The 121,504-nt window shown below is 36.5% G+C and overlaps 1 protein-coding gene and 2 long non-coding RNA genes across 19 annotated transcripts; 2 read left to right on the top strand and 1 right to left on the bottom strand.

Moving 5' to 3' along the window:
- Nucleotides 1-5,146: 5,146 nt before the first annotated feature.
- Nucleotides 5,147-119,339, bottom strand: LOC308186644 (dystrophin-like). 4 transcript variants are annotated; one of them, XM_080608767.1, is made up of 13 exons: nt 119,251-119,339; nt 107,660-107,778; nt 56,824-57,005; nt 55,616-55,738; nt 39,321-39,509; nt 38,802-38,983; nt 31,627-31,777; nt 28,729-28,848; nt 21,378-21,479; nt 21,166-21,273; nt 14,417-14,596; nt 7,460-7,635; nt 5,147-6,730 (listed from the first exon to the last, which is right to left on the bottom strand). In XM_080608767.1, the coding sequence occupies exons 1-13, from the start codon at nt 119,322-119,324 to the stop codon at nt 6,727-6,729; spliced, it is 1,710 nt and encodes a 569-aa protein (XP_080464893.1). In that variant the 5' UTR covers nt 119,325-119,339; the 3' UTR covers nt 5,147-6,726. The 4 variants fall into 4 exon arrangements, with proteins under 4 accessions (XP_080464893.1, XP_080464895.1, XP_080464896.1 ...); XM_080608769.1 differs by lacking the exon at nt 119,251-119,339 and adding an exon at nt 111,854-111,986 and having other exon boundaries at nt 5,147-7,635; XM_080608770.1 differs by lacking the exon at nt 119,251-119,339 and adding an exon at nt 108,306-108,413 and having other exon boundaries at nt 5,147-7,635.
- On the top strand, nt 7,644-78,504 carry LOC308186645. 14 transcript variants are annotated; one of them, XR_013944158.1, is made up of 7 exons: nt 7,644-10,746; nt 16,347-16,536; nt 58,876-58,931; nt 66,428-66,543; nt 67,589-67,715; nt 68,922-68,988; nt 70,364-78,504. It is a non-coding gene; the product is annotated as an uncharacterized lncRNA (long non-coding RNA). The 14 variants fall into 14 exon arrangements; XR_013944157.1 differs by lacking the exon at nt 68,922-68,988; XR_013944159.1 differs by having other exon boundaries at nt 68,922-78,504.
- LOC308186647 lies at nt 88,100-94,393 on the top strand. Its single transcript, XR_013944173.1, has 2 exons — nt 88,100-91,454; nt 94,206-94,393. It is a non-coding gene; the product is annotated as an uncharacterized lncRNA (long non-coding RNA).
- Nucleotides 119,340-121,504: the final 2,165 nt, after the last annotated feature.

Raw genomic sequence — 121,504 nt, 5'->3', positions numbered from 1 at the left:
CTGCGAGGTGCCTTATCAACTTTTTCCATATGTTATCAACAATACTGATACTCAATTTTAAAGCTAATGAACTGGATTACAAGATAAAAACTAACAATTTCATAGCTCTTCCTAATATGCTTCTAGATACAAATAATTTATATTCAATATCTAATGAAGACTGACAACAGCTCTGCTCAATGATCAGTGATGTGAAGAAGGCTGAAGTCTCTAGCACAAAATGGAGTTCCTGAAGTCCTCAGTAAGGGACATATTAGGTCAGCTAAATTACAGCAGCTGCCTAAAGGCTGTAATATCACTTGAATATTGCTGAGATACAGGGAAGTCCCCAAATACAGCATATACTTTTGCAAAGACTAAGTAGTAATGCTATACAGTCCTGCGTTTCACGTAAGTATCTGGTTCAGGGCCTGTCAGCAACAATGAGAAACAACAGAACCTGCTCTAAGGGTCAATAGAGAATTCGATCAGGGACCTACAGGTATTCAGACTAGATGGGACCAACACCCTCTCCTCCTCTGTTTTTTGAAATCCAGTCAGCAGTGTACAAACACCACCCCACAAGAATTAGCAGCCCAGTTTACTAAAAGGGTTGTCACTCCCTACTGCCAACATGCACTCCATTCCTTGCTCCTTGAAGTCACCAACTATACAGACAAGGAACACAAGAGATGCAACGGCCACTTCTTTCACCTCACTTAAATTGATAGGTGAGGACAGGTCTCTAGCCACTGTCAGCTATTGTGGCAATTAGGCTGTTCTATAGCACCGGCATGAACCAGCTGTAACTGGAGAGGAGCACAGAACATCAGATACAGGATAAAAATAAAGACAAAATTACGAGTTACTCAGTACTAAACTCTCCTGGCTGCAGGTAAAACTGTATTACTTCTGGTGTTCATTCTGTTCTGTGGTTCCAGTTAAGTAGGACCAGTAAGGCAAGCTTGCTGAAGAATAGTATGCTATTAGCCCGGTATAGTATAGAAAGTGACAGAGCAAAATGTTTACCAGAATATATTATTCTGGTAAATGTTTACCAGAATTTTGTCTTGTCTTTAACAGAAGGACTTAGCCCCTGCTTCTGCAATGACCACCCCTGAAAGTGTAATCTAGAAGAGGAGCTGAACTATTGGGAGAATTCTGATAGTAAAACAAAGTAATCAGGAACACATTACATGGCCGAGAGATTCATTCATCAGCTGGTGGTATTAGCCACAGCAGACAGCATCTGGACAGAACTGATCTGACATTACAGATTGCTCTTCCAGTTGTAGTTTCTTCTGTTTCTATAAATATAACTCCACAAACAAAGCCTCCTGCCCCAAAAAAGGCTATAAATGGAAACCAGGGGGAGGGATGGGAACTTTAAAAGAGATGAAAGTTAATTCAAGGTACCTTTTGCTACAGAATCACAGAATCATTTAGGTTGGAAGAGACCTCCAAGATCACCTAGTCCAACCTATATCACCTAGTCCAACCAATGCACATAAATATCCTTAACATAGTTTAAAAGCACACTGCACTTTTCAATAACCTTGAAAAAAATCTCTCTCTCATATCTAGCTTTAAAAAACAACAAAACAAAATAAAACAAAAAACAGGAAATGCAGGTAGAATATGGCTTTTAATCATTGTGCTATGATGACTGCACGTTTTATTTCTGAGCGGTTTCATTTTCAAAGTATATTAACTCTAGATTGATATAAAAGGATCGATATAACCTTTGAATCTTGTAAGTATAACAATATATTTGACATTAAAAAAAAAAAAAGTAATGAAATGTTACCTTTCTGACCCAATAAAGTTGAGTGCATGTAGAATTTGTAAATTAAATCCATGGAAGAGACTAAAACCAAATCACTTGATACAATCATTCTGAATAACTACATTGCTTTAAAGTGCATGTTACCTTGCTCCCCACCTAAAAATTCTATCTGCAGTGGAGGATTTAGTGCCTCTAAAATTATTTATGGGCTCATGTTTAGTTTTCCAATTAGTCTGTCTTTCTGCTTTTCTACAACAGAGATGCTATCTTGTACTGCCCTCACAGCCCTCTCACAACTCCACAAATTGGTTAAAGCAACTCGTTTTCTTCATCAAGCTAAACCATGGGCCTACTGCAGATTCCCATTCAAAAGTCTTTCGCCTAGACCACACGTGCAAAAGATTTGTTCAAAAAAGACTCCTTTTTCTGGTTTTCCCATCTTTTTTCTGTTAGACACAGAACAAACTTCACCTCTAGGGCATTTCAGAACTTAGTTACATTAAGATTTTCCATTTCTGTACAAGGATTTCCTAGCCCAAATACCTAGCAGGGTATACCTACAAGCCCTGTATCTTATCAAGTGCCTTTTGAAACTACTAAATAACACCAAGGATTAGGGATTAGTTGTTTATATTTCAAAGTAAAAAGAAATACATTTTTTAAAATATATATAATAATGAAAGGGGCTGACTATAAACCTTCCACCTGTGCTCTATACCCTATAAAGGGCTCCTGTGGCTCTGTCAGGGCTTGGGTATGAAGGTGTCTCAGGTACCATGAGTGTGGGGCCAAGGCTATCCGTGCACCCAGAGCGCTCACTGCTCCTGTGGGGTCTCCCCGCTGGCTGGGCCAGGCAGCCTGGCTGTGGGGTGGCCACAGGGCCCCCAGTGAGGCGAGTGTAGGCCATTGTGGCCAGCACCAGTGTGGGGACTGTGAACACAGGGCAGCCATGAGGAATGTTCCAGAAGTGGCCTGAGGCCGTCTGAGGCGGGTGGCTCCCTTCCCTGGCAGCCTGAGGCCAAGGAGACAGCCTCTGTAGGAAAGCCTATGCCGTCGGGGAAACCCGCTGCTTGGCACACACATGGTGGGGCTGGGTGTAGTGCGCTGCCTCAGCCAGTAGGTGTGGGCTCCCTGGCATGTTAAGTCCTGGTCTCAGCTTCTTACTTCCAGATCTGCACAAGAGTCTCACATCCCTTCCACCATTTCTGGGAACAGAGCTTCACTGGCTGCATTTGGGAAAGTGTGTGTGCTTTGCCCTTTCTGCTGGGAAGCTGTGATCTACCATGTGGAAGCAAAGGGCATTGGAATGGGAGCAGGCTGCGTCCCACTGGAAGAGACCACATGCTTTTCTCTGTCTTACAGTATGGCTAGTAAATAAGGGATTTATATTATGTTTTGTGTTTATGGCAAAATAGGTTAGTTCTGCCCAATATTGTCCAGAGGCTCTACTAATGCTAAGAGGCTTAAAATGTCACTTTTTGATTGCAGTAAGTTTTCATTTTATTGCTATTTATCTGCAGTGCTTTGGGGTAGATAAGAAAACTTGTGCTAAGGTAGTTTACCCTCAAGACTTGCTCTTCTTTGGTTCTTTCAGTAGATATAAACTGCCTCACAAGTTACCACCCCACCAAAACAAAACCATGCTGGGCATGTCAGCATTGTGTATCCTGGGCAGACATAAGACCATTTGTCAACATATTGAGCTGGTAGGGAATGGTACAACTCTGATTAAAGAACTACATTACTGAATAACTGCATTTCCATGGCTGGACTGAAATGCCCAGCTCATCAGCAGTGTTCTTCAGCTCATAGCTCTGGGTTGCCTAGAACATGTCAAAGAACAGCTTTGAAATACACCATACCCATTGGCAGAATTATTCTGCAATTATTTTTCATCCTCTGTATTTGCAACTGATGAGCCTTTAGTTGATAAAGTAGTCTTAGTTCTTATCTACTAATTCAATGCTTATTTGTCCCAATTGATAATTTTTTTTCCTACTATTTATTTTTAAGCTCAGTCCTCAAAAAAAAAAAAATCTTTCCTTTCTGAATGACATTCTGGACCACCTCTACACTGATACTATTCAATTTAGTCTCATCAACATTATTATCTGCACATCTCTGTAATGCATACCAAGGGATTAAAGAAAATACAAAGTCAATCATATTAGCCACATAGTTCTTCTTCTTTAGCCAATTATCCATCTCACCATTCTTATGGTAATAAACTGCACCTTTCCTGACCTTAGCAGTGATTCCTAAATGGTGTCATGGAATGCTTTGCTGAAATTCAGACAGATTAGATCCACTGCATTTCTCATATGTAAGGAAGTCACAGCTGAGTAAAATGGAAGTCTAGAGGTTGCTGTTGAGTATGTTCATTAAGACCATTTGCCTTCAGCAAACAACCAGTGGCTAAAAATGCAAAGCATTTTCAAATCCAGTCATGCCTCCCATTGAGTGCCAACTGGCATCACTCCCATAATACAGCAGGCGATTTCAGACACTAAAGGTGAAGAGTATATATTTTCAGTGTATTATCTCACAAACAGGATAAAGAGTTGTTTTTTTTTATTAAAAAAAAAAAGCATGAAGTTGTAAAGTGTGCATATTTACTGAACTTGATATATCCATTCCTATTTTATTCTAGATGAAAACATATATAAATTATACTGTAAACAACAGAAAATTATATTCTTTTGCCTTAGTCACCTTTCCCTTTTCTTTGGCTTTGACTACACAGATAAAATGCTGAAACCAAGGACCACCACAAAAACTGAAGAAAAATGGCTCTCTTTTTAGATTTGTTAAAGACCGTTAGATAATAGTGAAAGAGCAAAAGCTACACTGATATATGAGGATAAGGGTCAAGCAGCCCAAGAGAATTGCTGTAAAGTACTTAACAATCATCATTTAGTTCTGACTAATATAATTCATTATACTGCAATGGACTACTTGAAAGAACAGCTGCCAAAAAATGCTTTGAATAAGTCTTTATATTTCCTTTGATATATTTTTCTATTAAAAAATCCAAACTTTTCTAAGTAATGAAGTATTAGAATCCCGAATGATGTGATTTTCAATGGAATGAAGGCCACTTTATTTTCAACATTTACAGTTATGTTAACACTTATTAAATGAAAAACACTAGATGGAGCAACTATCCTATCTTAACATGCCTTTCTCTTCAAGGACATGAAGTTTCTTTCAAACCTGAATAATCAAACCTGAATAACAACATTATATCCATAATAATGTTATGACAAACAGCCTTTCCTTAGAAATACTAGGAAGCAGGTACAAAGTTACTTGCTAACAGGCAAAGAAAACTGTCTTTGGATATTATTCAAGAACATCAATATTACAAATATGTATAGATTAAATACTAAACAGCTCTAACCTGTTTCCTATTTAAAACCTACTCTGAATAGAGTAATTTTCAGACTTTTCTATGCTACAGAACAGACCTATGTTTTTCCTAGTGCCACATACATGAAAATGATACCTTGGCAACCTTTTCTTCAATATACAGGTTTTTCTCTCCAAAAACTTCAGGCACGTTATATTTATCTCAAGTTCTAATGTCTTATACATACTTTTAAGACTTTTATTATACAGCTCCAACTTACTTTTGTATTTTTTTCCCCATTCTTGGTTGTAATTTCATTCCTTTGGGAAAAGGAGCTTTCCTATGAGTAGTAACAAAACTTAGAACATCCCTGAATTATTCTGAAATTTTAAAACCTTAAATTTGAAGGTAGCTTTAGATTTTGGTGAAAGAAAAGAACAAAACAGTCTTCTGGTTCTTATCTCTGTTTTCCATTACTTATGGTAGTAAGCTGCTCTAAGAGACGAGAAAAATCAACAGCTTCTACAAAAATATGAAATCAACTCCTGTGTATGCTACTGGTTGACAAAGACAAAATTCCTCAGTATAAACGAAACACACACACTTCTAATCCTTCCAAAACACTTGGAAATGCAAAATAGAATAAAATAAAATTAGCCATCCTTTTTTTTTTTTTTTTTTTCTCAACTAAGCATCTGGAGACCATACTCTTACATAATCCACTAAAACAATTTTCACAGAGTAGCTAACTGCTCTTTCTTCTCTCTTGAAACTAAGCACCTGGCAATTCACACTGCAGGTGCTGTGCATCTTTGAGATGGCTTTCTAAAACATACAGAACACAGGAAAGCAAATCTGGAGCACAGATCTTTCCAAACACAGCAATTGAGGCTCGTGTTTCTTCCAGGCACACTATTACAGCAACAGAACTGACTAGAACTTGAAAAACACCGATGAAAGAAACTGAGAAACCTTGTAAGCATTATTCACCCTTATCAAAACAGCTCCAAACCACCTCCCTCCCAGAAAAAAACATGCAGATTAAAAATATTTTCAAACCAGGATTTTGGAGATTAGCTTTATTAATTCAAATTTAACCATCTAAAAGTTACTTATTTAGTACAGAATTCTATAGCCAATGAAGACAAAGATGACTCATTAGAGTAGTTTTCCAATTTAACAAAAAGGGGATGAATCACTCTTCTTACATCACACATGGATCTTGTATATATCTTCTTAAAAAGAATGTTCTTAAATATTGACTCTTAACTAGAAGCCTTACTTTTAGAATGGTCAAGAAGGGGTAAGTTAAATTGTACATTGGATTAAGAAAGAAACCTCTAAGTATCTTTTGTTTCAATAACAAACTCCTTCAATTAATATATATATATATAAATCAGATTTCTCATATTCTTGGTGTATTTCATTACTCTTAATAATATGCAGTTGGATATTTTAACACCATTAAGGACTATTTTACAAGAAAATAACTTGCTATTATAATTGAAAACACATTGAATTAAAACAAAGACATTGTCTATAGAAATGAGACATTGAATGCAGTTTTGTATTCCTCTCAGGCCTTAAATCCACTGCCTTGGAATTCATACGTTTATCTGAATAAAATAATAAAAAATAAAAATAAAAAATAAAAATCCAAACCCAACACTAGAGGTGATTTAAGTCTAGTTTCTAAGCATCATATTAATAAATTTGGTGCTTGTGCAAATTCTACTGAAACTCATTAGAAATCTTTTATGTGACTTTAACAAGTGTTCAATACTCTCAAAGTCCACCATAACTCATATGTGAGTTACACAGAAAGAACTCTGGAAATAATACTACTGCACATTTCACCAAGTATTAACCCTGCTTCTGCAGAACTATTACATCTACTGCTGACCCACAATCCAGAGAGAATAACGTATGAACTTTAGAAATGAAACAATATCTGTACTACTAGCGTTCCAAATATTAAAAACATATTTTTAGAGTAAAAAAGCTGAGAACCAATGGAATACTTTTTGTTCTTAAGTTCCAAGACCACAATCAAGTGGGACCACACAATGCCATATATAAAGGACATCTACTGGCTATAATTACTAGCACAATGGTGTTGACATAATGATTAACATTCTATACTGCAAAATAGTTGGGATAGAAATAGAAAAAAAAAACTCCATAACTGATCCTAAGAAAGATAATAATAAATCTGTATCTTGAGTACAGAAATATAACTTTATTCTCAAAAAACTATACATCTAACTATTTCAGTCGAATGAGTACTTTTGCATTCTCATCCAGACTCTATCATCATTCTCTCTCAATTTCTTAATGATTCTCACCTCTTCCTAATTTCTGAATCCACAAGGAGCTGCCTCTTTTTGTGGGGTGGAGGTGGTGGGAGCTCTTCCTTGGCATGCTTAACCAGGATTTGTTCTCTCGTGGTCACCATAGTTACGGTTTCCATTACAGTTGTCTGTGTTAGTGATGTCTGAGTGGTAGTGACAGCCTGTGAAATCTGTGAGAAGTATTAAAACAGAGGTCACACATTGGTTGAAAGACTTCAGTAAAGACCGTTTGGACTAGCAATAGCAAATAATGAGAAACTGCCCCTGTCTGATTGTAGGCTGACCTTCAGAAAAAAATAACACTACGAACTCAGACAAAATTGTTTTATCTGACTCACGCTATGTGAATAAGATATCTGCAGAAGTCAATATCAAAATCAGAAAGAATCCTAAACAGGATGAACTTATGGCTCCCTCTTAAATCATGGTGAATGAAGAAAAGAAATAAGTGGTAACAAAAAGGTCAATTTTATGAGGGAATTGGATAATAGAAAATATATGAAATGTTACTATTGCTGAATGTTACTTTGCCACCATTCTGAAGATTTATTCCTTGAGAACTCATAAAGGCATTATAATGGCACTAAATTGCCAGTTGCTATTTTTACCGTTTATAATAATCTTTAAACCAGAATATAGTTCATCATAGCCTACTTGCACAGAAAGGCAGTTAGCTTTCTGTCATGAAATCTTAAACTAGAAAACATGCACTAGAAGACAAGTAAATTTGCTTCAATTTCATTCTGTAATTAAAACGTAATAGGAAGAGGTCATATCTTATATTTATTATACTTATTTTATTATACTTTATTATTATATTATTATTATATATTATTATATATTTTATTATATTTTATTATACTTTATTATACTATATTATATATACTTATTATAGCAATACTTAAATATGTAACACCATAAAACACTACCAACATAATACACTTACTTTGCCCAGTAAAATGAAAGTTAACCCTTCAGATAGTTCAGTTGCATAATAATAATAAATCTGCTAATAGTTGAAAGATTTGAAATGCTGTACATGTATGTACTGCCTTTTTATATTTGGTTCCATGCAACACCAAACTAAAAACTTCCCACTTAAATATGGGCAGCTACTCTTAAGTACCTTAACTCATCAAAAACTGGTCATCTATTTTTTTTGTTCTCCCAGATGATGGGTTACTTGTCAAAATGCTCTAGTTACAGCTCCAGTAACCAACCACGGTTTAGGGCAGTGAAATCGAAAGTAAAAGGACAACATTATACCAGGACCAGGGAAAGCTGTGCACCAGAAGAGCTCTGCTTCTTCACTTATTGCCGATGTGCAAGAATTAAAAAGGCCCTCTAATACAGAGACAAGAATGCTAGTATCTAAAATTCCATGGAACTATATACATATACATAATATAACATAAACGGTCTATTCGTTCTTGCATCAGAATCTCAGAAAGAGTATGGAGTTACCTTATTTGAGACATCAGCATTTCTAAAAGAACAATGGACAACAGGTTTACCAGGTATTTAACTGTAATTCCTTTCCCACAACACTTCCTTATACTGAAAAAACAGTGTGACAAGGAAAGGGGCATACAACCAGCCTGTTTTCAGCAGGCAACATCAGTAAAGTTAACAAAAAAAAAATAATAATAATACTGAAAATACTGCTAACTTCACCAGATATTTTACATAGTGTGCTAAACAAAAAAGTCTTGCTGTTCTTTGTCCAGTCTGCCAGTGGAAATTATGGGTAGGGAGGTCCATTACCACTGTAATTGTGACAATCTTAAAGCAGCCAGCTCAGTGCTGTGCCTCCCCCGCTAGAAATGACCAGCTATCTAGACTTTATAGAGAAAGAATCTGAACTGCTCAGAACACAGTGAAATTAAGATTCAAAAAAATTAGCTTTTTTGTTTGTTTGTTTTGTTTTTTTTTGTTTTGTTTTAATCTCTGGATTAATAACATCAAATGGGGTAAGCTGATTGTGAAATGTGGGGACTTAAATAACATATGAACTACATAAATTCTGTGGAAGAAAAAAAAATCCAGTTGGCTTTTTAATCACTGCAATATTATATATTAATACTTGGTTCCCTCAACAACATTGACTTTGATATCTTCAACTATACAAATCACAGCAATAAGGAAACACTTCGGTATAATTTTATTAACACTTTATACAGCAACATTTTCAACATTTTTTTTTAATTAATTCTATTTCTGGGTAGGAAGAAAGAGCAAAATAAAGCTCCTGAGGTCCAGGGTACTATGAAATTTGAGACAACACATGATGTCACCTTTCCCTTGGTTGTCTGTGCAGCTAAGAGCACTCCAAATCATTACTTGCTCCGTATATGAAGCTTTGACTACAGTCACCTTTTCCTCTTGTCACAAAATTCGTATTGCACTGAGTTTTATCTAAAAATCAATGATAGGATGTTCCTGACACCTGAGGTCATATCCTGCCATGTTCCATTTGCCAGTCAATATCAGGGTACAGTTTACAGTGAAGCAGGTGTAAAACAGAATAAATCACAGCTAGGGTACTGTAGGAACGATATGCAGCATGCTGCCAATGGCACAGGAGAAGCAGTTTCAGCTGGTGATTTGGTACTGTGCTTCAAAAGCAGGCAGTATAATTATCATATGCTCAGAGCAGTCGAGTCACGATGCTGTTGGGAGTAATGACTCATGTCAAAACAGTAAAGAAGTATTTTTCATGCTTAATCAATAGGATTGGAGTTTAAATACCATATACTTCAAAATGAAATGGGAGATATGAATTTGAAATTCATAATCATTCTAATTACAGAGACTGGGGAAGGCTAAAAGGTACTGAAGATTACACTGCAAGGTGAAGTTCAGGAACTTGGTATGTGTTTAAAGAGTGCAGACACTTTAGTGGGTAAATGAAAATCCATAAAAAATTAGGAAATACAAAAAAGGAAATAGCTTTTGTTTGCCTCCCTAGCAAACACCTCTAAAACCTTTAAAAAATGAAGTGGTTTGTATCATGTATAGTTCAAGGATGGTCCAAATAATGACAATATAGTTTCCTTGTCTCTTTAAATTCCTGAAAGGCACATATAAATCCGAGAAGGGGCGATACAGACTAGTCCTTTAACCTGCTAGAGAATCATATGGAAGCGCTAAGGTGACTCACAAGGCTGCACATTAAAAGGCTTTCAAAATACAATGCTTGCCTTTGGTTTCACATCAGCAAACTCATCCTTTTTTTGGAGTGGACAAATTTCAACCTTCCTTTTCATCTTCTACAAATAAAGGTATGTACAATTTGTGTATAGCACTTCAGTAGTTTTATGTCATTTTATTTCTCTTTTATATGGCAGCCTACCTTTAACACCATCATTTATTTCTGCCTTTAGAAATGCCCTGAGTCCTGATATAGCCATAATTTTCCTTAACACTCACTTTTGGAGCTGTCGGGAGTTCTTTGATAAAATGTATGCATGTGAGTGGGGAAGTTCGGATGAAGAATGTTGTTTTTGTTAGTTTGGGAAGGCTTTCAGTACAATTTAGTGAAGCATAATGAAGTCACTAAAGGTGCATTTAGAGTTTCTGAAATTTATACATTTACTTTACAAAAGTTATCCTTGTCCTTGTTTCCAATGTGTGCTCAATGAAGAAAATCAGTCACTTTCATGATGAGAATAAACTGCTTTTTAGGGGTGTCTCTCACCCTTGCCATCCATTCATTGCAGCAGAAGCTTCAGCCATGATTTCAGATTAGATGCTTAGCTGAATTCAGTGCTGTGAAATTTAGATGTGGGAAGATTCACATTTTATCTTCTGCACATTTCCTTTGGGATGTATAACTGTTCTATGTCTAATTGGAGAAGCAGCTTTGATCTAAGGCTGAGATTGTCTGTTCTATATAATTTCGTATTTTGTTTGCTAGTTAATCATTTAGTGACACTCCAGTAAGAGAAGGAAGGGAAATAACTAATGACAAAAATAGAAGTAAGAAGGTACTATAAGAATTATTAATGAAAGCAATAAAGTTCATTTTGAAGTCCATATCCAAGTTGGAAGAATAAGATCTGCATTTGCTGATAGATTTTAGTGAAAAATGTTATATTTATTGTCACCCTTTTCCAACTCCTCCTCAGTTCATGATTAGCCATAATAATTAGATCTTCTTTTAAAGGCATTTTTTTCTTGACGACTAAATATGTAAATAAGCTCTGTAATGAATAAACCACACTAGCATTATCTGTCCTGCCTAGATAGAAATACATGACAATAAGCACACCATCAATAATTCATAGTGCTAGGGTAAATGTGAGGACATACTTAAACTGTGTAACAGTGCTTTAGGAAGTGATCCTTTAGTTAGCACTGAATATGCAATGTCTCCAGAATTTGAAGCAATAAGCCCACATCACTGTACCGATTCTGTGCCAAGAAAAGTAGCTTCTCGGAGGAGGAAAAGATTATCAACTGAAGTGAGGTGTTATGATAAAGCATTTACACTGTTTTGGAAATCCAAAGCATCTCCCACCTATGCTGCCCTGTGATCTCTGGATGTACAACCTTGGGATTGCTCACTTCACAAGGAGGCTATCTTTTCTGTAATCTAAGTTCTATTTAAGTTCCATTTTGAAAATGGAACTCAACTGCTTTTAGAACTGATCACCAATCTAAACCCTTGAATACTTTGGACTGGTTTCAAAATATTTTTTTTTTCCCCAACACATCATGACTGCAGGTTTTAGCGATTTTAGTGATATAAAATACCAGTAGTCTTGAGTTCTGAACCCTACTGTCTGTTCAGGAGAATCTCGACTGTTAATTGAAATGTGTTTTTTAACCTAATAACACAAATATGCCGAAACAAATGAAGCTATGCATGCTTTAGGGAGTGCAGACAAGTATAGAAAAGAAGGGCTTGCACCAACTTCTAATTAATCTTTCAAATTGACTTCAAAAATTTGCCATGGAAAGGGTGGGAACTTTACACATAACATGGATGCAGGTTTGAAATACTTGTCTTACCAATAGGACAAATATTTTAAGACAGCTATGCTACTAATATGGTTTAGAAAAAGAAACCAAGCAACAAAATATGAATGAAAATGTTATGTAACTTTTGTATCCAGAATATTGATTCTCACTGAATAGTTTATAGGACATGCACAGTTTATAATAAATTAGGCAGCCTTTATATGATTCTTTTTTTTTTTGTATACATGGCATTTGTATTATGTAGCTTCTACTCTTCTCAGTTTAGTAGGTGATTTATTTCAGCATACTCAGTTTATCTTATGAAAGTTTAACATTCCTCTTGTTCCTGTTGTTAAAGTAAATGAGAAAAGTTATAACATTTATTTGTTAAAATCAGAGATGTTAATGTGTCAATTACTAGTGATATTTAACAAATATATGAAAGTAACAGAACATTATGAAGCCTGAATATGTGTTGTTTTTAAAAGGAGCTATTGAGTTCCTTTGTAAGAACATATTTATGTTCTTAAAGAGTACATACTGTGTAGGCTATAATGAATATAGTTCTACAATGCTTGCTTCTTTTGTAGGACACAACAGTAGTAGGAATACATAAGCCTATGACCTGGCATAATAATTTCTTGAAATCACATGACCCTAGCAGTCCCAAATTAATTTTCTTCTGCTTAGAAGCAACAGGTTTCATACCGCAAATATACACGAATTAAATCAATTTTTCAACTGTTACAAATACTATATAGCACAAACTGATTTTGACTTCTGTTATTAAGTAAAATTGCATCCCTTCTCAATTTTCTTCTCTCTCTTCTGTTGTCCCAAACTGATTTTTCCAACTTCAGCTAAACAAGGAACTACACCACAGACCAAACTAGAAGATTAATGTATATGGGTTGGAGTCAGTATTAAGGGGTACTTAGATCACTACAAAAAGTATAGCAGTTTCATTTAATTGACTTTCTCCAGTTGTGCCCAGAGTAAGTTTTTAGAAGCATAAGCATATGTCAGCAAAAGCATGCATCATGATAGAGGGGACTGAATTAAACTGACCAGAAATGCAACAAACACTGTAGGAACAGGACAGAGGTGCATGCAGTAGCATTCTTCTCTATGTTATTATGAGAAAACACTTTAATGTCCATTTCCATTTCCCTAGTCATATAATGCTAGTACAAAAAATAACTCAATATTAATAATATAAGTAAAGGAATGGGGAAAGAAAAAAAAAAAGTGAGCTGATTTGGGTTTAAATCCAACAAGAAAGAGATGCTGACAAATGGCCGGGAAAAACAGACGGATACATTTTTGGGTATTACACCAGAGCACTGATTTTTGTTACCAAGTTTAAAAAACGTGAAACTTTAAACCTCAGTTTATATTTTAATATTATGGTAAACAGAAAGGAGCAGGACAGAATAATAATGGTTGATTTTTGTTTTTGTTTTTAACTTGGCATTTGGGCCAAAAGTATTGCTTGGTTTATTTTTCCAAGAAGCTTCTTTGGTTGTGGCCTCTCTTTTTAATCTTTATATCAGCAAAACATAAGCAGAAATAAAACAGTAATTGAGTAAGTGCTCACTGTTGAAAAGAAATAAATATAACTGCTGATTAACCAGCAAAAAGTTTTTACACCAATTTCAGGCTAAGTGCTATTCCACAGAGACAGACATAAAACAGTTCACTTGAAGTGACCAAATATTATAGATTAAAAATGTGCTAAATGGAATGAATATATAAAATATTCTAACAATCTGAGAATGTAATCAACATTGTAAAAAGAGACAAAAAAAAAGATAAATAATATTGTGGAAAGTTATATTACAGTTGTATTATGCTGTCCAAAAAATAAATTATTTCTTAACAAATCATGCAGGAAAAATATTTAAAACCATATAACAGTACCAACACTACTTCAAGCATTAGTCTGGCAAAGGATTTTATTGTCAACTGATGAAATGATTTTTTACAAACCTGCTTAGAATTGCTTTCCAACTTCTGCACAAGGCTATCCCAACGCTGGGCAAAATTTTCAAGACGGCTTTCCAGCTTCTGAGCTACTGCTTTATTTTTCACAGCTACAAGGAGGTCTTGGCTGAGTGAGTTTAGCTTACTCATCATTTGCCTTTTCATTTCCAGATCTCCTTTTAGGATCTGTTAAGCAAAGCAACAGCAGGAAGACAAGTAATTCAAATGGGGAAAAAAAATCCTTAGAGGAAAAATCCTAAAAAGAGCATCACAGAATCATAGAATATCCTGAGTTGGGTGGGACCCACAAGGATCATCGAGTCCAAATCCCGGCTCCACAAAAATCACCACACAAAATTCAGACCGTATGCCTGTGACCATTGTCCAGATGCTTCTTGAACTCCAGCAGGCTCGGTGCCATGACCACTGCCCTGAGGAGCCTGTCCCAGTGCCCGACCACCCTCTCATTGAAGAGCCTTTCCCTAGCACCCAGCCTGACCCTCCCCTGTCCCAGCTCCATGCCGTTCCCTCGGGTCCTGTCGCTGTCCCCAGAGAGCAGAGCTCAGCGCCTGCCCCTCCGCTCCCCTCGTGAGGGAGCTGCAGGCCGCCATGAGGCCTCCCCTCAGCCTCCTCTGCTCTGGGCTGAACAAACCAAGGGACCTCAGGTCCTCCTCATACACATTCTCCTCTAGACCTTTCACCATCTTTGCAGCCCTCCTTTGGATGCTCTCTAATAATTTTTATGTCCTTCTTATATTGTGGCGCCCCAGACTGCACACAGTACTCAAGGTGAGGCCGCACCAGTGCAGACCAGAGCAGGACAATCCCTTTCCCTCAACCAGCTAGCAATGCCATGCCCGAGGCACCCTAGTGTATGGTTGGCCCTCCTGGCTGCCAGGGAACACTGCTGGCTTATGTTCAGCTTGCTGCCAACCGTAACAACTGGATCCCTTTCCATGGGGCTGCTGGGCTGCTCTCCAGCCTCTTATCCCCCAGTCTCTACAAATGTCCAGGGTTGCCTCTTCTCAGGTGCAGAATCTGGCAATTGCTCTTGTGTATGCCTTTTTTTTTTTTTTTTTTTTTTTAATTGCCCAGCCCTGTAGTCTGTCAAGAACTTTCTGTAAGGCCCCTTCACCCTTAAGGGAGTCAACAGCTCCTCCTAATTTAGTGTCATGGGCAAACTTAGTATGCATTTGAGTCCTGCATCCAGATCATTTATAAAAGCATTGAAGAGAACTGGCCCCAAAATGGAGGCCTGGAGAACCCCACTGGTGACTGGCCGCCAGCCTGATGTATCTCCATTTACTTTAACCCTCAACCCATCAGTCAACGTTCACCCATTGTGTTATGTATCTGTCTGGCTATATGCTGGACGTTTTGTTCAGAAGGACACTGTGAGAAACAGTATCTAAAGCTTTGTTGAAATCCAAAAAGATTACATCTACTGGCTTCCCTTGGTAAAGAATTGAAAATGGTCAAGAATATTTCATACAAACTCCTATACTTCTGAGGTGCTGTTACTATAAAAACTGCTGGTAAAGCTGACATAGTGGAATGGACAGATTGCACTTCACAAAGCAATATAACATGACAGGTGGAGCAACTCCAGACATCAAAGCATGCCTCAGGTGGTGGTATAAATCAAAAAAACTAATAGCTGTGTGGCTTTATAACCTTAAAGCTGCACTAATGTTAACAACTATATCAACATTTCAAACAATGTTTCTTCAAACATTTGTTGTGCTTTGCCATATACTGCATATTAAAACTGGGGAAAAAAAAAAAAAGGTTTCGAGAAAACTAATTTTTAACCCCAAAGCAGGGTTTAAAAAAAAAAAAAAAGAAGAAAGAAACAAACAACAACACAAAAGAACATCAAAATAAGTAACTTAGATTTGACAGTATTGAAGAACCATATATTCCTCATCTTTCTCAGATCTCAGCAGGTCCTCGTTATACAGCAGTCATCTCCCAAGGAATCCAGAAGGCTGGGGAGTCTTGGGAGCTCTCCTGAGTGTGCAAAGAACACGGCAACACAACTGGGAGTCTGGAAACCCCAGTGTGCAACCTCTGCCCCCTGGGAGTCACCATACAGCTTGACGGCATAGATGCTAATGGAAAACAAGGTATCTACAGTCTTCCTTACATCTGTACTGCAGTAAACTACAAAGGGATCCAGAAGCTCCTGGGATCTTTACATACAAACCTCTCTGTAAAGTAGGCTGTTCAAAGATCCAAGAGACATCCACAGCATCAGCTGCCACCTGGATTTTTTTTCATTTTAATTTTCTTAACTGTACAGGTTTACCTCATTCAGTTTTGTACATTAATTATTAATTCTCTGCATACTTATGGGTACTAACCAGGGCCAAATTATGAACTCTTTATGCAGCTGAGGGTTGCAATGTAAACCTCAAGTCTACACATTTCAAAAGGGGTAATTATACAATTATTATAGATAGATTATAGATAGAAGTAACCATACATATACTTTTTTGCAGCCATATGCTCCAAAACTATAATATAAAACACATCTAAGTAAATAAAAATTTGAAGCCTTTGTAAACATTATTATGCCATTTATGTGTGATTTGAAACATCGTAACCACTGATGTTAGGTACCATGAATACCAAAATTAAGTTGACATCTCCCTAAGAAATAGCTACTACCACAATTCATATTTAACAATCTGTTTACACAGTAGCAGATCTAACACAGGGAGCAGACTAGGTGTAAAATAAATTACCAGCTTAAATTTTGCAAGGATTACTATATTTTACCTTTCCCTGGGGCCTAAACTGTCAGAAAAAGCTTGTTTGAAAGCTCCATACCATCAAAACCATCAGAAGTTGTACTCAGTGAAACATCATTAAAAAATTCTGTCTTTCGATGTTTTATTTCCGACCTCTGTTGATGTCAACAGCTATGGAAAATGAGTTCAGCATCAAGCCAAGATACATAGAGTACAACCAATAAATGAAACAATACAAAAGGAAGGATGCTAAAACTTTCTGTCAAAGCTACTGCTCACAACTACCTAATGCTCTTTTGTGATAGTAACAGTTAAACTGCAAAAACATACTGGAGGATTCTGTTTTCACATTTCCTTACTGAAAACGTGCTGGTGTTCTACAGTAACCAATACATGCTTTAGTTTTGATTTTTTTTTTTTTTTCCAGTACAAGGATAGACTTCAAGCTAATATCAAAATATGTAATTTAGCTATATGCAAGAAAATAAACAGGACTGTTTGCTGCAAGAAAATAAACAGGACTGTTTGCTTTATGAAATTAATTATCAAATAACTCAGTCATAACTTCTATCAAGTGCATACTGTAAACTCCAATATTTGAACATTATAAAGCAGTTTCCTTATTTGTGGTTAATGTGCTTTCACCAGTTGTTTTTTTTTTGTTTTGTTTTGTTTCCAAGTTTTTACTTTAGTTATTACTGTTTTGCTTTTACTTAAACCTCACAAAAACATTCTTTGCTCATTGAAATATTATAGCAAGCAACATCTGCTGTAAATTAATTGGTTGGCTGCTGATTTATTCGAGTAAGAATCAGTGTTAATACAGTATCTTATTTATTTCTTCTAATAAGTAAAGAAATTTGCATTAAGTGAAGCAAGTGAAAATTTAACTATATGCTAATCAATTGAATTTATTAATTGAATTAACTTTTTTATACCTTTGCAGTAGTTCTCAGCATTTTATATTAAAAAAGAGTAATACCATCCCCTTCATTTTACAGGCTGCAAAACTTAAGCGCAGAACATGGAAACAGCCTATCAAGCCCATGCCATAACTGCCAATGAAATTTCACTTCATTCTGCACACTTGTGTTATGCCTTCTCCGTACATAATATCCTCCAATTTATTTCATGCTCTATGTCACCCTTTGTCTTGTGTAAGAAGTCAAAGATAATAATAACACAGTTATTCTAGGGAAATATTTTTAGAACTGGAGCAACAAACCTTCAAGATCAGAAACAAATGACCACAAGTCAGTGTTAATACATGAGCAAATACAAAATATATAAATAGCATATATAAATATATACATTATATAATTTTAATATAAAATATATAAATTCTGAATGAATCCTCTTGCACAAGCCATTTGATATTAAGAAATACTTTTTTTTTTTAAATAATAAAATTTACCTGAACAAAAATTCTTACAAACAGATATTGTGGGTACTATATATAAATTAAGAAGAAATCTAATTGACTTTATACCAATTAAAAAGAAAAAAAAAAAGCTAGAACTGGATGAATTGGTAATTGATCAAAAATAAATTTCACCGATTCATTTCAGCTGGTAAAAATTAACAAAGAAAACTCGACTGCTAAAGCCAAGCAAAAAGGAGAGAGAGCACCATAATATTTGGGACCTCCTGAATCTTTTTTTTTTTTTTAGATGGATTTCAAGTTCCCACTGTCCAGAGTGTATCCTAATTTCCATATATTAGAGCATTCTGACACCAAATTGAAAATCAAAGTTTAATTTACATAGTTTTAGTACAAACGTGTTTTAATTTGCCTCTATTTTCCAGTTTGGCAGAATGACATCTGAGAAAGAATCTGCAGAGAACTAGTATTTGTTAATAACGGTGAGCCTGCAGTCAATTTTTGGCAAACATGTTTGTTTATACCAAGTGAAATGATCAGAATTTGGGCTGCCAAAATCTCCCAGCACTTGTAAAAAAGGAATCCACATGTAGAGAATCCCAATCCTTCTGTTTAGGATTCGGATTATCAGACCAGGTAGTTCATGTAAAATAGGACAAATAGGCTGGAAGCTCTTCTGCCATATCATGATATCAAAACTAAAAATCTTAAGATATGATGTTCATTCCTACTGAACTTGTTTGAAAGCAAACAAAAAAACACTGCAGTTTGTTACCATACTGTTAACAGTATAAGCATTTTTATGTTTGTAAAGAATGTATGTGAATTCTGATTATTACAACCCTAGAAAAGGCTGGCCTAATTATAATGGCAGTTTTTCATGACAGCTGCTTCATTACACCCAAACACATCACTATGTCCAAAATAACATAAACAAAAAGACAAGTACGACTTGCACATCAGTGTCAGCATATAATGATCCCACTGTCCCCTATTTCTAAAAGCCAGTCCAAGAGTTGAAAAATGTATTTCCTGAGAAGAATTTTCATGTGGGTAATGCATTAATACAAATTCCGTGTGATTCAGAGAAGACTAAAATATTAAACTGTCTTCCACAGAACTCTTGACAATTCAATATTGTGTGAAGGTAGAAATATGTCACTGGAATTTGGAGAAGACTGCTACTGAGTCTAAAACCTGATAGGTCCAGTCTGATAAAATAATCACTTTCGTTATTATCATGTTGAAACATTTAGTTCCATGGCAATGCTTTTGTTACAGTAACAATTAACAACACAATTAGCTTTGTAAGTGTATGTCTTTATTTCATTAACTATATCTATGAAAATACCATTAAAGGCAAGTATTTCCTTCTTGGCATCATATTTCCAAGCAATTCTAGAAGGTATCCAAACTGGTCTTATCTGTAACACTTTCAAACCATTAATAGCTTTCTACTTCACTATTTCTGATAAATGTTTCAACCTCCACTTCCAATCTCCTCCATCATCTTGCGAAAACCCAGAAATGCTAAATTATTGAATAAATCTCAGTTTCTTGCTATACATTCCTTTTCATGAAGGGACTCTAGAGCATTGTGGGTTGCCTCTAATTCATTACTCATTAATAAAAGGATTGAAATCAATGTCAAGATTGCTTACAGGTTAGATTACTAGAATTTGCAAGAAGCATATACACAGAGACAACTGACTACATAAATAATTCCTTTCCTTTACATGAAAGTTGACTTAATCCTAAAATAATCTTAAACCACAGTCCAAAGTCTTGAAATAATGCCTAGGAGTCTTTTTTTTTTTTTCTCCTATTGACAAAATAAATGACAATATCTGTTTAAACAGAAGAATGAAGTTCCTAAGTTCAAAAAGAAAATGAAGTTCCTAGTTACAGTACTAATTTACCCACTTTAACAAAAGCATGGACATGAATGTTTCCTTTCCTCTAAATGCATAAGCAGTCATTCTTTTGTATAAGATAATTCCTAACACACCATTTTATTTTCAAAGCTCCTAATGTTATAGAACCAAGTCCAGTTTGTGCCAAATTTTGCATTTTTAGAGGTAAGGCATCTTTTTAAGCCAGTGAGAAGTACATTCCGTCCATAAAGACGATGAATTGTAGAGTATCTTCTGAAGAATAAGACAGAAGATAAGTTGAAAAGGGTGTATTTCGTGTATGCATGTGGATTCCCAAAACACAGTTGAGGTAAAGTTGTAAAGTAATATTAATATTAAAAGTTAAAGCTTTTGTGTCTTTAGCTTTTTCAAGTTTAAGGAATGTATAATGGATTTTGCTGTATGATAATTACTTACATTAATATGTCTTTGTGCATATATATAATCACATATTTAAGACACAATGCTACTGCAGTTCACTAACTTTTGACAGAAGAGACAACCAAGAAACATATCTGTTAACAAGTTAACTTACTAGCAAGATCATGGACCAACCAATTCCATGCACTATTCCATAACATCCATTCCCAGAAATATGAACCAACTATTCTATTAAATTGTATTATCTGAGGGTAGGATAAAATCACATGCACTCATATTAATGAATGGGAAAGCTGAGCATAATATAGGACAATAAAAAATACATACAGCTAGTTTGCGTAGACTGGTCAGCATTTCATTTTGATCTTTAAAGCCAGTTGTATGAATTTTGCTCAGAGCATCCTCTTTCTCAGTAAGCCACGCATCAAAAAGGCACTGAAAGAAGATTGAAGAGAACAGCATGAAAAGGCTTCATTCAGGCCATTCCTAGTGCAATTTTTGGAAGGACGTTCCAATTTATAACTGCTAACGCTACTCACCTGCTCTTCTGCAAAGTGCTGCCATTTTCTAAGAATATCTTGCAGAAGGACCCATCGCTCTTCTGTCCATCTGCAGATGGCTGCCCACCTGTTTCCAAAGTGCTAGAAGGAAAGAAAAACACAAAAAGTATTTGATTACATTTCTTAAAACAATGCAATCTGATCTTCCTATAGACATATATGTTTGTGAAAACACTTTCATAACTCACTTTTTGCAATCTTAAGTCCTTAAAATATGTTGCATGTTACACTGAAATAGATGTTACCACTTACTGAAATAAGACTCAAATAGAGAGAATAGGCAAAGTGATATAGCCAGAAAGAGGGAGATAATTTTAACAGTAATCTAAAGACACATTTTTCTGTTAAGTCTTTGGCACTGTGCTGTCAAAAAAACTAAAAATAAATAAATAAATCCATAACTTTATGAATCCCAAAGCACAACTACTTGAAATGTAATTACAGGGGCCCAAACAATTAATTGTAACAATAAAATATCTGTTTTTTAAGTTGTTCTGTCAATGCAGTTGATCTAAGTTCTTTTTTTCCTTTACAATATTGCCGTAAGAGAAAAAAACCTTTAAGGTAGCAGTAGCACAAACCCCAGTGAGGTTTCTTGTATATTTCTAGCATATGCTACTATATAGCTGTGCAAAATGCTATGTTGTTCTTTCCCTCATTTTAACTGAAAGTGAGCATTATCACTTTACTTAATTTTCCTGTCAACCTTGAGTGAAAAATGCCTGAGACAAGATAGGACTTACTAGAGCTGTGATGGTGCAACATGCTGTAAAACTTTTATTGTAACAAATTACAATGATTTAATTACCCTTGAACACCATATGCAAATTATTCAACTCCTCCCAAATACGAAACCTTATAAAATCTGAAGGATACTCTATACTACTGTGTTCTTATTTTCCATCAACTTCAATTGCATATGTATTGACAAAAGGATTTTTTTTCCTTTTTCCTATTTATTCATATTTCATATTTTTGTATTTATTTTTCATGGGGCTATAATTTAACTTTAGCAGAATTTAGTATTCAAAATGTGAATTCTTAAAACCAGGGTATTTAAATATTATATCTAACTGAAATGCATGTAAAAGATCCAAACGTACTTTCTATCAGGATTGAAAATTTTATTTTGCACTTCCTAGGAAATGAAAGGTAAAATTTTAGGTTGCTGTTTGAATTTGTGGCTTTAACAATTTTATATCAAAGTAAAAAGTAAGCAGATTCCATATTTTTCTTTTACTGAAGGCTCACACCATAATAAATCTTGCAGACTGAACAGGCAGTTGTCATGACATTCAGTCATATCATTACTGGTGAAACACTTTTGCCTTCAGCTTAGTAGGAAACACTGCAACATTTTATTCATTCATTTTACCTCTCATCATTAAATAAATTTGTAAATTGCATTATAATTGTTGCAGAAAATAATTGATGACCAGCCAATAAAAATATCATTATCTATTTATTTATTTATTAAATGCCCTTTGTAGGAAACTCATGACTTTAAGATAGTATTTTTTGGCCTCACAGGCTAAATACTATGTGTACTGTAATGCATAGTCAATAACGCCTTTTCTGCATAAATTATATTTTGACTAATTTTACTGATCTGAAAAACTAAAAATCTTATGTAGCAACATGATAAATTATGTTTACTGTCGTTTGTCCTGAATCTGATTACATTTCCACTCTAGCTCTAGAGAATTTCAACCCTTTTTTCCAAGGCCAGAAGGTAACCTAGCATATCTGCAAATATGCAGCACTAATACAGTTTTTTACATTCAAATACAGGTTTTTTTTTTTCCGTTTTTTTTTTTCTTCCCCTTGGAATCTTTGCTTGCTGATTACTAGTTCAGAAATCATGAACATATCATTCCTTATAGTTCAGATGGTTCTTCTCTGAAACTCTTTCCTAACAATTCCCAAAATTCAGGGTAATTATTACTAGTCAACTACTAAAAAACATTGTAATGATTCAATAAGTCAAAAGAAGGGGCTTCTTGTCATTACATAACAATGTCCAAGACTAAATACTTCATTTTCCGTATGTCCTTTTTCTCCACTAGCAGAGGAGAAAATTCTGTTTGTAAAATTCTATATATACAGATAGTGAGGTGAACCACATTTGGTTGTTTTGGTGCCTAAAGGTCTGAGTAACAACAAAGTTTATGGATGCTAATTACATACTGTATTTTTAAAATACACTTAACAGATTTTACTAAAAGATACATAAATAATCCCAAAGTCAAGAAGCAAAAGTTTTGGGACATTAACCTCTGATGTAAATCAATGTTTTAGTAAAGTCTTTTCATGACCAGACATCTCTTCACTGGTAAAAGAGATCTAGATCAGAATAAATTACTCTGCACAAAATTAAGTGATAATTCAAAAAAAAAATCAGGTAGATACAAACTCTGATGCAAGCCAAATGCAATCGTGTGGGAACTGTGTATGAGCTGAATAGTGACTACTGAATCAGATGGTGCTCAATTTTGCATCTTTTTTCACATCAAATAGTACTTGATGCTGTAAGTAGCCTGTGTGATATCTGGAAACTCAGGCTGCACCACGGTTTTTGCTCCCAACACCCAGGAAAACATAACTCCAGAGAACTTGGCTGAATCCAGAGTAAAAAGTAAAATGTCTTCTTGCGCCTTTGAAATGCCTATTTTTATGACCCTAACTGGAATTTTCAGAGAAATTTGCATGCAAAAGAAACTTTTCTTGTATTGAGAGGACTCTGAAGGAATGTTCTTTATGACTACAAAGGGCAGAAGATAAAACAGTCCCAGTCTGCAAAAAAAGGTCAAAGTAAGCAAGTACATGAACAGGATAAAATGAAAAAAACCAGTGCAACTCTTGGGAACACTGGAGTGAATGTATAAAAAAAGTGAAATAATAAGCCTGAAGTCTGCAACTAATAGAAGAGGGTTTTTTGGTTTTTTTTTTTTTTTGGTAAGATGCTTTTTTAAATAAAGTAATGCTATCCACTCCATAAAGTAATGAGAAATAATTATTTTTTTCATATATATATATATGCAAAATCAAATTTAAAAACAAGTGTTTAGCACATTCACTGAATTTCCCCTGTGCAAAATTTGATGTATTTCTACAAGAACTAGCTATACTTCACCATCAACAAAAGGACAGTACCCTGAATAATATGAATATACACTAGACTGTGTAAATTACACTCTCGGTTCCTTTCCTTCAGCAGCCATCAAGCAGTATTTGATACATCTAATGCAGATCTCATTCCAGCACGGATCCCTGAAGCTTGGGGAGGACTCAAATTTGAATCAGCCTACCAGAGTCCTTAAGGGACCAACTGTCTGCTGGGTATAATTAGAGTAAAAATTCCCTACCTTCAGGGCTTCTTAATGTCGTTCAATCATTTCTCTTGGCTGAAGGCAATTTCCCCACACTTACTGAGAAATAAGTCAGACTATAGCAACTGATTCGCTAGCACAGTCCTCTGATTTTGCAGCATGAAATACAGATTTGAGCCTAACTCTGCATCTGCCTTTTTGGTAGATCTTTGGACTGCACCTATCGCGGTCTTGGAGTTACACGTCTAAATAGCTAGTTCTCGACAGCAGTATAAACCCACAGAGTCTCACAAAATGTCTCACTGATATGTCAAGTAAAAGTAGATGTAATATTCACACTCACCCATGCTAGCTGCAGTCTCTCAGACTACCTTGTGGCAGCAGCTGTAAAAAGTCGTCTTTTTTTTTTTCCCCCTCAAAAAATGTTAGCATATGAATATGAATAATTTATTGCAGGCAATGCTTTTGGCTTCTACACCATTAACTGCCTCTTAAATAGGACTCGGACATACATATATATATATAGATATACATATATATGCATGTAAGCATACATATATGTATTTTATATATATATATATATATTTGTATATACATATACATATTTCAGGAATCACCATCTCAAACCTTTTCAAACAGAAAGACTACTGAATTACAGCCGCTTGGATAATGCAGTCTCAACTATTACATGGCAGTAACATTTCACTTTCTTCAAGATCTGATCCTGACCAGCATCACTCAGGCAGCCTTATTAAGTCTTTCGTCTGACAGCACACACTCTTGTTTTGTTCTGCTTTTAAAAGTCAGACTGACAGATACATAATCAAGCTTTGAACTTTGCTCCACTGTGCTTTTGTCAAATGCTTTAATGGGTGGGCCTGTGAAGTCTCTCCTGTGCTTATATATTCAGTTTGCGAGTGACACGTGAATAGAAAAAAAAATCCAAATGATGTTCTCATACACTCAGGAAAGGCGATATAACATTTTGCTAGGACAGTGGGTGAACTGTCGTAACTCCTAGGCATAAAGGCATGAAATTTTGCAGACACCCCTAAAACCCTAAGCCCCATGACCTTTTATCTGTATTTTGTTTTTACTGATACTTGGAATACTGCTACATATTCTGTGACTTTCAGAGCAATGGGATTATTGAACTTTTCTTTCAGACTCTTCTTTAAGAGAGTACGATTGAAGGAGGGAGCTGTACAGCAGCAGGACTCTTCCACACCAGCCTGCACACTGCTCAGAGCATGCCTGTGCTGCAGAATACAGTGCCTCGGGAATTCCCTTGCTGGCATCATTCCAGGAATATACCTGGAATGACAGTGACAATACAAATATAACTCCTCAGTGACAGTAACAATTGGGCTTCCTTTATCTGAATAACAGCCACCTTCTCCACTGGTACAGTTAAAAAGAGACATATTTCCATTGTGCTCCATTTACATACATTATTCGTTATGCTTCTTTAATGGGGTAAACACAACACAGTAATGTGTGAGTTCTATTTACTGAAACTGCTAATAAGCTTTTTATTCTGTAGGCTTATATAGGTTCTCATAAAATAAACAGAAGACCAAATTAAAAACATTAAGAGCCCTCAATCATTTTTACTCATGCTTACACTGACAACCTCAGTGAGTTTCCTGTATGGTTCTTGCTATACTTGAGTACTTGAGTTTTGTTGCACATGCCTTTTCTGTAGGACTTTGGATTCCATGTCACACTTACAAGACTAGAATATCTGCTTTCCATCACTCCATCTTTTAAACTGGTTGGCTTTCTCCACATACCTAGTTTAAAGATAATCAACTCTGCCTGTTGTGGGGAGGGGTAGGGGTAGTAGAGAGTGCTGCTGTGACCCTATATTTTACTGAAGAACATTCATTCTCCAAAATATGAGATTAGATTAAATGTCCAATAATCCACAGTCCTCTATATTTTTTCCCCACACTGTTCAAAGATCTCAGTTGTATATCTTCTGATTTATGAAGTATATTAAATATAGAATGTCTTTAATATTTATCACTTTTTTTTTTTGGTCATACTTTACCATAGCCCTCTTTGCAAGAACCTGCATTTTACAAACATAGAATAGTATCCCAGTTAAACCTTTTCCCATCTATTTTTTAATTTTACTCTTCCATTCGAGCTGTTTTCTTAGTTTAGCTAAGCTTATGGAACCGTGAATTTGCAAGGGATATGCTTTATTCCAATGAAGAAAATGCAAGCAATTGGCAAGAAATTCTGAGATAAAGACTGTCTTGAGCTGGTACACCATGATTCTGACACTGAAGATAAATTTAAAAAGAAGTAATAATTGATAGTTAAGTGTAGGCTACATTGTTTCTTTCCCAGGGTTGTGTTCCCTGATGTCTGAGCAATTTGTAGTGTCAGTGTCCAGCATCTTAGTCAAATGTGTACTACCTACACTAAATCCCAGACTAATTACAGATTTATTGGGATTGGTACCCAAATTGGCTAGATTCAAGACAGCATACGCATCTGTCTGTGCTGTGGACATAACTTCCAGCTGAATGTATTGAGAGTTTCTCTGGAGAAATCTTGGCCTTTAATGATTGAAAAAGAAAGAAAGAAAGAAAGAAAGAAAGAAACAAAAAAAACAGAAATCTTTTTATTTCCTTGAGCAGTGAAACAAAGTGAAGGAAACTACTTTCTCCTTTATAAAAGAGAAAACTGGAAGGAACTTTGGTTCTAATACCAACGTACTTCTTGAGCAGTGGTCTGGACATCTGACCACCAACTCAGGAATATCTTTCTTCCTGATTCCAGTCAATGTCCCAATACCAAGCGTCCATCTAAGTTCACTCAGAAGTTACAGTAAGACCAACACTTTTTTTTTCCTAATATATATATATATTTTGAGAATGAAATGCTAAACTTTCTTAAAATAAAGTTTGACAATTTTTAGATCATCTAGGTTGCTAGTTTAATCACAAATATGTCTCTGATGCATCATTTGAGGAGATACTCAAATAATTGTTTTTATAAAATGGAATATACAGAAGTTATTGTCTGTTGTTTAGACTGCGAATCGAAAGGCAATGGAGAACAGGTCTGAAACAAATTGAAAGGATGTTGCTGCTAGCTTCTGCCAATGCTGGTACACTAGGAAGCCTTGTCATAATAATCCTAAATGATAAAACATTAATAAAACAAGTGTACAGAAGAGGATATACTCTAGAAAAGGAGAAATGAATCTAAGGACAGACTGAGATAATTCCCTTTATTTCCTACAAAATGTGTTCAAGTGAAACTATTGGGAAAGAAACTATACCTTTCCCCCCTAAAATTTTCTTTTTTTAAACCAACGTGTTCTTAATATTTTTGATAACCATTATTTGTCTAGATGATCCTTCACATGGTTGGTTTTGCTTATTTTTGCTTAGTGCACATAGTTGGTTTTGCTTATTTTTTAACAGGTCCTCTTTCAATTTGATGGGGCCAGTATTAGCATTAAAAACAAAACAAAAAACAACAAAAAAACTTATTGGATATCCTTTAATACGAATGTGCCTTTAAGCACCTAACAGTGGATAATGACACATAATGCACTGCAACACCAAAATATACCACATGCACAAGTTTCCCATCAGAACAAAAATATTTCAGTAAACTCACAATCCACTTAATTATGTAGGTTCCTGCATGCTATGTCCTTCTCCTTAACTATAGCAGAGAATCACATTCCTTCTGTCAGTAGTAATGAAATACAGCTGATAAACAAAAGACGAACATTTGTAATTTGGTCTTGAGTATAAATAAATCAGGTTGATACTGAAGGCACCAGAAAAGTTGCTCTAAGATCTTTGTAAAATAACACACCTGTATGTACCCATCTATACAAAAGTCGTAGTCAGAAATATCTCCTGAGATACACCAATGTATGTTACAAATAGTTCTTATTCAATCTTATTTCACTTAAAGCCTCTGAAAGCTCTTTCTCTGAGACAGAAGTTCAGTTCTCTCAGTTCAGTTACCTGAAGCTGCTCTTCCAGCGCAGCAGTAGCTTTGTCTCCACTGTTTTCATCCACCACCACAACCATATGGGTTAGAGAGTTCACCTTTACTTGTTCCTGTTCCAAATCATCTTGAAATGCCTATAATTAAAACATAAATGTTGGAAAATATATTCCCAACTAAGAAAGCGCTGTGTATTTGGAGTTTCCCTAACTAATGTGAATAACTAACCAACTGCAAGAACCCTGTAATCCTATTGCTCTCAATACTAAGTATATTTACATGCATTTTGTTACAATAGTGTGCACATGCTAACAAAAGCATATTTTGTAGACTTCTATTCCTTTCATGAAAATAGCTTACTATTACTCACTCGCAAGGCATAACTCTTACAGTATTTTAGACTGAAAATTTAGCATGAGAAAATATTTGTTGAGTTGATGTAGTTGATGATTTATAGATATCATTACAGCATCTATACATAACAATAGCTCACACATTTTAAATAAACAGTGGATTAGATTGTGTACTTCATTAGCATATTAAAATATTTTTAAATTTCAAAAGTTTTAAAGTTATGCATTTTTTACATTAAACAATCACATATGATCTTTGGCTGGGCACTCCCACAAACAACATTAATAACATAGGATGAAACTATGTTGATGGTTCAAGATTAGGAAATACATGCCACACCCTTATTGCAGAAACCAGGACAAAAATTGAGAGAGGCACTTGATGACTTCTGAACATGAGAAAAAAAAGGTTTCTTGCCTGTTGAATTTTGGTATTCAGCCTGCTACAGGCTGTTATAAAATTCAGGGCTGGTTTTTTTTTTTTTTCCTTACTGAGAAATAATAAACTGCTAAAAGTGAAGAAAAATCTATAACATTTGAACAAACTGGTATTTGAATAATTCCTAACTTTCTCAAATCTCTACAACTCTTGACACTTCTCTGACCCTCCCAAATTTCCCACACTTCATGCAATATACATCTAATCAATTGTTCCCTCCCTCCTCACAGTTCATATAGAAGGGCAGTGTGGAGGTCTCATACATCTTCACTCTCTTCAGAAGACAGTCTACCGTATTGTCACTAAACATTTAACCTATATATACATATATAGGTTATAAATATATAAATATATATAAAGAGTAAAGGGGAAAAGAAGAAAGGATTTAAGGTACTGGAACCTCTTAGTGGGTTTTAGTGTCTCCTCTTTATTTTCCTTTTTTTTTTTTCCTTCCCTAACTTTCTGTGCAAGATGGAGAGTCCACCTTTCTGCTTGTTAACAAAAATAAAGCCAGTCAAGCTTCTGTCACTAAATAGGGAACTGAACAACCAGATTTATCTGCTTGGTCTCTCTGCTGAAATGCAACAAGAGGACAAGTGACAAAGATGGGAAAAACAGGAGCTAAAGAAGCATTGGTACTGAAACTTCAAGTCACAGAGAAGGCAATATTCAATTTCTTTTCATTTTTATCTATCTCAAGCTTTATCTTAATGTACTAAGAACAAATTGTAAATGTTAAACTCCTAATAGTTATCCCACTGTATTAAATTACTGGGTTCTGTATTTTGTTTCTTAAAGAAAACTTGAAATACACCCTCATCCCACTCACCCAAAAACCAGGTATCCAGGATCACCTCCTACCTGACGCACTTTTTAGGTATTTATAACTAGCTACCAACCAACAGAAGAATGTGGATAAACAAAGTCCTGGACCATGCCACCAACACCTGAGTAGAGTGCTCCAGTGATTAATACATATGTAGTATGATAGTCACAGTCTGAAAAATAACATGGTTAACTGTATATGCCTAGTCACAGTGGAAACCTTAACTGTATTACAAACTATGTTAAACTTTACCCTATCAATTTCCTGCTGCTTTTTCAAGTAGAAGAATTCACTTATGTATGAAGTGATGCCCCAGCTGGAGATTAGATTAGGTATTTTAAACCTTTTAGGTAAAACACTTCAGTTTTATTTGAGGATAAAGCAATAATAATAAAAAACAAACAAAAATCCCACACATACAAAAAAAAAAGCCATATGATAACGTGGCTTAACACAACAACAAAGGAATTCACAGACTTTTGATGTTAAGGCATACATTCATTATCCTAAGACATTTCAGAGTTTTAATTCCTTCATGGGCATAGCGTGAGCTGATTTATTCATAAGAATCCTTTTTTCCAACTTTCATGCCACTTGCTTCAGAGAGCTAAACTATAAGCAGTTATCAAGGACTGTGAAGTGCACCAAATTATTAAAACAATCCTTAAAATTCAGACTTCTTAACTTTATCATGACAGTTCTTGATCAAGGAATAGGGGGTAGAGCACTCATGGATCCCTAGGTTCAGGTTACAACCAGGGAGAAAGTGACTTATTTCCTGATCAGTATCTGAAATATGGCAAAACCAGGATGGAAAGTGATGCAAAAATGCAAAAAAATCATTGCAAATGCAAGGAGTAGAGGTGTGAGTTTAACACATACTGTGAAAGACGTGAGAAGTCAGCAAACCAATTAAATTAGAAAGTTTAGTCATTTTCTAATCCCCAGATTCAATTTGCCCTGAGCTAAAGGGCTGTTCTTTATAATTAAAGCATCTATTTTTACCATGCAATTCACTGGAGACAATCATTTGTATAAAGGAACTTGTTTAAACAGGAATTCATTGAAGGCAGTCTTAAGACTAGAGCATGCCCTATGCAGACCATTTGAATCCAAATTTGTAAAAATATCTCCTCAGCTTGTAGAGAGGGGAAATTTCAGGGACTTAAAATGTAAGATGTATATACATGTTGATGCATGGGGAAAGCAACAAAAACTCATAAAACTCCACAATTGCTCTAATTCCTGTGTGTCTATCAGATCACAAATTATGCAGTACATGAATTCCATAGCATACCTTATGCTCTTCTACTTGATGTTTTAAGTCCTCTAGATCCGGACCTAAGGGCTCTGAATCTATTTTCTTTGTCCTTTCCTCTGTTTTTGTTAGCCAGTCAGCTAATTGGGCTAGTTGCTGATTCTGCAGATCCATTAGGATTTTATGTAAACTGTAAAACAAAGAAATAAACATTTCAAATTATACATGAAAAAAAAAAGAAAAAAAAAAGAAGAAATGTCTGCCCTGTATACTATTAATTATCCATGTTAATTCCCTAAGTCCAAAAGTAGAATACAGACTGCAAACTATACAACAGCTTTGCAAGGTTTACTCTTATTGTTTCTGTCAGGAAACTTAACTTTCATGTAGAGAGTTTCTTAACTTTCTGGAGAGCTGGGCCTTTTAAAATTTATTTAAAAAAATAAATAATAATAATAAAATGTTTTTTAAAAAAGTTACGTAACTGCTCAGCACAGGTTTTGATTTCAGTCTTAAACCCTATTCTTTCCAAAATGAAACCAAACCAAACAAACAAAAAACCTTTTTTGGGCATTTTCATTGTTAAACTGATTTTCATGAGGCTAGATGTCAAGCCAGAGTAAAAAATATTTTCAAACAGCCATGTGAAGATTTGTTGAAACAGTCTTGAATTAGGCAATAGTTTAGATGAAAGAGTCTAGAATTAGGATTATTTTTTGTTAATTATTATATTATTTATTAGAACCTGAGTACTGGATGGAATTTATAGTTTGTTAAATTTTTGTTCTCCAGTTGCATTTCTATTAAAGCTGTTTGAAAATTCAAGATTCCTGCTATCTGGTTTCTTGTATTGACTATTACAAGCATTTAAAAGCCCTCAGACATATGTACTTAAAAAGTTCCTTGAAGTTAAGGCTATTATACAGAACAGATTATTAAACTATTCAGTTATTCAGCACAGAATACTCTCAAAAATTAAAAAAGGAAATACTTCAGTTTTGCCTAAACAAAGTATTTTGATAACTCCAAATCAACGTATCCAGAAATCCATTACAAATCCTTCACATTTCATACTTACCATCCTCAGAAATCCTCCAATCTTGCCTAAACAAAATGTTCATCTCATCAAAAGAACCTTTGAAATAATATGTAAACTAGTGCTGAAAAATGGAACTAAAAGTAGTTATTTTTATTACTCATATTTCCTATAACATTGGATTTTTAACTTATCAAGCCAAAGTTGCTGTCCATGATGGCAAATCTGGTGATACCATTATAAGTTATACTATGCTGCTTATACCTGAAGCACAACGCTTGGACCACACCATTAGAGTTTGCTATTCTCAAAACCTAGTCTGAAGATTTGAAAATGTGAGCTGAACTTTCACACCAGAGGAAACTGTCATGGAAGAAAGACTCTAGCTCACAGTTCTATTTTAATTCCTCTTATTTCTCAGTTGGCTCCTTTTTGGCTTTGTGAAAAAAATGTAGCCAAAATGAGAAAGCTATTGTAAAGTTTGTCATTGTGCAACCAGTGGCACCAAAAAGTGCCCAGATTCACATTGACTTTCTTCCCATTTGTTCATATTTTAGATGAACAAAACATAAGAATATTTTTCTCCCTCAACACCTGCACAAATGCAGACTGGCAGAAGTGCAGTGTGAACATACTGCTCCAAAGAAGTGTAAGAGGCCTTGTCCGACACCAGTTAGTCAACTAACAGGTGCTTACACAAATCCAAACATATAGCTTTTTGTCACAATTTCAAGGTATACTCAAATAATGCAATTACTTCTGGGTTTGTCCAAACTATTTCAGATTTTCCCAAGATAGTTTGAAAAAATCCAGAAGTGTATTATTTTGAAAATAACAAATCAAAATATGTCCAAATTAAGTATCATTCTGTATTTTCCCAGGCATACCTAATAGTTTTCAAAATAATCACAACAGAAGATTGCATTGAACATGTAGATAGCTACTTTTTGGGACACTTACATTCTCCTGAACCAGGATTTAATATCTGTCAACATCAGACATACTGTGTCTGATCCCATATCCCATTTGTAGCCCATTTATATTTTAAGGTACGTCTGATACTACAGCATTTCTATTCTTGAATGTTATGTTATTTCCTCCATTTCAATTTTGAATCTTCTCAGAAGGAGCCAAACATTTAGTCTCCAACAAGCTTTTTATACAATTACTACTTGCTATTTATGCAGCTAAGTTAAATACTGTATACACAGTTTTAACTCATATTGTAAAAAGAAATTGATAAATAGATAAATTTCCAGTACTATTCTCTATTTGTTTTTCTCTCATATAACTCATATTCAATTTGTTAGATATGATTGCTTATTATAAGCATATTTATAAGCAATCCCTGGGAGCACCTGTTGATTTATGAATACAAAATACTGCAAATTCTGTTCTATACATTAAGTTATAAATTCACTTTCACATTTTACACTCATGGGCAGAGCTGCTGTTTAGAAAGACCTAGAAGGGCTGGAGGAACAAGAAAGTTTATGACATTCAACCAGGACAAATGCAAAGTCCTGCACCTGGAAAGGAAGAATGTTTGGAATGATATAGGATGGCGACTGACTGGATGGGGAAAAGCTCTGTGGAAAAAAGCTCTCTTGGGACAGACAACAACACTAGCAATTTATCTCTGGTTTATTCTTTGCATCCGGACAAAAGAGAAAACCCAAATTTCTGAGAATTTCTGAAACAGAAATAATTGAGTATTAGTAGTAGCCATAGAAAGATGAGTCAAGCCAGAATGTCTTGGAACAGTAACAGAGAGGAAATGTGAAAAACATCTGGGAAACAAAGAAAGAGTAGGAACAGTGTACAAGGGAGTCCTGAGGACGTGTAATATATCTTCTACTGCAGAGCCATGGATACAGAAAAATGGAGAAACTGCAGGCAAACATCAAAGTGAGCCACCTCAGGAAATAATGATTTGGGAAAAACAAAACAAAACAAAAAAAAACCACTGTAACAACTTGTTTTATAATAGTATTATAGTTATGGTCATATCTTGAAAGGTACTTTACTGGTCCTGGATAGTACTGAAATAGAATCAGTTGTTATACCTGGCACTTTACAAAGCTATGCTATTTTCTAGAAATGTTACTAATTTTTAAAGATTCCAGTTGGTAGTTGTTGGAAGGTAAGGACAAAAGAAAAGAAATCACAGGAACAACTAGAACTAGTAACAGAAATCTTGATGGAACCTGAGACACAGAAAAAAAAAATGATTCCAAGAAATGGGAAGTGTTCCATTAATCCAGATGACTAAATAGTAAATATCAAACAGAAACACTTGTGAGCTTTTTTTTTTTTTGCATTAGATTTCTCATTATTTTTTTCTAAGAACAGAGTGTAATGGATATTCATGATTCTCTGTCTCTCTCTCAATACTGTGTTAATTATCAATCAGAATGACCAGAAGATACACATAGTCCCTTTTCCTCTCTAATCACTTTATTTCTTTAAGGGGTACAGTACAGGACGCTGACACCCTGCATTATATCCCATGGTTCACAAGGATTAGCTACCTCCATCCCTCCCTCATTTTCAAACGTGTATTTTATTCTCTTACTCAATGTTCTATAAACCAAAGCATTACAGATATTAAATACAATGCTTCATCTTAGCGAAGTTTTAGCAATAAATGAAATAATAAACGGTATAGAAAATCTGGTAAATTTGTTTTAAAAGTAACAAAAAGAAGATAGGATCAAGTAAATACTTATTGTAAAGAAAACTTACTATTCTGAAGTAAGGAGCATAAATGTGAAAATAAAATACATAAAATAATCATGTCTGATTCTTAAGCAGAAGAATGTTGCTTTCTTTTTCCAATTTCTCCAGGTTCTTTCTGTTTTTCAAATTACTTCTATAAACATCTGATAGATATTTTAATACTTATATACCTCAAGAGTTTATTGTAATCTTTGTTTACAGTATGGATCTCATTATTTTCAAGCACAAAACACTTTTCCATTGAACTGAATGTGCTTTAATAGTTGTGGAATTCCCCATAAAGTGGTAAATTGCATTAAGTTTTCCTCTCCAGTGGTTCATTTATCACTCTGAGATGCTTTATTATAAAGAATCCTATTTGGGTGGGAGGAAGAAATGAAAAAGCAGGCTGTTTTCGTTCAGAATGTTAATGTGGTGCTTGCTGCAAGAGTCAAATATAGAACCATAGAATCATTAAGGCTGGAAAAGACCTCCAAGAACATCTGGTCCAACCATCCCCCTACCACCAATGTCACCCACTAAACCACTAAGCAGCACATCCAACCTTTCCTTGAACACCCCCAGGGACGGTGAGGCCACTACCTCCCAGGGCAACCCATTCCAATGCCTGACCGCTCTTCCTGAGAAGAAATGTCTCCTCATTTCCAACCTGAACCTGCCCTGGCGCAACTTGAGGCCATTCCCTCTAGCCCTGTCACTAGTTATCTGCGAGAAGAGGCTGACCTCTGGCCCCCCACACCTTCCTTTCAGGTACCTGTAGAGAGCAATAAGGTCTCTCCTGAGCCTCCTCTTCTCCAGACCAAACAACCCCAGTTCCCTCAGCTGCTCCTCACAGGACTTGTGTTCCAGGCCCTGCACCAGTTTCGTAGCCCTTCTCTGGACACGCTCCAATACAGAGTGAATACATGGCAAATCCAATTTGTACCACTTTTAATCAATTGCACTGATGTGTTCTAAAATTACTCTGATATTCTGACCTCCTAATCATTTTTCAAATATTAAGTCCCTTTCACTTTTATAGTATTAGTTATCAGGTTTTTTTTTGTTTTTGTTTTTTAACTCTTTGCTGATTACTTGCTTTTGTTTCCCCTGTGCTGTAGTGCAGGCTACTTTTCACTACACTTCCTATTGCCATTACCACAGAGGACAGACAGCCTTGCTGCTCTTATCGCCACAAAAAAAATCTCTGTTTGGATAAACATATCACTGTTGCCTTAAAGACAAGATTACAACAATGTGCTCAGAAGATTATTCTCTACACCAAAGTACAAGATAGATTCTGTAAGTTTAAATTGCGTATAATAACCCAGAAATATATTACATTGTGATATGAAAGCTGTTTAAGTTCATAATCCTCCATCTGGTGCTTGAAATGGAGTTTTGACCCAATAGGTAAAAATTAGTCATCTCTAAATACACCAGTCCTGAGAAATTTTCTCTTGCTCTAACCAAAATTTTATTAAATATATCACAGTTTTTTTGTTTGTTTTGTTTATTTTTTGTATAAGAAATTAAATAGTAACACAACATTCTCTGTGAAGCTCTTATCTTATTATGTCGTCTTCTGATTTTGTATTACCCAAATATAACGTGTTTAAGAACATCGTAGACTGTTTGATTCCCTGAGCTATAGCTGCATCTAGAAGTAAATTGAATAGTTGGTATCAAAGGGTATATTTTAGTAGACAAAATACTATATACACATAGAGTTGAGATTGCTCCATGAGTGTTGTTTTAAATGAAAATATGGCAAATAAAAACTGCCTACACCAAAGTACATAGATTCTACTATCCTGGAAAACAATTCAGTTGGAGGAAGTTAGGCTGAAATAGCTGAAGTCCATCAACAATTTTATAGACTCTCAAAGATATGCAAGGTCATCAATGGATAAAACCCATCAGTGAGAATAATCCAGAAGAATCCACAAGAATCCTCTTACCTAACATGGAGCAGCTGCTGGCTTCTTCTCACAGAAGCCACCCCTGCAGCCCGCCGCTACCAAAACCTTGCCACATAAACTCACTACAAGAGCCCAATATGTGGTGTCCAGAGCAATGAGTTTATACAGCCCAATATTTGATCTCTAACAGTTACAAAAGCAGATGAGAAGATGCTGGTTCAGGAAATCACGTATCTCCCCTAAAGCTTCTTATTTTTGTTATAGTCAGGATGTCAGACTAGTGGCCTGACTAAAAAAGATATTCACCTTTTTATAAAGATTACAGTGGCAAAAGGACTTGCTCTCCAGATGCACTGAAGAAACAGAAGAGTTTCTTGCTTAGTATACGTGCATTGGGTTTTTCTGAGAGAAAAATTAAGGTCTTGGCAGAAAGATTTTAATGAAGTCTGTCTGGATAAAAGTCCAGAGGAAGCCAACATGGATCTCAGACTCAGGTTGTTTGCCACTGCATTTATTTGTCTTTGCTGTATCGAATAGCTATATTCTTCAGTAATTAACACTTCTTGACTATAAAGAAGCTAATAGTGACGTTCCATTAATTTTAAAATTTCCACTGGATTTGGCTTAGTATAATAGTGGTAAACTTTGCCATTGCTTCCCTTATACAGAAAGATCAGTAGGTGTAACAAAATACTATGAATTTGAAACTTAGTTATTATATCAGAAAGAAATTAAAAGACTCCACATGAAAAAAAGAAGTTTGAGGAAAAGGAATGTGAAACAGAGGTACCTAACAGACTGTTTCTTAAGACAGGAGGAATGCAACTCACACACACAAAAAGCCACTTTCAATTAATTTCCTGTGTTAACTACTCTGTATCTTGCAAAATAAATTACTCCACTGTAGCACAATCACAAGGTCTTACCTTTATGGACTTCCTCGTACTAGATATTAATACAAAAATCAAAATTTCAAAATAAGACTTAAAAATGTTAAAAATAATTCAAAGACTAGTTAATTAATAGTTTATTTTTTCTACTTTTAATTGTCTTTCTACTTTAAGCTACAGATCTTGCACTTTTCTTGGATACTGTAATTTTTCCTCAGATAAACCCATATGACAATACTGTCTGGAAAGCTAACCTTCCATTTACTGCTTTTATTGCATCAACTTTTATAGGTTTTAAAGATTTGTTTTCATTTTCTTTTTGCATCTCTGTAAAGATTCTCTCCCTTGTAGCTAAAAATTGTGTGATACTTGTTGAAACAACCAGAAAAAAAAGTGGGACAGGTTATACAAATTTTCATTTAAATGCTATTAGTGTCCAAGCTGTTGATAGCTGCTGATCTGTGCAGCTTCTGGTCTCAAAGCAACATGTAAGCTTCAAGATCACTACCCATTAAATTTCTGGTTAGAAAAAGAGCTTAGACTGAGTCTTGTTCACACTGAAGTGGAAGAAAGCTACAGCTGTTACTGAAGTTCAGAATTGTTCCAGTCAAGCTCAATATATATTATTTTACCTAGCATATTACTTACTTGCTTTGTTTTTCCATACTTGCTACCCTGAGACTTTCCCATCGAGAATTAAGTAGATTCATTTGTTCTTGGATTTCATTTTCTTCCTCATCTGAAAGCTTCCCAATTGTTAGTAGTTGACTTCCAACTTGCAAAACATTGCCAACACGTCCTTGGTGAGCTGTTAATTCCATCATAAAACCCTGACAATAAAAACAAAATCTTGTTTTAGGTTTGATTCTTTGGAAGGAAAGAACAGGCTTTGGAGAAATATCTTTGATTTCACCACGTTCCAAACCTGATTTTCAAATTTGCTTTTTTTATTTTTCCAAACCCTCCACAAACCTTGTACAAACCTTGTAACACAAAACAGAAATAAACACTTTCACATTTTGCATATGGTGCAGTTTCCAGTATTACTTTTAAATTCTCCAAAAAAAAATTAAAATTATATATATATATATATATATATATAATATTCTTTAATTTATTATGGGATCCAAGCAGGAAAATGACTAACACAAGATTATAAACATGTACCTCATGGGTGTGAAACTGTTCTTTAACAACTTCTACATCACTGGATATATCTCCTTGTGCTTGTAGTGCATCTTCAGCAGAGAGAAGCCATGTGAGTACTTCTTCTAAAGCAGTTTGGTAGTTGTCAAGATCCATTTTGGACCCCATCACTGTGGTGGTAAATGTTCTTTCTTCAACAGTTTCTAAAAACTGATCAAAACCAAAAAGAGAAATGCATATAGCACCTACTCAGAAAGTTCTGCAAAGGAATAAAGAGAATCCAATTGTCTTGTACAATAAAACAGCTTTTTATAAAACAAACAAACAAAAAATTCAGATGGCGAATGAGTGGGATTATATATTAGAATTTCTGCTAATTGACCAAGATGGGTTAAAATTGAGGGAAATAACTAAATTCAGATTAAATTAGATATTTTGCCTTGGAATTTAACACTTGTAGCAACTATTCTGAATAGCTGCAATATTTAAATTGTAACTGTAGAGTGGTGTTATACTTGTTTTTCAATAAATACTCTGATTTTTCATTTCTAGTTTACTGTTTCTCATTGAAGTATTTTCACTTGGAACTATGAGAAATTTATTTTCCAGAGCAGCTAGTAAAATTATATCATCAAAAAAGCAGCAAATTACATGCTGACATTGCAAAGAAACTAAGGAAAACACAATATGAAAAAGAAGAAAAAAAGCCCATTACAGTACAAGTAATGCTAGGCCTGAACTACCCATGGACACCCATTTTGTTGGAAGCATTCTGGAAAATTGAAAAAAGCCCAAAAATCCCATGCCAAATAACAACTTTTTTAAAACAAACAAAAAATCCATTACCGTTAATTCTCTTTCCCTCAAAGGCCACCCTCACATTTATTCTTTAGAAGCCAAGTGACTCATACAAGTATAGAAATCACGCTTACATACTACTGGGTAAAGTCAAGAGAAATCAATAGCAAGGATTTACTGATTACTCTAATGTTAAAAGACTAGGACAAAACAGAAGCCAGAAAGAGGGACTTGATACAGAAAATGTCATCTCATATTTCTCAAAAAGTTCCGAAGAAGTTTAATCAATTTGCTAGCTAGTTAGTACAAAACCTAAACCCTTCACATAAAAATATGTTTAGGACTTTATCAAAAATGATACTGAGGCATTTTAATGATATAATAGCAAAAATTGTCTCTACCAATATTATTGTGCAAATATAACACTAGATAGAGCTTTTAAAGCCTTTCACTGTAGTTTAGGTCAGAAAGTCAAAGTTTAATACCAGAACCAAAAGAAAGAAGTGTAACAGATGCAATGTGATAACTTATAATGAAATTGTCAGTCTTGATCTTCATAACAAATACATTCTGAATTGTACAGATCTAATAATTACATGCAATATATGTTCATCCCACTGTTGTATATGTGTTAGAGTAGCTAAAACACCAATCATAACTTCATCACTATTTATGTGTGAAAAACAATACTCAGTAAATAAAGCTACATCAGGAAAGCAGGCTTGGGAACTTGATGAACTCCATTGTTTGGTTTAAAGAAAGTAGCGTCCTATGGGAATATAAATAATGAAGCACAGACAATTTCAACACACATTCCTGCTGAACAAATTAACATTTGTACTGTGTGCAAGTCTAGATTTTAAGTAATATACAATCTAGTTAAGAAATTACCTAACCACATTACATTTATTCAGCAAGATGATTTTTTGAAGTACCCAGTTTACTATGGAAATGGTACACAGGTTTTGCATAGGTAATTACTCTTCTTTCTATAACATTACTGCTTGAAATATATGCATATGTAACATGCTGAAAAAACAATTAAAATTAGACGTCATAATAGCTGAGCAAGACTATGTGACTATGGCACGGATCTATTGTGATCTCCATCAAGTGTTTGAAAATTTTCCATCTGAAAATCCTTCTTCCATTAGATCCGACATAGAATGTCATCTCATGCATGGCACCTGTTTAACCCAACACCTGCTAACAATTCCTTCTCTGCAAAAAAATATTCAGTGTAATTTTGCCTAGACTTTTCACTGCTTTCTCTCATGTTATTATAAATACTGCATGGAACTGCATCAAAAAATCCTGGACTCATGACCTTCAGTGGCAAAATAGTGCAGATTAACTTCTGCACCATTTTAATAAAACTTTAAGAAATGTAAAGAAGAAAAGCAAACATTAACATAAATGGAAACCAAAAGAGCTTCTTGGCAGGTATTCCAAACCATGCTTTCATTCCAAGAAGGGCAGTTTTTTGACAGAAGGAAATTGGAAAAGAGCTAGAGGAAGTATAAGCAAAGGATGTTGCAGAAAGGTATCAGTAACACCTTTATTTGGCACAGGGAGGGAACAACAGCTTTTCCACCTTCCCTCAAATCTTACACCATCACTGACTGCAGAGAGCTGGGATCAGTCATGAGGTGACAGTGCAGAGGAATGGACATCAGCTGCACTTGAAATGTAAACAAATTTTTTAAACACTCATCTGTGGATAACAGACAGTTCTCAACTGCTGAGACCTAATAAGGTCACTGCACCATTATAACTTCTCTTCCTCTATGGGGATAAGAAAGAGTAACAGACAGAGAATAGCCATCAGAAGCTGAAATGCTCGTAGCACTGTTACTCTAGAGTGCACTGAGCATGCAGAGTTTTTCCGTTCTAATTTGACAGTGACATAGGCAAGGATCCCATGGGACTGTTAAATTAATTTAAGCAGATCATCCTTATTATTTCAATGATAAAACCAACCCATGTTTTCACACTTCGAAAACTCTGTTAAACTTCCGTCACCATCTTTAAGCACATTCTCTGTTAACAAGCTGAAGGATGGAGGTAATGGCCTGGCAACCTTGATCTGCATCTACATATGCAGAGAATATTCACATTGTAAAAAGTCAACAAGCATCAAAAACATGCTTCAGAGTCAACGGTTGGTTTTGACTTAACAAAAAACATTTTTAAAATCTGCTGTTATAGCATGACGGCACAACTTCCATCCGTGCTGCTGGCTAAGTGAAAGAACTGTCCTGCACATGGAACACAAAATAACTACTCAAAGCAATGGTAATTCAGACTTTGCTATGTGATCACTGACCACTATTTTGGGACACGTGAAAGAAACCTACTCTGTTTCAATATGATCTGATAAAATTCATTGATCACAAATCCACCCCTCTAATTTATACGTCACAAAATGAGACTGAAAGAAGTACTAGCCAATTACTATCCCTTCTGCAAGATTCTCATCAAAAACTGAGATTCTTGTTGGCTCAGCTGTAAATGGAATATCAAACACAATGTTAAATATTCACACTTGGAAAGGAACAGTTACTGACCTAATACCTGTGCCATGTGCTTTGTAATAAAAAGCAAACAAAAAAGTTAGGTGTTTCAATATAATATTCAGTTACAGATTTCCATCCATTACTGCAACCCAAATTTAAATATGGCATGTTCTACAGCACCGAGAATGAATATTTCACTATATTGAAATAACCCATATAGCATTAACAACAATGAAATCCCTGAATTTTATAAATAATTGTAGACAAATCATTGAGAACAAGACCATAGACTTATTGATAGAGATAGCTATTATAAATTGCGATGGTTGTTTCTAACCATGATTTTTAAGAGAATAAAAAACAATCTGGAAATTAAACTGTTTGCTGAAATTAAAGCTGAAATTAAACTGTTGTTACCATATATTACTAGGAAGTCTATACTTTGGAAAAAAAGCTGCTCAAATATACATGCAGTCTCATTGAATCAAAAGGTATTCCCATTAAAGACTTTAATTATTACACAAAAGAAAGCTGATTGGGTGCAGTCAAATCAAAACATCCCATTCATTTACACAGAGTAATCTTTTAAGTAACAACACATGCATGAGGACACAAGTGTTATGGGGAAAGAAAAACTAAACAATTCAGATATTTGATGAAGGCTGTCTCACATCCAGCTAAGAATCAGTAAGCCAACTAGCTCAAAAATTATTTTGAAAATTGGCTAGCCATTTTTGCATGGAAATGGCTAGTTGTTACAGGGGTTGACCCAGAAGGCAAAAAATACTCTGGACACAAAGGTTGTCCTCTAGGATATCTTCTTTCTTTGCTGCTGCACATAGAAGAATCTTATCTGGATGAAAAGATGGGCATGTGAGTTTTTACATATATCACCGTTTTCTGCTGGGGGTTGGGGCCTGTCAAGAGTGGAAGACCTCAAGGACTCTTAAGCTTTAAAGTATAAGAAGAGAAAATAAAAAGCCTTTGACCATCAAAAGCTTGGAAAAATGAGGCATGCTTGGCAGCTGTCTAAATTAATTCAGTGTTTAAATGATGAGCTTGCAGCTGCTTCAGGGTAAGAAAGCAAAGAGAGGGAGAATTCCTCACCTACCATTGTATTACGTTAGACACGTGCTTTCAGATTCTTGAAGAATGTTTGCATTAGTTCAAAAAGACTGCTTCTGAGTTTTACAAATTAGTTAGGCAGTTTTAGAAAGTAGTTTTACATTAAGCACTTAGTATAAATAAGAGTGCTGCAATGGGCCCTATGTATAGCAATCTTATATAGAGAGAATATATATAATTATTATATAATGCCTTAAATTATGATAAAATATTATGTCTTTATTATAATTATATCCTCTCTGTATATAATTTCTATACATAACATATACTTTCTATATATAATATAGAAAAATATAATATATATATTTCTTCCTTCCAAAACTGCCTCTGTCTCACCGTAAGAGATGTAGAATCTGGCTCTAGACATTAAGAGTTTTAAAATACAGAGACATCAAATGTTAAAGAAATTTATTTTTTATTTCTATTTCTTATTTCTATTTTATTTAATGTAGTTTTCTAATTTTGAAAACTCTTTGCAGAATTACAACCTCAGAAAGAAGCATACATTATTCACCCTGTAACTATGATGCCTACCAGGTGAGACTGATATCACTGCTTATCAATTCAGTTCCTCCAGGTTTCTTATTACAAAATCATATTTTATGTAAAAAATTTAAAATTATAACTGTTCAGGTTAAAATGTTCTTTACAAGAAACTAGACTATGTTTACCTAACAGATAATATCAGCTAGAACAGTTCAGTCATTTCTGGCAATAAAACTAAGATATATTTTCCAGATCAGTTCTTAATATAATGTTAATTACTAAGGTAATGTTAATTACTAAGGTAATTTTATTCATTGGTGTTTATTATTCCACCTGAAAATCTGAACTGTGATTATAGTACATTGTAGTTGCATGACAAAGATTTCAAGATGGAATAGAAAATACAATCAGTGTATTTATGCTATGCAGCTAAAGGCAGGGAAGGGAGAAAGGGAAAGAGGCAGTAGTCACATATCTCATTCTTTTACAGAAAATGAAGGCCATACTGTAGGGGGCAATTCAGGTAGACTTTGAGATGCTTTCTCTCTAACCTTCTAACTTCTGCAACAAATCACAGTTCACAAAGGCAACAGTCTCCTTTATCATACAGTTCAGACTTCCTTTTACAACATGCTCACCCAATTCACTGAAGGATATAAAGATAACAGCCAGAATTCTACCATTTCTCTGCTTTAAGGTAGTTAACACTCCTTTCATAGACAGTAAACCTGGTGTGTATGTATGTTTGTGATTTCTTGGGATTTAACTAACAAACAAACAAAAAAACAACAAACAAATAAACATCCATAAAATTTCCAGCCCTTAGCAGTGCTACATGAAATGCACAATTTGGCTGGGGAGATTTTTACTGAAAAACCAAACCAGCAAAATGCACAAATTCTGAGCTCCGTCACTGCTTCTGATGAAGCCTTTTAAAGCCACATACTTCAAACTATCCTTAGTCCAGCTGTTTACTATCACTGACCTTACAGTTTAAGCCCATATTTTTTGGGTAGCTGTTCTTAGTTTCTGCTGCTCAAGTCTCAACTTCTTGTATCGTGTCTCTGTGTCTAGAGTGTTAGCTGTTAAAATCTAAGTATACCCTGAAAACGAGGAAATCTATGGTTTGCAGAGATTTATAACTTGGTTAAATTTGAGATCTTGCCTTAATTTAAAATAGCTTGAAGAACACAGAGGCACAGGAGCTTTTCAAGAAACAGACAGCTATTTTATAATGGACAAAGCCATTCACTGCTACCTAGTCCATTCTTCAGCAACAGATGAACTGCTTTGTCTGAAGTTTTTAATTCAGCATTAGAAAAGCACATCTGATCTATAATGTTTCCTCAAAACCATTAAATTTTGGTGAAGTTGTGAAAAGTTAGATCATTATAAACACTATACGAACTTGAAGAGTTACATGGTCTCATGAACCGGCAGTGTTACAAGGCTGCGTGCAGCAGGAAGCTTTCCCCAGGAAAAAGCTAAAGGACATGCTTTTTTGAAGTGTCTTATTATACGGCTATGTACTTTTTTGCTTAAAGTAATGTAAGAGAAATAAATAAAAGATGTAAGATACAAGTAAAAGAAAAACAAGCTACAGAGACAGAACAAACGAGAATCAGGAATTAGTAAGGTATATAATATCCTCTGTAAAAAATGAGTGAAAATATACATTTCATAGCTGCTACACAAATTTTGCATTCACTTTATGCCAGGTTAATCTAGATGCAAGACAGCAACCAATTTAAAGAAGTGGACGGTGGAAGTAAAAAGGTATACATAAAATTTCTTTTTATTTGACTTCTTCGTATTATATACTGTAAGGGATTTTCTTATTCAAAAGAACTTAGAGACAAGAAAGGGGCAAACATTCTGGAGTCTTTAGGTACTCTACCAGTGGATATTCCACTGATTTTAAATAAATCTGTCAGGGAAATATAATGCAAATTATGGAAACATGTTCCCTTACTATATATCATGTCATTGCTTTAATATATTTTCTTTATTTTACAATTACAGAATGGAAAATATTGATAACTGAGAATGGAAATTGTACACAACTACATGCATTTAAACATTAAAGAAAAAATGAAATACACAAAGGTCATTTAAATAGTACTAAACTTTTCTGGTCATATACTATTTCAATCCTTTACAAGCACAGTACTATATTTCCAGCTGTGTTTACTTAGAAAAGTAATCTTCAAAACTGTGAGCCACATATGCAATGGATCCAGGCATTGCTTATTATGGGCCACCAAAGGTACCTTTAAATGAAGTCTACTGTGCCTTAGAGTTCATTTTTCAAATCTTGCAAATACTATAAACTTCCATGGAATTTGTAAATAATAATCAGATGTATAAATCATGCAAGTAGTCCTCAAAAAGATAAGGAAACTTTGGGCAATTTTAATTATCAAATCTGATCAACTAGACTTCTAATGCTGAAGTTGTTATAAAATATATTTATTCACAAATAGATCATCTCAGTATATCTCACAAAAAATACTTGTGCTGTAAGAAAGCTGCTAGTGGAAAAGGAAAATATCACTAACAAATGACTAGCGAAGTTGCTAGAATTCAAATCTAATTAATTAGCTCAAAATCCAAAACTAAAATACATTAACTTTACCAAAAGGTGACAACTTTTTTCCATCTTCAGAAGATGAATGAAATTAAACTTATTTCTGAATTTTAGCACAGAAGTTACATTAATTAAAAAAATGATATTAAGACATATATATACATTGAACATATAGATGTTTGAAAATGCATTGATTTTCATGCCAGTGTACTACTGCCCACAACAATCTGCTCCCAGAGCTCAAAATCCAAATTACTGAATACACCGTCACAGAGAAATATAGAGAACTTGAAGTTTCTAAGTATAAAGGCTGGAAGATAAAATAATCTGCAACTACATAATTTTACCATGCATTCTTTGCAAACCTGCAAAACCATTTGAATCTTAATTGGCCTGTAACCTGCGCTGCATTTAGCTTTATTTTCTATAAATTTTAACCAGCAAAAGCAACTAATTAAGTTTTGCAAATATGTTTCTTAAGACATAACCCCAGATATATCAAAGCTATAATTGATACTGTTTTCTACATGGAAATAAAGACCACTTTTCAGCTTATTTTATTCACTGCATCCAACTACCAATTCTGCTGTTATTTTGAGCTTCTAAGCCATGATAGCTCTCTTTAGTATCTTCACTGAAGAAAATCTACTCTTCAGAATAAGATTATTTAACTCCAAAACTCTTTTTATATAGTCACACAGTACAGTATCAAAAAGCATCAATAGCAAGAGCAATTAACCACAAAATGATACATCTATAATATAACTCTTTTGAGAAATGTTTGGGACAAGAGCCAATTAGTAGACATACTAATTAGTTTCTGTGAAGTTGAGGGTGAAGGCTTGGAGATTTCAAAGTATTTAATATTATGTTATTATAGTTGGGAGACTTTATTTAAAAAGTGGGTTTTGCAAAGTCATCTAAAATCTTAAATAGTCAAATTTGCTTGAATAGGCTGAATACTATGCTCATGGCTCTTACGTGTTTTACTGTCCCTAAATGTATTTTTAGCTTATATTAAAATTAAAGAGGCTGTCTGTCTTCAGGAGAAATCACTCCAAAGAATATATTTTCAATTTAAAATTAAAAGCTAACAAAAATGCTGTTAGAGGAGAGGCTTAAGTGATTTAATATTTCTTTCAAATTCTGTTGTATGACTACCTTGCTTGTCTCAACATGTTCTGAATAATAAATCAAAAGCTGAAAATGAGAGAAAGTGATAACTATTCACCTCACAAAGGAGCTTTCTCCTCTTCTGAATGCAGAAGAAGGTTTATAAATTCTACAACAATGTAGAATTTATTACAAATAATTTTAATATATAATAAAAACAGGAACATCCAAGTATTTCTAGACATACTGAAAACTACATAAAAACTCTGCTAAATGTTTACAAAGACAAGCATCTGGATGGAAAAATGGTATAAAAATCTATTGAGGACTGTTATATATTAAGATACCATCTGTGGCTCGAGAAATTTCTGAACCACAAAGCAGTGAAGGTTAAGTGAGAATATGCTGATACTTCAATACAGATAATTAGTCATACCTCTTTTCTTATTCCTATGTATCCAGTATTGGTCATTTCTGGAAACCGTATAAGTGATGAAAAACCCATTGTTCTCACGAATGAAAGCTATTTTGTTGTCACACAGACCTATTATGGACATTCTCAAATTTAACGAGGTGTACAAAAGTAGAAAGATAGGGTACTTTCATGCTCTATACCTTAACATTACCTTTGATACTTTGAGACCGTGCAAAAATTCATGATGTAGGAAAGAGTGGAATTAAAGATGTCTAGTTTACTATTAGTTATTCTTGCTTAAGCTATTTATTAACAGCTTTTACCCACCCACATCTCCCAGTTATACTATTTCACCTATGTTTTCTTCTCAGAATAGAGAAATGTAATGTAGGAAATGAAGAAAATGAATAAAAAATTCTTTAAACAAAAAAAGAAATCATCTTTTTGTAATTGAAACAATTTTGTCAGAGTCTCTTCAGTTAATCACTGTAATAAAATGCTGCACTGTGAATTCACATGTGAAAATTAATATTTTAGGGTAATAGAAGTACCTTAGTTAGCCTTTGCATAATGCCTATTTTGTATGCCTTTTTTTTTCTTGCAGCTACATGTATTTGCACATGCATTTTTCATGCCAAAATAATCAGAATAGCTTCTGATCTACATAAGAAATACCTGTCTTTGCTATTTAAGGGATAAAATATTTCCAGTGTGTGAATGTGTATATGCACACTCACATGCATATAGAAGTAGCATATACAATGAGGGATACAATATCTCTGGTTTATATATACTAATACATATATACATGTATATGTAGCATACATAAATACTAAAACTAAATAATAATTCAGTATGGATGTTACATGTGTAGCATATATAAAGAATTTATAGAATCCTATTTACTCTCTTGTAGATACAAACTATATGCCATTGTTATTTTGAGATGATGAAACAGAGGTATCTTAAAATAGGCCATTATTCTCTCATAAACATATATTTGCAGTTCATGTTAGATTATACTTCAGTTGACTGGCTAAAATTAGATGTGTTTATTAAGCCAAACTTTTACTCCAGTGTGGTTATTCTTGGTAATGTGACCCGAATTTACCTTCAGGTTCTGTTAAGAGGGAATTCACTTAATTAAAATTACTCCTCAGATATAATTACTAATGAGGTGGGCATGCAAGCATACTTCAAGAAGAGAGAGCTACAGGGTTCCAATTCTATTTGTAGAGACACCGTACAACCATGAATTGTAGGTTTTATAGCTGTTAACTTCTTTCATAGAGACTAATAATACTAAAATCCACAGATTAAAAATATATTATAAATATGCTGTTTTGTAGTCATACTCTCCTTCACGTTTGCTCAAAAAGTACCGATATTTAATAAAATTTCATGAGTGTATAAAACTGTATTATTAAACTGTCGGCATTTAAAATCACATATCCATTGCCGTAGCTATTGTATATGTTCACAGAACATGAACAAAGCCAAAGTTAAGGCTAAACACAGAAGAGTTGTTAGAATCAGGAAAATTAGGATGAACATGAATGAATAATTAAAAACTGAGTTTAAAAGCCATGAATACAGAAGAGAATGATTTTGAAACTGAATTTAAGAGAGACGGGAAAAGACTAGAAATAGCAAAACATCAGATGGCAGAACATGGAAAGCACCTGGTAACAGAAAAGATACAGGAACCATGCAATTAGGGATGTGAATAAGAATAAATGAGGTCAGAGAAACAGTGAAGCTAATTTTTAAGATCACAAATACTGGAAGTAAACAGAATGTGTTCTGGAAAGGAATGAATAATTATGGGTAGATTAAAAAATATTTTAGAAAAGATAATTATATTAGAAACTGAAAGGGCATAAAAAGGCTGGAGTAAAAACCAACATAGAATGTGCAGAGGAATTAATTCCTTCTTCTTCACAATATTTGCAAATGCAATGCCGGTGGGAAAACCATATAGTCGCTTATTGGTTATCACACTCCAATACCTTTTAGAACAGACAAAATGTAGTACACTTTCTATTTCTCGATGCTAGGGCCAAATTCAAACTCAACAAGTTATGCTGAATAAACTAATACTAAGTAATAGGAAAACTGCATTTCCCCTAATGGTACAAATAACACACATCAACTTCCATTCAGTTGTTCATTTCTGCTAGCTTATTTTGTCTGCATACAACTTCATTAAATGCTGCTAGTGAAAAATATATATAAACTGTTTATAATTACTTTTTATATTGGATTGAATATATTGAATATATATATTCATAAATATATATTATATAACATATTACAATATATAGTATGTGTTATATATATAACATAAATATATATTGCCATAAATATATTTATGGAAGTATATATATATATATTTATGGTAAACATAAATATATTTATGGTAAATGGGACCACATCAGGCTGGCGGCCAGTCACCAGTGGGTCCCCCAAGACTCCATTTTAGGGCCAGTTCTCTTCAATGTTTTTTGGATGTAGGGTGTATTTTGGATGTAGGACTAGAAGGTGTTTTGAGCAAATTTGCTGATGACACTGAACTAGGAGGAGTTGTTGACTCTGATGAGGGTGGAAAGGCCTTGCAGAGAGATCTGGACAGATTGGAGAGCTGGGCGATCACCAACCACCTGAAGTTTAACAAAAGCAAGTGCCGGGTCCTGCACCTGGGACGCAGCAACCCTGGCTGTACGTGCAGACTGGGCGATGAGACGCTAGAGAGCAGCCCCCCCCTCAGAGAGGGATCAGGGGGTTTTGGTTGACAGCAAGTTGAACATGAGCCAGCAGTGTGCCCTGGCAGCCAGGAGGGCCAACTGTATCCTGGGGTGCATCAAGCACGGCATCGCTAGTTGGTCGAGGGAGGTGATTGTCCTGCTCTACTCTGCGCTGGTGCGGCCTCACCTCGAGTACTGTGTGCAGTTCTGGGCACCACAGTGACCACAGTGAAAAAAGGACGTGAAACTGTTGGAGAGTGTCCAGAGGAGGGCTACGAAGATGGTGAAGGACCTAGAGGGGAAGACATATGAGGAGCGGCTGAGGTCACTTGGCCTGTTCAGCCTGGAAAAGAGGAGGCTGAGGGTCTTCAGCTTCCTCGCGAGGGGCAGTGGAGGGGCAGGCACCGATCTGTTCTCTTTAGTGACCAGTGATAGGACCCGAGAGAATGGTGTCAAGCTGCGACAGGGGAGGTTCAGTCTGGATATCAGGAAAAGGTTCTTCACCGAGAGGGTTGTCGCGCACTGGAACAGGCTCCCCAGGGACGTAGTCAGGGCACCAAGCCTGTCGTAGTTTAAGAAGCATTTGGACTTAGCTCTTAGTCATATGGTCTGAATTTATAGGTAGACCTGTGTGGTGTCAGGAGCTGGACTCGATGATCCTTATGGGTCCCTTCCAACTTGGGATAGTCTATGATTCTATGATATTGGACATGTACGCTGTTATCGATAACCCTATGTTCAAGAGACTCACTGGTATAGGATTAGCTTAAGTGAACATTATTTAAAGTCTAGTATGTTAACTCTGTAAAATCCGTATCACAAAACAGAGAAATGACTGCAGGGCTAGGAATTACCCACGAAATAATGCTACACTGAAGCCTGACGTGAAGCCTCTGATTCTGAAATCCCAAAGCAAATCATTCAGTGCTGGGTAACACTGTCCCTCTGTTGGCCACGACTGCATCTGAAATTATTTAAATTCACATCTACTGAAGTTTATCAGTCTAAACGTTAAAAGTAATCCTACACATAAACATTGTATTTCATGTACCAGAGAAAAACGAAACTATAATTCCTGTCAAAAGAACAATAATCTACAAGATATTGAAGGCTTGATTTTTCATAATTTAAATATTTACAGCAGCCAGACTCACATTTTGCTTTTTAAATAGCCTTGTCAAAAGCCTGTTTACACTAGTACCAGTCTCCATAGATAGATTTTGTTTATCTCATTTCATATTTACGTTTTCAATATATTTTAAGAAGTTGTTTTCTAGGTACTGCAGTGTTTAACAACTTAATTTTCTTTTTCTTTGTACCTGAACCCATCTAAGACATTATCTTTTACATCCTACAGAGTTCAGGCAGTAGGTAGCAAGTAAAAACAAAAACAGTAAGATGAAAGCTTTGCTTGGGATCAATATTAGAAACTGCTCTGAAAACCATTAAAAAAAAAAAAAGTAAAATAAGGAGTCGTCATTCTTCTTGGTCAGGTGTTCAAGGAGATGAAGGGATGCAACAGAAACAGAAAGTTTTTCCTAAATATAAAACTGAAGCAAAAGGGTAATTTTAAGTGGAGATTTTCAAGTGTCTCAGAAAATTAAGGATCCTTTTTTTTCTAAGTGTGAAGCTAGACAGACTGTCTCATTACAGAGATTGAGTACAAGACAAAATACTTGTCAACTTATTTTCTCTTGGGTCTTAATACAGTGAATTGAAGGATACATATTTGAGAATGCAGCCTATTATCTGCATGAGCTTATGAACACTTTCTAAGCAAGCAAGGGAAAGGAAGGGAACTCTTTGCCAGAACTACCAGAACTGCTAGTCATGTTAGTAACAGCTTTTTAAAAGGCTTAACTTCAACCAAATGAGGATAAGCACAGACCACAGAGCAAGAAGGCATTGAGTGAATTGGTTGGTAGAACAGATTTGCTTTGAAGCTGAGATGCATCACAGTTAAGCAAAGTAAGACTTGTCTGGCCAAAATTTGTGCAACTAAAACGGTAGGTCTTGCTGAGAAGAATACTTCTAAGTAACAAATAGATTAAGATTTCACAAAGGATTTAAAGACAATTGCACACAGGTTCTGAAGGTAAGTGTTAAGGATCAGAGGAGCAACAAGGAGACAGATAAAGTGAAGCGAAATGTTATAAAAAAGTCATAAGGGTAATAATATAAAAGACTTTGACAGATGACGGTGTAACAGGATGCACTGAGAAAATAGGCTATACAGTGCTTCAAGCTTTCAGATATTAAAAAAAAAAAACACAACAATATTTTACATAGCATGATTCATTTTAAAGGCTTGATGCTGCCACTTGCAATGTCAAATGAGGTAGAGGAACTTTCACAAAGAATGCCTGTTTTTCCTGAGTTTACAAATGCTGATGAAGAGAAGGAAAGTGTGAAACCCATAAAAACACAGCGTCCTACTGCGACCATGGTCCAGGAAGTTTGGGATTTCAAGAAACTGATAGAATAGAAAGGGGTTTTTGAGCTGTTTTTCTCCAACAACTTTAAAATTTCAGTGAAGGTAGCTATTAAGGAGCAGAGACACTGAAGGTGTACTCTACTTGTGTTGCCAAGTTTTCTATATACATTAAATGTTGATGCTACCTTATACAGAAGAAACAATGAGTTTCAGAAAAAATATTATTCCTTCTTGCCAACACAGAGCTTTATAATCATAATTCATTTCATCTTTACCACTGACAATTGACATATGCAGGAAACATATGGCATTAACGGTAAAATTTGAAGGATAACGTTCAAAATCTTTGGAAAGAAGTCTTATTTATTTTTCTTCTGAGTTCCAGTTGGCTCATGCTTAGATTACAAAAATCTATTGGGACAATCCTCCGAATGAAAAACTTTAAAAACATCACCCAATTAAACACAATGACATTTAAGATAAATCTTAGCAGCTAAAACCTCTGGAGAGTAACTGCTATAAAACTTGTTGATAATTTCTATGAATGATCTTTGACTATCTTGGGGAAACGACAATATTCAAGTCCTGTACGATGACAGTTTATAGCAATGGAACAAATGATTTGTACTTTTCAACAGACCAACATAGTGAAAATCTTGCTTCTCAGTGATAGCACCTAAGATACCTTTGAAACTGGCAGATCACATTATAAAATATCTACTATTTTCTTCCTTGGGTAACTAGATGGAAATGAGGCACAACTTTCTAAAGGTCTGAAAACCGGAATGCAAGATGAGGATTGAATAATAACAACATTTTCTTAGCACATTTTCATAATTATTTTTTGAAGAATCAACTTTAATTATATGAGCTTATACATTATGTTTGATGGTAGGGATGTTGGCAAAAAAAATCAGTTGCAACAAATGTAGCTCAATAAAAAAAAGCTCTATCATGACTTTTCATTCTTATGAATTATCAAGTTTAGTATTTAAGTAGAAGAAATCAATTATACCAGTTTTAAATGCCTTGTTTAAATGTTGTATTAATCACCACTGCAACACATTTGATGTTAGTATAATGTAACAAGGCTCATGCAGATGTATGCAGTATTCTTTCTTAGAATATTTAAAGGAAGTCATTATTCAGTAATGACTGAATGTAATGACCTGTCACTTGAAGAGTAGATTCAGAAAATGTTGAATAAAAGTGTAAATTTGAAATATATATATATTTTTTGAGGTTAGACAGTATTAAGTCTCCACAGGAGAACTCACACTGTAGTGCCAAATAAGTACCTTTTTTTTTTTTTTTACCTAAAAAATAATGAACATATTACACAATATTTGGCTCTCACACTTGTCAAATGTTACAAACATCTAACTCCTGAAAGGCTCATTGTGAGGACTGCTTGAAATAAATTTCATTAAACTACTGAAGCTATTTAAAAGTAAGAAAAATAAAAATAAAACAAACACAAATCCCTACCCTGAATGTTGGCATGGTGCCATTTGTGATAAAATAACCAGCTGCTGTCATCTAATAGTCCAGGTCATATAAATAATATTAAATTTAATGTTTCCTTTCTCTTCTTTCTCAACTGTAGTAGTCTTCTGGAAAATATAGTTTTCTTTAAAAGTTATGCAGGGTGGGAAATGCAACAGAAAACAAATGGTTCTTGTTCTTCTATAATCAAACCTGAGACAAAAGTTTAATAACAATTATATGCCAATACAGCTTGTGTTTGGTTTGTATTTTTAGTACTCTTTAAAGTCAATTTATGTACTATTTTCAAAAATGAATAAAAAAGGAAGAAGATAATTCTAAAACGGCATCAATGTTTGAATGTTGTTCATCCCCAGCAATCAGCATAACATCAATTGCCAGCCATGCTGAAATACACAGCAAAAAATAAACACTTAACAAATGCTTAAAAATGAAAAAAAAAAAAAAAAAAAGGAAAAAGGAAAAAAAAAGAAGAAAAAACAAAATTGAAAAAGTGGGCCATCAAGATCAGATATAAGCAAAATGCACACACTTCATTCCAGGCAAAAGCTTAATAAAACAATTCTTAAAACAAATGGCAATATTGACAGACCTGTGGAGGAACCTGCCTCCTTTTTTGGTCAGGGGATGTGACATACACAGCTTGTGCATATGCATAACTTTTGAACCGTGGTTTTGGAGAAGGTGAAGGTCCCTGGGGTACATTGACTGTAATCTATGAAAAAATTAAAGGTGGAAAGAACAGGCATATGAATAGGAACACAGACTTTAGAATTAAACCAAGGTTTTTAAGAGTAAATATAGGAAGGGTATCAGCAGTTATATTTTTCAAGGACAGTGCTAGTATTTACAGTCAAAATTGGGCTAATATTAAGGAAAGGAAAGCTCTCATTTAATTGACAACCCACCCCAAATGATACAAATTTTCAGGACTCGATCCCAGCAGAATACCAATATGAACTGAAGGTTCTTTATAACTAACCATGAAAGGCTGGAGAAAAAAAAAAAAAAAGTGATCTTGTAATAAATCCTGAATAAACAAAGCCAATACTCATCTGCTCACCATGAGCAGATGAAAATCCCAAAAGCAAGACAGAGATTAAATTCAGAACAAGGATACTAGGCCTAAAATCCACTAAATGTTTAAACGGAGACTATTTGGATTTCAGTCAAAAACATAACTGATACAGGAAGCTGTATCATTAACTTCATATATATATATATTCATATATATGTTCATATATATTCATATATAACTTCATATAACTTATATTCATACGTAACTTCATATAATTAACTTCAGGGATTACGTGACTGTTCTGAGAGGCCGACAGTGAGCTGAGAACAAATAATCTTAAAATACAAGTCAGTGTAAATGAAATATTAAAAAAAAAAAAAAAAGTAATTAAAAATGTGTCATGAATATGGAGAAACGGCAATATCTACTCTGTAAAAAAGGCAAAAGGGTCTCTAACATGTCTGTTTAAATGGAAAACCTCATCCAGATTTTGTGTTCTTCCTTCCACATTCAAAACACCTAGTGCTGTAAAAGAGAAGTGCAAAGCAAATATTTCATTAAAAGTTACTTTTTAAACAGCTAAGTGCAAGGTGAAAAGCAATACAAAAGTACATTTCATGCAGACAAGTACATAGGACAGTCTTTACCACAAATATAACAGCCCATGGATTTTTTTGCTTTCTATTGGACATCTAACATCAAACTCCTGGGGCACGTAAAGGAAATAACCACATTAGAGCAGCAAGATGAAAGCGGAAAAGAAGAGAGCAAGAACCACTCACTTCATGTGAAAAATGCTGTTGATGATGTACTTGAATGTGCTCCTCTCTGGTGACCCTTGAGTGCCGTGGCAGCATTTCCACCTCCCTGATGGCCTCCATGGTGACTTGCTGGGGTAGAACTTGGAAGAGGGAAGTCACGTACATTAAGATGGACTTCTTATCTGGACAGGCAGTTGCAATGTCTGGAAGGAAATTAACATACATTATTTCAGTTTCCACATTAGACACTGTGCATGAGAAAATAGCCAATCAGCTTCATGGAAAGTTGATAGACTAATGAGTGATCTATTGTCCATGTGTGTTCTCTAGAGACTAATTAGAACCTTACAACCGGTTTCAAAATTAGAGACCAAACTTGCATATCAATAAGAAGGAGCCAAAGTTTAAAATGGTAATTTTGTTTTCTCATTCAACATGAAATTTCCTCCTGTATTTGTTTAGTCAAAATGCACACAGTATACAATTTGACAGCACGATCCTCGTTAAACAGGACAAGACATAGGAAAAGCTGCGTTTTCTTCTGATGTACAAATACTGATTTTTTTTTTAAAGGACAATCTCATTTTCAAAATTGTGCTTTGTATGTTCTCTTCATATCATTTAATCATTAGAAACAAGTTAAAAAAAAAAAAGATTTATCTAGAAAGCATGTTCATCCAAAACAAGTAGTGAAGCCAACCGCTAATATAACTACATAGCTCTTATATTCTGCACAGTCATATATTCTTCCCGAAGCCCATGAATGACACCTAAGGAACATTGTATCCACAGACATTACAATACATATTAGAACAACTCTATTAAAAGGGTACCTATAAACTCTGTGTGGACTATAGCAGTAAGTACAAGAAACTTTGCAGGAACACAAAGGTGATTTCAGTTTTTTCACATATTATATATATATATATGTAATCATGTTTTGGTCTGAGTCATACATATATATACATACATATATATACATATACATCTGAGTCATTACATATATATATATAATCGTGTTTGGTCTGAGTCAACATTTGCTGTGATTTAACCTCAGTAGACAGCTAAGCGCCGCAGAGCAACTCGCTCACTACTCACCCCACACCCAGCTGGATGAAGGGAAGAGAATCAGAAGAGCAAAAAGTTAGAAAACTTGTGGGTTGAGATTAAGATAGTTTAATAAGAAAGAAAAAGAAAATCAGAAAAGAAAAAACACAACCAAAGGGAAAAAAACAAGTGATGTACAACGCAATTGTTCACCACCAGTTAACTGATGCCCAGTCAGTCCCTGAGCAATGGTAGCCCCCCAGCCAACTCCCCCCAGTTTTATTGCTGAGCATGGTGCCATATGGTATGGCATATCCCTTTGGTCAGTTGGGATCAGCCATCCCAGATATGTCCACACCTTCCAAGTTTCTTCTGCACCCCCAGCCTACTCACTAGCTGGCAGCTTGGGAAAAGGAAAGACTTTGACTCTGTGCAAGCACTGATCTGCAACAACTAACATATCTGTGTGTTATCAGCACTATTCCACTACAAATCCAAAACATAAAACCATTCAAGCAACCAAACCAGCACAACATGTCAATAACAATTTTTAAAAACAAAACAAAACAAAAGCATGTAAGTTACACAGTAGCTCTTTGAAGGAGTTCTTCTGTTATTTGGCATGAAAGTTTACCTCCCATACTTTGTCTAGTGAATCAAATGTAAAAAGACTGTTGTACAAGAAATTTATCATTAATTCCATACATGCTTAACGTTAAGTGCTAGCAGAAACACAAGAGCTCTGAGTTTTTACTGTACAGGTTGCCTCAGAGAGCCTGTGGAGTCTCTCCCTCCTTGGAGGTCTTCAAAAGCCACCTGGACACATCCCTGGGCAACCTGCTCTGGGTGTCCCTGCTTGAGCAGGGAGTTGGACCAGATATCCTCCATAGGTTCCTTGCCACCTAAACTATTCTTTCGTTCTGTGAAATCGATTTTGGTTTAGCTAAGACTTCAGTACAGAAAAAAAAATAAAGTAATTAACGTATTCTGGCAGACTCAATAATACATCTCATTCTCTCTTCCCAGAATGCAGAATACTCCACATATATTTGGAAATCAACAAAAGATACCTGGTCCTACAGGTACGTCCTATCAGTATTTTTGGTTTCAATTTCGGACTTATCTTTAAATCTTTATAAATTATAAAAGAAATTTGAAAACTTAATTCTACATAGAAGTGGCTGGAAAAAATGGCACAGTTCCCAACCCCCCCACCTCCTCGCCCCCCTGTCCCTCCCCCCATCTTATTATCTCAATAATATCACAGTATACAGAATATGCTCATTTTAAAATATACATGACGTAGGCTTCATTTCTATGACACTGTTTCAGTGCTGGAAGTATTCTGCTGTGACCACTATCTTGTCTTCTCATTAATATTTTAAACAAAAAGAAGTGTTTAGTTCTCCTCAGTGTCTACTTTTAATTGATGCTTACAAGAATATCCATGTCTTTATAAATACAGCAGTATACTCTGAAGGAGAACAAACATTTGTGCCAGCTGTGATTCTTCCATTTGTTGTTCATTATTTTTCATTTCAGCTGTTCTAGCAATCAGATAGGTAAATAGCTTATTATTTATCTACACAACTACCTCACACAATAAATAAAGCAAATATCTTACAAACAATATACATGTCAAAAAAATATTTTCTTATTCTGACAAATAAAAAGCAGCTGTCAGAATCCACATACAAATAGGAAAACAAAATATTAATTACAACAAATAGCTAAATGAACATTGTTACGAAGCATAGAATTTCAAGCTGGGTCTGCAAATTTTTCTTTGAAGGCTCTTAAATTATTAGATCTAAAAAGATTTCCGTTGTCCTGTGCTATGCCTCTGCCTTCATTTCTTTTTTTTCTGACTCCTAGTCTAATATATTCTCTTTACCACCCGTTAGACTAATAGATATTTGAAATCCTAGCAGGTAGACAGAGAATAAATTTAAGTTTATGCATTTTCTTGCAAGAAAAATCACCAGTTCTTTGGTAATAAATCTGCTCTCATTTCTGGGGGAAAAATTTGCCAAGCTAACCTACACCCTCTAAAAACTAATCCCCCATTCTCAGAAAACACAGAAGATGCTTTAAAAATAAATAAATAAACAAAATTATGTAAACTATGCTATTATTCAGATTGTAGTTTTGAAAGAAAAAAGTAAATACAAACAAAAAAAGAATTATCATGGATTTTTTTTTCAAAAACAAGGTATCTTCCCTAAATTCAATTCAGAATCATCACTTAGTATTTCATCCATTTTCTTGGCAGTGATCATCCACAATAGGATTTAAAGGAATAAATTTAAAAGAATAGAAACAAATTAGGCCAGAAGTCAAAAAAGAATTTAAAATGGGAAGTCTTGTAACCTTAACAAAAAATATACTATTAACACATTCATCAATCAAGAATCTTAAAGTCTTTGGAGAGCTCTGAAAGCCATTCCATTACCTTAACAAGGCAGTTGTACTGAAGTATTGGAAAAATATTCAGCATGAATTGCCAGTTGTTATTGAGAGGAATCTTCTGTTTTTGAAAAGTTTATCCTGGCAGATTAATATTATTTAAAAGAAAACTGTGAGTTTTTAGTACTTAAACTGAGATATGTTACATGAAGCACTTGGATGGGATCCACTTCACTAAGAGAGGCACGTCTTTTCTAACGGGATGGCCAACCTAGTAAGGGGGGCTTTAAAATAGGAAGGATGGGGAAAGAGGAGAGTTACAGGGACAAGGTAGGCAGCAAAAAAGCAGCTTAAGTTGGGACACGTCCAGCGGGTGCACACAACCAGGGAAGCGAGAACAGGACATGACTATGGAGGATTCTATTGCAACCCTCCTGGGAAACCTGTAGGTTCATTCACCTCCCTGAAATGTTTGTACAACAATGCATGTATGTAGCATGGAAAGAACTGGAGATTTATGCGTGGTCACAACAGATCTCATCGCAATTACAGAAACGTGGTGGTATAGCTCTCATGACTGCAATGCTGCCATGGAAGATTACATACTTTATAGAAAAGACAGGCCAGGAAGGCGTGGTGGTTCAGTTGCTCTTTATGTGAGAGAGGAACTAGAATGCATCAAGCTCTGCCTAGGGGTTGATGAAGAGTGATTTTAGAGCTTATGGATGAGGATTAAAGGGCAGGCTTCCATGACTGACACTGTTGTGGGTGTTTCCGGCCACCTGATCAGGAATAGGAAGTAGATGAAGCCTTCTACAGACAGCTGGAAATAGACTCACAAGCACAAGATCTGGTTCTCACAGTGGAATTCAACCACCCTGACATCTTCTGGAAAGACCACAGAGCTAGGCAGAAACAGTCCAGGATGTTCCCACAGCGCATGATGCTAACTTTTTGACACAGGTGGTTGAGGAGCCAACAATGAGAGGTGGGCCACTGGACCTCACGATAACAAAATAATAAGGGCTGGTTGCAGATGTGAAGGGTGGGGACAGCCTTGGCTGCAGTGACCATGGGATGGTGTTCAGGATCTTGCGAGGAGGAAGCAGGGCAAAAAGTAGGTTTGTGACCCTGGGCTTCAGGAGAGAAAACTTTGGCCTCTTCAGAGACCTACTTGGAGGAATCCCATGGGTTAGGGCCCTAGAAGGAAAGGGGGTCCAGGAGAGCTGGTCATTATTCAAGTATCACTTCCTCCAAGCTCAAGATCGATGTATCTCTGTGAATGAAAAGGGAAACAAAGAGCAGGAGATGTGCATGAATAAGCAAGGAGCTCCTGGCAAAACTCAAATAGAACAAGAAAGCACACAGCATGTGGAAAAAGGGACAGGCCACTTAGGAGGAATATAGAGACATTGTCAGAATACACAGGGATGCAGTGAGGAAATCTAAGGCCCATTTGGAATTGAATCTGGCAAGTGATGTCGAGGACAATGAGAAGAGCTTCTTCAAATACATCAATAGCAAAAGGAAGACTAGGGAAAATGTGGGCCCACTGCTGAATGGGGCAGGTGGCCTGGTGACAAAGGACACAGAGAAGGCAGACTTGCTGAATGCTTTCTTTGTTTCTGTCTTCACTGCTAAGACCAGCCCTCAGGAATCTCAGATCCTAGAGATGAGAGGAAGTCTGGAGAAAGGAGGACTGGTTAGAGTTAATTTAGGCAAACCTGACACCCACAAACCCATAGACCCCAATGGGGTGCACCCATGAGTCCTGAGAGAGCTGGTGGATGTTATTGCTAGGCCACTCTATCATCTTTGGAAGGTCATGAAGAACAGAACAGGTGCCTGAGGTATGGAAGAAAGCCAATGTCATGCTGGTCTTCAAAAAAGGCAAGGAGGACCCATGAAACTATAGGACAATCAGTTTCACCTCCATCCCTGGAAAGGTGATTGAACAGCTCATCCTGGAGGTCATCTCCAAGCACATGGAGGCTAAAAAGGTGAGCAGGAGTAGTCAGCATGCATTCACCAAGGGGAAATCATCCTTAACTAATCTGACAGCCTTCTATGATGGGATGACAGGCTGGGTAGATGAGGGGAGAGTAGTGGATGTTTTCTACCTTGATTTCAGCAAGACTTTCGACAGTGTCTCCCATAACATCCTCATAGGCAAGATCAGGAAGTGTGGGATGAATGAGTGGACAGTAGTGTGGACTGAGAAGTGGCTGAATGGCAGACCTGTGAAGGTTGTGCTCAGCAGCACGGTCTAGTTGGAGGCCTGCAGCTAGTGGTGTTCCCCAGGGGTCACTACTTGGTCCGGTCCTGTTCAACTTATTCATCAATGACCTGAATGACGGAATAGAGTGCACACTCAGCAAGTTTGCTGATGACACAAAACTGGAAGGAGTGGCTAATACACCACAGGGCTGTGCTGTTATTCAGGGGGACCTGGACAGGCTGAAAAGTTGGGCAGTGAGGAACCTCATGAAGTTCAACAAAGGCAAGTGTAATATCCTTCGCCTAGGAAGGAATAACCCCATGCACCAGTACAGGTTGGGGGCTGACCAGCTGGAAAGCAGTTCTGCAGAGAAGGTGCAGAGAAGGACCTGGGAGGCCTGGTGGACAGCAGGCTGACCATGAGTCACCAACATGCCCTTGTGGCCAAGAAGGCCGTCAGTATCCTGGGGTGCATTAAGAAGACTGTGCCAGCAGTTCGAGGGAGGTGATCCTCCCCTTCTACTCAGCCCTGGTGAAGCCACACCTGGAACTATGTTCAGTTCTGGGCTTCACAGTACAAGGGGTACATGGAACTACTACAGAGAGTCCAGCAGAGAGCTCAGGGACTGGAGCATCTGTCATATGAGGAGAGAGCTGGGCCTGTTTAGCTTGAAGAAAAGAAGGCTGAGAGGGGATCTTATCAATGTTTATAAATATGTGAGGGGAGGTTGTCAAGAGGATGAGGTCAGACTCTACAGTTGTGACCAGTGACAGGACGAGAGGCAATGGGCACAAACTGAAGCACAGGAAGTTGCAGATGAATATGAGAGGTCACTTTTTTACTGTGAGGGTGACAGAGTACTGGAACAGGTTGCCCAGAGAGGCTGTGGAGTCTCCTTCTCTGGAGATATTCAAAACCCGCCTGGATATCATCCTGTGCAACATGTTCTATATGGCCCTGTTTAGCAGTGGGGTTGGGCAAGATGATCTCGAGAGCTCCCATCCAACCTCAAATATTCTGTGATTCCTTAAGCACCTTCTATATAAAGAAAAGAAACTACTTTGTTGGATACAGAGCAAGGCCCTGAGTTTACATGCTCTGCTTGAAGAAGTATTCTCACTCTCTGACTAAAGATGTCTGGAGACTACCTTCTCCAGGGAAGGTCTCCACAGAACAGCCTCCCTCTTATCCTCCTCCACATCCACCATGTCTTTGTCTAGACAGTCCATTTGAAAAAGTCAAGAGAAGTAAAACAAAACACTTGCTGCTTCTAAAATCCAGGCTGAAAAACCTGTCTGATATGAGAGAAACACCAGAAGAGCTAAATTCCACCACACATTTTCATTTCTGTGACATTCTGTTCATCTGGAGTTATAGTTACTTGGCTAACGAGTCCCAAAGGAGCAGGAGGAATCAGGTTTCACCATAGAACATTAAAACTGTGAAATAAACAGCAATCCACCCTTGATTAAGTGCTGTTGCCTTTAAAGAGATATTATTTGTTTTATTCAGAAAACAATTTGCCCAATAAAAGTTCACTATAGCTTGATTTTTATTAGCAAATTTCCTTCATTTTCCAGTGAGCATAATTACAAGTCTAAACAATTTACTTCAGTTTTGTTAACTGTTGAGGATGGATAACTACAATTAACCTGAATATTCTGAAAGTAGTTCTTCTCTGTAGGATACAGTGCCAAAAAAGCAAATAAATAAATAACATTAAAACGTAAGAATGGTTAAATAAAAATAAAAATAAAACTCTTCAAAAAGTGATCCACCAGCCAGCTTATATAAGCTTTCCAGTTCATAAGTGGTTATTCCTTGCCAACTTATGTTCTGTCAAGAAGCAGTTCCCTGCCAAAATTTAGAGTTCCAGTGGAAAGAAGCACTTTTAAGAGGTAAATGAAATTGAGGATGACATAAATACCTAAACAAGCTCCTGTATTGTATGTGTACTGCACACAACTACCAACAAGAAAAAAATCCCACAGTTTATAATATGGTATTATATTATGTACATAGAGCCACACGGAGTGCAAATTGAAAAGATTCATCCAAATATTGCTTCCAAGTTTCAAATGCATGTTTACTTATAAACAGCATAGCCCTTCCCATTCCCTAATATTTTGCTTTCTCGAAGCTATGACCAAATAACTCTGACATTATTTGTGCTGATTCTACTCGGCTTTTGCATCAAACTAGTAGCCAAGTAACTTTGAAAGAAGAAAGCTTAAGTGTCTGCTGTGTTGCCAGAGAGTTTGTATTACTATACATAAATTGCTGATGTGGTTTCTCTTACATTTGAGATAGAAATTCTGAAACATACTTTACCTAATACAGTGCTGAGAAGCAAGATAAGGCTTGAGCCCTAAAAATACAAGAAATCCTTTGCCCTGAACAGATGTATGTAGGATTTTCAGATAATCATAATGTAGGAAAAAAATAAAACTGCAACTTTTAAATCCTATAAACTGCGTAACACTACTGGCTTCCATGACAGCAATAACAACAAAAAAAAATATCTTCCAAATATTTTAATATTACTTGCTGCTGTCCCCCAAGACATTTTGGGCACTGTACTAAAAAAAAAAAAAAGCCCTCTCTTCCATAACACTGAAGGAGACTCTCAAGGTTGATTTTTTGAATTTTCAGAGATTATACAGCTTTGTTCCCTGAAAAAGAGAGGCTTGTTTTATTTCCTCCCTTCAATCAAACAGTTTTTATTTAAAGGCTTATTAACAATATTGACACAAAACTAACTTTTTATTAGAATTTCTGAAAACAATATTACTATCTCAATATGCAGCTGTTTAGAAAGTACTTAAAAGATATACAACAGATAAGATAATTGAAGAAGCTATTAGATTGTTGAGATAAACAGAATCTATTGTAAAATATTAATTTCTACAACGTAAACTCATCACACGAGGATTTGAGTCTTGCAACGTTTGTATAGAAACTCCCACTGCAGCATCAGCCTCAACTGAATTATCTAAAATAAGGACAAAATTTAAAAATGTATGCCTATTAAACAGGGCACTAATGACAGTTAACTAAAAACTAAGAATCAATGAAAAAAAACCTGTTGAGTCCCATCTTAATGTGAAAGATGAAGTCACAGATTTGGCTGCACTGGTTCAATTTTATTGGCAAGGCTCTATCATACAGTCTGTGTATTCCATTCCGCACTAAGTACTGAGAGTGAATTCAAGTCCTCTTCGCAGAGAAGTAACTAACTCATTTAGCCTGCAATCTTACAAAACATTTTGCTGTTGGTGGTGGGTTTTCTGGTTTTTGTTTTTAAAAATAGTAAAACTGAATGGCTCCACTTCTTTCCAGTGACATAGACAAGCAAGGTATTATCTGAAACAGGACTAACCAAAAGTCAGGTTTTTGAAAGGCTGTTCAGGGGCCTACATGAATAAGCATGCAGATCAAAGTATTGTTTTGCAGAATAAAATTCACAGTTTGCAAAAGGAACTGGTATTAGAAGGCACAAAATGCATATAAAGCCTTGAAGTGACAGTGGAAACTTGGAGGACAGACGAGTGGTGACCTACTCATTTTGTTTCACCATTCATTTTGTTCTTTTTTGTAGATTTGAATATCTGTTCACCTAAAACTAGGTTTGAAACTCCCTCAAGAAAAATACATTAAAATTTCAACAGACTTTTCCTTAAGAAAGTACACATTTTAAACATTATGACCTACAGAATACCTTCAAAATGCTGACCAGTCATGTTTTGTAGGCTCTTTTGAACAAGCTCACAACAACAGCATGAAGAAAATCTTTGCAGAAGTTTAGCACATTTGTGTTTACCTTTCACAATTATGAAGATAGCTCAGGATCTGTGGGAATTAAGTGCTGTGGAATTCAAGTATATCTGGTATTAAAAAATTCAGTGGCAGAGAATACTTTAAATCCATCTGAATGTCTGTTCTGATTTGCTGCAGAAGTGCAAAGGAATCTCGAACTGATATGCAAGTACCGTCCCGGTTGAGTGAACTTGACAATACCTCTGGTTTTGAAATCTGCAAAATCAGACCTACACCTATGCTGAGCAGTTAAGGTGATCTATATTTTTCTTTAGTTTTGTTACAGTGTTAGACATTTATTCAGTAACACTGTAATTTCTGTACCTTAAACTATATCTAGCGTACGTAGCTTCTTAGCAGTAAAGGATAAAGATAGAAAAAAATAAGGTAAAAATTGCAATGCAACAAAATATTAGTTTTATGAAATAGGGTTACATCTGTTAATATTTTAACATATATGAAGTTTATTAATATTTTTGTTAGTGAGAAAAAATGGTAAGATTTTAATGGCAGTGAGTGTAGCTACAATAATTTTGCTGAGATAACGAGTAAAAGGCAATATTTAATTTTCTTGTAATAAACACTGATGTACATTGTTGAAAGCTGCAGTTCAGTTACTCAAAACCCTCAACTGCAAAGGTGTGTAGGGGGAGAACAGTTCCAACTATGCCCTACTGAAAAGTCCTGAAAATAAAGATCAAAATAATTATCCCAAATGATAGCTGGAGTCAGGAATAGTGTACAAAAAGGTAAGATTAGCAGGCACCTAAACAGTAATTTTGCTAAGGATATTTGAGAAATCAAAACAAATGGGCTGTTCCAACATATTGTACATTTGCCATTTTTCTTTTATAAATGCTTAAGCTAGAAAAGTTTTTTACTTAGGCATTGCTTATGTCAATCCCTGCCAAAGGTATATCACTCAGAATAAAAAATAGGACAACAATACTCAAAGACTGAAATGATATTTCTGCTATAGAATTTCATAAAACATTCTGTAGTTATTCTCCAAAAGCTAGACAGTAGCAATTCCAGTTGATTCCAGATTATCAGTTAATGGAGTATTAGGAACATTTTGCCTAACTGGATTGGCTGTTAACACACACAAAAAGTAAAAATATTACTGTTGTACAACTGTTATCTTAAGAAATTTAACTCCAACCACTCCACCTGTTTACATGCTGCAAAATTACATGGAAAATGCAATTTTGCTGATTCTGTGTTTGCAAGATTTGTGACATGCTATGGAAGAACTTGAAGAGCTGCATCAGTAATGTCACTCATTCTTTTCCCCTCTAGATCCTCAAGGACAACTGGTTTTGTATGAAATGTGAGAAAAGCAAATGGGAAAAGAAATAACAAAAAATGCCGAAGATAGACAACTGGATACAATCAAAACAAAGCTGTTCCTGTTTTTTTAATCGATGTATTTACTTATTTATTTATTTAAGTAGCAGAATGTTTAAGGATTGTAGCTACATTTTCATGCAGAAAAAAATCCATACTTCAGGTCAAACGTGAAAAACTGCTTAAATCTCTATCCCCTCCCCCCCAGACTCATCCTCCTTAAAAAAAAATTTATATGTATTATGCACCATAGTACAAATGAAATTACCTGTTTTTCATTATTTTAGGCCAGGGTACTGTTCACAAATATAATGCACTTTTTTTTATATTTAATAGATCTTACTTTCACAAGATATGTACATTTAATTAAAACCAAAAAAAAATCAAATTATCTTTCAGTATCATTGCAAGACACTAGAGAACATTATTAACTAGTACGTTTTGGTTACATATTGAAAATCTAACATAAAATTCCATCAGGAATTAATCAGTAAAAATTGTTTTGATGTCAAGTTTTAAATTTGAAGAGTAGGTTTCTTGCTGATTGTCACTAGATGCGTTACTCCTGCACCTAAATGAAGACTAGTCACTTAGTTAATATTGGCTCTTATATGCATGACTCACACACTGTATGTATCATAATGACAAATGAGGTCTTTAAAAAGTTAGCTGTAACAGACACAAAAAGACTAGCTCCTCTTTACAGGAGCATACAATTTGTAAAAATAAATCTTTAAAAAATAGTTGAAACCCAAGTGATTCACTTTGATATATAATCATAAATACTTCTACTTCAAAACGTTAAAAAAATAGTAATTTATTGTAAATTAAATAGGAGGAGGATTTCTAACTTTAATGGGATTATAACTGTAAGAATACAGAAAGTATATTAATGTGCTGATTTTTTTTTCCATTAGGTTAATCATGAGGAAAAACAATCTATGTCATGCTAATCATTTTTAAAAATGAAAGTTTTGATCCAATGTTTATTAACTGTATGCATTCTGTCCACCAGCAAGTTGTTCAAACAGTTTAGTAATTTGAAAAGAAAAGCCTTAAATGTAATTATCTGAGGGAAAAGAACTGTTCACAATGGACAATCAGAACATCTCAAGCCCATAAGTCAATTCTAAGGCATTTAATACTTTTCCAGCTAGAAACATCTGCTCATGTTTTGCATAAAAGTAGGCTTCTACTAGCATTTCTGGTGTGTTGTCATCTATGTAGTATGGAAAAATACATTTTGCAAATGTAAATTCTTTTTTTCTTTTTTGACCACTGGCAGATCTTGAATTAGAGCCACGCTGACTCTATTAGGCCCCATACTGTGGTGCCATTCTGCTTGGGGCATGGTAAGCTCCAGTCTCTTATCCTCCCCTCACTTCACAGTCAAGCTGTTAAATACATTCAAGAGAGATACAGGTTAATACAACTCCTAGCAACAGCTTATGTGACTGTGACATAGTAATCAGTTTTGAGGTAGCAATATGTTTTGAGGTAACCTGTTCTACATTTTATTCTAATCTTTTTCATTGTCCTGTTCTTTTTGTTTGATTGTTTTTTCTTAGTGAAGAGATTCCACTAGTATATTTTTGCCTTTGTGTCCTGTACAATGTTTTTTGTATAGCATTTTACTGTGTTTTCCATCTTAACTGTTAAATAAATAGAAAAAAGTGTCGTCGTCCCCCCCCCCCAAATTGTCTCTAGTAAACCAGTTACCAAACAGAACATCTGTCATCTGGTGGGAAGTAAGGTGAGGGGGAAGGTGATAATAGGAGAAAATAGACATCTAATTGCTTCAACAGAATCTGTAAAGGTTTGGAATACAGAGTCCTCCTTGACTGTATGCCAATGATCCATATGTGAAGTGTCAAGAACATTTCAGGATGCAAATGAATACTGGAGCAATGATATGAATAAAAATGAGAACTTGTTTTGAGAAACCCAAAGTAAATGCAATTCAATATGTTGCTAGCATTGGAGAAGTAGCGAAATAATCAAGAGTAAAGCAAGGTATTTCGAAAGCAATACATACTGGAAAGACTGATAAATCAACGTTTTAGTAGCTCTATTTAAACAGGCAACAGAAGGTGGCTTGCCTATTTTAGACATTGTAAGCCACAGCCTAATAGAGTAAAAGTAAGTGTACGTGACACTGACAAGTCTGAAGCAGCATCCAAGACCCTAAAGAGAACTGAAAATGCTACAGCTCTGTTAAGCCAATCTGGATTTGAGGATATTGTAACTACAATACCTACTTTAAAAGTTCCCTGCAAACTGGAATAGGTGTATGCACTGCAACAAGAGTTGATGACTGGGATTCCAACTGGTATATTATGCATATGTCAAATAAACATTAAAATATATATAGCAGGTCTCAAATCTACAGTGGAATATATCAAATTTTATATATCACAAGAAAACCATAATTATTGGAACTTCAGAGAGTGTGTTTGGTATTATCTAGCAGCACTGTAACGCTTTGTTATGTGCCTGAACAGATGCACTCCTACATAGTATTGCACCAGTTTCTTGATGAAAGAATCCAAGTGTCCCGAGATAACAGGAAAAGCAAATCCTGAAGGAACGACCTGCATGGGGTTACTGAAATAAGTTCTGCAGTACTGGCTCATTTATTAAACCTGTTTCTGTCTTCACTGTTAAGAAGTTTTCTCACATTTTTCTTAGTTCATACGTATTCATTTTCTCTGTGGTCTTCTCTCCTAGAAGCAAGTCGATAACATGATTCCAGTATTCAGACAGATAATTCCAGCTATGATTTATGACAATAGCTGCGTAGAAGCAACTGAGAAAAAGAACTGCAACCTTGTAGTGGATGCCTTTATTAAATAACACTAACTGATTACCTACAGATGTTGAAGAAAGCATGGGAAAGACCATGTGGACAGCCTTGCACTGCTAGCCTCGAGCTGTTTCCATCTCTGAGCTGAAAAGAAACAACTAAAGACAGAAGCTCCCTGAAAGCTCCTCCTTGCTCTTGTTAAAATAAGCATAAAAAAACTAAGGTAACCTATAATAATCACTTCAGCGCATAATAGGAGTACACGAATAAATGGGGAAAATGATAGGAATAAATGAACACAGAAGATTGAGTAACAGCACTTTCAAGAGCTACAAAGTAGGCAGTACAGAGCCTAGTTTCCCAACTCAACTGTCTACAAACTCTTCTTAATCTTATCTCCAATTGTCTCTCCCTTCCACAATGACTTAATTACGCTTAAAAAAAATTAATAAAAACAAAAATAAAGCTCTGGCTGTTCATATTACTGAGAAAAAACAAATTTTTCAGAGAGGTGAAAGCATGTATTCTGTGGGATAAGATGGGTACTAAAAATATACTTTAACCCCAATAGTATAGTTAATGTCTATGTAAATAAAACCAATATTTATCATTATATATATATAAAAACAGTGAAATCTCCCTTTCATGCTTGCCTCCCCCAAAAGATTATCAAATATTTTTAACACTTTAAATACCTTGTCCTCTAGTCCATGACAATACATTAGGAACTACGTAGGCATTGTAACAGTTCATAAACATAATGGTCGTCCGTATGGCAGACTTAAAGGCAGGTTTTTGCATCTGTTTGGACTCAACAATTGAATTTAGAGACTTTGAGGATCAAAGCTGATAAAACTAGTCAGTAGATATTTTAACTAAGGAAAGGAGAAGAAAAGTTTATTATTTGATTAGACAACAGCTTTAAGTCATGAAGGTGATACAGCCATGAAGGACTGCAAATTTTGATCCAAAAACTTATTATTTCTTTTACCAATATAAATTTTGGGTGACACTGAACAGAACCACCCTTCAAATTATGTGGTAATGCCAGTATAAAACCATGCACAGCTTCTTCAAAGGCCTAAGTGGTGCATGCCCAGTGAGCTAATGCAGACATAGCACACGAGATCAGATGCAGGAAGAACTGAAGCATGCTGTGATACTCACAAAATTATGCTGGTCAAACTTTATAGGACAGCTACAATTACAGCAAATGCATATAGTATTCTGTGTAACACGATCTCCTGAAAATAACTTATACTTCTGCGTCTCCAAGGAGCCAGAGAGAACACAGCCTTAAAATATGGGACTTATTTTCAGAAATCAATTTCAGAAGACAAACCTGACTCCCCTTCAAGAAACACAATATCGATTTTATTGCGCAAGGTGATAAAAGAACAAGGCAATTAATAAGAACTGATCTGGAATTCTATGTACAGTTTTGATGAGGCGTTCAAAAATGATAGTGGAACAAGTAGTGGAAAAGAAAATTTATTATCTTAAGTGGGAGACAATGTAAAGAAGTTTGAAAGCTTTACCTAACAAAGGCTGAATGGAGATGTGACTGTACTTTATAAATATACCATGGCATAAAAACAATCAGAATAAAAAGCAACATCAAGCTCAGGGATGATGGTGACACAGGAATAAATGAGAATAAAATAAAAATTAATAAATATATTGCAGAAGATGCTGAAAAGTTTGCCATATTCAGTGAGATTCTGAGACAGGCAAAAGAACAGGAGCAAAATATGTAACTGACTATGCCAGAAAATGAGGAACTTGAAAACATCATCATTACATGTTTAACTGAAATTTCAGACAACAGGACTCAATGGATCACCAAGTCCCTCTTCTTCTGTTCCTCCTCCCTCCCCCCCCCACTTTTACGTTATAATTTATGTTAATTACTTTGCAGCTATACATTTTTAATACAAGTTACTGTAGTTTCATCTTTTTTTTTTTCCCCTATAACCAGACAACCAACCAAACAAAAAACAGTGGAGGTTGTTTGGTTATTTTGTTTCTAATTATTTAATTATGGATAAATATGTGGATGCAATAACCTAGCAAAAATAACAATAACGATGTGTCATGTCTGCCTATTCTTAGAAACTCTAACAAGGCATTACACTAAAGATATCACAGAGCCTTTGCATATATAGCCCATATAAATATATTTACCAGCTAATAATACATCAACGCAAAATGGGAAAAAGCTGGAGACGGGTTGATGCAGCAAGTACAATGTAAACAGGAGTTAGGAATGCGTTTTAAGATATATGTATTACATATTTATCACGTATTATGTTAACAAAGAAGATGCAAGCAACTCAAATAATGGGTTTAAACAGGGCTATGAGGCAACAGGACACAGCAAAAAATTATCCGGGAAAAAAAGAAAGAATTTCTTAAAGAAAATTTCTTAAAGAAAGAATTTAGTGGCTAATCACTAAAAAAAAAAAAATCACCTAAAAATTATTCAGAGGAAGAGGCCTTGGCAGAGAACTAAGAATGCTCTGAAGACCCAGAATTAGACTTTGAACCAGTGCCTACAACATCTAATAAATAACTAAAGACATGATGAAATACAAGCCCAATTCTACTGGGATATTTTCATTCCTTAAGCAGAGGACAGTCTTTTTAGAGTAAATTACAAACAGATTGTTAAATAAAGGTCACCTGTGTTTTCTCTCACTTATTTGTATTGAAAAAAACAAATCTACACACACAAAAAAAACTACCAACAATCAAAAACACAACTGAGAGACACCTCTGAAACTAGAAGAGTAAGCAAACAGCTCTCCAAACCTCAAACAAGCAAAATGCAATACTTTATTATTTGCAAATAGTTAACATCCCGAAAGATATACAAAATGGTCCCTATCCCACTTGGACAATATCCATTGTGGCTCCTTATTCATCAGTATAACTTCTGAAAAATCTTCAGCTCTGGTTGCCCTACCATCTGGACCCAATCAGATAGGCAGGCTGGCCCACCACTCTAAGAAGTCATCTCATCGCCACAGAAACATAGTAATTGTACTAAAAATGATCCTGTTGGATTCAGCTAGGGCAAACAGGTATGAAACCAGTCATGGAGAAGCAGCATGTTTTATTAAGCTGCAACATTAATAATTTAATGATACATATTTTGGGCCCTCAAAAAACATGAGCATAAGCCATGTTTCACATAACGTGGAATATTAACAGTGTACAACCTGCAAATTTCTAAGTCCGGAACAACAGATTTGTTGGAGACTGAAGAACTCAGTTTGTGTCAAGTACATACAGAATAACAGTGGGGACAAAGTGGCTTTGCCACACTATTCTTCCCATCAAGCCCAAGATGACCAGAGAGACCAGCAAAGCAGAAGGAAGGCACACAAAAATCTTGTCAATTCTGAGAGAAGTGGATGAGAAGTGAATTATTTTCTAAAAACTTTGAATAATTACAAAATGAATTTACAATGCCTGACAGGCAAAGCTTTTCAGTAGATGCAGTTATGCCAGCAAAAAATGTCTTCTTAAGCAAATGTGAGTCAAGATACACCAACAGAAAAATGAGATAATTGCACCTCCCAAATCTTTCCGGTACGCCTAGACCCTATGATCCAGTATGACTGCTCAGTTAAGTCAAATTACACTTACTTTAAACTATGGAGCCATGGCATAGCAAACAATACGCAATGATCAAGTTCTGAGTCTCTAGAACTTAACTGCATTTCTGAAATCCCAGATGACCTGAGGATATAATCCTGTTAATAAAGCATTAAGTCTCATTTTCACTATGATTTTCAATTCAAAAAGATGCAGTTGTATTGCACAGAGGTTCTTACTCTCTAAGCCTTTATGACTTCCAGTGAAAATTCAGTGCTAACAAGGATATTGTTTAACAAAACAACTTGTAAAAAAAGGTATTAAATATACAGATAAAACAGGCATGAAATAACCTATGCCAGGATAACTACAGGAAGATAAAGCAAGCAGAATCAAAGGAAAATACTTTGAAAAGCATTTGTTCTATAGTATCTGTGTGCCCCTGGCAAACAATGAATAGGGAGAATTGATAGTCCATCATCACTGAAGCATGTTCAAAGATCTTACAGGTCAGGCTCCTTTTGTCATGTTTGTGTTCTACCAACAAATCTTAAAAGTCTTTACTCAAATATTACAACTTTCTGAAGGTACTGCTAGAGAAAACATAGCAGAAGTAGATCAGTAGCTCTGGATACTCTTTTAAGACAAATTGCTTTTCTGTTGTTTTTTTTTTATTGACTTTCTTTTAAAAAATGTTAATATGTCATAGACAGCAATATTTTCTCCGAAAAACGTGGCGGCCTTAACAAGTTAAATCAGTAACTCACTGTTGGGTAAGTCAGAGTTTGATTTTCTCAACTATTATTGTTTATTCTCTTAGTGCCACATTGTGCATTGCACCAGATATTCAGGAGAAAAATCAGCAGCAGAACATTACAAAGAAATTAGTTTAATGAAAATTTTAAATCCATAAAGACTTGGAAATCTCCTGTTTCTCTCCTTTATGTGATCATACTGTCAAATAATAAGGTAGCTGTAGGGGAAACCCTAAACCTTTCAGGAAAATAAACAAATAAATAAATAAATAAAATCCAACTCAAGGTCACAACTCTAGGTCACTTCTTTGAATAAAACCCAACTAAAGAATGGAAAATCACTTCCATCTGAACTTCTCATAAATGTTTGGTGGCTAATACACAGTTAGTCAGTGTCATTTCAGTGACTAGTAGACTAGTAAAAAGATTTCTAATCCATTACTCTTAGAGGGAGTCCCAGCAGAGAGGAACATGGGACTTAGAGACGTGAATATGTGGTGACTCACACCAGCTCAGTAACAAGCCCAATTATAATCTTCTACTGCAGTTGTAGAGCATGCAGTGCTTCTACATTGGCTGGTCTTCCTCTTCTCTTCCTAGAATTTTCTTCAGACACGCTTTTGGATGTAGCACAACCTCCTTCCCTATGGTCATGGTCCATCTTTCCTGAAAGTCTATGTCTATGCACTGCAGCACAGCCATGAGAGCAATCTCATGCCCCTGTAATCCCAATGAGGACACCGCTCTGCAGCTGTCCATGGACTTCCTAGTCCCCCTGTTTGTTTCCCACATCATTTGCATTTGTGTAGTGGTTTTCACGTGGGGAAGTTGAGAGCCCTCTCATCATGATATCTCACAAACACTTCTTCGATGTTCCCTGTGCCTTCCCTTCTCCTCAGCTAATGACACATTCAGGTTAAAGCCCTTACTGCAAGGTTAGAACCTTGTCAGAGACTCTTCTCTTGGCCCACTTCATCAGACAACCCCATTCTTTTTCAGGTAGTCCTTGGTCCTCAGCGAGGGCCCCATAGTCAAAGAAGCCAAAAACCCTGCACCTAAACATCCTGCCTACCACTGGCTGCGGAATTGGGAAGCATCAAACACCTATTCAACTGCCTAGGAAGGATCTATATAGCTGCTGGGCAAGAGCGTAATAAACAGAGGCAGACAAGAGAGTCATGGCAATTTCCAGACTTCTGAAGAACTTAATAATGAAAAAATAATTAGAGAATGGTAAATTCCTTCTTGCATGAATAACCAGACTGCATATTCATGAACACTATTATACACTGCCTGAACAGATAATGTGCAACCAAAAGTTTTAGAAGAAATTGATAATGCTCCTTACAAGGATTAAAATTCATTCATAACTTGGACAGCATCTGGTTTATTCCTGGACAGCACTTAAACAAAATGTAGCATTACATAAAATCTTATTACAACATTACAAGTCTTATTACAACAAATGAACCTTTAAAAAAAATAAAACAAATATTTATCAACTAGTTTAGCATTCTGAACTGTTTCACCACAGGATAATACAGCAGAACAGCGCTGGAGGAAGGAAAGTGATCACTACGGATCTGGCTGCCTTCAATGCTATGAAACCTTCCCTACAGTTGTACCATCAGTACCCAGCTTTTGACTGAAACAAGGCCAGCAGGATTAAAACCATGAAATTATACTTGTGATTCCACTTCTGTAATACTGATTTACAAAAAAAATGCAATTATTAGCAACACCTATCTTTAAGTTAGTGATATTCAACAGAGGTTTTCTCAACTACTCTTGTCTTCATACATACTAGAAAGACACCGTGAGAGATTGAAGTTACGAGATACAAGCATACTCCGATTTCTTAGATATCACAGACTTTACTCCTTTTCTTCAGCTCATCTGATTTTTCACATTTAATTGTGTGCTATTTCTGCAGTAATTCTGTGTGAATTATTGTAAACAATTTTTTTTGCTGTTCTACATTCAACTACTGAAGCACAGTAAAGTGTTAAAATTACTGTAAACACTTGTGGCAGATGTTGATAATTGTAAAATGGCTGCTGGTGGACCTAATTATTCAGAATGAGCAGGAATGTAACAGAACTGTTCTGAAGGGACTTCAACACTGCAATTTTCCCATGCTTTATGAAAAACGGTTTCATTCAATAAATTACCATAGTAATTTCTTGTTTCTTCCACCCCAGCTTGTGATAAGGGGTACACACACCCTGAGGATTTACGTGTTAAAGCTAATTTGCTGAGTTAAACAGCCATCAAAATCAGGGCTGCTCTGAGCTTAATAACCTGCTACAGACTTCTAAGGCAGTCTGTAAGAATACTATTGACTCTTTAAATAATACTGTTTTAATTTTGCAATAAAGCAAATTAAAATAAGGTATCCAAAAGAGCAATACAAACAGCCTTCTGGAAAAGGAGAAAAGTATACTCTTACACTCTGCAGTACATTAACTGCTCTACTGGAGCAAGCAGCTTAATTTTTCTTCATTTCCCTGTAATCAACAAACAGAAGCTCTGGATAGACAAATAAACAAACAAAGTGGTGCTGCAAATGCTTGGCTATCATTCAGGTCCACCACAAAGCACTGGTATTGTGTGCTTTCTTGAGTCCTCACTCCCTGCTGTGCAGCTGTGTTCTTCTATCTAGTACTACAATGGCAAGAAAACTGTAGAAAAACTTCCATATTCACTTACTTATAGCAGCTAATACCAAAATAAGCTTACAATGGAAAAAAAAAAAAAAGTAAGCACAGGACTGTAACATCAAATTAAGAAGGAATTTAGTTTTTATCAATGGCAAAAAGGCTACTCTAATCTTTTTTCATCTATTTCTTGATGCAAAGCAGCAGCCATATCTGTATCTTACCTAAATATATCAGCCTTTGAAAAATACCATAAAACACATGTAATATTATTTTGAAACCCAGAAGCTAATATGAACCTTGTGAAAATATGCTAAATGAATGCCAGAAGATTAAAAAAAAAAACACAGGTTGTGAGTAATTTACACTGAAATGTCATGCATTGTCCCTCATTCCCTTCTTAAAATGTATGAGATTTTCGCATTGACTTCACTTGGCCAAGACTTGCTTTTCAAAATGTATTTATCAATGCATAACTGTTTTCCTGATCTAAAATTTGCACATCACATCAAGTTTGATGGAAAGTATGTTTTACTTGTTTAGAAATATGGTTTATTTACAGCATGTACTTTTATGTAATATTGCCACATAGCATGTGTTGATATACAAAATACATCATATGTATATTCTATTGTACTGTATAGATGTATTGTATGAGGTATGTGTCTATTAAAAGAAGGTGTGATCACTCTCCAAAGAGGGACTCTGTCTGATCATGTTGTTCTGACTGATGCTGTCTGTCAGAGGTGGAACACAAAGGAGAGAGAGACGACTGATCCTGCTTTTAAAAGTAACTGAGGATGCAATGAGGTGTTTCTAGAGCGTGTGGTGGGGTCAGGAGAACGTGCTCCAAGCTTGCAGCACAAATGAAGTGATTCCAGAAAAGAACATAAACAGGATCCCAGTACAAGCCTCAGAAATACTGGAAAAAGAAACAGATCTTTCCCAAAGACCAAAGGAGGACAGCAAGGAGTTCACTTTAACCCAGAAAGGCACTAAAAATTGGTGGTTGGAGAGCTTGCATGAGAAAAGAACCTTGACTGAGAAAACAGATTGGGGACCAAACAAATAACAACAAACTGTTCCACTAATGTGCAACTACTTTTAAGATGAACGAATTTTAATAATCCCCCCCCCCCCAAAAAAAGCTTTGTCCTTATGTTATTGTATTCTTTATCTTTTCATTGATTTTTTTTATCCTACATAATCCCGAACAAGTTGGCAGCTATTTCAAAGAGATGCTGCATTTTGACATTTTAAAGAATCTTCAGACAAGAAAAACTACTGAATCACAAAGCCATCACATCACATAAGGAACAGGTTCCATACCCAATACAACCTTTTGTTTGCAAAAACTAAACTCTTGAGCATTTCTGCTGCTGTAGTTCAATAGGTAAAATGCTTATTTCGGTAAAATGCTTATATTCAGTAAACTGGAGGCTCTTGGCACAAGAGCTTAGCAGCAATTTTTTCCTTTATTAGTCTGTGCTCAATAAGCCATTATAGAGGTATGGTGTTATGGCCCTCTAGGCACAGACTGCTGAATGACCTTAAAGAAATGAATATCTCCTTTAGTGTTATATTCTAATTTTAATCCAAGGAGCCAAGTCACATATCATGGAGTTAAGACACTAATAAAATTTTCATAATTTAAGCCTTTTGCTTCTATTTCAAATGTAGACTCATTTCAGTTACAATAGCCATCAACAAAAGCACGAACGTAATTGTGAAATGACATGCAATTGCATCCATTACAGCAGCAGAAAACAACATACAATTTAAGCATAAAATGAATTGTTTTATTTTAAGTAATACTATTTAGGATGTAAACACATATCTACAATTATGTAAAATCAGGTTTGACAACCGTTCTACAAATCCTAAACAATTAATAGCAGAAAACTTACTCTCTTCACCTTCATTATGTCATAACTAATGCTATCGTGTTTGCTTTGTTACGTTAAAAAGGGCTCAGGAACAGAGACTATAGAAGAATTCCCCAGAATACAAATAACACAATTAAGTATAGGTAATTAACTTGCAAACTATCTGTTTCTCTTCTGTCAATGTGTATGTCTATTGGGGAAGCACTCTGTAAGTAGCTGGTCATGTCTGTTGAATGTGTTATGTACGTAAGGTGTATATTCAATTAATGGCTAGCATTTTCCCAACTGTTAATAGACACTGTTACACTAATTACACTTACATGTTTATTAAAACCATATATAGGATTAGTTTAGTTTATTTAGTCCAGGTTGCTTTTTGGTTTGAAAGAAAATAAACTCTAAAGATTTCTTTAGTGTTAGGAACGAATTATACAGAATATTACTCTTTTTTTTTTTCTCATGAAAAAAGCTAATGCAAGGAAAACTCAACAAGAATCATATTTGCAACTACATATTGACTTGGAATTGAAAGATTAAAAACAATTTCCATGTCAAGTTGTGGGTCAGAATAATATATCATACAGTATTTCAGTCATTGAAGCCATCTATTTGCTTCAGTAGCACAAATAAGAGGATGAATTGTAGCAATTCTCAGTCTATGATAAGTTACTAACAGACTAATTCTTGTCAGTGGAGTGATAACTGATTGTACAGTAAAAGTGCACTGAAGAAAGGTAATGAATATTCTAGAAAAGAAAGATTTAAAAGCCTCACCAGTCACTACAGTTCACGGCACAATAGTTCTGCAGTTCCTTGTTTCGATTTATCGCAGCAAACTATCCAATACCAATTTTATCCAACATTTCCCAGTAGAATACTTGCAATACAAAAACACAGCTAAAACAAAAGTATATGAACTTTGATACATCTAGTAGTAAATTAAGTACAGTATGGATGGATGCTTTTCCATTGCACTCTCCCAATCTGTATGTACAGAGATAGGGACGTTCAGGGAGCAGCCTGTGACAGGATTTTCTACTTACGCCTGACAATTTAAAGCAAGCTAGAGTCTCTTCCAAAAAGGACCACCTTCTTGTAATACTGAACCATCATCAGCTGCCCACTGAGAACAGGACAAATTTGATCAAGTGCTTCAGTTTCTTATGCCCCACACTGCAGCAGAAATGAAATACAAGATCTGGCAATACGCTACAAGTGCGCTCGTCAGCAGAGGAAAGAGCACCAGCTTCCACCCTGCCTCTCATGCTGAGTACCACCAGGAGGAACACAACTGCATAAGCTGACCTGACATCATTTGCCACTTCGAGCTAAGGGACTCAAACCGGAGGAATGGATACAAAAAAGGCTTGGTTTTCAGTGATGCCGAGCACCCTCAGATGGTGTGCACAGCTCTAGTTATCAGAGGCCTTACCCCAATCAGTACAGAGCAACTTAATTTAGACACTACTTCCTAGCAGATGCATTTAACACTGAAAGATGACATTCAGTAGATGAAAGGACTAGGTGTCAGAAAGTTTTAAGTAGTTTCTGAACAAGAGGTTCATGAAGAAGAACTACGTGATTGTAGACTATTTGATTTGCACACAGAATTAGAAACAATGTAAATCAGTCTCCACATCAAAATTTTGTTCTCATTTATGAAACATTTTGAAGATGCTGGTTCAATAGTAACAAAAAAGTGAAAGAATAAAAAGTTTAATCACAGATTAGCTGTCAACTTTAAAATTTAAGAATTACAGCATTCAATGTTAATTTTAAAATTATTTAAACTTATGCAAAGAATCTTAAAAAAATGTTTTCATTTTTAAATGCTAAAAGTTAGCAAACCTCTGATAATTAATTGCAAGCAATTTTAAGCTACAACTTTAATTCAAAGGTTGAGTGACTGGGTCAAACACCGCTCTGCTGTTTTATTAAACCATGTATCAAGGAATTTGATTCAGTACAGTTAAACAACAGCCCTTGTTCAGAAAACTAGCAATTGGATTGCAACTAGCTCATCCATGACCAAAACTAACTCCTCTGAAGTATAAAATAAATCATCTTGAATTCAGAGCAGCACATTAAGCAAATTTGAAACAAAGTTGGAGGTATAGAGATATAACTGCCTATTAAAATCCAGAATGTTTTTTTCCACTTCACAGCTATCTCAGTAATGATATATTTTTTGCTGTAAAAACAAACTGACAGAACTGGATGGGCTTCTGGAAAAAAAAGTTGTTTTCTCCAGCATTACTAGAGATGTGTTAACTGCCTTTACCATCTGTGAAAGGATGATAATGCTTGCATACAGTCCTCACAGGGATTTTTGTGGGGATTAATTAATATTTTTTAATGTGCTTTGAAGATTAAACACTCAATAAGAGCAGAGCTCATTATTCATTTAGTTTTGGAAAAGTAGAAGTCTTCATAACAAAAGCTGGAAACAATAACTGTAGTATCACCTCATAGTAGGAATAGTAAAAAATTAAATACTTCAATTCTATGCAATAGTTAAACTGCAGTTTTTGATTAAAATCCCACTGTTTTCCTTGTTCTCAAGACTTTGGACTGACTTTCCCTACTTCGGAGGTTTGAAAGCAGCTTTTCCTAACTTTCCAGATGTAATTCACGATCTGGAACTCAGGCTTACTCAGGGGTATTTCTCAAACCAGTGAATCCTAACTCAACCTTCTTCTCAAGAGAAATCATCCTTCTTGACAGACCATGCTCTTGTGTTCCAAGTACGAACACTCCCACAATGCCATCAGTACATTACCCAGATTCTTACTAGAAGTAGTATTTATTCCCTTCAGTGAGGTTTGTAAAATCTGAGTGTTTTTTCAGAATGGATCTGGAGAGAAGGCTGGATCAAACAGAGCGATGCTTGTTTTTTCAATCACCCAGCTGGTGTAAGACACTTGACACAAGACTGCCATGCCAGGAACAAAATGTTCCAGGCTGCTTCCACTTACCTGCATCCCCTGCCTGGTACTGTGTCCGATGTATCTCACACTGGAAATATATTGACTGGTGGCTGTTCTCTGTGTGGTGTACGCCAGGTGAGAATGAGTTTATTGGCATTTGAAATGCTGTGTCCTGGCATTTGGAGTTAGATCATAATTGTTTCTGCTCTTAAAAATTAATACAGGAAGAGCCACTCAGTCGTCCAACATTGTAATGAATGACAGTTGAAGGATTTTCCCTGCTATCTGTTTCATAATTAGCGCTTGTGAACATGAAATCTTATACTAATGATGTACAAACACATGGGAATTCCTTAACTTCCACCCTAATGGGGAGATCTTCCAACACATTAACTGGAGCATGGGCCCCTTCTAAACCTGTCAGTATTCCCCTTGGATCTACTACACTGATTTAGATCAATTGCCCTATAAAACCCAAGCATCAGAACACACAGCATATAATCCTTACCATTTTAATGCAAGTCTGCTCTTTGTGTTTGATACCGTTGAGAGCCATCCTTATATAACTTTTCCCAGTCAAATATATGGAGAGTTTCCTACCTTGTAACATAGACCTCAGTGGATTAACAGGAAAGTTTCAAAGAAAGATTTTATGTTTGGCATAGAGGCAACATCTGTCAGTTATCACAGGACTTTGCAAAACAGACAAAAAGAAAAACTATGAAAGGTGTCAGAGTTCCAAAACCAGAGATTTAATGGCAGTAGTTGAAGATACTAAATTACTGGAAGAAAGTTTATATAAAACTGTCCATTTAAGGACCTTCGCACCATATCAAAACAGCTTATTATGGTGCATCGGAATGAATTATTTTTCAGTTGCTTTGGTTTAAGAAGTGATTCAAAACTAAAAGTTTTTTTTTTTAATTTATTTACTTTCTTTTATGTTTAGTGCTGCCTAATTCATTTCTAGGTGGGATGTTATATAAATTGAAAAATGGTGTCACACAAGTAAAACTACAGATAATATTCATTATAATAGACATACACGAATAACATAGTAAGGAGAAGAAAAAGCTTCAGAAATACAGCTAAAAACACCAAACGTTTCTGAATACTTCACAAGAGATAAATGAAGTTACTTTTTTTTTTCCTTAAATAAAATTAAAATTACATGTGTTATAGTAGCAAACAATTCATATTTTCTGTGGCTCAGGCAAAAAAGAAAAAAGATGGGTGAAGCTGTAAAAAGAAAGGGAAGCAAAAGCAATGCGTCCTTAGTTATCTACCATTGTTCTTAAATAATTTACTTCAGAAAGTTTGAGAAAGAAACACAATTTCTGTACTTTAGACAACTAAGTACTATTAAACTTCCTTAAAAAAATGGTGGGAAAAATAACATAAAAAAGGAGCAGCTTAATATAACACGGGAGGTGGGAGCAGGAATCTCTGGCATGTATTGAGCTAGCAAGCAGATGAGAGAGCAGTTTCCTTGAGAGAAGGAAAAATTACTGCAGAAGAATCAGTGACCAGACTACAAAGGACAACTGCTAAAGAAACAAAGGAAGTTAGATGACTACTTCCAGATCATAACTCCTGTCATGCAGACAGCACAACATCCATTTATCATTTGCAAGATTGAGAATCGAGAGAAGAATCCAAAAGCAGATCAGGATTTTAATCACAAGGGAGCAGGCAGCAAATGAACATAAAAAGAAGGGATGAAGGGAAGGATTGAAGACTCAAGCAAAAGAAATCCAGCAGGACTGAAGAGCAGTTATGAGAAGAAGCATCATTCAAAAAGCTGAAATCACATACAAATGGAGGAAATAGAAAGGGGAATAAATTCTAACAGACTCAATGTGAAAAGCCAAAATGAAGACCAGCCAAGAAGGAACAACTAGAAAAACATGAAAACTAGTAATAAAACTTCTCTCAATCATATCCCAAGTGGGATTCCCCCTACAGACTTTGTCAAATGAAAGGGTTAGCATAACAGAAGCATGCAAAGACAAGGCAAATGTTGAGAACTTAAATGACATAAACCAGTATTCAGGACAGCTTCCCATCCTGAAACAGTCTGGGAAGGCATGGAGAGTGTCCAGCTAAAGGAACTTTCTCAAACCAGGGTATACATAGGAAAAAAAAGTGCAAGAAAATGGAAAAGGAACGATGGCTGGTAAGAAATAAATTTCATTTATCCAAGAATTCTATATCAGCTCAAGGGTGAAACTGAGCCACAAGGTGTTACAGGTAACATCTCATCTAAAATCAACTCAGAATATGAGGCCTGAAAGGTGGAAGATGGGATGACGACTTTTAGAAAGGCTTCTATACTTACTAGTGATAGTATATGGAATAATGGTAATAAGTAATAGAAGTGGCAGACATAGAAAAACCTGATATACAATAGGACCAGACAGCTTTTGTAAAGAGCAATCTTGTTTGACAAGTGACACAGTCAGAGCAATTTAGCTTGGGAGAGATTTCTAGATCATCTTGTAACAAACAGACCTAAAGAAGGGCCGATTTCTATTGGGTTGCTCACTGCCTTGTCCCAGTGACTTGTGCATATATCCCAGAAAAGTGATCTCACAGCCTCTCTAGGCACCTGCTCCAGTGTTTGACCATCCTCATGGTAAAAAATATGTTTTTTACATCAAATTTTAATGCCCCTTTTCACTGCTTTGTAAAGAGACTGAGAAGACCCTATCCTCCCAGCACCCTCCCACTACCAAACTATGGCCAGCAATGAGAACTCCCCCAGCACCCTGAACATTTTGCAGGTCCTCCTCTGGATTTGTTTCAGTATATCAATGATTTTTTGTTGTACTAGAGAACCTCAGATTGGACACCATACCCTAGAAGCAATCTCACAAGTGCTGAATCCAACACTGCTGAATTCCCTCAACCTGCTGTCTACATTCTTAGTAATTCAGCCCAGTAAGCAGCTGGGCTCCCTGCTGCAAGGGGGACCTGCTGGCTGACTATCAGCCAGGAATTATTTGCAGACTTGCTGAAGCGTATCCTGTCTCATCACCGAGGTCATTATTGAAGACATCAAAAGCAGTATCAGACCTTCTATCCACCCCTGAGGAGCACTGCATGTAACCAGCCATCTGCAGATTTTGTACTACTGATCACAGCCCCTTGAAACCAGAAGTCCGGTCACTTCTCCATTCACGTCTCTCTGACATGCCTGTAAGGGATACTATGGAATTCTTGTTAGAATCACGGTAAACAACAGTCTTTGATTTCGCCTTATCCACCCCATTAGTCATCTCATCAGAAAAAGCAATCCGGATGGCCAGGCACAATTTGTTCTTTCTAAAACATGCTGACAGTTCCCTGTCAGCTGCTTATCCATCATCTACCTGGACACACACTACAGACAAAACGCAGTGCTAGAGTTGGCAAACGTAAGCTGGGAAAGGCATGGTGAAGTTCTGCTACGCCATCCCGGATATTTTCTGTTACGATAACCATTCATTACTGAGTAGAATTCAATACATATTAATATTCTAAAGCTATGCCTTTCTTCCACACACAATTTCTCATTAGGAAAGTCTCTTAAATTCTAGTTTTAGTTTCACAACTGAATACTTTCCCCTAATAATCATGCACAAAACCCTTGATTAATAGAACATTATCATTAGTGACACTGGGGGAATGAGCATGCAATTACTGTAGGGTCCACAGAGCAGCAATGCACGTGACCTTTAGACAGTCTTTCATCTGTCCTCAAACTACAATTTCCGGAATTCCTTGAGCTTCTCTGATACCTTTCTGGAAGCTTGCTCCTGCCAGCAATCACATTTCACTCTTCACAGGCAGAAATATCTGACTTTAATACATCGATTTATTGATATGAATCTTGAGATTCGTCCTTCTAAAGGACATTTAACCTCCTGGAGGCAACCTACCAGTGGTTCCTCTCTGTGACCACAAACACCAGAATACAGATTTACAGAAGCTCGATCAGAAGAGTAAACAAAAGCTACATGGGCAGCATTATCTCATCACCTCTGGCTTAACTCAATTAAATAGATCTTATTCTATCCTGGCCTTGTAGGCTGTGCATGCATTGCCAAAGCAAACTCTAAACAAACACCTTCAGAGCCATACGTGACTGAAGCATAACTGCACTCCTGATCTCCAGTCCCAGGGCAACTGCTTTCATAAAAATACAGAATTTCCTATATTCTTCACACTGATCAACTAATTAAAACTATTATAATCAAGCATCCAGGGTAGAGAGCAGAATCCAGACTTCCTCCATTCACAGGTCACTAATAATCTTAAATAACCTGACTCTTGCCTCTTTAAGAGGCCAAGAAAACCTCAGACTATTTTCTACACACTGAAAAAGTTCAAAAACAAATATTTAAAGGTAGAACATTATCTGACACATTGATCTGCTTATATTTGTGTTTAGTTCTATAGCTGTGGGGCTTCCAAGCCCCATGGGGCAGCTCACTTACTCTGGACTTTCCCTCCATGGAACAAGAGAGAAAACAGGAAGAACAAGACTAACAAAAAAAAATCATGGGTTGAGATAGAGATGTGGAAATCACTCAGCAGTTACTGCCACAGGCAAAATTGATACAACCTAGGGAATTTAAGTTCACTTATTGCCAATTAACATAACCTAAACATTTAATTAAGTCTGGTATTGGGAAATAGGACATTTAAACGCATTTGAATGTGTTTTTCCTCTTCCTCTGCCAGCCCCAACTTCACTTCCAGACCCAGTTCACTTCCAACATCTCTCTTCCCCCTTTCCTAGCCTCCACTTCTTTTCTCCTCCCTCTTCTACGGTCACAGTCCTGACAGTGAGGCAAGAAACAGCCCATGAAGTTTGGGTTTCTCACTGCTCCTCATTACCACTCCTCACCCTTTTCTTCCCACTGCTCCTTCCATCTCACCCTTTTACTTATTGCAGCTCGGAAGACAGTCTCATGACTTGTGTGGTTTTAAAGATATCAGGGAGGATGTCACAAGGCAACACTATAATAAAGAGGGATTTCAATTCATCTTATTTAAATTGTATATTATAACTTGTGAATGCTGAAACTTGAAATTTTTAGACAATTAGAATGTGAGTCCAGGAGAAACCATACAACAAGTACTCGAGAAGTGTTTTTTTTATCAGGTTCAGAGCAGCATGCAGGCCTGGCAAGAAATGCCAAGCACCCTTTGTATGGCCTTAATATACTGAAATTCAACACGATTTCCAGCTTCCCATTGATACAAGTATTTTTGTTTAAACTTCTGTTATATTTAAGTAACTTTTCTGTAAGAGACACTGGTGATTCCAATGCTGAAGTCTTAATTATGGCAATGTATAATACTAGAAATATTAATTACTTGTAACTTCATAGAAAATTCTTGAAAGCTTCCATTTGATTCAAGGATAATTATGCAGTCATAAAGCACATTTCCAGAATGAAGTCATGTACCATTTTAATGAAGGGGGAAAATGGTCAGGAAACATTTCAGAGAGCAGTTATCCTCGCTTATAACCGTGGCACACCAGCTTTATTCCCTTGCTACCGGATAACTAAGAAATGGTTTCAGGAGCATCAGTCCTTTTGCTCCAAAGTCAAATTATTTAAAGTACTACAAATGATTCAGATTATTTTGTATGTGCCTATCATTTTGTTCTTTCAAAAAGAGGGGTACTTAAAAACAAGCAAAAACACAACTACACAACACACTGTCCTGGTTCCGGTTAGGACAGACTTAATTTTCCTCCTAGTAGCTGGTAGGGTGCTATGTTTTGGATTAGTATGAGAAGAGCACTGATAACATGCTGATGTTTTAATTGTTGCAGAGCAGTGTTTACACCAGGCCAAGGACTTTTCGGCTTCTCGCTCTGTCCTGCCAGCGAGCAGGCTGGGGATGCAGCAGGAGCTGGGAGGGGACAGACCCAGGACAGCTGACCCAAACTGGCCAAAGGGGTATTCCATACCATCTGACGTCATGCTAAACAATATATAGGGGTGGCTGGCCGGGGTGGGGGGCCGGCTGCTTGGGAATAGGCTGGGCATCGGTCAGCGGGTGGTGAGCAATTGCATTGTGCATCACTTGTTTTCTTACACATTATTATTATTAATACTATTATCATTATCACTATTATTATTATTATTGTTATTATTATATTCCCGTCTTAATAAACTGTCTTTATCTCAACTCACCGGCTTCACTTTCCCGTTTCTCTCCCCCATCCCAGAGAGGGAGCGGGGAGGGTGAGCGAATGGCTGTGTGGTGTTTAGCTGCCAGCCGGGTTAAACCACAACAACCCTTTTGGCGCCCAACGTGGGGCTCGAAGGGTTGAGATATCGACAAATTTGACCAGAGTGTGTTAAACTAAAATTGGTATAAGTATTGGACCTGCTTAATAGTTGCTAGTCACGATGCTGATTGCCTTAATCTCCAGTCTACTGTGCCTGTTTTCCAAATTGAGTTTTATAGCGCGTTACTTTCTGTATGTGCTCCCTGTTGCACTGTTTATCCTTTCCGGGCCCTGGTTTAAGATTGTTATGGTACTGTGCGGTGTAACGATGGCTTATGAAATGATGAAATATCTGGTCACGACTCTAACCTGGTATTTGTACTCAGCACTGACGTCGACTCTATACTTTGGAACCCACATCTCGGAAACTATTAGCAATTACACCTATTGCCTGTTTTCGTTAGGGAGCCAATCTGTGAAGGGGACAGGGGAAGACATGTTTCCCTACCTGTTCACTCTCCCTTTCTCCTTCACCACCACCCTCTTATCCCCCGAGCAGTGGCAAAGGACTGTTGTGGTTTAACCCGGCTGGCAGCTAAACACCACACAGCCGTTCGCTCACCCTCCCCGCTCCCTCTCTGGGATGGGGGAGAGAAACGGGAAAGTGAAGCCGGTGAGTTGAGATAAAGACAGTTTATTAAGACAGGAAAATAATAATAACAATAATAATAATAATAGTGATAATGATAATAGTATTAACAATAATAATGTGTAAGAAAACAAGTGATGCACAATGGGATTGCTCACCACCCGCTGACCGATGCCCAACCTATCCCCGAGCAGCCGGCCCCCCACCCCGGCCAGCCACCCCTATATATTGTTTAGCATGACGTCAGATGGTATGGAATACCCCTTTGGCCAGTTTGGGTCAGCTGTCCTGGGTCTGTCCCCTCCCAGCTCCTGCTGCACCCCCAGCCTGCTCGCTGGCAGGACAGAGCGAGAAGCCGAAAAGTCCTTGGCCTGGTGTAAACACTGCTCTGCAACAATTAAAACATCAGCATGTTATCAGCGCTCTTCTCATCCTAATCCAAAACATAGCACTCTACCAGCTACTAGGAGGAAAAATTAACTCTGTCCTAACTGGAACCAGGACACACACTTAAGACTTTTTATTTATTTTCTCTCCCCTTCCCAGTTCTTATTCACAGAATTGCCCTGTTTATTGCTCAAGTAGTTTTTCTTCAGATTAGATTGATTTTTGATACAGCCACTCTGGTTGGCAGAATAATCCCTAAAGGTCACATCTCAAAAATATTACCCACAGAGAGCTTAATACATACAACAACTTTTCTGGCCATCTCTATATAAAATACACTGTTATTTAGAGCAACGGTATAAACAGAGCAATTCAAGGATCACCTCCTCCAAGCTCAGGAGAGATGCATACCAACATAGAGGATGTCGAGTAAAATGACCAGGAGACCTGCATGGCTGAACAAGGAACTCCTGGCCAACCTCTCACAGAAAAAGGAGGCCTACAGAGAGTGGAAGCAAGACAGGCAGCCTGTGAGGAACACACAGAAATTGTCCAAGCAGTCAGGGATCAGGTTAGGGAAGCTAAGGCCCTATTAGAATTAAATTTGGCCAGGGATGTCAAGGGCAACAAGAAAGGCTTCTACAGGTACCTCAGTGATACAGTGAAGACTAGGGAAATTGTGGGCCCTCCCCCAGAGGAAATGGGAGACCTAGTTACCCAGGATACAGAGAAGGCTGAGGTACTGGATGACTTCCGTGCCTCAGTCTTCTCCAGGCAAGAGCTCTAGCCACACAGTCCAAGTTCCAGGAGGCAAAGGCAGGGACTGGGAGAATGATGAACTGGCCTGGGTAGGAGAAGATCAGGTTCAAGACCATCTAAGGAACCTGAAGTCATACAAGTCCATGGGACCTGATGAGAGGTATCTACAGGTCTTGAGGCAAGAGGTGGATGTAGTTGAAGTTCATGAAGTTCAACAAAGCTGACTGCAAGGTCCTGCATCTGGGCCAGGGCAATCCAAAGCACAAATACAGGCTGGGTGGAGAATGGATTGAGAGCAGCCCTGTGGAGAAGGACCTGGGGGTGTTGGTTGATAAGAAGCTCGACACGAGCCAGCAATGAGCGCCTGCAGCCCAGAAAGCCAACTGTATCCAGGGCTGCATCAAAAGAGGCATGGCGAGCAGGTCCAGCTCTGCTCTCCTGAGACCCTACCTGGCGTATCGCATTCAGCTCTGTGGCCCCCAGCACAATGAGGACATGGACCTGTTGGAACGAGTCCAGAGGAGGGCCACAAAGATGATCAAGGGGCTGGAGCACCTCTCCTATGGAGACAGGCTCAGAGAGTTGGGGTTGTTTAGCCTAAAGAACAGAAGGCTCTTGGGAGACTTTATAGCAGCCATCCAAAGAGGGTCTACAGTAAAGCTGGAGAGGAATTCTTTATGTAAGTGTAGTGATAGGACAAGAGGTAACAGTGGTTTTAAACTAAAAGAGGGTAGGCTCAGATTAGATATAAGGAAGAAAGTCTTTACTCTGAGGGTGGTGAGGCACTGGAACAAACTGCCCAGAGAAGCTGTGGATGACCCATTCCTGGAAGTGCTCAAGGCCAGGTTGGATGGGGTTTTGAGCAATCTGACCTGGTGGGAAGTGTCTATGATTCTATTCTATGAGTCTACAAATCAGAACCATCAGAAGACAATCAATAGCCTGCTTTCTGCAAGGCTCTATACAAAAGAAAAAACTCCTGAAATCGCAGCAAGCTATAAAGAAACCAGAAAAATCTCAAGTCCACAAGCCCCTTTTTTTGGAAGTAGTGCAACATCATTCCAACAATGATCTCTCTGCTGTTTGAATTCTAGATGAAAGCTGTGACTGAAATTCTCCTGTACTCATGGTATTCATGAAATTGCTACCTCCAGTATCTACTCGTAAGTAAATACATGATTTTTTCATTTTTTTTTTTCCATGAAAGAATCATTAATCTGAGGCTATTCTTTTTCACCTAGCTTCCAGAAAGCAACTACTATAAAAAACACTGCTCATTAGGCCATTAGTTTAAAAATTTATAGATGGAAATGAAGGAAAACTTTAAAGAAAAACTAGTATGATCCTATAAAGCCTTGTTCCTTTATCTTTTGCATGCGCGTATGTGTGTGTATGTACAAGTGCCCCATCAGGGACTGCTATTAGCCACTTAAGTGCCTCCAGACTTGCCATGAATCTTTTCTAAATTTTGGTTCTTCTGATTAGGCCATGACTTTTCAAGGTACGTTGTTTAAATGAAGCCATCGAAAATTATCTACAGCAAAAGAAAAACTTTCCTGTATTTTTAGAAACAGCTTTTGCCCTATGTGCAGAGCAAATAATCTAAAATATCAGAAAATGAGTAAATCCACCACCTCTACAATGATTATAACAATGCAGCTTCTTCTTCTAATATGCAATCACAAAGTTAGAAATATTAGGAAAAAATCTTAAGGAAAAACTAAATTTCACTGTAGTCCTGCCTTCCAAACATATTTATTTTAAGTATCTTAAAAATGCAAGAACTGACTGAAGATGGATGATGTTTTTTTCCCCCCCTCTTTCTAGATTTAATCATTTCAACCACTATCACATGTTCTCTTTGGAATCAATAGAAAATTGATTCATTTTGTTTGTATGGAGAAATGAAAATCCTCTCTCAAGGTATTTTTTACAATCAGTACAGGAAAGTCATTACTGTGCCCAGAAAATCTTGTCCAGAGGCTTAACACAAACACACTGAGGATGTAAGGAAATCACTTGAGATGCACTGTCCTGTTATGGAACAATGTCAACTGCTGATGAAAATCACAATAGAAGGGGTTATAACTCTTATGGTCTTTTTTGACATTTTGATCTTTAGACAACCACACTTAAAGGCTGGAATACATTTCACAGAGTTACACTCATGCACGTGAACTAGTTTAGAATCCCTCACAGTTAAGATCAAAACCAGAATGTACTATTTCAAAGGAATTATCCACCTTTAGGATCTGATTCAACTCATTCTGAACTGCCCCCTACCTCTCCCTCCCTTCCTCCCTCTCTCCAAATGGAAAAAACCAACACACCATCTTAGATGACTCAAAAATATCAATATTCTCTGAGTACAGAGTCTACCTAGCTCAGATGTTGAGTTCTGGTCTAGAGATGAAGGTTGTTAACATGAATACTACCCCAAAAATTCATATAAATATCTTCCTTCAATCTCTCATCCAGAGGCTTGAACTTAAATTTGTTTCTTCCACCGCCTGGTGGATGAATGTTCCATATGACCTTCTGCTAACAAGTACCAAGATGAAAATGTCCAGCATTTCCACTCGGAATACACCAATTTACTAAGATTTCATAAAACTAACTGCTCTTAGGCACACAAAAATTTTTCTGGCTACATCAACAATCAGCATTTTCATAATAGTAAACAACAAAGCTAGCTTAACTATAAAGAGAAATTAGTGTATTTCAGCAGGAATTACGATCTCTCTCTTTGACTGCCACTGAAAGAACAGAATCTTACTGCTTTCTACTGGACCCCACATGGCAACGATTCAGACTATTTGCGTGGCTGCACTCACATCTTGCATCCTTCATTGCAAGATGGCTTAATCAAATGATGACTGTTTTGCTACTGTAAATGAAGGCTGTGCAAACATCATCTCTGCCTGGGAAGTAAATGATAACTTGCAAACTGGAACTGAATTCTCCTTTTCCTCTGTGCTCAAACAAAACAAAAGAACCAGCATTTGTCTTTTTAACTGAAGGCTCTATCTTTTTAACTGCAGGGGCTATGGCTTGCACGGTTCATGAACTTATCACGTATCTCTAGATTTCTTTATTTCATGGAGTGGACAGGCTGCCAGAGATTGGAGTAACTTCTCCTACAAGATCAGACTTGCTCAAAATCTATGGCTGAATTAAATGATCACTTTTGTCATGCATCCCACACACAAGTTACTTTATTGGCTGACACAAAGTCTCCAAAGTAACTACCCTATTAAAGCCAGAAAAAATTCCACAGGGAATGAGCAACTGAGTTTAATCAGGTCTAGCACATTATCTCAATACTTTGAAGAGAGAATTATTTTATAACTTTTAAAGGAGAAACTTCTGTAAGTGTCCTAACTCTAAGTCATGGTTTTGTTATTATTATAACCATGCACAGTCACACAGTATCTTCCCCAATTCACAGAACTGCTATAATACCCATATACTTGGGAACTTACCTAAAGCTATTACTTTGAAATTCAAGCCCAGGGGCCACTACACCTTTTATCTGATGTTTAACTCTCAGGAAGTTTTAACAACAAAAGCCACTTTCACTGGGTTATTAGTTGAACTGATAGTCCTTGCAATTGTCACAGTATTCATGCACTAAGTAACTTTAAGAAATACTCTTCTCAGTCCTTTTGAGAATTTTAAATTCAAGACAACCTTGCCTTCTCTTCTGTTCTGAAATTGACAAAATTTGACTGTTTGAAAACACACTTTCTTCAAATAACAAGGTTCTCAGATCTGGCCCACAGCAAGCACAAAGAATAAAGAAAGAAGCATGCAAATGTTCAGGTAGTTCTTTTTTATTATTATATTTTGTTGAACAGAATCTTTCATATTCTGCAGTAAGAGATTTTTGCTAACTTTCCTCTCTCCTTTTGCAGCATGTTGAGACTTTCTGTAACATAAAGAAGAACTGAATACGCACCATATGAAAAGTTTTTCAGCTGAAAGAAACTTTTTAAGAAGTGGAGCACTTCTTTATTACCAGACACTAAAAGCACTTTCAAATAGGCTGAAATTTGTTTTTGCCATAGATGGTTTTGATTAAAGAAAAACAATTTACAGGTTACTATTTATTCCTTCTGGGTCAAACATTTTACTCCTGAAGTTATTTTAGTGATTATCAGCATTTCTGTTTTTCTCACTCCCTGGTAATTGTGGCACCTTATTTCTCACTAAAATAGTCCACAGTCTATCATTAATCCATTTTATTCCTCTTACCAATCATTATTTAGCATGAGAAATACCATAAAAAGCGCTATCAAGAATTCAACAGCTAAAAAATTTCCACATTTTACAATCAGAAGCTAAAGAAGTAGGTTTAAAATAATGATTAGTACACCATCTTAATCATGAGTTTTTAAAGTTTGTTTTCTATAATACACAAATCTGGAATTTCAGACTCACAGAGCTTGGATTCTGTCTTATGCAGTCTGAGATGTTCTCCACACTCAGGAATTTAACTTTTACACAGTCAAGAAAGAAAGAATCCAAATAAAACAACAGAGAAACATCTGGGATACTGGCACAAATGACAACGATTTTTCCTTACAATTTCAATAGGAACTTCTGAAAAAATGCCTTCCTGTGTACATCTTTGTGCCTACTTAAGCAAAAAAAGTATATAGCAGGATATTTTCAAGAGTTTAAACTACAGAACACAATCCACTGTATTCAACAGCTGAAAAAGTTTTACCCTTGTAAGTTTCTTCAGCTCAAAGGAAATGCACGCTGCCACTGCATTAGAAGGGTGAGGCATAATATAAACATTGTCTTTTATTATTATAGTAGCAGCAAAGGTGAAAAAACCCTCAGAACTGCCAATCACTATCTGGAAAGAAGTATTTTTACATTAGATTCACCTTTTAAGCAAAGTAGTCTATTTCATATATACATCAATGCTTTGTTCCTGGTATAAGGCACAGGGGCTAACTTGACTCAAAGTTCTGACCTAGTACTAGTTTTTACTAGGTGGTTAACATCTTATTTCTATTGCCTTCAGTGGTTGCTCAACTGTGCACAGGGGATTTGTGAGAATAACATGCCTAAAAAGGAGTCTCAGTCCACAGCATCTCTTCCCTCCTACCCCATTTCAAATCCAGAGATTTTAATCAAACATGTCATCAATTAACATTATTCATTCCTACCAAGTCAGCACCTTAATTAACCTTTCATTTCTGACCAAATTTAAAAAAAAAAAAATCCAAGATGCTTGTATGAGTTTTTATACAAAGTTCAGCAATCTGTTTGGCAGCTTTTCCAGTCCAGATTAACAGCCAGGCAGATAGTGGCCTATCTGCTCCAACTTTGCAGTGGAATATTTATATAACATCTAAGCAACTTGCGATAAAGCAAATTCTTTCAGTTATCCTCAAAATGAAGAATATGAAGGTACCTATTAGTTTTTTTTGATCAATTTTAAGGAAAAGCCCTCTGCTATATTCAATTTATAAGGAATAAGAATCTCCAAGTCTCACCTCATACTCAACATTTCCTTAACTAAACCATCTTTTCTGTCTTTTTTTCTTAAATCTACATATATCATATTTACACATATCGTAGTGCTAAAGGTACAGATTTTGGAAATACTATAGTAACTGAGATTCTAAGATCTAAGCAGGATGTTTTGATCTAGACCTATTCTTAGCGAGACAAATACATAATGTGGTGTCAACAACTGGCACCAGCTGCATCGGTGTGGCCTAACCTCGACCACTGTGTGCAGTTTGAGGCACCACAGTAAAAGACATGAAACTATTAGAGAGTGCCCAAAGGAGGACTATAAAGATGGTGAAGGGCCTGGAGGGCAAGATGTATGAGGAGGGGCTGAGGTCCCTTGGTTTGTTCAGCGCAGAGCAGAGGAGGCTGAGGGGAGGCCTCATGGCGGCCTGCAGCTCCCTCACGAGGGGAGCGGAGGGGCAGGCGCTGAGCTCTGCTCTCTGGGGACAGCGACAGGACCCGAGGGAACGGCGTGGGGCTGGGACAGGGGAGGGTCAGGTTGGGTGTGAGGGAAAGGGTCTGCACCCAGAGGGTGGTTGGGCACTGGGACAGGCTCACCAGGGAAGCTGTTACAGCACTGAGCCTGACGGATTTCATTAAGTGTTTGGACAATGCTCTCAGATACATGGGCTGATTTTAGGTTGATCTTTATGGAGCCAGGAGTTGGACTCAATGATCCTTATGGGTCCCTTCCAACTAAGGATATTGTATGATTACTTAGAAGAACTACTGTTTATTTCCAGTAAGTAGATTAAAACCTGTTCTAATAAATAAATCTCCTTACACAAGGTGAAATCTATTTAAAATTGAATATAGAGTTTTTGTTGACTTAGCAAATACAGTGCTTTCACTTCATCTTAAATTTTCATGTGAAAAAAAATATCCAGTAAAAATGTAGGTACTGTTATGTACCACAAGAAACTTGTCAGATTATGTATTTAGCATTTACCTAAAATTCCCCCTGCTTCCTTTGGGATTTAAAGACTAGGATAATACTTATTTCATTTTCTATATTGATGCATCGGTCAGTATAATTCTGTTCTAATTGATCTTTCCTCAGTTGTCTTCCATTAGTAATTTTTCTGAGCAACCAAGAACTACATGCACAATTCCAATGGGCTTCATTAATTAAATTGTGAGTTAAAAAAAGAAAAAAATGCTATATACAAGCATTATTAATATTAGCTTAAATTATGGATTAGGGGCATAGGAAGTCCCAGTGGAAGATGCCATATATAAGCAATTAAAACGCATGAGACATTTGCGAAGGAAAATAGAACAAGATTCAACCTGGTTGAATATTTTACCACAGTTACATAAATGATTTATTTGGAAAACAATGCTGAAACACAGCATGAGTAATGATGAACAGAAAATTACACAGAATGCGATATAGTTGCAAATAAACCTATGTGATCATTTGTCAGAACAGACTAATGATTACAATTTGACAGACAGTTCTGAGGCACTGTGACTGATAAATATTAATATAAACCCAAACATTTATAAAGAAGTCAGGAAAATAAAAAGCAAAACAGGGTAGAGATTTGTACAAGTAGGCAAATGACCACACACTAGAGAGCATCTACTTCAGCAGGATGAGAAGGTTACCTTTAGAACTAACAGAAGAAAAAATGTATTTAGAATACTGCAGGTTTTGATGTGTGCGCACTGAGTGAGTATGAGGGGGTAAGTGTGCTAAATCCAAAAATTAAAAAAAAAACAGGCTTTTGGTGTATGAAACACCTGTATATTCACGGGACTACTTGTAACACTGACTTTCACCATCAAGTTCAAATCTGAAGTTTGATATTGCTTCCCATCTATCCCACTTCTTGCTGCAGCTCAACAGACTGGATTCTCATCAGCATAGAATCACTTTGTCCTCTCTCACTTTGGAAGCTGATTGACAGAACAGTTAGGTAGGAAATGAGCGAAGTCTTTACAGTACTTCATTTGTGATGCTCTCAGCATTATATGAAGAACAGTAAGGCTGCCTACTGAACCTTATCAATGAACAGCATTGCTACAAGCTATGAAATACACAAATGTATGATCAGATGCCTGAATTATACCATCACCAAAAATCCATGGTGAATATGATGATGACCTACAAATATGAAGATACCTATTCTCTGTTTATTGTACTAATATTACCCCTAGTTTTGTCTATAAAATGTTTTATAATAAAATATTTTATCTATAAAACGTTTGCTGTTAAGATTCTTCATATATTTTTAGCTCATTTTACATTTCAATGGTTTTATGCATTTGGACTTAGCAAGACATCCACAGAAACACATATGCACTTAGAATTTACAATATTTGTGTTACTGTGATCTTATCGAAGTATTTAGTCAGCTATTAACAGGGCAATAAAACAAGCACATAGTACACAAATTACTGTTTAGCCGTGAACTTTCTTCATTTTTTATCTTTATTATTGCTGTACCATATATTTAGTAGTATTTTTACACATACATCATATACAAGTGCATATGTGGACTAAACTTTAGGATATATTCTATAGGAAACTTATGTCCTAGAGAAAAATCTATTTGTTCCAACTATAAAACCTATGTTTATTTTGTCCCTTCCATTCTGATTTTTTTTTTCCACAAAGCATCTCCATTTCCCTGTCAAACCTGACAACCCTCTCATATTCACATTTTAAGTACCCTTCCTCCTCACTGATGTTATTTCTCTTCATGCAACCTACGTGATCTCCTAAAGTTCATTGTTTCCTTTGAACCTTAGCTCTCCATAGCTTCTAGCAACTACAGAATCAGTGGTTGCTCCTGTCTTAATTGAGAAAAGAAAATTTAGACCAAAGAATTACTGCATTTTAAACATTTTCTTTTTTTTTATTTATAAGCACAGAAACAAGCCTCCCCCTTTGACAGAAGGTCCTATTATCCTATTTCTGTTTAATGTATGGTAAACCATTTAATAACTATTGTTTTATGCAATCTCCAAGCCTGTAAAAATATTTTTGTAGGAGAGAAAACACTGAAGTTCTGGATAACAAATTTTGTTAATGGTTTTCCTACCACACGCCTCTGTGACAGAATCCCAGCTTTCCTTGCTTTCAGTAGAAAAGCATTACTGTAAGTCCTGAAGATGACACGAGCTTCTATGTGACATATATGGTGAGGTCATAGATTAAACATTCTTACTCACTGAACACACCTGAAGCAGAGCAACAACAGGACATACAGGGTAGGGGAGGAAAACAACAGGGGAAAGTATCCTTGTGGGTCCCTTCTAACTCAGGATATTTTATGATCACTTGACCCATTTCAGCTGAGAAATATACTCAGCTGAGTATATTTTGCAATGTCAAGATTACTCAGCACTGTATTTTCAGCTTCAAGGCATTTTCCATTAGCATGTACTCTGGGCTTCATTAAAATATGGATCTGACATTACCGATGACAAGGCAACAGAGGTTTGTGGCCCTTCAGAAGAAGCACAGATTTCCTCACGTAGTCAAACGTACAAGCAGATGCACGCTCTGTTAAAATCTTCATTCTTATTTGATATATTATTTAACAAATCAAATTATATTTTGTTATTGAATTAGTTAATTAAGTGATGATCAAATGTAAATATTTCAGAATATAAGACTTCAGAAACACAGTGATCATTGACTTGACAACTACCTACAAAAACAACAGCAATGCAAAATTACTAGAGTGCTCTTTATAATTCAAATTCAGCATTTCAAGTGATATTATAATCTCCAAATCCACTGCGACAGAAAAAATCTTGTAATTTGTTTTATAATGGATGTATTCCCACCAAATTAAATCCCAGTCATTTTATGTTTTCTCACTTGTAAGAGGAAGCATCTGCTTTTTCTTTGAATCTCTTAATGAAATAGCCTTCCAATCATTTATTACCATTAAAACCTGTAAAAGTTACTGTTTGTCATTTAGTGTCTGGTTAATTGATTTGCTTACATGTTGATGAGGTAATAATAAATATATTCATAAATATGGAAGAGAAAATGTTTTTAGATGAAGTAACTATTTTTTGCTATTTCTATTTGCTTGAGACTGAAGAAAAAGCTAGACTTTAAACTTAACACAGAAGAACTGCAGTTTAATTTTGGCGGAAGTTATCTCAAAGATAGTAGTAAAATCTTACAGTATTGAAATGGATAAAACTAGCAATCAATTTAAAAACCTAATCTGTATTATAAATTCATTCAGATAAAAATCTACCTGTTTCTCTACTCAGACAATAGTGTATTATTCTTTTTGAAGGTATTTCCATAGTCCCTTCTGCTGTTGTTCAGAGCTGTGCTAAGAACCAAAGACAAAGTATATGTTGACATACCCATCTGAAACGATGACATATCCAGCTGGAATTTGTACTGAAAAATGGTAAAGCAGTAGTTAAAAGGTTGTGCTTCCACTTGTTGTACTTCAATGCTGTAACAATGTTAATGCAAGTCCACTGTCTACAGTTCCAGTAGAAAGAACGCTTAGAGATTAGAAAAATTTGTATGCCAGAAAACCAATGAGTTGAAGAAATTTAGCAATTTTTTCTTGCATTTTTTTTTTAAAGGAGAATCTTAAGACAAATAAAAACAGCACAGAGAGAAGACATGATTACTTTTTAATTCTTTTTCAAGGGATTTTTATCATTTTCTTGTTTTAAAGCCACAAAGGTACATTTTCTTTGTTTTTGTTAGCTACAAAAAGGTAACAATTGCTCACTGACTCATTTGATACAAAATACAGTTTTGGAAGCCAGTGTCTACCAAAGCGGATGTCAAAAACATCCGCTACTCACACATTACAATGAAACAGTCAAAATGCACAGCTGCAGAATACCTCAGACCAGGTGACAGTACTCACAAAACATGGATTATATACTTAAATGAACTATCAAAGCCATTACATCTATTTACACTGCATTTTGCTACTTTTGAAATAGAAGCAAAAGCTACTCACAAATTAGGTATTCATAACTGATGACATTATTAATGCAAATTTGTCTGACCCCCATTACCTAGCTCTTACAGAGTAGTTCAAATACTGGCAGAATACTGAATATTCAGACAAGCAAACAAAGAGATTTCTCAAAAACCATCTGCTGTCACTACAGATAAGGATAGAATGCATCAGAAATGTCATCGACCATATTACATTCTATTTTGAATATCTAAAAATAACATAACCATTAGCACTGAAATGTGATAAATCATTAGATTTGCAATAGGAGAGAAGACCCCTGCCGATCTACATTTATTTTTCTAAATAGCTGTGTAACAGGACACCAGACACTAAGAGAGCTCATTAACTGGAAGTTTACTTCTAGTAACAAGCCAGTGGCATTAGGATAACAGGTAGCTCCTGACCTAAACCACTCCAAATATTTATGGGTAAAGTCCAGTAATAACATCCTGTAACAACTAACATCTTTATTATTGTGAATCCTATAGACTTTCTTCTTATTTTTTTCCCCTTTTATTTTTAAACATACACTGACAGCATACTAGCAAAAACATTTCTAAATTTTAGGGCATGATAGAAAACAAGTATCTTCTCATATTCCCTTGACACTAGCCATGTCAGCAAGATGAACAAGAAAACACTATTACTGCTGTATACAACTAGTGGGTACAGACAGGGTTAATGACTTGATGAACTACAATGCTGATGGGATTTTTTTCTCCTTCCTCTTCTCTGTGCTACAGGTATGGTTGAGATACAGAAATATGCAAAACCAAGATCAAACAAAAAAGTTATCAAATGGAAAACTGTCTGAGTCTCATTATCACTTAATAATGGTGCCAAAAACTCATGTCATCAGTGCAAATTAAGGGAAAATATGGCAAATGTGACTAAGATAGATTAAATGAGGTTTTTATCAGGCTACACCGTAAAGCATAAGAAACTGGATAATTACTTCACCTAAAAAGAACAGCAGAAATGCCATTATATAACTTCAGAGTCTACTTATTACTGGGCTAGCACAAACAAGCACAAGACTCAGAAAAATGACAGCAGGCACGAGTTCATTAAAGAATCACTTGTTTATTGCTAGAAGGGAGCACACAGACACTTCATCTCCTGTGGCTCTGCCACTGCTACCATACTTCTACTACTCAGCTGTTGTAAGGGGAAAGAGGACACAGCTCCAATGTATTCCCAGATTCAGTGTCAGAGGGAGCACTCCCTATTGTCCCTCAAAGATTCCTCTAATGCTAGGTCATGCATGTTTTATCCCAAAGCACACCTTGCTACACAAGGATTAACAAGTTTTGTCACAGAAAATTGCTACCATACAACAAACACAAGGTTCCAGAAAGACTTATTTCTCCAGCACTGCATGTCTAGCAGAGGGTGTTTGACACTGTAGTATCAAACTTTCATTTTCTCTACAGTATGATACTGTCTGTGCCTCAAAGCCAGGCATCTCTTTGAAGATCACTACACCATTGTTCAAATATTTAATTACCGTGAAAAATGAAGAGAAACTGGAAGATATTATAGCACGCAGTATCAAAAGAACCATTGCAAACATTTCATAGCAAAATTGATGGGATATTAAACTGAATATTTGCCTTAACTTTCCAGGAATTTGCTTGACTATTGAGATTACATGATGTGTTTACTGGTTTTACCCAGCTGGGCAGCTGAGCTCCACTCCCAACCACTCTCTCCCTCTCCCTCCTCAAAGGGAAAGGGGAAGAAAATATGATGGAAAGGGCTCAAAGGTTGAGATAAGGACAGGGAGATCACTCAACAATTATTTCATGGGCAAAATAGACTCAAAATAGAGAGATTAATATAATTTATTGCCTATTACTTACAAGCTAGAGCAGAGAGAAACTAAAAGCAAACGAAAAACACTTCCCCCCCTCCAACCTCCTCCCACTGAGCAGAGCAGGGGAACAGGGGAGTGGGGGCTGCGGTCAGTCCCTAATGCTTCATCTCCTCTTCTCCTTCACAGTCACTCTCTGCCCCTGCTCCACGCGGGGTCCCTCCCACGGGATGCCGTCCTTCCCGAACTGAGCCTGCTAGAGCTGCTGCCTGTGGGCAGCCCTTCAAGAACTGCTCCCACACGGCTCCGTAGCACGGGGTCCATCCATCCCCCAGGAGCAAACTGCTCCAGCACGGGTCCCCCACGGGCGGGCGGCAGCTCCCCCCAGGCCCCCTGCTCCTGCGTGGGCTCCTCTCCACGGGCTGCAGCTCCGGCCCGGGGCCTGCTCCTGCGGGGGCTCTCCATGGGCCGCAGCCTCCTCCAGGCCACATCCACCTGCTCCACGTGGGCTCCTCCACGGGCTGCAGCGTGGAGATCTGCTCCGTGTGGGACCCATGGGCTGCAGGGGGACAGCCTGCTCCACCAGGGGCCTCTCCCTGCACAGGCCGCAGGGGAACTGCTGCTGCCTGCCTGGAGCACCTCCTGCCCTCCTGCTGCACTCACCTAGGGGGCTGCAGGGCTGCTTCTCTCACATGTTCTCACCCCTCTCTCCCAGCTGCTGTTGCACAGTGTTTTTTCCATTCCTTAAATCTGCACTCCCAGAGGCCCAACCAGCGTCACTCCCTGGCTTGGCTCTGGCCAGCGGTGGCTCCCCTTTGGAGCTGGCTCTGGTCTGTCATGGGGCAGTTGCTGTGCTCTTTTCACAGAGACCACCCCTGCAGCCCCCCGCTACCGAAACCTTGACACATAAACCCAATGTATGTACCAGAAGGAACAACTATCGAAGTTCACAGGTAAAAATTCAGTATACAGCCAATAACGTGTAATTACTACATGATGTTGACCATAACACAAATTGTTACTGTTTATTTGTTCTAATTTGTACTTAGGGTATTTAAAAAGATGCTTATGAGAAAGAAGAGCTCCCCTCTGACAGAGCTAACACCAGACCTATTCTCTACTTCATATCTAAAATTTTGGAAAGAGACAAACATATATTAAATTATATGTCAAAGTAGTTGCACTTACCCTTTCTGGTAACACAGGCTTAAAAAAATATTTGATGTGAACAGATGAAACAATTATATTCAAGTCTTTCCTCATTCCTATGACATTTGAAAATGCCTTCCGCAAGCCTATGCAAACTCCAAAACACACGAAAGCACAGAACTTGGAATATTAAGCTTTTTTGTTAACCTCAAAGACTGGAGACTCTGTTCTCCTATAGGGAATCCCCCCCACACCCACCCAGCACACCCAGATAACGGGTGCACTGCAACGTAACAGTGTTACTTGATAAGAGGTACACTGGACAGACAGCCTTTAGGGTATTTTCTGAGGTTTATACATGAAAAACAGAACCATGTTCCTCCAAAATTGCAGTACAGAGAAGACAATCATACACAACCAGTTAACTGCTAGAAGTTGTAACTCCAGGTACTGGTAGTTAGGCATAAAAAAATAGATTATTCTTAACAGCTTGATCAAAGCTGTTGAAAATTCCATATGTATGAGTTATAATTATTGATGTTATCGTTATTTGGTTCATTCTCCTAAGATATTTCAAGTCTTTTGCTACAATTAGCTAAAGTTAACTCATACCAACAAAGACAGCAAATATCTCCATCACCCGTATTTCCCACATATAACAATAATTCAAAATAATGTGTTGAGAAACAGGGAGCTGAAGATTTTGCTTTTCCACTTATCTGTAAAACAAAAATTTTCAAAGAAACTTATAATTGTATCTAGATAAACACTTTAAGGAAGGTCTGAGATTAACAAATCTCTCATTTGCATTGAAAAAGATCAAACAATCTTCTGAAAAGTCAACAACTAACTTACATTCTGAATCTCACAACACTCACCACAAATGTGTGAAAAAAGTAATTTTCCTTAGTTGTATCAAGAGTAATTTTGTTGTTGCTGCTTTAAAATACATATTACTACCGTATAATTTTTCAGCCTTCCAGCTTTGTCATTCAAACCTGATCAGAAATCACTATTCTAAAATGGCCTGATTTTGGCAATATTTGTTGCATGGTATTTTGAGATGAATAAGATATGACTGAATGCTCACAAACACATACTTTGAGCAACCAAAAGGAAAAACAAACAAACAAAAAACTTTCCTTTGGAGGGGTCACAGAAAGCACTACCAAGATTTTAAACTTCTTAGCTACATAATCATAAATGTCCTACAACAATAGGTCACTGTGAGTTATGTAGATATACTTTGCCTAGGAAGTTCAATTTGCAAAAACATTACTCCTTTCAAATCCTGACCCCTAGAATCTAAGCGTTCATTAACACTTTTCTAAACAACACTTTCTACCAACCAGTAGTTTTCCCCACCCTTCCCCCCCCCCCTTTTTTTTTTTCTTTCCTCACTACAGGTAAACACCAGACATGCACATAAGCTTGCTTATATTTCATTCACTGAAAAGATTCAGTCAAGAAGAAAGAGTTGACTTTTCCACAGCTTTTTCATGACTGAAGGGGAAGAAAACCTGTCTGCTATGCTTTTCTACATGCCATTTATACATCAGAAGAAAAACAACAACCCACCGACACTGACAGTTAAAGTATCTTCAAATTTTTTGCTCTGCAATGGGGCTAGCATTCTCATCAATTCTGTCTGAACAGGAAAGGAAAAAGGCTGGAAAAAAGCTCCTAACCACATATCTTATTCTAGCAGATAAGTTTGTTTGCCTCTATCCTAAGATAGAGGCATTGACTGTATGTTCCCTTTCTGTTCTTACTTACAGTGGTTGAACTTTCTTAAACCACCACCAACATTAAAAAGTTTTTCAGCAGTTGGCTAAACAACTGCACATATCCTTAACAAAAACAGAATAAAACGTCTAATCAATAGTGATTTTTGTATCCAGAAAATAAACTATTAAAGTTAATAAATATATAAGGAATAAAACAAAGATAAAACTGCTCTGCAGTTTTTATTCAGCTAACAGAGAACACAGTGTTGTCACACAATACGCTGTTAAGAGATATTTGATTATCTAATTAGGAGAGGTGATATATATGCAAAGCAAAGTTGCAGAAACAGTATGCTGGAACCTGCAAACAAGATTCTCCACTTCCTGATACACCACTAATTCAGTCTTTCAGCCTAGAAAGAAATTTGATTTTTAGATAGGCAACCTTAATGTATTGCTGAATGAAATTGTTACAGTTGCACAACTTCTTAATGTGTCTTCAAATAGGTACAGAATTGACTGTTCTTTTTCAAAAGCTTGCAGGTTGTTCTTTATTATTATTAATAATTTATTTTTATTAGTATTTGGAGAGAACTAAAAACATAGGTGGCAAGCACCACAACTTACAGCACTGAATAGCAAATAATTACAGCAGACATTTGGAAAACCACCAATGTTTAAGAGTTTTTCAGCTGTTGGCTAAACAACTGCAACTATCTTTGCCAAAAGCAGAATAAAATGTCTAATCAAAAGTGACTTTTGCATCCAGAAAATAACTCATTCACTAAACTATTTTAAGATTAAAGTTCAACCCGTTACTGTAGTTATATCTGTTCTGTTGTGCAACCACGCTTTCCATTCCAATCTCACCCAGAGCTTACAAGCTGCATCTCGTAAGAGGAGCTATTTGGCTGCACACAAGACAGACACTCAGGAGGTGCCCACAAAGTCTTCACTGATGTGGTGGCAAGTCCTTCTCATTACTGACTTGCAAGCCTTACTAGCTGCTCCAATTGTGAGCGCTACTTCAGATGCTCCTCTGAATTCTACATAGTGCAAAATACCATTGTCTTAAATTAATCCCCTCTAACAAGGTTGTGTTGTTTGTTTTGTTTTCCCTGCATAAGCAGACAATCTTTTTCCTGTATTTCTCCTGCATAAAGTATGCAAGGTTATTAGGTCAATTAGACGCAAACTCTATTGTGTTTAAACATCAAAAGACTCAATGCTAGGTTTTAGGCTGATTTTAACATCAGAAACTTCTGTTTCATTCCATCAGAAATTCACTATGAGGTGAGCCACTGATAACTAATGCCACAAACATTAAAAATTGCATTTGCTAGAGGCTTAATAGACAAATTGTGGGAAATTGCATGAAAATGCAGCATATGGATCACAGTGTGGAAAAAGATGGGGTATATATACATATATATAAGAGCATTAAAAAAAAGGAAATACAATGGCTGTTCAACATTGCCGTATATTAAAGAATGTTTTAGAAATGTTCGCTGAGGGTAATTATTTAGTGTCTCAGCAATAAAAAAAAAAAGGACATAGAATAGAAATAAACAAGATCACGTGAAAAATGGAGGCTTCTTTCAAACATGACTGTATAAGGAAGCACAGAAGAAAGAGAGGATTTTCCTAAGTCATTGTTTATTGAGTTAAACAGTCTCATTAGGATCAGTGGTGAAAAATACTGCAAGTCTAGCATAATGATGATATTCAAGCAAAAAGTTACATCTACAATCAAGTGCTAAAATGAATTAACATAAAATAGCTGTATTTTAAGATACAATTAGCTACAGTTTGAATCTACATTTTGGATACATATATTGAAAGCTGATTTGAAATTATGATTTCTCCAAAAGATATGAGCTGCATGCTGTAATTCTTTAAACAGAAATCAGCTTATTTTCAAGACACCTTGATACCGGTGTGTATACCTTAAAACTCTGGACCCAAACTTCAGCATGAAAAAGATTGCTTTCAAGCATACAGGGAGTGTTTATGCTATTTCAGTAGGGAGCAAAATTAACATCAAAGTATAAACAAAGGATTTGTCTTCAGTTTATGAATTATCTTGCAAAACATTAAACTTTTGTGCAAAGAAGTTCAGCTACAACCAAGTGAATGGAAAAACTGATTTTCAACCTAGAGAAAAGAATGTAATTTGTACTAACCTTCAGGATCAAGGAGTTTCTCTATGCCCAGGTGTTGCCTGGCTATGTTAAATGCATGGTCTAATCGTTGCACAGGTGACTGCTGAGAAGCAACAGCATTCCAATCAAACAAGTCGGGTCTAAAGAAGAAAACAAGAGGAACAATCAGTTGCTTCTTTTTTGGTGTTAGATTATATAATTCTACTGCTATCCATCAGTATCAGCTACTACTTTTTTGTTTTCTTAATGAAAGAACTCGTTCAGTCAGTGCTAGAACTAACAAAGCTTGGTTTCTAATGGGTTTTTAACTTATACCCATCCATATCCATCACCACCACATTAACCACATTTCTTATCCCCAACTAAATCCCACTGGCCTATAACCTAACTCCACCAAAACCAGTTGTTTCCACCCACTGCACTCTGGTCCTGTCACTCCCCTAATACCTGTCACAGGCTTGCTCACTCTCTTTCAGTCCCAAACAGCGCACAGGTGAGAAGAATCACGTGCTGTGGCTGTGCACACTAAAATTAGCTCATGGCAAGCCAAGCAGGATAGGTAATTGCTGTATTTATTTTGCAGCCTTCCTCCTCTCTCCAGCTACCAGTTTTTCACTACAGGTTTAAGAATGTTATTGCTGCTGACATTAACAGGTCTCTACTATACCTGATTGAAATGGACCAACAGGTTCAACATCTCACGATGTGGGAACATATGCAGCATAACTGCACAGGACACTTTTCATATCAAAACCTTTAGAAAAACACACACTTTTCAGATGAGTACAAAACTGTACTCCAATTGTGGGTTTCAGCTGATATAAGCAAAAGCCCCACAGCACAAATTAAATGTGCTTACAGGAAAGGACAGAATAAACAAAATTAAATTACAGCTCAGATACATAATCTGATCCCTTGTATTACCAGTTGCACTATTTGCAATATAAATAATGTTAATACACTATGATCTTTGGCATTTCATCTAAGAGTCATCCATTAGGAGATCAGAATTTTTTTATCAGGCATTCGGGAAAAACAAGTTTAATCAGGTGTTCAATAACTGATGTGCATATAATATGAAGAAAAACAACTATACTATTTGTGATTTTGACACTGTTCTAAAACAGAAATCATTTACACATGTAATTTTATCTACAAATATATCAAGCATGATCTAAACAATTTGCAATGCTGCAATTAGCTCTGACAGATTTACTTACATTTTTATTAATTTTAAGAGTTCATTTTAAACAGTGTCTCCCATAGTTATAATATATGGCTAAAATGTTCACTACATCATACTGTAATAACTTCAAGAGAGCAAAGGAAAAATGTTATATATGCATTAGTAATTTCCCAGTTACGTACCCTTGCTGTCCAATTTCTTCTGAGAGGAGAGTGACTTAAAGAGTAACAACGAAGTTGTTATGAACTATTTTGCTTCTCTATGCAGAAGTTTATAAACATTAATTAAGAATAGAAGTATCGCTATTAATTTATCCTTCCCACATGCAGAAAGACTTTAAAATATTAAGTTTGTCTGGAGACAGGAGGGTGGTGGACAAGGAATCTTAAGAGGTTGTTATCTAGTCATGGTTGTAGTAAGTCTGTGAGATCAGACTGATTTGTATACTAAAATACAGGCCTTTTCAAAGCACAGCTTATGTCTACACAATTTCTTGCATCCTGTTGGTACTGGATCTGCCTGGGATGGGGTTAATATTCTACACAGAAGCTCATATTATGCTGTGTTTTGGATTTGTGGTTAAAATCATGTTGAGAACACACTCAGTTTTTGGCTATTGCTGAACAGCACTGACACAGCATTAAGGCTTTCTCTTCAATTTCATCCTCCTCAGCATCTCTCTTTTACTACAAATAGCAAAAATTTGAATTGAGACATAACTATAAGAGTAGCAAAAGCTCTTCAATAAACCATTGGCAGGTGTCTTATGAACTTTCTTAATATAGTAAACATAAAATATAAAGAAGATGGCAAACATTCCACATCAACTCAGATGTATATAACCATCTACAGCAACTCAGATCTCAGAGCATCAACTTAATTAAAAATAATAACAATAATATAAGTGAAAATGCTCTCCCTATTCCAACAGGGATTTAATTCAGCAGATATTCCCTTTGTTAAAAGAATACCTCACTATACACACTTCAGTAGTCCCATCACTAGAACGTGAGCATTATAATAGCAGCTTGAAATGTCAGCTTCTCGGTAAAAAGTCTCTAGATGTTTCAATGTGTACATTTGCAGGGCAATACTGCCAAATATGACTGCAGGAGATATTACAGCCTAGAAGATTACGAATTGTGGCAAACAGTTCTTAAAAATCCATGAAAAAACATTGAAACTGAATTTCAATAGCTATTAATGGCTTCCAAAAGAGTTTAAATATATATATAGGAGCAAGCAGGTGTGAAAAAGTATTGAAAAGAAATCAAATGGAATACTGATTCTAAGACTTCACTTGTTCTCTCTGTATTGTTCAGGTTGTAGAAAGGGAAAGCAAATCTGTTCTTACATCTGCAGCTTGGTTCATGTCTGACAGGGAGTAAATCAAAGCTGACATACCTAGCAAGCATTCACTGTTCTCCCCAAAAACATACAGGCATATGAATGTTTAAAATATAAGTTAGGAAGAACTATAACATGTTCAACTCCTGCTAGCCACCAGCTGATCAGCTAAAACAGCACCAGCCTTGCTTGTGACAAGACTATGGACAGCATACATTGAAATGATTTAAAAAGTTACAACAGGAATTATATATGCATATACATATACATATATTAATCACAGAATGTTTTAGGTTGAAAGGGATCTTAAAGATCATCTAGTTCCAACCTCCCTGCCTTGGGGTGTGTGGAACGACACTTCCCACTAGATCAGTTTGCCCAAAGCCCCATCCAACCTGGTCTTGAACACCTCCAGGGATACAGCATCCACAGCTTCTCTGGGTGACCTGTTCCAGTGCCTCACCACTCTCATCATCAAAAATTTCTTCCTTATACCCAATCTAAAACTACCCTTTAGTTTACAAGCTGTTACCTTATCACTACAGACCCTAGTGAAAAGTCCTTCTCCATCTTTCTTATAAGCCCCTTTTATGTACTGAAAGGCTGCACTAAGCCTTTCTAGAGCCATTGCAACACAGCTCTGTTTGTAGTTGCAGCCCCTAGTAGTAAAACAGAATTTTAAGAAGCATCTTCAAAGCTTGCTCTAATTACTCCTCAGAGACCGCTTCCTAAATCTTTGTCAAAAAATAGAAAGCTAAGTTTTCACGAGTACAGATATAGAAATTATGACCAAAAAAATATGTATATATACAAGCAGTGAAGAAAAAAATACTCAGTATATTTAGGGGTCAATTTCTTTACTTAGTATAGACACGTTTATTCATTCTTTTTTTTTTTCCCCACATTAACCTGAAGTTAATTCACCTAAGATGCAGATGGCTGTGAATCTTGAAGAGGTGACGAATTTTGCAAAGATGGGGATTCAAGAAATGTAAGAAAAATAATGCAGACTGAAGCTAAACAGATGTATTTCACACACAAAACACTTTAAGTTATCTAGTAACAGTACCCACTTAAATTTGTGACACATATTTCTATCTCTAGATAAAGAATAAGGTTTGCTAAATCACAGGCCCCTACAGAAAAACAACAACAAAACCAATAAGATTATGGTAGAATTTATAAAATCAGTAAGATTTTATAAAAGGAAGAATTTCAAAGAAAGGAAGTGAAACGTTTTGAAGATACTTTTACATCGCAGGCTCGTACAATAACTGCGTTTTCATTTGTTTAGCGTTTTTTCAGTATCATGTCTTTAAATCAGTAGACTTTGTAACTTACATGACTTTAACTAAAATATAATTACAAAGAAATGTCATGTATGTTTAATAGGCTATTTTCTTAGGCTGTCTTTACGTCTAACAAAGGTTATAATGCTATTACAATTGGGCTACGATAAAGTCATTTAACAAAAAAGCAACTTAGAGATCTAATTCACAAAGAAGTGTATGCAGAAAGGAACTACATTCAGATCATAAAAGCTACTGCCTCCGTTTTAAGAATTGTTTTTTTGTTGTTCTTACTTCATATACACAAGAAAACCTCACAGATATCTCCAGTAATAAAACAGGATCCAGTAGCAGGTAACCTAGTGATTTGTTAAAAGAAAAGTATTTTCATACCTTTTCACACCATTACTTTTACATCCACATTTCCCTCACTGTACTGAAAACAAGCTTTTGCTTCTTCTATCAGTTCTTTTTAATTCCATTTTCCTTCTCTCCTCCTCAGTCTGTCATCCTGAAGCAGAAACAGCTGTGGTGAAGCACTGATTTCTAAGGCAGTCACCTGGCCTAAGTTCAAGCATTTTAAAGAAGCAAGGAGGAAGCTAATGAATGTCACTTACTCCTACTTCAAAATCCTGATTAAAGTGTAAGAAAGACGAAAGAAAAAAAAAGTTTTTTAAAAAAAAAAAAAGCTTTAAGTAACTTAGAGGAGAGAGGCAAAGATCTCTGATACCAATCTGGAGGAAAAAATATTACAAGAAGTAAATGGGTAAAGCTCCTGTGATCTAGAGCCTGAAATAGGGACAGTGTCAACCGTAGTAGAACTGACTTCTCCTTACCAAAACATTTTGTTTTGCTTATATTCCTGGTGCTACTTAGCAGCTGCTGCCTTGTTTAGTCAATAAAGTTCAGAACATTCCACTCATGGAACCATATCCTAAGTTTATATTCTGAAAATTCGCACCTTGGACTCAATGATATACCACTGTAGCTTTGTCAAGCAATCTGTGCCCCACTGCTTCTCAAACTTGATATTAAAAGCAATTGCTATAGAGTGTAAATGTCCAAAAAGACAAGGTGATTATATAAATGGGAATATTCACTCCAAGTAACCTCTTGAAAAATGACCAGAGAAAGGGCATTAGAAATATCTGATCAGAATAAAATGTCAGCCATAAACAAGAGAAGGGGGGTGGGGGTGGGGGGGTAAAAGACTATGAGAGAGAAAGCTTTCTACTGAGAATATTGCTCTCAGTGTGTTTATATGTACTTAGTTCTTCATGCTCGTCTCTTACTTACTTTTAATCCCTTCAAGAAGGCACTGAGAATATCCATTCAGATACAAATTCCACTACTCTCTGAAGGTCTTTAAAAAAAAGACAAAAAAAAAAAGCCAACTACTCCTCACTGAAAACATTAGATAAGAGAAATGAAAATATCACCAATTACCGGGTAGGGATAGGAATTGTTTTATTAAGACATGCAATTATTTTGTTATTATCAATCATCAAAGTAAATGGAAGCATACTAGATTACATCAGTGGTTCATGCAAAACTGGTATCCCCTCCAGATTAGTAGCATTTAATCCTTCCATATCTCAGGATTTTAAGGTATTTCTGAGTTGGAGACTTTGTGCTTGTGCACACTTTGTTATGGGAATTCAAACGGCTGCCTTAAAGTGTTTGTTTTGTTTTGTTTCCTCCATTCTTGAGCTTTTTGCATCTGAATCATGAATAAAGATGACTTAGCACTATCTAGGATGTTTTTGGAGGGCAGATACCTAATATGTAGCAGTGGCAGAAAAAGAAGACATACCAAGGTATAACAGCTTTCCAATGTGACTGTTCCTTGACTCCAACTATGGTGAATATAAAGATGTTTTCCATATTGAAGTGTCTGCTCTCAAATGTTTCACGCACTCACTCACCCTGAACACTTTATGTTGAAACAGATAAATACTATTTAGCATCTCAAGTGAATCTTAGAAGCATACAAACATAATGTAAGAGAGGCTGTGGTAGCTTTTTTTTTTTTCTTTTCAAAGACTAGATGGACACAGGAAACATATTGTTAGTAATACCTCGAGAGTGTTAATGTCAAAACCAATAAGATATGTAAATCTATCTCCCATTTTTATCTGCTCAATTGCTTTCCTTCTGATACTCCTCCTTTCCCCACACCACTCAGAAGGAGCAGTCCACAGATGAAGATGGTGCAACAAAAATATAGCAGAGGCTGTAAATTGAGGCTGAACATGGAAGCTGTTGAAGGATAAATCAAAGATACAAAAATACTGTAAACATAATCTAGTTTATACGGTTACTTATTTTACAGTTTAAATGTATTTCCTGAAAAATATTTGCAATTATCTGTTGTGAATTGCAAAAAGTTGAGTTTGAAAAACATTTGTTTGTAACTGTCAATTTAGGAGTAATGCTAATGTCGGCATAAAATGCACACTCCAGACACATGGTACCAGGTCCACCATGAGATCATTAACATACAAGACTTCCAAATTACAGCTAGCCTTTTTTCTGACTATTAACAGCATCTAAATGTGATGAAGACTGTGCAGGCAAATTACAGCCAAAGAGTCAACATGGAAGGCTTATGGCTTACTTCTGGCTAAACAAGAAACACCTAAAGTCAAGGCTAAACCTCAAAGACTTCAGTGTCAAAAGCAAAATCTATTATTTGCAGTAAATACTATTTTTTTTTTCACAAATGGATTTTATATATGAATTAGATTATGTCCTAAGTAACCATAAAGACAACTGACAGTTGGAGTGAACCTTGTTTTTCTTCAAGATGCCATTCCAATACAAAAGTTGCCCGGAGAGATAGGTAATGTGAAAAAGTACAATAATGAAGGGGGAAAAAAGGCAATAGGAAAAAGTGAATGAATGAAATACAGAGGAATAAACTGAGAGGAACACAGGGAAACTAAGAAAACATCTGGGGAAAAAAAAATGAAGAGAAAAGAGTAAAATGGGAGAACTGCAGAAACGACAAAGACGGAAAATGGAGGAGATTAAATAAAAATGTTTTGTGTTGCAATAGATTTTCATACTATGTAAGTAAAACACAAAATATTAATAAAGCATAGGATGTGTGAGACACTATGTTTCATGTAGCCTGGTGCTGATCACCTTTTGCTGGGTTTGCATTTAAACTCTCTACTTTAGGCATGAAGCCAAGACACTCTGACACCGAAGTAGGTGCCTGCATTTAAGTGACTAAAGTAAGTGGCAGGGTTTCTTATAGAAGGCTTTTTATTCTTATAGGATAGAGGTAGGTGCTCCTGAACACTCCAAATGTCTTAGTGTACCTATTTTATTGATTGCATCTTGAATCTTGAAGGCCAATTCAGCGATCCCGCATACTGAGCATGAAGTGCAAAGTCATTGAAAATCAATATAAAGGACGCACTAAGCACAGAGGTTCTTCTGAAAAATGACTGACTCAGGGCTTCAGAGAACATTAGGTCTTCCTCTGAGACTTTTGCAGAATAACTTAGTGATTAAAGCCCAGGAGAACACAAGTGGTGCATCCTGGAGTCTTGGAGACTTATCTCAGGAATTTGAATGTACGCTTGCTGTTTCCTAGATGATTGCACAAACTACTAGGAAGGGGACAAAACTTTACTGGGGTAATTCTTTTTCACTTCCATTCAAGACAGGCTTACCATGCAGAATGTTATGAAAGATTTATAACAGCAAACACAAAATGAGTGAAGAAGAACTTAAGCTTTGAAATCTTGTTATAGAAAAACTGAATGAAGAGCATGAATTGTAGTAAGCAGGAAATGAGTGTTCTGTTCACAGCTGGTGAGCTTTGCCCTGAGCAGAAGACAACCTTGGAGAAGGTATGACATACAAACACCCAGACACTTGTCTCGACAACACCAAGGTTGCAGGCATGCAGGCACCTACCTTCCACAACCAGGGACTACTTGTAAATAAGAGACTTTGTTTAGATATCTAGAGCTCTTTTTATAGAGCTGGACAAAATCGAATTTCTGATTATTGATTTCAGGCACCAGATGATGTTAGGCAGTGTTTTTGAGCATGCAATCTGGATATCTGACTATCTGACTGGATACCTTGACTAGGAAACAAGAAGACTGATATCATGTCTAGGTGAACAGACATGCTACAACTTTGGCCTTCAGTGGCTACACTGATTTGCCAAAGTAGTTATCAAAGTAGTTAAAATGCCAAAGAGTACCACTGATTTTAGCCTTTGAATATACAATACTGATTAGTTATCCAATATAATTTTAGCATATTTTCCCCTTGAGATTTATCTAATTTTCTTTCCCAAAGGTATCCTAATGCAACAGAGGCAGCACTACACCACTAAATTTAGCAGGAATCATTCAGTCTTTTCTGTATCACAGCATTCCTGTGCGGCTTAAGTAACCTGGTATTTCAGTTAAAAATAGCATTTTCCCATGTAGTAAGGCTGTGCGCAGACAATGCTTCAAGGAGATGAAGAGGTATTCATGCCCACAGAAATTATCCATAGCTCCCACACTTTAACACAGCTTCTGTGGAAGTAATCATCTACAAGTATGGAGCCAGATCTTTAGACTGAAAGGGATTCATTGATTTCTACAGGACAATTGCATTCTTATATTCAGGTCCTTAAGAATGAAACCACCTATGAAATGAGAGACAGAACAAATTAAAAGGAGAAAATGGTCATCAGTGGAAATGACCAAAAAAGTAAGTTTAGAGAGTGCCCAGGGAAAACAAAACCAACCAACCAACCAACCAAAAACATTTGAGCCAATGAGCAATGAAAAAAAGTAGTTATTGAAAGCTAGTGACAGAGTCTGTGTCTACAGTGTGAGATGAAGGCTCCATTTGACAATACTGTTTCCCAAAGCATGCATCCTAAGTGCATCCTGTTATGTCAGAAGAAGATATGGATGAATAGCAGCCCCAGTGTGCCTTCTAGTCTTCTGAGGGATACCAGAATAGGGAGACTGGGAGGAAACAACCATGCACTTGGGCACATCACCACTTTGCTGGACAGGACCAAGAGATTAGATGGTAAGTGACCTCTCAAAATAGTGTATTCTACACTTACACTACTAGAAGCTACTTTTTAGTTCCTTTGTGCCCTTAGCAATATCCTGAAACAAGACATGCCTGCTATCCTCCAAATGATAACTCTTCAAGAACTAGTTAGCTGGACACATAATCAAAATGTATGAAATTTTCTGGTGCACGTTGTTTTGTTGCCTGAAACAGGCTGATACTGTCCTGTTATTTACAGATGTCCTTGTAGGGACTTCTGTGCTAGATGCCATTTCTTGATTGTTCATTTTGCAGTGCAAGTTACCTACGACATATAAAAGCCTCTCCACTCAAGGGCATTTAGTGCTTTAATTTGAAATTATTATTCCACAGTTTTTGTGGTAAAGCAAAAAAAAAAAAGAATTCAGGCCATTAAACAACAAAAGAAATTCAACCCCTTCCCTCAAATTACATTTAGTACTTGATAGTGTTTAACAAACTTTTATATAGAAAGAAAAATCAAAATGTCATAAAAAATTCTAAAACATCATAGTTTTGCAAACTGTAATATATACATTAAATGAATGACAGTTTGTTATGATCATATTATTAACACATTAAAAGCTCTCTGTAACTGCTACAGAGTAATTTAGAGGAATAGTGATCTGGGAAGAAAACCCAGAGATACACTTATGAGACATACTCTAACCTTGGGCAACCATTCAGTCTTCACTTTCTCAGGGCTCACAGTATAACAAAAACAGCACTCCATTTCCTGGAAGATCCAGGGAAAGATTGTGTTGAACTGCATTAATTACTTCCCCCAAATAATAATAAATTTACATTCTTATGAGCTTTCATCTAACATAAATACTGTAAGATGTAAGTATGATCAAAAAGAAAGGATATGCATGCCTGTTCCAAAATTAATTAGCCTTAGAAGGATGTAGCTAGTGATTAACTCTACAAATGAGTTATTAATAGACAAACCCTAAACCAATATTTTGATATGACAAATGAAGAACATTACCGTCCATACAACATCACCATTTTGAGTTCCCAGCTCAGTGGTAACCAAATGTAGTGGTTGTCATGTATTTACTAGAGTGAAGTGAGTATGTCTGAACACATCATCATCTTGTAATTATTATCTGCATGTATCTTATTTGCCTGTTAATGAGCTTTTTCTTATACAGTTAAGTGGTTGATTCTCCTTAGCAAATCATCCCCAACAACAATCGCCATTACAAAAGTAATACAGCTGTGTAGAGGTAGAAAACTGAAGAAAAAATACATACTTCCCAGTTGCTGATGAGTCCAGTTAAAGATGAAGTTCTCCACGCGCATTACTCCAGCATAGACTCAAGACAGTTTAACATTACATCTAACAGGGTAGGACCGTGGACTCCACTGGTAAGGGTGCTATCCCTCTCTCTCCCTCTCTTCCGTTTTCATTCCCCATGCTTACCAAGGCTTATATATGTCCTTTCACTACTTTTCTTGCACTGGATCATGGGACTGCATTGTAACAATTAAGCTGATCTAACACAAAGATAGCTCACAAAACCAAACAAAATTCCTAGATAGTAACTTTTCCAGTGGGTCAGCATGCCGAACTAACTGCCCTAATACTTTTGCCACTAGAGGTACATGAGGCAGAAGAACTGCCCTAATACTCCTGTCACAAGAGGCGTGTTATAACTTCCATACCAGAGAGGCACATGAGAACTACCTCAGAAAGATGCAAACTACCATACCAGAACTGCCCTAAATACCACAAGAGATTGTCTTAGATTGTGCTTTTGTAAGTATTTTTGTAAGTATTTTTGACAAATTTTATTTTAAAATTTTAGTAACTAAAAATAATTAAAAAGAAAGCTTGAATTGTAATAATTTCTTTTAAATTCCATTTATCTATCACTAAATAGAACATGCCCATCTACTCACTCAAAAACTCAGCACTCACCGATAATTTGGAGCACTCAGCCGACTTGCAGGACAGTGCTCTTTAAGTGAGAAATATAGAAGTATGAAAAGACAGATCAGGAGGCTTACCACATTAGAAAATAAATGTTGCTTTGCAACAAGTAGTGCCATAACCACACCAGGTAGGCCTTTAAGAAAAAATGGCAAAACCTTTTCCTTAATCCAAGTACACAGAACCACTAGAGGACTTTGAATCTCTGATGATAGAGTTTCATATAGCATAGACCAAAACTAGTCAACTTCTGAGAAAGGGAGAATACTCAAAACAGCTTGGGAAACAACATAAAGGTTTTGAAAACAAAGGCTAACTTCTCCAGCTGTGTACCTTCAAGGCAAATCCATAATTTCAGTCCAGCAACTCTCTGACGCTTTCAGCAAGCACTACATTGTAACCCTCCAAGTGCCTACAGGAAAATCTTTTCCCTGTAGGACTACTTTTAAAGGGTTAATTTTGGATCTATTGCTTGCTTGTCTGAAAAGTTTCCAAGTCTGCACTTCTCTTTCAAACTCTCTTCTTGCTTATACACTAAAATTCCAGAAAATAATCTGAACTGAGCATCCTCAGTTGTGCTGGGGGAAAACAGATCCTCTTCCTCTGCAAGAGGTTTCAGTCTGACACGAAATACAGCCCCGACATCAAAGCAAACAGGCAGGCATTTAAAAGAATGCTGAGAGCCCCACTCAGTAAATAGCTAAAACCACATAATAGATACACCATCCCCAAGCCCTGTAAAGTTATCTGTTACAAGCTAGCTGAAACAATGAAAAGTTAGTTTTCCTACCTGTGACTGTGAAGGAGTGCATTGAAAGCCAATCCATCAGACCAGCTACTGTTATATCCAAATGTTATCAACATTTTCCAATGTCATAAATCTTTTGGGGGGGGGTCCTAAAAGTGACCTCACGGGGAGGGATTTGGGGGATTTTCACCCAAAATTTGGGGTCTGGGGGGGGGAATCCTACAGGCACACCACAAGCAGCGGTTTTGGGGGAAATTTCCCAAATTTGGTTTTTTTTTCGGGGGGGTCCCTAATTGGGGTCACAAGCAGCGGGTTTCGGGGGAAAATCCCCAAATTTGAGGATTGTTGAGGAAATTTCCCCAAACTTAGTGTTTTCTTTGAGGAGGGGGCCCCAAAACGGGGTCGCAAGCAGCGGTTTTGGGGGAATTTCCCCAGATTTTGGGACTTTTGGGGGGATTTCCCCAAATTTGGGGGGTTTCAGTGGGGGTGGGGGGTCTCAAACGTGGGTAACAAAGTGCAGGTTTTGGGCGATTTCCCCCAAAAAAGTTTGTTTTTTTTTTAAGGGGGTGTCCCCGTGCCCCCCCCCTTTGTGTCACAAGCAGCAGCTTTTGGGGCCGTTTCCCCGGATTTTGGGGCATTTTCCCTGGATTTTGGGGCTTTTTTTTTGGGGAGGGGGGGATTTCCCTAAATTCTTTTTTGGGGGGGCTCATTTGAGGACTCAAATGCCCCCCCCCAAGTCATTTAGGGTCAGGGGGAACCCCAAAATGCCCCCTCCCAATGATTTAGGGTGCCGGGGGGGCTCAAAATGCCCCCCCCAAATCATTTGGGGTGGGAGGGGCCCTACAATGCCCCCCCCGAAGGCCCTAAAGGTAAGGGGGGGCCCCAAAATGCCCCCCCCCCAAATCGTTTGGGGGGGGGGGTCCCAAACAGCGGGATTTAGGGGATTTCCCCCAAAATTTGGGGTCGGGGGGGGCGCAGGGGTAAGAAATGTATTTTTTTTTAGGGGATTTTTTTTAGGGGACCCCAAAATGCCCCCCCCAATGATTTAGGGTGCGGGGGGGGGCTCAAAATGCACCCCCCAGGGTGTTTAAGGTAAGGGGGGGGCCCCAAAATGCCCCCCCCAAATCGTTTAGGGTGTGGGGGGGTCCCAAACAGCGGGATTCAGGGGATTTGCCCCAAAATTTGGGGTCGGGGGGGGCGCAGGGGTAAGAAATGTATTTTTTTTAGGGGATTTTCCTCTAAATTTTAAGGGGGGGGGCAAAACTGCGGGTTTTGGGGGATTTCTCCCCAAAATAAGGGTTGGTTTTTTTTTGGGGGGGGTAACTGCGGTCACAAATGGGTTTGGGGGAGTTTTCCCCAAATTTGGGGTTTTGAGGGGTCCCAGCAGCAGCTTCGGGGGGATTTCACCCCAAAATGGGGGGGGGGGGGCACAAATAGCAGCTTTGGGGGATTCCCCCCCAAATTTGGGGGTCTTTTGGGGGGGGGGGTCCCCAAAAGTGACATCACGGGGAGGGATTTGGGGGGATTTTCACCCAAAATTTGGGGTCTGCGGGGAGGAATCCTACAGGCACACCACAAGCAGCGGTTTTGGGGAAATTTCCCAAATTTGGTTTTTTTTTCGGGGGGGGTCCCTAATTGGGGTCACAAGCAGCGGGTTTCGGGGGAAAATCCCCAAATTTGAGGATTTTTGAGGAAATTTCCCCAAACTTAGTGTTTTCTTTGAGGAGGGGGCCCCAAAACGGGGTCGCAAGCAGCGGTTTTGGGGGAATTTTCCCCAGATTTTGGGACTTTTGGGGGGATTTCCCCAAATTTGGGGGGTTTCAGTGGGGGTGGGGGGTCTCAAACGTGGGTAACAAAGTGCAGGTTTTGGGCGATTTCCCCCAAAAAAGTTTGTTTTTTTTTTAAGGGGGTGTCCCCGTGCCCCCCCCCCTTTGTGTCACAAGCAGCAGCTTTTTGGGGCCGTTTCCCCGGATTTTGGGGCCGTTTCCCTGGATTTTGGGGCTTTTTTTTTTGGGGGGGGGGGGGGGATTTCCCTAAATTCTTTTTTGGGGGGGCTCATTTGAGGACTCAAATGCCCCCCCCCAAGTCATTTAGGGTCAGGGGGAACCCCAAAATGCCCCCCCCCAATGATTTCGGGTGTTGGGGGGGCTCAAAATGCCCCCCCCAAATCATTTGGGGTGGGGGTGGGGACCCCAAAATGCCCCCCCCAGGGTGTTTTACGTGTGGGGGGGGGGCACAATGCCCCCCCCCAAATCGTTTAGATGGGGGGGGGGTCCCAAACAGCGGGATTTAGGGG

The sequence above is a fragment of the Anser brachyrhynchus genome, assembly GCF_964034855.1.
Source record: "Anser brachyrhynchus genome assembly, contig: SCAFFOLD_319, whole genome shotgun sequence".
Lineage (NCBI taxonomy): Eukaryota > Metazoa > Chordata > Aves > Anseriformes > Anatidae > Anser > Anser brachyrhynchus.
Note: the sequence above shows the minus strand (reverse complement) of the source record. Positions and strands in the feature narration are given on the sequence as shown.

Coding starts and splice junctions, on each gene's coding strand:
- LOC308186644 (XM_080608767.1), bottom strand. CDS start 119,324: ATGTTGATAACATTTGGATATAACAGTAGCTGGTCTGATGGATTGGCT. Junction 57,006..107,659: donor GAAACTCCTTGATCCTGAAG/GTTAGTACAAAT, acceptor ATTTCCTTCCAG/ACATTGCAACTGCCTGTCCA. Junction 39,510..55,615: donor GGAGGCAGGTTCCTCCACAG/GTCTGTCAATAT, acceptor GGTTTTGATCAG/TTTTTAGAAACTGTTGAAGA.